Here is a 144,179-nt window from a genome sequence, read left to right on the forward strand (position 1 = left end):
AGAAATTTGTTTCTCTCCACAAGGAGTATTATATTTTTAGAGGTTTATTGAAAATTAAAATATAAAGAAAACACAAGTAAGAAAAGCACATGTCTAGGCCCAGAGAGCCTATTCATGAGCACTCACATCTTGCCTGCTAGGTGGAGAGCCGCATGTGCTCCAAAGCTGAAATAGAAAGAGTCAGAGCCTATTCACAACCAGGTTAAATACCCCATCTTTCTCTCGGCCCAGGTGAGATTTCAGTGAAATTAGAGGGCATTCTGGGGAAGTGGAGCAAGGACTTCTGGGGATTGAAGTCCTGGATTCAAGTCTATTTTTACAACCAAAGGGGGTATTGGCCACATGGGCGGATCAGGCTCCACGTGGGTGGATGGAAGCATTGGAGGGGAAGAGACTAGAGGGAAAGAAGAAAGACTTTTTTTAAGCAGGAACTTAAAAACATGGCTATTTTATAAGGATATCTTTTAATTGCCCTACTACTGGGAGACTTCAAAGCCGGCATTGGCCAGGACCATGAAAGATGGAAAGGAGTGCTCGGCAAACACAGTGTGGGCAAAATGAACAACAACGGCCTACTACTACTCAGCAAATGCTCAGAGTTCGAACTCACCATCACAAACACTGTGTTCAGAATGGTGAACAAATGTAAAACAACATGGATGCACCCACAATCAAAACAGTGGCATCTCATTGACTACATCATTGAACGCCGGCAAGACATCCAGGATGTACAGAGCACCAGAGACATGAGAGGAGCTGAATGCTGGATAGACCACCAATTGGTTAGAGTGACTCTTCAAATGCACATTGTGCCTCGCCATCCAAAACGCACCCAGACAGTTCACTCATTTTATAACGTGAGTCGTCTTAGAGATCCATCTTATTTGCAAACATTCCAGTCCTGCCTGGATGACAAGCTGTCTGCCAAGAGACCACTCACTGGAAGCTCAACTGAGAAATGGAACCAGTTCAGAGACCCAGTGAAGGAAACATCAAAGGCAGTCCTTAGGCCCCAAACAATGCAACCACCAGGACTGGTTCGATGAGAACAACACTGCTATTGAAGATCTATTGAGCAAAAAATACAAAGCCTTTATGGAGTGGCAAAATAACCCAAAGTCTGATCCTAAAAAGGACAGATTCAACTCTCTAAAAGCCACGGCTCAGTGTGAGATCAGGAAGATGCAAGACCAATGGTGGGAAAAAAAGACAGAAGAAATCCAGCACTTTGCTGATACAAAAAACTACAAACAATTTTTCAGTGCCCTCAAGACTGTCTAAGAGCCATTAAAACCCACCACCACTCCCTTGCTACCCTCTGACGGTGACACTCTCATAAAAGATAAACAAGACATCAGCAACAGGTGGAAAGAACACTTCAGTCAGCTTCTCAACCGACCCTCTTCAGTCGACCAAAGAGCCCTTGACCAGATCCCCCAAAACCACACCATTGAACAACTTGACATCCCTCCTTCAACAGAGGAAGTCCAAAAAGCCATTAAACAGATGAGTGCAGGCAAGGCACCTGGCAAAGACAGGATCCCAACCGAGTTGTACAAGGCCTTAAATGGAAAGGCTCTCCAGGCATTCCACATAGTGCTGCCCAGCATATGGGAAGAGGAAGACATGCTCCCAGAACTCAGAGATGCCTCCATTGTAGCCCTATACAAGAACAAAGGTTCACGAGCAGCCTGTGACAATTACAGAGGCATCTCACTTTTCTCCACTGCTGGAAAGATCCTTGCCCATGTTATACTCAACATACTCCTGTCAATCTGTTTCAGAGCAGAACCTGCCTTAATCACAATGTGGCTTCTGACCAGATCGTAGCATCATCGGCATGGTCTTCACAGTGAGGCAACTGCAGGAAAAATGCCTTGAGCAGAACCTGAGTCTCTACATTGTCTTCATAGACCTGACAAAGGCATTCAACACAGCAAACAGGGATGCATTGTGGGTGATCCTCAGCAAGCTCGGTTGCCCAGCAAAATTCATCAAACGGATCCAGCTCTTTCATGTCGACATGACAGGAGAAGTCCTATCTGGTGTAGAGACTTCTGATCACTTCAAGATCTCCAATGATGTGAAACAAGGCTGTGTCCTCGCTCTGGTACTATTCAACCTATACTTTACTCAAGTATTACGACATGCTGTGATGGATCTAGACCTGGGTGTCTACATCAAATACCGACTAGATGGCTCACTATTCGAACTTCGCTGCCTGATTACAAAAACAAAGAGAACAGAGAGACTCATTCTGGAAGCTCTCTTTGCAGATGACTGTGCTCTCATGGCCCATCAAGAAAATCATCTCCAAACCATTCTCTACAGCAACAAAATTGTTTGGCCTGACTATCAGCCTCAGCAAAACAGAGGTGCTGTTTCAACCTGCACCAGGGAGGCCAACTAACCAGCCATGAATTACAATCAATGACTCGAAGCTTTCTAATGTCAACACTTTCAAGTACCTGGGCAGCACCATTGCCAACGATGGGTCCCTAGACCACAAGATTAATGCCAGGATCCAAAAGGCCAGCTAGGCACTCGGGTGGCTGCGCTCCAAAGTCCTCCAACACAGCGGTGTAAGCACTGTGACGAAGCTCAAAGTGTACAACGCAGTGGTCCTCAGCTCACTCCTGTACGGTTGTGAGACATGGACACTGTACCCGAAGCACATAAAACAGCTGGAGCAATTCCACCAATGCTCTCTCCAGTCAATCATGAGGATCCGATGGCAGGACCGAATCACCAACCAGGAAGTCCTCGACAGAGCCAACTCCACCAGCATCGAAGTGATGGTCCTCAAAACCCAGCTACGATGGTCTGGACACGTCATCCGCATGGACCCACAGCGAATACCAAGACAGGTATTCTATGGTGAACTGTCAGCTGGACTCAGTAAACAAGATTGACAAAAGAAAAGATTCAAGGATCAGCTAAAGTCAAACTTGAAGTAGGCTGGCATTACACCAAAGCAACTAGAACTTCCTGCCTCTGTCAGAAGCAGCTGGCGAACCCACATTAACCATGCCGCCACCACCTTTGATGCTGAACGACATCAATGTCTTGCCACTGTGCTTGAATGTCGATACCATGCCACAACCGCACCTCCCATAACAACTGGCGTCCCATGCCCCATTTGCCACAAACTCTGTGCCTCAGTCTTGGGACTTCAAAGCCACATGAGGGTACATCAATAGATTATAATGCACAAAAACAATTATCATTCTCGGTCACCAAGAGACTACTACTACTTTTAATTGCATTGATCCTTTTATTGACTTCACCTGTGTGTCAGGGAAAATATTCAGCTCTGTACAACCTTTTAGCTAACTTTGGGGAGGCAGCTGGGTGTCTCAGTGGACTGAGAGCCAGGCCCAGAGACAGGAGGTCTCTGGTTGAAATCTGGCCTGAGACACTTCATGGCCGTGTGGCCCTGAGCAGATTGCTTGGACCTCATTGCTTACCCCTTATCAATTTGCCTTTGGACAATAGACATTTAAATGGATAATAACCTAAGGAACTTTAAAGACTGGAGGTTATATAATTTTAAGGCATTTCAGACTCAAATGGTTTATACACATGTCTGTATTCTATTGCATTTTACTGTTTGTTTTGTTTAAGGTTTAACTTTGTGATTTTAAATGCATATATTATTGCATTCAATATTATTCTGTTACACTGAATCATTTTAATATATTGGGTTAACTACTGTTAAATTCTTTTGCTTTTTCCCTATAACCATATTGAGATCATTGTAATTAATCCCATATATGAAAAAACAGCCTTTCTATTTTGACTTTGTAAATTGTCACATAGAGGATAGATGGACTTCAGCAGAACTGGTTACAATTGTATAACAACCTTTGGAAAATTTAATGTGCTAAATATCTCAAATTGATTTTAAGGGTTTTTAAAACATGATTCTTGGAATTTTTCTTAACAATCTCTGGTTATTTTGCCTGCCCCTACCATGCGGTGTAAGGTCCATTCTAGTAGCTGAAGTGAAATACAGTTATAACCCCCAACCTTCCCACATTTCTAAATATGTGAATGGAAGTTGGGGCAGTTAGTATCAGGGCATTTGTACCCCTAAAAAGCCTCCAAAAAAGGAGCACCTCTCATTTATACTCTTCAGTTCACTACTTAACTTCCACCAGAATGATATTTCTTGATTATGTTCTTAACCCAAGATGAGTTTTACTTTGTTTAAAAATATGTTTATTACCAAGGTTGAAAGATTTGCTATGATTGTAAATTTTGTGACAAATATCCATCAATTCATAGGCTCTATAATGCCATACAGCAACTTATGTGAAATATGATAGTGTATTTGTTTGCTATTGTAATTAATTGGGCTATTGAGAATTTGGGGGATATTGATACCACATATTTGTACTACTGTTCTTTAAAAATGAAAAATGTTACCTTGTTTAATTCATTTGCTCATACTTACAGTGGATCATGGCCAGATATAAAGAGGAAATGGATCTCATTTTTGGTGAGAAAGCCTTATATTCTATATTTTCTTAGCTGACACAGTTTGTCAATGATTTTAAGCTATATTTTTGAATTTTTAAAGACTTTTATTATATTTTCTTGCATATGCAATATACTATTTCAGTATTTTGTATTTTTTCTCTCCTTTTTTATATTTGAAGCACATATCACCAGCATTAAGATTTTCTTTAACTTTTTGACTTTTCAGTACTATAAGTTTAAAATACATTTGCCAATGCATGCCCAAAAAAGCTAGAGACTATAAAAATGATGCCACTAATTATGGGACTTTGCTTAAAGATTCTGTCTGATTCTAGGACAAGATAAACATAAAAGAGCCATTGCACAGTGCCAAAGAAGCACAAAGCTAACTGCATAGTGCCAATCGAGCACAAGGTCAAAGAGACCAACCAATCCTGGTGGGATTGATGTAACTTTGAACCTAGACAAAGAGGACTTGAACATGTTTGGGGTTCGAGGTTGCAGCTGTTTAACATGTGTTAAAGGCAGGTATTCCTTGTTCCACATTCTACCAAGTATCTCAAACTTGTCTCCTACTTGGCTCCTATAATCTGGTCCCTTTTCTGTCTTTCATAGTGTGGTACCTTTCTGTAGTCCTGGCTACTGACTGGGTAAATGCATCATTACTTAGATCATTTTAATTGGGCCCTGATTCAAGGAACTGTCATAGATTTATTTTTCCTTTACTTAGAATTTTTACACATAAGACTTTGATATTCTATATTTTCATCCAGAAAATTTTCTTTTCTTTTGGATTTTTCTGATATCTATTTTTTTAATTTCTCTTATCAATTGATTCATATACTTCATACCTCAGCCATGCATCCCTAAGTGATCCTGTGTTTTGTTTTTTTTTTTCTTTTTCAATCACCCTCTTAACAGGGGAATGTAGAAAATATCATTATTTAAATTGCAAAGTTTAAATTCCTTTTGAGAAGAATTTTAGGTAAAGAAAGATGCCACTTCCCTGAATCCAGAAACTGAACTGTTGGAGAAGATACCATGAAGAAGCCTCCAGACCACAAGCTGCACAAAAATGAACTTTGGGTGTAGTTGATTGAACATTTATTTGTATGTATACTTTCATGCCAAAGGGGACTGCCCCCTAATTGGCTTTCTGTCAATGCATCCAGCAATTATTGTTTTTCTTTTGTTTTTTTCTCTTATCCTCAAATTATTGTAATCTTTAAATTGATTATGTTTTTTTGATCCTTTGTGGAAGTCCTTCTTCCCAGAGGATCAAAGGGGTGGATGTAAAAATGGAGACTTGAATCCAGGACTTCAGTCCCCAGAAGTCCTTGTTCCACTTCCCCAGAATGCTTAGTAATCTCACTCAATTCTCACCTGGGATGAGAGAAAATTATGATTTAAAGGGTCTTCGCCATAGCTCTCTTTTTCTTTCCTGTTTCTGCTTGCATGCAGATGCAGCTCTTTTCATAATGTAGGTAAGGTTGTCTAGGCCAGAGGCCTAGACACATGTTTTCTTATTCTGTATTTTCTTTAATCCTTATCCTTTAATAAACCACTAAAAATATAATACTCCTTGCAGAGAGAAATAAATTTCTACCACTATCAGCTTCCCCTAAATTTTAACTCTTACAGGGACATAGGGCCTCCCTTATTACATTTTAATGTATGAATCCACAATTTATTTGCCTTGAATTGTTCTTTACAGTCAGGGTCTATGCCACCTAGTTCCCAAAAGTTAAAGAGTTAGTTTTGACATCACATATGAAAAGGCCCTTATTACAAATTGCTTTGGGAGGCAGAGCCAAGATGGCAGGGGAGGGGCAGGAAAAGTCTGAAACTACTCTAAATAGCCTTCCAGACAGATATTTTAAAAGTGCCTCAAAAGGACAGGAGTCAAAACAAGATAAGTGAGGAAGCTATCCCATTGAATACAATGTGAAAGGTAGGCAGGGAGAGTGGATTTCCACAATGAAAGGGAGATCTGGAAGAGAAATTGCACATGGAAAAAATCAGACCAATCAATCCCCTATCTACTGCACCAGATTTAGAACCAGGGCATAGGCAATGTCAGGGCCCTAGATTGGGGCTGCACCAACAAAACAGCACCTCAGACTCACTCCTTAAAAAATCACACCCTGAGAGTAAGGTCCTGAGGTCCATAGCATTCTGGGCTCTTTCAAGCCTCTATAACAGCAGTGATGGTACCCCCCCCCAGGGCAAACTCAGAGAATCAGAGCTTAGGCAATGCCTGGATCCTAGGTTGAGGGGGGTACACCAACCAAAAAAACACTTCAGAGGAGAGGAACTTTCAAAGACTTACACCAGAACAGAATAAGGCAACCTGCCTAATTCAGTATACTAGCAGAGAAAAGAGACTTGACAAGTTTATAGTTCATAGGCAAAACAACAACAATAAAAAGGAAACTAAAGGCTTATAATATGGGAACAGAGAAAGGCAGTAACTATCAAAAGCTTATATGCAGATAAAGAACAAACAACAGAGCTGGCAGAAAATGATAGGATCCAAGGAAATCCAAACAAAACATTTAAAAAAACCCTATAAATTGGGCTTACACTCTGGAAGAACTCAAAAAGGAATTAAAAACCCAAATAAGAGAGGTTGAAGAAAAATGGGGAAAAGAAAACAACAACTTTAAAAGCAAAATTGAGAAAGTAGAAGAAGAGACACAAGAAGGTAACAAAGAAAAAATGTGTCTTAATAACCAGAATTGACATACTGGAAAAAAAATCAAATGAAGAAAAGAGTAACTTGAAAAGAAGAATGAACCAAATGGAGAAGGAGGATCAAAAGGTCAGGAAATAAATCAGACTTTAAAAATTGGATTTGGGCAATTTGAAGCTAATGATTTCATGATACCTCAAGAAACAATAAAAACAAAATTGAAAGAATGGAAAAAATAGTAGAAATATGAAATATCTCATTAAACAAAACAACTGACCTGGAAAATAGATTGAGGAGAGAGAATTTAAGAATTGTGGACTACTTGAAAGTCATGACCAAAAAAAAAAGGCTATAAAACATATTACACAAGAAATTATCAAAGAAAACTACCAGGAGATTCTTGAAAATGAGGGTAAAATAGAGATTGAAAGAATCTACAGATCACCTTCTGCAATAAATCCTCAAATGACAACTCCCAGGAATGTTATAGCCAAGTTCAAGATCTACTGGGACAAAGAGAAAATACTTCAAGGAGCCACAAAGAAATAATTCACATATCAGGGAATCCCAGTCGGATTTACACAGGATGTGACAGCTATCACATTGAAGGATCAAAAGACTTGGAATATGATATTTTGGAAGGTAAGAGAACTGAGGTTACAACTGAGAATCATTTACCCATCAAAACTGACTGTTTTCTTTCAAATCATAGTTATTTAATAAAGTTGAAGATTTCCAAGCATTTCGGAAGAAAAAAAAAACAGAAAATTTGATGTCCATATACAAAATTCAAGGTAACTCTAAAAAAGTAAATGAGAAAAAGAGAAAAAAATTAAGCATTTCAGCAAGGTCAAATTATTTATATTCCTATGTAAAAAGATGATATCTATAATTATTAAAAATTATTTATATAATCATACTAGTTAGAAGAAGTATATTAAAATAGGTTGTGGAACTAGGCTATTTAGGATCATATGTTAAAAATGCTAGGGGGAAAAAGAGGATTGTAGTAAGACAAATGGGAAGGAAAAAGGAAAATGGGATAAACTATATCACTTAAAGAAGTGTGAGAGGTGGGAAAGAATACTATTACAAGGAGGAGAGGATGAGGGTGGTTGTGGTGGATAATACTTAAGCATTACAGTCATTGGAATTTGTTCAGAGAGGGAAGAACAGTCAGATTAATTGGGGTATAGAATCTTATCCTATCCTATAGAGAAGTATAAGGGGCATAAAGAAGGACTTGTAAGGAGGGAAGTAACATAAGGGAGGGAAAATTGGGGGGAGAAATCATTAAATGAACCTATAGAAAAGTAGTAGAGGAATAAAAAGGGAGGTGGTGGGAAGGGGAGTAAAATAAGGAATGGGAGTAGTGAGGAGTGACTATAAGGAAAACACTGGTATTGAGAGAAAGAGTAAAAAAAAGGGCAGGTTTAAAAGAAGTAATCAGGATGGAGGGAAATATACAGATGGTAATCATAATCATGAATGTGAAGGGGATGAACTCAACCATAAAATATAAGCAGATAGCAGAGTTGATTAAAAACCAGAATCCTACCACATGTTGTTTACAAGAAACACCTCTGAGGCAGGTAGACACATAGAGAGTAAAGGTAAGAGGAAGGAGCAGAATTTACTGGGCTTCAACTGAAAAAAAAAAGGCAGGAGTTGCAATCATGATCTCAGACAAAGCGAAAGCAAAAATAGATTTTATTAAAAGAGATAAAGGTAATTATATATTTTTGTTTCTTTTTATTTTTATTTTAAAAATATTTTCCATGTTTACATATATCATTTTCTTTCCTTCCCCTCTTCCCTCTGCCCTTCCAGATCCAATAAGCACTTCTACTGGGTTATACAGATATTATTATCACTTATACATATTTCGATATTATTCATTTTTTGAATAGAGCAATCTTTTAAAACCAAAACCCCCAATCATATAACCATATAAACAAATGATTAATCCTATGTTTTCTTCTGTGTTTCTACTCCCACAGGTTTTTTCTGTTGATGCAGATTTCATTCTTTCTCATAAGTCCCTCGGGATTGTCTTGTATTAGCAAAGTTTATGACATTGGATTGTTCCACAATATTTAACTTTCAATGCATAATGTTCCCTTGGTTCTACTCATTTCACTCTGCATAAGTACCTAGAGGTCATTCTAGTTCATATAGAAATCCTCCAGTTCATCATTCCTTACAGCACAGTAGTATTCCATCACCATTATATACCACAAATATTTCAGTCATTCCCAAATTAATAGACACCACCACATTTTCCAATTATTTTGCCAACACAAAGAGCTTGGCTATGAATATTTTTGTACAAACATTTTTTCCTTATTATCTCTTTAGGGTACAAACCTAGTAGTGGTATTGCTGGATCAAAGAGCGCACATTATTCTAAAGCCCTTTGGACATAGTTCCAAATTGCCTTGCAGAATAGTCAGATCAATTCAGAATTTCACCAGCAATGAATTAGTGTTCCAATTTTGCCACAAACCCTCCAACATTCATTATTTTCCTTTACTGTCATATTGGCCAAACTGCTAGTTGTGAGGTGGTACCTCAGAGTTGTTTTGATTTGGATTTCTCTAATTATGAGAGATTTAGATCACTTTTTCACCTTCTTGTTGATAGTTTTGTTTTCTTTATCTGAAAATTGCCTAATCATGTTTCTTGACCATTTGTCAATTAGGGAATGACTTGAATTTTGATAAAATTGACTTAGCTCCTTATTAATCTGAAAAGTTAGACGTTTGTGAGAGGCTTTTGTTATGTTTTTTTTTTCTCAATTTGTTGCTTCCCTTCTAATTTTGGTTGCATTTATTTTGTTTGTACAAAACCATTTTAATTTAATGTAATCAAAATTATTTACCTTATATTTTTTTTAGTATTGTCTGTCTCTTGCTTGGTCTTAAATTCTTTCGTTTCCCATAGATCTGACAGGTTTACTGTTCTGTGTTCACCTAATTAACTTATAATTTCTTTCTTTATATTTAAGTCAATTACCCATTCTGAATTTATCTTGTTATTGAGTATGAGATGTTAATCTAACCCTAATCTCTCTCATACTCTTTTCTAATTTTCCCAGCAGGTTTTGTCAAATAGTGAGTTCTTGTCCCAAAAGCTGGGATCTTTTGGTTTATGAAACACTAATTTGCTGAAGTCATTAGGTGATTATATCTTGATAAAAGGCGGTATAGACAATGAAAAAGTATCAGTACCAACATATGTGCACCAAGTGATATTGCATCCAGATTTCTAAAGGAGAAACTAGGGAATCTCAAGGATGAAATAGTTAGTAAAACAGTACTAGTGGGGGACTTCAACCTTCCCCTATCATAATTAGATAAATTGAATAAAAAAATAAACCATAAAAAAGTAAGGGAAGTAATGAAATTTTTGAAAAGTAGAAAAAATTTATTAATAGATATTTGGAGATAATTTAATAGACATAAAAAGATTATGCCTTCTTTTCAGCATCAAATGGTACATATACAAAGATTGACCATGTACTAGAGTAAATAAAATTACAAACAATACAGGACTTTTTCAAATCATATTGTGATAAAAATTATAAAAAATAAGTGTATATTGAGAAACAAATTTAAAAATAATTGTGAAATAAATAATCTAATTCTTCAAAAATTCTTTCAAAAAAGAGAAACAGCAGTGATTTCACTGAAGAAAATGATAATGAGGAGACAGCATATCAAAATTTATGTGATACAGCCAAAGCAGTAATCAGGGAAACATTTATATCCCTGAGTGCTTAAACCAATAACATAGAGAAAAAGATTAATGATTTGAGCTTGCAACTAAATAAACCTAAAACAAAGTACAAATTAAAAATCCCCACATAAAGACTAAATTGGAAATATTCAAAATCAAAGGAGAAATTAATTAAATTTAAAGTAAAAGAACCATTGAACTAAAAAAATAAGAATAGGAGCTGATTCTTTGGTTGGTGTAGGGGAATACAATAAATTATTTGTTAATTTGATTTAAAAAAAAGAAAGAAGAGAATCAAATTACCAGTATCAAAACTGAAAAGGGTGAATTCACCTATAATTAAGAGGAAATTAAAGAAATTATTAGAAGCTATTTTTATCAATTATATTATAATAAATATGATAACCTAGGTGAAATGGGTGAATATTTAAAAAATATAAATTGCTAATATTAACAATAGAGGAAATAGAATACTTATATAATCCTGGAAAAATTGAAGCACATACATTTAATTTTTTCTCTTTTTTTGTTGTTTTTGGCAACATGGCTATTATGGAATTATATTTTATATGACTTCATATATGTAATCAACAGATATTTTCTTGATTTCTCAATTAGTAGAGAGAGATAGTTGGGAGTGAGAGATTTTGGAACTTAATTTCTTTTAAGAATGTTATTTATCTTTATATATTGCACCTATTGCCCAGGGACACAGAAACATGAACCTGAAATTTGACCTGGAGATTCAACTTTATATGTAAAAATTTTAAAATCTTGGATTCTTAATTGGATTTAAAAATCTAGGATGTTAATCCTAACAAATACATTCCACCAGCTTTAAACAATATAAAACTTCATTTTCCATATAGATTTTCTTGTTAATTATGTTAAATGTATATAGCACCCACAGATTTGGTTAATTCCTTACTTATACAAAAAGAGAACCTTATTGAGAACTACAGATAACTGATAGGGCACTAAGAGCCTATTAACTTCCCTGTAGGTTCCTCAAATCAAACGTTGAAAGCATTGCATCCATTCTACTTTATATGTGACCTGGCACCAGACTCCTTATATGATCATTAACCTAGGCTCTAGCATTAACAGCAACCTAACCTTTGAGATTACCCCTGGAAGCAATCTCTGTATAAACTTCAGGATGAACTTGACTCTGTTGCTTATATGGTTATGGAAAAGAGACACATGTTAGATCTCTTTACAGCTGTCCGAGGCAGAGCCTATGTTATAATTATTCAATCATGTTGTTTATATGTAAGTCATTCAGGAGATATCATCAATGAAATTGGGGAACTACAAAAATTATTAAATACTATTTTGTAGATAGCAGAACACACTCATGTAGATAAGGATAGTAATTCTTGGTGGGACCCATCCTCATGGTTTTCGTGGATAGCCTCTTGGTTCAATAGTTGTGGCTTTTTACAATTCATTCTTCAATGCGTCTTGAAATTCTTATCCTTATTAAGATAATTATAAACTGTTGTACTACTCAGTTTCTAAATGCTAAACCTGCTTCTAAGTATATGATATAGATGTTTTAGATCTATCTTTTAGGCACGAAAGCTTCCAAGATACTATCCATATTTTGGATCCTGTTCAACTTCCTCTTGCATTTTTCTTTTCTGCAAGTATATAGCTATAACCTGTTCCCTTTGACATTTGTGAGGACTGCTTACTGTATTATCTAGATCCTAATTTAGTCTTGGTGTATTTCTTTTCACCTACTCTGTATGAACTTTATCCTTTTTTTCATAGAGACAATGCTGGATGAGTAAACACCCCAACCACGGATGACTCTCCCAACATTACACCTGCTCCAACATCTGGCACCAGTATGAATGTTTCTACTGAACTGAAAGCCCCACAACTTTCTACTAATACTGCTGACAGGGCTATCATCAATTCAATATTGCTCTGTGTCATCTGTACTCCACAAAAATGTTTACCCTGTAAGGGCTATTATAATTTCTATCAGTGATTCATACTAACAGTTTAGTCAGGATGTTTACTTCACAAGATCTGCAGAGATATTAGTGATCACACTATGGTTACAGATTTCAAAAATGTATTGAAGTGGAATTGCTATTAAGGTAATGTATGTTAGCCCAACAAGATACCCTCTGTGGGCCCTCATGTATACAATGTTCTTATCCTTCATTTTTTGGCACATTTTAACAGCCCTGTTACAAGCAGCCAAGAGGCCATGAACTTTCATTTTATCCCAGAATCCTCCCAGGTTTACAGGTCTCCTTTCAAAAATAAAGTGTTTGAATATAGCCAGGAGCAAATGTGTGGCATTTATTCAGGGACAGCTTTTCAGTAGAGTACATGTTAACTTTAATATGGCATTAATTAAACTTTATTTCCCTACAGTGAGTCTAGTTGGCTTCATTTCCCTGACATTATCAATTGAATTTGATTTCTCAGTGATTTAGAGATTATCAAGGCAAATGTACACTCATACTCATGACTGTTTGGCTATTCCTTGGATCTGAGACAATTAACTCTGCCTTATTTACTCAAATATGTCCTTTCTTCTGCATATGGTACCTTTCTACTAATCCTTCCAGAAGAAAATCAGGAAAAAAATTTTCTACACATAAATCCTTCTCTCCATCATGCATATTTTTTTCTTATTAAGACAGAGACTCTCATGATGGAAAATTCCTTAAAGAAAATGTTTAACCAAAATAGTCTGACTTAAAGATACAAACAACTATTTGCCTGTGGCAGAGCGGAATGATTTATCAAAAATCCCTACTCCTCCATTTCCAAAGTTTCCTCTCTGTTTCTCCCTCTCTGTCTCTTTTGAGATGCCCATAGGTCTATCAACAAGAATTTACTAACTACCAATGCCAGGAAGTGTGCTACTTGCAAGGGATACAAAGAAAGAATAACAATAGCCCTTGCGCTCAATGAACTTAAATCTTAATAGAAGAGTCAACATGTTTATAATTACATTTGGTACATACAAGATAGGGGAACCTAGATGGCAAAGTGGATAGAGAACCAGGCCTGAAGTAAGGAAGACTCAACTTTCTGAGTTCATATCTGGCTTCAGATACTTACTAATTGGGTGACCCTGGATGAATCACTTGACCCTGTTTACCTCATTTTCCCCACCTATAAAATGTACTATAGCAGGAAATGGCAAAACATTAAAATATCTCTGCCAAGAAAACCCTAAATGGTGTGAGAAAGATTGAGACAGGACTGAAAAACTGCCAAACAATGTACAAGATATAGAGATACAAGAAAATCTGAGAAGGGAAGATCTATCAGTAGTGAAGGCTTGGTGGGTCAGTGAAAGAAAGGATTCCTGAAGAAAATGGCATTTAGCTGAGACTTGAAAGAGACCAGAGAAACTAAAAAAGAGATGAGGGGGCAGAGCATTATAGGAATGAGGGACAGTATGAAGCTGAGTGAGATAGCTAGTAACAGTAATCAATATTTAAGATTTTCTCAATGAAATAAGTGAATAAAATAACTTTAATTTATCAAATAAAAAATATGCAATTTTCCAGTTGGAAAAAGAATTAGACAAGTTCAGGGGGCATTCAATTTTATGCAGGACAGGTCATAAAAACCTGGCAGTTTGAAACCACAATAAGTTTTCTTTGCACCACAGACAGCAAGGTGGCCCTATGGATGCAGTGACTGGCCTAGGTCAGGAAGATTCATTTTCTGGAATTCAAATCTGGCCACTTACACACTTACTAGTGGTGTGATCCTGAGCAAATCATTTCACCTTGTTTATATCTGTTTCCTCATCTGTAAAATGAGGTAGAGAAGGAAATGGAAAACACCAAATGGGATAATGAAGAAAAAAATATAATTGAAAATGACTGGACAACTGAAAATGTCCTTGCACAAGCATTGTAGTACAACTGCTAAAATAAATGATGTGATATTGTGACTGAGAAAAATATGGGCTTCAAGACTGAATTGCCAAAACTGTAAAGATAATTTTCAGTGTCTTGATTTTATATTAAACATAAGTGGTCACCATGGGAAAAATTCCCAAATATGAAAATACCCAAGTCAGCTGGGTTTTATGGAGATTTTAATTAATACACATGAAGGAATTAAGGAAAGGGAGAGAGAGAGTAGGGAGTAAATAGTATGAATGGCCTAGGCCAAATGGCCTAGGCCTGAGCCTTAAGAGAGACTAGAAAGTCTTTAATCACTCACCACAAGATTTGTCCCAAGCAAAACTCCAGTCCTTCACTGAAATCCTCAACTCTTGAACTGAGTTCAGAGACCCAGCTCCTCCAACTAACTCTAAACTCCAACTAAGTTCAGAGAGCCAGCTCCTCCAAATTAACTCCAAACTCCCAGTAAGTTCAGAGAGCCAGCTCCTCCAAACTAACTCCAAAACTCCCCTAAACTTTCACATCTACCAATCACAGTAGACGTTTTCCCCAGGACTGACAATTCTTAGTTCATATCTTCTTTTGTTATCAGCTTCTCTGAGTAGACTAAAACTTCACACCTCTTGCCTTTTGTAAGTTGCTTGACCTTTTTAGTGATTAATTTAACCTTTATAGGTACTTAGCACCATTTTGTATTAGATCGAAAAATAGACCTAGATTAGGGTTTTTGCTTCACTATGAGTTGGGGACTTTTCATTGTTCAGTAAGGAGTTTACAACTTTATCTTCCCCTAAAGTATGCCTAAGTATGGGTGGAGTAATGTTAAAATTCCCAATACATTCCTGATCAAGTACCTTCATTTGTTACAATAAGGAAATAGCCTTAAACAAATGTTCTAAGGTAGAGTCTGAGCAGTTTTAAGATTCACAATCCCTCGTGATGATCATTGGGAGACTAGTCTCCCCACTGATCATTTAACATAATCATCTTGTAGTCCTAAACACACTTCTAACTACAGATTTATACAATATTCAATTTTCTAAGAAGAAATGACAGTAGTTAGGGAGGAACAGAAAAAAAAAAAGAAAGCAAAACCAATGTTTTGCTAGGTGCATTGACAGAAAGCCAAATTAGGGGCAGTCCCTTTGGCATAAAAATGTACATTTACAATAAATGTTTAATCAAACTTGAGTTCAATCAACCACACCCAAAGTTCATTCTTGATCTTCTTGATGTAGTATATGTTTTCTGGCATCTTTCTGCAACAGTTCATTCTCTGGATTTAGGCATTAGCAAGCTTCTTCCTTGAAGATCTTTTCTCAAACAAAATCAAAATCTTGGATTTATATAAAAATACAATCTCAAACAAAAAATAAAAAATCTTGGATTTTAAATTAAAATACAATATAAGGCTTCATGAATAAACATATGCTGAGAATGAGAAGAAAGAATAGTTTCATATTCTCCACTAATCAAACAATAGTTGTTCAGGTCATCAGTTTGAAATCTATAGATTCATTAGACAAATTTTATGAGCTATGGTCATTTGGAGGAAAAGTACACTGGGATACTTCTTAGCTTTTCTGACCCAGTCTTTCAATCTTGTAAGGGGAAATTTTAGGGTTGTGACTTAATCTAAATTTAATTGGTTGCCAGGGAAGAAATCCCAAATAAAATACCCAAGTCAGTCTGGAAATTTTATGGTGATTTAATTAATATAGAGGGAAGAAATTAAGGAGAAGAGAGAGAGAAAGGGTATAGGATTTTCCCCACCTGTTCTGTACCAAGGAGAGTTCAAAGACATCCACCACAAGGTCTTTTCAGAAGATTAGAGGCTTTCCTAAGAGGATAGTGTTTTGGAAGGTAAAGGAGAAAAGAATCAGCCTAAACTCTGAGAGAGCTCAGTTAAGATGCCTCACCTGAACTAGGTTACTAAGTTTCCCCAGTAGTGTATCAAGGACACTCACTGAGAAACCTGGACAATAGTGGCCACCAGAGCCACCTCTCCATGAAAAGAGTCCTGAGAGAAGAAGTGACGCCAAATATATAGACCATTTTTACATCACTTTCCTGCATCTTACATGTACCAATGGTAGCTTAAGCTTGACTTAGGACAGCCCAAGTATCTGTCAGTTGTTTCTGATTTGTCATTTGCTAGCACATGTCTGTCATAGGCCTTCCTTCTCAATACTTAATCCTTAAGTAGGGGTGTAGACATTCCTGTTTTGTTAGACTAAGCAGGGTGGAGTAAATCTAAAAATCTCAAATCTTGCTTCTTCCATGAAACTGACCATAATCACATCAGTCAACACTGATAGCTTCTTTTCTACTCCATCTATAGTTCTTACTGACTACATATTAACACTTCATAACATGCTACTGTGGAGGCATGCATAAATGACATCTGACAAAAAAAAAGTCCTAGTCATGAGCAGCAACATGAATAGCCCTAGAAGAAATCAATAACAGTCCCTATGAATGAAACTCTATCTAAGGAAAACAAAGAAAAGCACATAAGACTACAGTGTCAACAAAAAATGCAGACAAGAGAGCATTATACATGTTAAAATGATGAAAGGAAAGCACTGCAAAAGCCAGTAAAACAAAAAGAAATATGCATTTAAAGGATTAGCAGCCAAAGAGAAAATCTTTACATATTCTATACAAACTCTCTGCCAACCATAGTAACAGAAAAGAAAGAAACAATGTTATCTCAAATGAAAACATAACTCCATGACCAAACGAAATACATTATATCCAAATTCTATCTCCAAGAAATAAAGACAACATAAAATAAATCTCCTTCTGAAAAATTTAAACAGCAAGAGATAAGAAAAATTTCAAATTCATATTCTTAACAAAATTCTAAGACCTTATGCACAATGCTATATTATACAATTATGCTTACATATACCCATGAATATGAACATAAGCAAAGATTACTTCCATTCATGAAGATAAACACATGTAATGCTTACTTCCACTCATGAAGATAAACACATATACTGTTTACTTCCACACATGAAGAATAACTGATGAATTCTGACAATCATTCATGGGAAATTCCATGCACAATGAAAATTTCAATCTTATATACATGCACATGTAAAAACCTTACATGCATGCATGTTCCTGATTGTTCCCATTTGTTCCTGAATTGAAGAACACAGGACTACAATCAAAAGTGACAACAGACAAGAGTGGCATGCTGACCAGATGACAAGAGACGAAGGACACACAGAGTTTATATAGTCAACATCAAAGGACATGGAAGGACTTTGAAAATTTTGGACCTGTGATCATGAGGTTATGTAAGAATGTGTCATACATGTTAACATCATAGATATGCATACACATGCTACATAGAAATACAATGTAGGAAAATATCTCATGGAATGGGTAAGTATACAACATAGTGGCAAAACACAAAAGTCACTGATATAAATTTCTGTGGAAAATTCAAAGACAAAGATATTTCTTATCTGCATGAGTTTGCACAGAAATCTAGAACAATGTATATGGATGTACATATGCAAATCTGTACAGGTACAACTTATGTATACATATAGATACTAATGTACTAACAAACTAACTATATTAGAATAATGTATTAATGTTCTAATGACTAACTATAAGGACAACTTAGAGAATTTCTTCAAAGTCTTAGGGAAGTAGAGACAGACATAGAACTATTTACATATAGAAGTTAGAATACTTTATAATTGTAGGTTAGCAATTGTTAGTAATAGAAAATTTTGCTTAGTTGAATTATAGACATTAGGAGATCAGACAGTTGCATATTCAAAATGCTATTGAAATTGTTACATGAGTTATTATGTCAAAACTATGTTCATGCAAATCCCTATTACCTAAACTATTTTCCTATACCCAAACTTAGCATAGAATTAGATAGACAGAATAGCTAAGATAAGTTTAAGATTTGTTATTTTGGGGGGGTAAAGGAATATTTAAGATAGTACAAGGTTAAGAATTAGATAGGAATATCTAAAAGTTAAGTATCATTAAAAATTGCTGGGTGCAATTTTTTGAAAAGACAAAAAAGGGAGGTATATTGTGGAGAAGGCAGGCATGCAAGACAGAGACTGGGGATGGATCATCTGTCAGTAAAATGAAGATTCTATTTGGAATGTAACTGGGAAAAGCAGTTGGAGCCAAGCCAACTGTTGGACTGGGCTGAGAGGCTTTTGGGCTTCTGACTGAGAGGAAAGAAGAAGCTAGTTGTGTCTCTGGGACTTGAGTTAATCAAGTTGGAGGTGACCTGGATGATTAGAAGGCAGAAGAAAGAAGGGCAGTGTTCCTTATATATCTCTCTGACTGACTCTATGTCATGCTTGTGACAGAATTGACATTTCCCTCAATATCCTCCAAACCAACACTCATTGTAGATAATAGGGAAATCCTACTCCACTTACTTTATCCTCCATCCTTGTCCTGTCTTCCCCAAATAAACCCCTTGTTTGTCAAAGAAGATTAAGAACTATTTCATTGAAATCTCATAGCTCACACTGAGTGATTTGAGGGAAACTGAAGAAAGGGGGGAGGGGAAGCTGAAAGGCTTCTGAAGAGGGAGGAAAATGGCAGGAGGGTAGGCAAAACTTGATCCATTAGTTATTGAGTATCCATCAAATATACACCCTCAAATTATCATCTACTATACTACTTAGTTCTTTCTTGTACCTTCTTGTACATTTATTTCTGTAAAAGGATGCCCATCAATTGAGGGGAAGCTGAACAAATTGTGGAATGTTTAATGGATGTAGTGGGATATTATTGTGAGGTAAGAAATGAATGAAATGACTACAGACATTCGTGGTTAGTATAAAATGATAGAGTGAAGTGAACCAAAGAGAACAATTTATACATTACTTCATGAATAAAGACAAATATTTATTTATGAAGCCTAAGAGGCATCATCTTTTTAAGCAGTTGTTAAACTTCTGTTCCAAGAGGACTCTGTTAGTAATTCAATTCTTAAGGTATGGTAACATATCCTACAGCCAATGCAAATGTACCCCCATTTGGAACATTATCAAAACAGAATAAAACAAAACAATGTCTCCAAAGGAAGCATAATGAATAATGTTACCTACCTTCTGACAGAGAGGTGATTATCTCAAAGTACAGAAGCATTTTTAAGCTTGGCCAATATGTGATTATGCTTATTTGTTAAATAGGGATTTTTTCTTTTTTTAATTTGAGAGGTATGGGATGCAGAAAGAAAAGGTAAGAGTTAGTAATATTAATTCAAAAAGTCATTAAAATATTATTTTGAAAACAAAGAAGGGAATAGTAGTTCAAAAAGAAACACAAATAAGCAACATAGTTTTGAAAATATCATTGGAATTATTATACATTGGGAAAAACTCAAATAGTACAAAAATGAAGATTTCTAGTTTTATAAATAATTCTCTTTTTGTGTTTTGCCATGTATATAGGAATACTCTTCTGGGAGTGTTTGGAGCTTTTAAAAATGAAAATAAAGTTATAAGACTTCTCATTTCTACTTTCCTAGACTATTAGAGTAGTTTCCTAATTGGACTTACAGCTTCTACTCTCTCTTCCCTCCAACCAATTCTTTGCAAAACTGCCAAAACAACCTAACTAAATCACTCCTGAACTCCAGAGTTTTCAGTGGCAGTTGGGATAACATACATACTCATGATTTTGGCACTTAAAGTCCTTCACAAAATGGCTCAATTTTTTTGCACATTAACTTCCATTTATACCCCCTATAGTCTAGCCCAATTTATCTACTTGTTTCCCAGACTCAGAAACTTCTTCTGCCTCTGGGACTTCACACAGTGTATTCCCATCCTCTGGTATACATGTTCTCCTTATCATGGCTATTAGAATATTTAATTTCCTATTAAAGTTATTTCATGTGTCATTTCCTAATGGGAACCCTTCCCTGTCACCTTTAGTTGTTAGTTCTCTTTGTAGCCTCAAATTATCATATGCATATTTATTTGTTTACATTTTAATCCCCTCAATGGAATATAACTTTCTTGAGATCAAAGATTATGTTACATTTCTTTAACTTTTGTCACTTTTTTGTTGCTCTCCCCTCTTTTTTCCTCTTCTTCCCTCCCTCCCCACTCTTTTTCTTTACTTTCTCCATTAATAAGAAAATTTGCTTGGTTTAGGATAATTCTCTCTATAGCTAGTATTTTTGTAGCATTCCTAACAAGTTAACCACCATCACCACCCTTTGCTTTCCTGTTGCTACTGATACATTTTTATATAACTTTTTGTGTGCATTTCTGTGTGTACATGCTTGTATGTTTGCCTGAGTTCAAACTTTGTATGCTAATTTCAGCATAGTGGGTTTTTATTCCTATTCCTCTTACTCTTTTCTCCAAGTTGCACACTCTTCTTATACTCTGCAATTATGAAAAATAGCAAGTCCCATCTTCCTTCTTCCTTTTTTCCTTTAGTATATTCACTTTTCTTTCTTCTCTCTCCCCTTTAAAGACCTCAGAAGAGAATCAATCTATTCCCAGGGATTCTGTTTTTCTTATTTAATTACCAAATATCATTTGAAGATAGTAAGTGTCTAACGGGATATATTTGTTTTTCTTTCTATGTTTACCTCTTTCCATGTTAACACTACATCATCATAGCTCCCTCCTAATTACTCAAGTAGATTTACTTGCTTAATTTCTCTGGACTATTGTATTTGTATTTTAAAGTTCCCACTCTGTTCTGATTTTTTTTTATCAGAAAAGCATGAAAGTCCTCTATTCCATTAAAAAAAACATTTTTATCTTGTAGCATTATACTCAGTTTTACATAATATGTCATTCTTGGTGGTAAGCCTACACCTTTTTCTTTAATTTAGAATATTTTTTCTAATACCTCCCCTAATTTTTTTAGAAACTGTCAGCTCCTTTGTCATTCCAATTAGTGTGTGTGTGTGTGTGTGTGTGTGTGTGTGTGTGTGTGTGTGTGAGAGAGAGAGAGAGAGAGAGAGAGAGAGAGAGAGAGAGAGAGAGAGAGAGAGAGAGAGAGAGAGAGAGAGAGAGAGAGAGAGAGAGATTTGGGAGCATTCTGAGACTTTTCCTTTTAAAATTCTTTTTAGAGGCTTTGCCTTCTGATTCCAATAAATCTAGACAGTTTTTCATTGAAGATTTCTTGAAATATAATGCCAAGAATTTTTAAAAATCATGGTTTTCTTGAGCCATTTTGTTTCCCAGCTCATTTGTTTTAGACATGTGTTTTGATAATTTCTTCCATTTTTTCAATATTTTGATTTTTGGTACTATTTCTTATTCTGTTATGATGTTTTTGCTTAGTCTATTCTATTTCTCAAGGAGGGGCACCTAAGTGACACAGTGAATTGAGTATCAGACCTAGAAAGGGAGGCAAATTTAAAAAATGTATAGTAGAAAAAATAAGAGGGTAAGGTGGAACTTGTTATTTCTTACAACTACAATGTGTAAGTAGAAGGTGATACAAGAAGGAAAGGGTAGGGAGAGTAGGTGTTATTTGAATCTTACTTTCTTATAAATTGGTCAAAAAAGGGTAATATATATATCTATATATGTATATATACATATACATATATATGTAGTTCAGTGGAAAAGTACAATAATCTCAATAGGAAAAGAGGACTAATGGAAATGAGAGAAGAGAATAAGAGGGACAATAGAGTCAACAAAGAATTATCATAAGCAAAACAAACTCTATCCTCCTCAGATGGAGGAGCTAGAAGAAGGATTTTTAAAAAGAAGAAAAAGTTGAAACTTGTGTTTGGTTTATGGGTGAGGTGAAGAGAGCTAGGAGAACAGACCATATGAATCATGCAGCACTAGTGCTACACATTGTTTTCTATATTTTTTTCTTTGTAAAATGTTATTGTAGAACAAAGAGGGGGAAAGTGTATAAGAATTGGATGGAGGGAAATACACAATTAATTATCAGAGTTATGAACATGAATGAAATGAACTCACCCATAAAATGGAAGAGGGTAAAAGAATGGATTTGAAGGCAGATTTCAGCAACATGCTATTTATAATCAAAATATCTGAAGTATAAAGTCTCACAAAGTTGAAATAATAGAATAAAGTAAAATCTATTATTCTTGAGTAGAATACAAAAATGAAAAGTAGCAATCATGAGTTTAGATAAGACAACTGGAAAAATAGACAATTAAAATAGATTAAATGAATGCTATATTATGCACAAGTATCCTTCATAGCCAATTTCTCTAAGTATTTTAAACATATGCACTAAGAGCAGAGCAAATAATCAAAGGAATAGATAAATGATTTGCCATGAGAAATATATAGTAAAAGTATAATAATTATGTACCTTCATGTACCCTTTTTAGACATGGAAAAATGAATTAAATTACTGAATATAATTTTTGAAAAGCTAGATATGGAACTTGCTATTTCTTATAACTACAATGTGTAAGTAGAAGGTGATACAAGAAGCAAAGGGTAGGGAGAGTAGGTGAATTAAATTAAATGAATTAAATTACTGAATATAATTTTTGAAAAGCTAGATATGAATTTTTAATGATTACTAAATGAGAATAGCAATTAATATACATATTTTTCATCATGTTATGTCACTTTGCAATAAAAAGACCATTTATAAAGAAATGCAGAAAAGCCAAAATACTAAGCCAATTCTTTTTGACAAAAATAAAATTAAAGATAGCTGTAGAAAAGATTAGAAAAAGTGACTTTATTTTATCCTACAGAATCAATGAGTCAAAGAATGACTTATAGAAAACATGAGTGAAGTTTTCAAAGACATTCATAACAGTTAGACACTGTACCAAAATTTGTAAAATACAGTCAAAACAATCCTAAGGAAAATTAATATGTGTAACCTCTCTCCTTAACAAAAGAGAGAAAGTATACATTAACAAATTGGACTTTTGATAAAAAAAAAACCTAATAGAGCAATATTCATAATGCATATCAGTGAAAAAATGTTAAATAAAATATGAACAAAGAAGATATAGCTACACATGACAAATTTTATTTTGTTGTTGCTGTTTAGTAATTTTTCAGTCATAGCTAACTGTCACGACCCTGTTTGGGGTTTTCTTGGCAAAGATACCAGCGTGGTTTGTCATTTCCTTCTCTAGTTCATTTTACAGATGAGGAAGCTGAGACAAACAGAGTTGAATGATTTGCCCAGGGTCCCACAGCCTGTTGTCATATTGTCTGAGGTCATATTTGAACTCAGTAAGATCAATCTTCCTGACTCCAGATCTGGTATATTCCTCCATTTGCTTCTTTTGTATTGGTTTTCTCTCCCTTCTTCCTTGTTCAAGTCAGCATTTTGTCCTTGCAATTATTTTTACTCACATGAACTTGATTCCAGTATATCTATGTCAATAGGTACTTTACCAAGGTTCTTAAATTTATTTAAATTCTCAGTTTCTTATTTACTTATTTAATTATATGTTTATACCCTCCATCTTCCTTTCCTTTCCCTCTTTTTCAAAATTTTTACTCTAACAACTTTTTTTAATGGCCAAGAAGTGTTTATTTTCTTTTACTCTTTATTTAAAACTCTCTCTAGACTATTTTATATTCCATTCTGAAATGAGAAATGTTTTCTTTTTATTCCGGTTTTGTTTTTGCTACTGTTACTATTACTTTTGGAAATGCCTTCTTCTATCTATGCCCTAGAAATACTATTTTGGAAAACAATTTGGAATAATTCCCAAAAGGTATAAAACTATACATGCCTTTTGATCCAATAACACCACTATTGGGCTTATTTGCTAAAGTTTTTAAAAGAAAAGAGAAAGAATCTATATATTCTAAAATATTTATAACAGCTCTCTTTGTGGTAGAAAGAACTAGAAATTGAAGGAATGCCCACCAATTGGATAGTGGATAAATGAGTTGTGTCATATGATTATGACAGAATACTACTGGGTGACAAGAAATGACAAGCAGGTTAATTTAAAAAAAACATGTAAAGACGTAAGTGAAATTATGAAGAGTGAAACAAGCAAAAACAAGAAAACATTATATATAGCAACATAAATATTGTTTGAAAAATGACTTCTGTATGTCCACCTCCAGGGAAAGAATTGATAAATAGAAGCAAGTAAGAAATAGCTTTATATATACATCTATCTTTTTGTCAAATGATGCTTTCTCTACTGCAGGGAGGGGAAGGAGAAAGGGGGATACCTGGGAATTTTACTATAATAAATATATTTTTAAAATAGAAATATCAGTTTATGAAAGAACAGCATGGTTTAGTGGAAATCACATTCTGATGAATTCAGAAGACCAACTTGTGTCTATCATTAACATGATCAAATATGAAAAATAGTTTAAAACTATAATCTAACCTCTACTTTCCTTGTGTTTTCCTCTATTGGCAATCTATGGATTAATTAAGAAAGTTGGTAAATTATAATATGTCATTAAAACTACTGGAGATTTGAGGTAAGAGTATTTTTCCTAACATATGATATTCAGGTCTTTTAATTATTCATATTTGTTTGCTCCTAGAGACCTTGATCTATAAGTTTGTCTAGAAATACATTCTTAAAGGGCCAATCACCCCTTTGACTGACAGAAAATTGCTTTATTTTTTCAAAGCTATTGCATTTTTCTTCTCTTCCATCAAATATCCAGTTGTTTCTTTGTTATTTTCACCTACTTTAATACTAATATCATGTGTTCTAAAGTCTTTTTGTTTATCTTATTTAAATCTGCTTAAGAACTCTGATTTCCATACTAATTCTCTATATAATTTCATCTTTTAAAAGTTTCATATGGTGTCATTGCCATGAAAAGATTAAATAGAGCTCACCACCACCAGAGTTTGAAGCATCAGATAATCAGGAATTTCTCACTAGGTCCACACCCCAGAAGGGAGAGGTTGGGACATATGAAGATGAGTGAGAGCTTTAGGTAGTCTGATTTCTCATTATTATTCCATATTTCCCCTACATTGATGGCATGGAGGAGTTGGAAAGCAATTCCTATGCCTTTTGTTAATTATTATGGCACAGTTGAAAAATTCTTGACTTTGTTTTGAGGTAATTCATTTTTTCAAAAATGGAGCAAGAAGGGAGGAGAACTGTTATTCTGTTTCTAGTTATGTTCAGAAGAGGAGAAAAGGTTGCCAAAGAAGGAATTATCAGAAATTTGAGAGAAGCACAGCAACTCTAATCTGCGTGTTCCATCTTAGAATCTATAATAGATAAAACAGGGGAGTATTAAACCCAGTTATCAAGCCTTATTTATACAATTTCTGCATTCTGTCTTTCCAAATATAATATGCATTATAGGCTTCATATATGCTATGGGGCAGCTATATTGGCTTACTTGGTATTTCTCACATACTATATTCCATCTCTCATCTTCATGCATTTTTATAGGAGACCTTACTTGCTAAGAATGGCCTTCCTCCTCAAAACTACCTCTTAGGATCCCTATCTTTATTTGAAGCACAACATTGGTGCCACCATCTTCAAGAGATCTTTTCTTATTCCCTGATATGTTCGTATCAAACATTTACTCCTTTTCCTGTGAATTGCCTTGGGTTTATTTTGAATATATTTTGTACATTCTTCTATATGTTCATGTTTTTCCTGATAGAGTGTAAGAAAGTAAACTTGTTGAGGTAAAGGTCTTGTCACTTTTTCCAAATTAAAGCTACCAGAACTCTATCTCTTAATATTCCACAGTTCTAACACCATTCAAAGTGGCTTTGCCTTAGTTAGTCTACATTAGTGAAACTTTTAATAGGTTTCTATTTACTTCCATCATTCCCGTTAGACTGTTAGTTCCCAAAAGAGAAAGAGTATTTTCTGTATGTTGTGCAACACCGGGAGGCAAATCTAGTCTTGATGTGCAGGGGGAAAAAAAAAAACTGTTAGAGCTATTCAAAAGTGAAATAGTTTTCTCAGGCCAAGTAGATTGCCCAGTAATTGTAAGTCTTCAAATGGGCTGCTATTAGATATGTTGTAGAGAGGATCTTTTTTTTAGGTATTGGAAAAGAGAGATGCTCAGGCTCTCTCAAATTCTCAAATTCCATGATTCTTTAGTTTGAAATTTCCTTTTAAAAATCACAAAGTATTCAAATACACCATCATCATTGAAAGAGTTGGATTGGTTCAAACAGAAAGAATATCTCTTCACTAGTGCATACTCCACACAGCTAACAAATTTAAATGAGTAAAACTCAAATCTTCCCATGTCATTTCATTGCTCAATAAGCTTCTGGGGCTCCCTATTGCCTCTGGGGCATAATAAAAACTCCTCTATTTGACTGTATTGGCTTCAATTTGTCTTTTCAAGTTGTCTATATGTTATTACTTCTTACCGAGTCTTCCTTATATACTCCATGTTTTAGGAAATGGGACTATTTGCTGCTCCTATATTATGCTCATTTTTTATAAGATGTCAATATAATCTTAATTATTTTTGTCATGTTGCTATCCAGTTTCCAATTCTTTGCCACCACAAAAAGAGCTGCAATAAATATATTTGTACAAATTAGCTCTTTTCCCCTATCGTCAATCTCTTTGGGATATAGACCTAGTAGTAGTATTACTGGATCAAAGTATATGTACAGTTTTACCACCCTTTGGGCATGGTTCCAAATTGTTCTCCAGAATGTTGCTTCAACCAGCATTGTATTCCATATTCAATACCTAAGCATTTGCACAGACTGTTGTTCCCCCTACATCTGGAATCTAATCTTTTCATCTTCACCTTTGTCTTTTGGAACCCCAGTTCAGTTCAAGTACCACCACCTTCCAGAGGCCTTTTTTGATTCACCCATTTTGCTATTTTCTCCCCTTCTTATCTCTAAATCATTTTGTATTTATCTTTTATATCCTAAAATTATTTACCTGTGGACATGAAATATCCCATCACTTCAGTCACATGTGCATCCAGTATAATGTAAGCTCTTTGAAGGTAGAAACTATCTCAATTTTAGCTTTTTATTCTCAGAATATTTACATAACATTGGGCAATAATAGGTGTTTAATAAATGGTTAATTAATTGTACTGAATCTTCACTATTGTCCTAGAGGTACATAATAAATAGGGATGATTTAATCAGCTATTCAATTTGTTAATATCAATTTTTTGTTGTTGCTTTTCAGTTGCTTCAGTTAGGTCAGACTCTTCATGACACCATTTGGGGTTTTCTTAACAAAGCTATGGGAGTGGCTTACCATTTCATTCTCTTGCTCATTTTACACATGAGGAAATTGATGTAAAATGGTCATGTGGTTTGTCCAAGGTCATGCAAATTAATAAGTGCCTAAATCTTGATTTGAACTCAGCTTTTCCTGATTGTAGGCCCAAGGACTAGCTTTCTATCCATTGCCCTGCCTATCTGCCCTCAATATAGTTAAGGGATGAATTAAATCTAAATGTGATAACAAATCATTGCTTAAGTTTCAACTGCAAAAAATTTAACTTTCTACTACAATCTGAATGATTTTAAAAAGGAAGAAACAAAGAAAGATGTATGTGCCTGAATTTCCAGCATATGAAATCAAAACTTTGTCTAAAAATTTTCCCACTTCTTATTTTGATATACTTAATGCAAAATTTAGGCAAAACCTTTAAAAAATAGAATTAAAGTGCTAAAATCACAAAAGTAGCAACTGTGCCTCAAAACAAAGGAAAACTTCTTCACCATTAGAGGTATCCAAAGGTGGAATGAGGAAAATGTTTATTTTCCTTCTGATGCATCCAGCTACTATGGCTAAAGTCTCTCTTCATATCTGAAAATTGGCTTCAGCTTGTAAATAGCCAGCTGGGTTCTGATTTGTTGTTATATCCCATGAAGAGCTTTAGTTCATTATCAATCCAGGAAAGCTTAAGTTTCTGTGTTACACAATTAGATTGAATTGGAGCTAATTGGTCAATAGTCCTTGACAATAATGAGTTTAAGCCAGCATCTATTTCCTAAGGAATTACACAGATGCACTATCATTGACTCAAATCCCATTAGAGAAAATCAGATTTTAGTGGTGTTCATTGATGATACCTTGGTGGCACTTTATTGAGGGATAGAGCTGAAAAGCTATAGATTGTGAATCAAAACTTATGATTCTAGCCTGATGCCAGTACACCATTAATATTAATACATGTTAAAAAAAAATAAGTCTAATGCTAAATCTCTGCCGGACCCATCATGAGTCCTACTTTTATCTGAAAAGTTCTTGAGGTAAAAAATGATATTGAGTGACAACCCAGACACTCTAAAGTCTTTCCATTTTATATTAAACTTCTCTTTTTAAAAAATCTCTTTTTCACACAACCTGACCCTGAAAAATTGGGTGTTTACCTCTAGGTTTACTCATTGATCCTTCAAAAACTCAATCAAGGTATCTGTAGCAATGGGCAGAATTAGTAGAACTTTCTTTTTGTTTTTAGAAACAACTTTTTTCTCTACAACTATATATATGTAAATGATATTTTGGGTGTTAGTTAAATTCAAAATAAAAAATTCAAAAAAGTTAATGCATTTTCATTTTTACGAAACAAATAGAGTAGATTTGCAATAAGTGTCTGTTGAACTAAATTTTTTATAATTATTTTCTGGTTATTCAGGTACTAGTCATCCAATTTATGGATTTCCCATATCCTTTCTTTTTCTTTTATTGTTCAAGAATTGACCAGGAATAGAGTTCTCTACTAAGGATTGATATAGTACCTGTTGCAGGTCTTTTTCCCATTACTGGTTCCCAGGTAAGGGTTTAACTGGAAAGGAAGGTAAAGTTAGTATAAGAATAATATTCTTAGATAATATTTATTTAATACTTCACAATTCAAAGGTTGGAGATGGGGTATACCTTCCTTGTCTTCACCACTGCCACTATCAACTGCCACTAATGGATTGATAGACCCAAAATCTTAGAGTGGCAATGTTACCCCCATACCTCCATTCTTCTGCATAGAACCTAAACTTTACAACCATCATCCCTGTAAGAAAACTGTCATAGAGATTCAATCTGTTAAATGATTCTTTAGGTGCTACAACCACAGTAACTGAAGGTCTAGAACATATGGATTATTACTTAAATATTTTAATTATTTAATTATTATTGCTAATAATTACCAAATTATTATATTATGCTACATATTATATTAATTATTAAATTGTTGTTAATACTTATTAAAATTATTTAAAAATTTATATTTTTATAAATATATTTTTGGGTTGTTATTTAAATATTTCATCACAAAGTGATATTATTTTAATAGTGGAATTAATTATGATATTATAATATGAAATGACATTAGAAGTAAGATATTATTATGCTTTTTCATTGACGGTCAAACCTTTCCATTTGACTTGCAGCTGATACTTTCTATATGTGTTGTTACCTCATTAAAATATAAGCTCCTTGGGAATAGGAATAATCTCATTTCTCTATTCTATTTCAGGTTTATTTTTAATTTATTATTAAAATTCCTATATATTTTTCAATACTAGGAGTATTTATTTATTGCTCCTACAGCTATCACATGGAATTGGGATTCTGTCTATTCTGCTTGCTCACATCCAACCACTTCTCCAGTAATAAACTAGTGGCAATAAGTGGTGGAAGGAAATTTTCAACTATACATTAAGAAAAATTTCCTAGTAAATAAAGTTGTCCCAATGTGTAATGGATCTCCTTAGTAGGTAGTTGATCTCCCTGTTATTAAATTTATCTATACAGAAGTGGTATGGTTGCTATGAAAAATTTAGTGTAGATTCCTGAGCAAGGTCCTTGTTAAGATAAAGGTTGACCTATAAGTGCTGAGATTCTTTGATTCCCATGCCAAGTGGCCATTAGTAGATAAGATCAAGATTACCTTCAAGACAAATAAATGGCCATCTACAGGCCTCTCTGCCTAAAAATGCCCTTTACTATAGCATTCCTAGATCAGTCATTCTATTGAATTCCTTTTCAGAAACCTTTGCTCATTCCAAAAACTTCTTCTATAATATATATTACCTTAATCTGATGCCTATGTTGGTACCACTTCTTTATTTTCAATTGAACATAGCTACTTCATGCCCTGGGAGGATTTTATTCTAAATCCATACCACTAGAGGTGATGATAATGTACCTAAACTCATTCTTCACTGGTTAAAATACTTCCAGCCATTTTACTTTCCTCAACTTCACTGTCTTTATTAAAACCTTATTCTCAGAGGGCAACTGGGTGGCTCAGTGTATTAAGAGCCAGGCCTAAAGATGGGAGGTCCTAGATTCAAATCTGACATCAGACACTTCCTATCTGTGTGACCCTGGGCAAGTCACTTAACCCCCATTGCCTAGCCCTTACCACTCTTCTGCCTTGGAGCCACTACACAGGTTTAGAAAAAAAAAAACCTTTTCTCTGTGCCCTACTACTGACTCCCCTATCCCTCTAAAATCTGATTCCCCAATATCCTAATCTTAAATAACTCATACCTTCACTGCTTTCATATTTAACTTTTTCTTCAGTCATTTCTTTTATATTCTTATGTTCACTGAGAAATGAACCTTTCCACAAAACTTCCCTAGCAATTATAATAATAGTTAAATAATAATTATTATTAGTTAAATTTTAACTCACTTCCTCCAACTTTTAGTTGATGTTGAGGAAGTAATATTTGACATGAATCATCAATAAATTACAGAGACTTCGCAAGGTAGCCTCAAGAAATCTTATCTTCTTATTAAATAGTTAAAGCCTTGTTGCTCATGCTTCATCAGTACCCTTTGCCCCTTTGAAAGGAGGTTAAGAGGGAAGAGTCTCTTCCCAAAGTCAACACTTAAGGAAAACTGCCTAGGTGATCCATCTTCTCATTCCTCCAAAAGGCTTCACTCCTTTAGACTTATTTGTGAATCTGGTATCCATGCCTTTTTGTGTGTTGTTCTCCTTATTAAATTGTTAGCTCATAAAGGGCATGATTTTTTTAGAAAATGTTTAACCCCAGGACTTGGTAAATTACTTGGTTTATTATTTATTATAATATATATTACATTATTATGGTAAGAGCTTACTCAATATTTATTGACTGACTGACTCTAGTTAAAGATCAATTGGTATCATGGAACAGATTCATAGTGGACACAAGCAATGTGGTTTTGTAATTTTCTCCAGAGTAAATCAGAAGAATGTGTGGAAGTGCTCATAATATTCCCTTATCAATTGCTTGCTAATGACTTGAAAAGTTTGCCAAATAGTACATAATTAGAGAAAGGGGACCAATATATTAAACTTTATCCATCATTTAATCTTTACTCTGAATGAATTGCTTTTCCAAAGAGGAAGAAAGGTATAGAGAGAAGGCTAGGCCCTCCAGATAGCAATATGTAGAGAAAACCTTAGTTTGCATTGTGCTTAATATGCAGTAACTCAGTTGATTAAAAGGTTAATCTTTATTTTCAATCTTTGCCTAAAATGAACACAGCCTCTTTCCTCTAGCCTACGGTCTACCTTGCTATTCTCAGTATTATCCTCTATCCCCATACACTATCTCTTGTAGGAAAAAATGCTTTGTTTTTTTTTTCTTTTTAAAATACTGAAAATATCACTGAGACAACTGACATGGGGGGCTAAGGCTTGAGACATTGATGTAGCTTTCTGGTAGCTTAAATGCAAAAATTCCAGCACAGAAAACCAGAAACTGTTCCCAAAGCCTTCTGACTAACAGACCTGCATAAGCAACACTAAGGTGAAAAAATTTGCTCAATCATTCAATGTTACATGTTTATAACATATCCTTTATCTACTCTGAATATCTTTTCCTACTAAGACTAAGTTTGTTTTTGTCAACTATTGGGTCTAATAGGGTCTCATTTATTTCCAATTTCTAACCCAAACTACCAGATCAACTTGAAACTTGGCCTATTACATCTTCCTAGAACCTCCTAACTTGTACTCAGCAGTATTCCAGTAAATATTTAACAATCATCTCTCACGGAAAAAAATGTATGTAGAACACACTTGTAAGTTTATTATTTTTTTCCATCATTTTCGTAAGTTTAGGCAATCTACAAAAGAATAAATCAATAATATACCTATTTCTCAGAGACCCAAAGTACTCTCACAAAAACTGATCACATTTTAGGACATAAAAGCCTCAGAATCAAATGCAGCACAGCAGAAATGTTAAATGTATTCTTTTCAGACTATAATGCTATCACAATTACATTGAACAAAGGTATACAGAAAAAAGACTAAAAATCCATTGGAAACTAAATAACCTTATATTAAAGAATGAGAGGGTCAAAGAAGAAATCATAAAAACAAACAACATTCTCACTAAAGAGACTGATAACAATAAGACAACATACAAAAATTTGGGGGATGCAGTCAAAATAGAATTAGTGGGCATTTTATTTCTCCCCATGTTATATCATTAAAGCATAGAAAGAACAGATCAATGCACTGGGTATGGAGTTAAAAAACTACAAAAAGAATACATTGGAATCTCCAAATTAAATACCAAATTAGCAATCCTAAAAATAAAATAAGAGATTAATAAAAATAGAAAGAAAACCATTGAAAGAGTAAATTAGACAATGGTTTGCTTTTATAAAAAAATCAGTAACCAATTATAACCAATGAAGAAGAAATAAAAGCAATTATTAGGATTTATTTTACCTAATTATATTTCATTAAATCTGATAATCAAAACTAAAGAGACAAATATTCAAAGAATTATAAATTGCCCAGATTAACAGAAGATGAAATCAAATGCGTAAGCATCCTATTGCAGAAAAAGAAATTGAATAAGCCATCAATGAACTCTAAGAAAAAAGCCCCAGGGCCAGATGGATTCACAAGTGGATTCAACCAAATATATAAAGAAAAATAAATTCCCAAATCATATAAACCCTTCATAAAAATAGCTGAAAGGAAATTCTACCAAATTCTTTTTATGACAAAAAATGTTCCCGCTCTCAAAACCAGTAAGAGCAAAAACAGAGAAAGAGAACTATAGACCAATCACCCTAATGAATACTGAAGCAAAAATCTTAAACAAAACACTATCAAAGAGATTACAATAATGTATCACAAGGATCATACACTATGACCAGGAAAGTTTTATAACAGGAAATCAGGGATGTTTCTATATGAGGAAAACTATTGACATAATTCACCATATCAATAACAAATCCAATAGAAACTATATAATTATTTCAATAGATGCAGACAATATTTTTGACAAAATGCAACACCAATTCCTACTAAACACACTAAAGAGCATAGTAATAAATGGAGCTTACCTTAAAATGACAAGTACTATCTACCTAAAACCTTCAGCAACCATTATCTTTAATGAGGACAACAAGAGGTACAAAGATATATCCCATTTAAAATAACTGTAAACAATATGAACTACCTGAGAGTCTACCTGTCAAGACAAACCAAGGAACTATATGATCACAACTATGAAATACATCACACACAAATAAAGACAGATCTATACAATTGGAAAAACATTAATTGCTCATGGGAAAGCCATGCCAATATAATAAAAATGAAAATTCTTTCTAAGTTAATTTGCTTATTTAGTGCCATACCAATCAAATTATCCAAAATTTATCTCATAAAGCTAGAAAAATAACAAAATTAATTTGGAAGAACAAAAGTCTTGGAATATGAAAGAAATTAATGAAAAAATATGAAGGAAGGTGACTTAGATGTACTAAATTTCCAACTCTATTCTAAAGTGGCAATCATCAAAATGACCTGGTTCAGGCTCAGAAAAAGGGTGAAGGACCAGTGGAATATATTTAGACATTCAACACAGTAGTAAATGACCATAGTAGCCTAGTTTTGAAGAGCTCACTGACAAAAACTGCTAGGAAAAATGGAAAACAGTATGTCAAAAATAGATCACAGAATTTATGCCATATACCATAGTAAAGTCAAAATAGGTACAAGATTTAGAAATTAAGGGTGACATTATAAACAAATTAGTGGAGCATAAAATATTTTATTCATTAGATTTATGGATAAGGGAAAAACTTAGGCCAAACAATACATATACATATATAATATTATGAGATATAAAAAAGATGGCTGGCTACATTAAATTTAAAAAGTTTCTGTACAAACCAAAGCAATGCAACCAAGAGTAAAAGGCAAAGAACAATCTGGGGAAAAAATTTATAGCAAGTCTTTCTAATAAATGCTTCATTTCTCAGATATCTAGAGAACTGAGCCAAATCTTTAAAATTGTGAAGCATTTCCCAATTGACAATTGGTCAAAGGATATGAACAGGCAATTCTCAGATGAAGAAATTTAAAATATACTTAGTCATATGAAAAAATGCTACAAATCACTTTGATTAGAGAAATACATATTAAAACAACTGTGATGAACCATCTCACAATCATCAGATAGGCTAACATGGCAAAAATTTAAATTGATAAATACTACAGGAGATGTGGAAAAATCAATATACTGCTAGTGTAATTGTGAACTGATACAACTATTCTGGAGAATAATCTGGAACTATGCTCAAAAGGCCATAAAACTATGCATAATCTTTGACTCAGCAATACCACTGGTAGGTCTATATCCCCAAAAGGTTCATGATAGGGGAAAAGAGCCTACCTGTATGAGCATATTTTAGCTCATCTTTTTGTGGTGACAAAGAACAGGAAGCTGAAGGGATGCAGATCAATTGAGGAATGGCTGAACAAGTTATGTGATATGCTTATAATGGAATACTATTATGCCACAAGTGATGAAAAAAAAGATGATCACAATAAAACCTGAAAGTAATGCAAAATGAAGTGAGCAGAACAAGGAATATGCTATACACAGTAACAACAATAATGCATGATCATCTACTGTAACTGACTTAACTGTTATCAACAAGGCAAGGATTCAGGACAGCTCTAAGAAACTGACTCAAAAAAAGATTTCCACTGCCATAGAAGGAATAAGACTCTGAATGCAAATTGAAACATGCCATTCTTTATTTCCTCAATGATTTTTTCTCTAGTGTGTATGTGTCTTCTTTCCCAACATGATGAACATGGAAATATGTATTATATGATAATATATGTACAATCTATATCCTATTTTCTGCCTTCTTAAGGAGGGAAAAGGGAGGAAGAGAATAGACTGCAAAATATCAGAAAATGAATATTAATAAATTGTATTGGCATATAATCTGAAAAAAAGCTAAAAGTATTTTAAAAGAAAAAATCTAGTCCTGATATAGAACATTTTCTTCTTTGTGAGTTACAAATACTCACATTGAAAATTTAGCAATTGACTTCTGAATTGCTTGAAGTTGGCTCCAACACACCCTTGATTGTGTTTCTTTCCTACTTACATCTGATTTAAAAGAGATGAACCTTTCATAGAATGTTAAGCCTGAAGAGAACTTAAGCTGTATTTTACTCCACCTCCTTTGTTAAACAGAGGGAAAAAATTAGGGCCCAAAGAGATGAAGGATTTGATCAATGTATTATGTGACTAGGGAAATAAATAGGCCAAGAAAAGTCCTAGAATATTAGTTTTATGACTCCCAGTCCTGTGCTCTTTTTACCTTGCTACATTGGAATACACTAAATTAGTGAGTGAAGGAAAAAGACCAAGAAATGGCAAGCTTCATTAAAAAATTAATGATAATGATTTATCTTGGAATGACTTGATAAAAGAGAATAGCAACTGGATATACAGAAATAAATTGCATGCCCAATATAACATTTCCTATCATAAGGATTTCATGTTCCTAAGTATGGCTCTAAGAAAAATTCTAGCATATATTACTGAGTTAAAGAATCTAACAACCCAGATATAAGAAACTTCAGCATTCAGCCTTGAATTTAGTCTTTATTGTCATAGCACAGAAGCCAACAAGTATTTATTGGGTGTCTGGATTTGCCAAAGTAATGGAACTGGAGGGGAAAAGTCAAAACTTTAGCAGAATTTTCCCCCTCAGGTCTTTCTGATGTGTCAGCAAAGCTAAATTGATATGTTGGAAGAGGGAGCTTCCTGGAGATGATAAATGGAATGATCCATCTTATTCGACAGGTTAAACTTCACAGGCTATGTCTTTGAGACTGTGAATCATGAGGAGAGAAAGGGAAGATATGTTCCCGCTACTGCTTGAGTACACAGAAAGGAGACCACCACCCCATTTTGTGGAACTTCCTTTCACCCTTAGTACTCCTCTGTTGTCTCCTGTTGCCTCTATTTCTTCTATTTTCTCACAGCATTAGACTTAATGTTTTGCATTTGTTGACTGCTTAATGTTTTGCTAAGCTTTAAAACTTTGATTCATGAGATATTTAAAATTAAGTTTATAATTTTATAAATGTTTATTTGTTAATTTTGACCCAAATAAGATTAATAAGCATTGAATGATTGATTCTCTGATTTCCTGCTGTTATGCTAGATTTTTTTTTAGAAAAAAAATAAAAGGCATGGTCTTCACCTTCAAGGAATGTTTAACCTAGTTGGGGAAATGAAACACAGATTTGAAGCAATTGGGAGAAATTAAAGCACTGTATGAAGATATTTATAATGACAGTCTAATTTCCCACATGTAATATATACAAATTAATTTTGCTTATAAAATATTATCAAGTGCTCTTGAATACTTGAAATAAAGATGAAATAATGACTCCTATTTCTGAACATTCTTTTCGAGGGCTGAGGATTAGATATGTGATTCTTAGACTGAATATGCATAACAAATAATCACTAATCAGATCACCTCCTACATGTACTTTATGCTTTGGATCCAAAGTAGCACAAGGTCTGACTGTGGTCTCAGAAATGCCATAAAAGCTCCTGATTGCCTTCCCAGTAGCAGAGCCATCAAAGTCATACAAACACACTGGCAGAGGAAAGGATAAAATTTAGACCACCAACGTTTACTGCTAAAAATTATTCAGTTTTACCTGCCATCTACTTATCTACTCTTTCAAATAGTCTGATTCTTTCATAAAGATAGTGTAAGAAATTAAATTTAAGGGTTTTGAATAAATATGAAAATTCTAAAGTAATATTGTGGTCACCAATTTAAAATGACTTTTAGTAGCTTTTATTACAGAGTTAGAGTGAAAGTAGAGAAATGTAAGCGGGTAGAGAAAATTATCTATCCTCTCACACTAAATGTTGCTCTGGTGTCCAGCTAAGCCCCAACAGGACTCGATAACCTTCAGTCAGAGGACCTGATGGTATCTTATGCAAAGATTCCACCAACACAGCCTCCTCCAGGAAAGGAAGACCTCTGTGAACTAATCTCTCCAGAAGCCAGGAAAGGAATGCTAGCTACTCACTCACTCAAGACAAAGTCCAAAGGAGAAGATTTAGTAGCAATCCTCCAAGAAACAGTCCATGAGCCAAAGTCAAGGTCCAAGCCAAAGGTCAAGTTCAAAGCCACCTCCAAAAGCCAAGTCACCAGCCAGAAGATCCCCTTAGACAGGAAGTTCAGGACTTTTATAGTCCTTTTTTCTACATCACTTCCTGTCCCTTCCTCCACTTTATGGGAACCAATTGCAGTCTTTCACTTTGCCTAGCACTGCCCTTGGCCTCTGGAATTGTCACCCACTTTAGCAAGTGACTTGCAAACACTCTTACTTTGTGTTAAGTAGGCGTGCTTAAATTTTTGATTGATTAATTTAAAAATAGCTGATTGATAGACAAAAAAGTTTGATTCACTTTTCACAATAGACAAGATTGACCTAGATACATGCTCGATTAGAAAAATGTAAGACTGACTTGAATACCTATAACTTCCTAAACTCTAGAGGATGGAATCAATTGGTCATTTTTTCTCTTGTACCCTTTGCAAAAACTATTCCCCCTTGAAGGTCTCTCCTTAACTATCATCTACAGAAGATGGACTTTTAGCATGTTATTGGAGAATATACCTCAGCAATTTCAGGACATGCAACTTGAAATTGAGATTAACCCAGTAAACAGCAGTGGTCAATATTATTAATATTGAATTGCTATAGAAAAATTCAGCCAAGGGAAAACTATTCTTCCCCCACAATATTCACTTGACTAATTGGTTAAACTATATATGTATGTATGTGTCTATACATATACACATATACCTGTATATATATATATATATATATATATATATATATATACACAATGGCAACGGCTTCTACAGGCCAGCTAAACCTTGTGAGGGTAGTGTAAAAATAGACTCGAACTCTGGACTTCAATCCCCAGAAGCCCTTGCTCCACTTCCCCAAAATGCTTTGTATTCTCACGTGGGCCAAGATCGAGAAGGGATTTAAGCTGATTGCAAAGGCTTTTGTGTCTCTTTTGGGACTTCCATTTTGGAGCAGATGTGGCTCTTCCATGGTGTGAGATTATCTTGTCTAGGCCTCTCTGGCCTAGGCATGTGTTTCTTATCCTGTATTTTCTTTAATCCTTAACCTTTAATAAACCTCATAAAAATATAATACTCCTTGCAGAGAGAAACTAATTTCTACCTGCCTCAGTCTCCCCTAATTTTTCATCTTTACAGTAGCCATTGGGTTGTAGACCCCTGGTGAACCAGAGCCTTGCTCACCCAGCATTTGAAGACTGCTTCGGCGGAATAGGCAGAAGAAACCAACAAGAAGGTTCAACGGCTGAGATGGCAACGCAGCAAAGAACTGTGGAGTGCTTAGGATGTGTTAGAGCACAAAAGACAACAAGGCCATCCAATGCAGCTGAGTAAGTCTCCAGGAGTAATGATTTTTTGTGCCAATGGACCCACGCTTCCAATGCCAAGAGAGTGGGTCTGTCTCTGTGCATCGACTTTTCCACTTAAATCTCCTTCATGCACAAGTGTCTTTGTGCACATTCATCTACATCACAGATGAAAGCACACAAAGACAATCGTCATCCTCGGTTACCAAGAGACTACTACTATATATATATATATATATATATATATGTTTTCCTAAAGAATTAAATAATCTAATCTCTTCTAGCATAACCTCCAACATTTGGTTGTAAAATGTGGCTTCTTGACCTCATATAGAGCAGACATTCATGTCAAGTTACTATTTGAGATAGATATAAGGTCCTTGGAGAATCACAAGGGGTTGTCTTCAAGTTATGTTGCAATATATCTATGACTACTATAATAGAGAGAGTTAGTCTTGTGGTAAAAAGTAAAAAGAGAGAGAAAGAATGGAGACATGCCCTCTCTAGGCAGGGTCCAGGAGAGACAGCTGCTGTTTAACTTGACCAGGGAAGACAAGAGGGAGAGTGAGTCTATAGTTCTCCCCTTCAACCTCCATTCAGCACTGGCTACTCACCGTACTACCTCTTAACTCCCTCTAATACTATAATATATAGAGCTTCCCACCAGGGGGAGGGAAGGAGAGAGAGAGAGAGAGAGAGAGAGAGAGAGAGAGAGAGAGAGAGAGAGAGAGAGAGAGAGAGAGAGAGAGAGAGAGAGAGAGAAGAGAGACAGACAGACAGACAGACAGACAGAAAGAGAGAGACAGAGACAGAGAGAGAAAAGTTACTCTTCCCCTCAAGTTGGAACTGTTTCCCCACTCACACAAGAATCAATTGCGGAAGACAACTTTATTCTAATTGATCAATTGGGGATAACACAGGGAAATGACATGCAGGAGGCATTTGTGAGGAAAGAAGGAGGGAAAATGTCCCTAATCTAACTATCTCTTCCTCCCTCCTCAAGTTGGGGAACCTAGGCCTTGGCAGCCTTGGGCCCCTGAGAGATTCAGCCTTGGATGGCCCTGGTCTGGGCCCCACTGAGCACAGTTCAGACCATGGGCACCAGGAACTATGAGGTAATCTTGTCAGCTGCTTTGTGTCTTCTCTAGCTGGCCACTTCAGTTGGGAATTGGGTGGGGGGGAAGGGTGTCCAGTCACCAGGAGAAAGATGTAAGTTTTTTCTCAGGAGCAAGTCTTGACCAGACCTTTTCCTCAGGCTGTCTCAGGATTGAGAGAGCTAACTGCCTCTCCCATAGCATCTCCTGCTCCTCTTAAGATTCCAGAATCTCTCCTGGAGCCCCTCCCCCATTGTGGATGAGGCTCCAACAATTTCCCAGACTGTAATTCCAATTCCTGGGTTTGAAACCTCTATCACACTACCTTTACTGGCAATAATTTCCAAGTAATAAATATCTTTTTTTTCACAGAAATTAACTTGGTATAAAGAATAGATAATGAACAGGCAAATAATTTTCCTCTCTTAATCTTTGGTCTATAACAAGTGGATATGTCTTTACTATTGTTCTAATCCACAGTAGGAAGTAGAACCCCCTACATGAAAGTTAAACAGGAGCTCTGCCTATTAATTTTTATTTCCCTGCAATAAGCTAGTAATAACAATGACTTTAAGACACTCTTTTTCTATCCAGGAAATTCCATTCCATTTCTTAAACTCTCTAGTTCCTGGATCCATCTGAAACTAAAATGAATCACCAAAAATCCTGGGACTGTCAGAAAGAGTGCTGTTTCTCTATCATTGGTAAAAATCATGGTGCTGCAACCAGGTTAACATTTCCCTGAAATAGGAGATTTGATCCTGCTTATAGTGTGAAAATATCAAAATGTCATCAAGGCACACAATAACAAATTGATCCAGAAGGTCAGTGGGAACATCATTAATGAAATGCTGAAAGGTTGCCAAGGTACTGGGCAATTCAAAGACATAGTGTACAAGTCTCTTTCTTTCATTATTAGTCAACATTCTCACAATAGGGTGAGTCTTTTGTCAATTCATTTTGCTAGAAATGTGGGCTCCTTATAACCTTTCCAAGAGTTGAAAAATAAGTGATAGTGGGTAGTAGCTCAGGACAATATTTGATTCATCCCCATCATCAATTCAGGGACATAGTTTCTTTACTGGAGACCAAGGGGCAGTCTTGCTAGGAATTGGTAAGAAATTAAAGATAAAAAGACAGGAAACAATTGTTTGACCTTTTCAGCATGATCAATTTATTAAGCAATGCATGCCAATTGTCTAACAAATTAAGACCAGCCTCCTTCTTCAGATTAGTACTGAACCTCAGATACAAGGAGTATAGACTTTTATACCTTAAAAGTCATTAATTGAATAGGGTCAGTTAATTTAAAAAAACTAGTCAGCAATATATGCTCTGATTTGTAATTGTAAGAAAGATTGGGGATTTACTAGTTGGGAAGAGAAGAGTGAATAGGTACAATTCCTTAAATTCAGAAAAAGAGGTATCCTACACCACTGAGTGACTGTTAAACAAAGAAACATCAACATATTTACTGATTAATCAATTTGACAACAAATTTCAGATAAGACATAACTTTTTGAGATGTACAATTAAAAAAAAAACTTGCATCACTCAACATTTAACTGCATTTCTAGTTGATTTAAGCTAGGTCCTTGGTTAAGAGTCCCCAAATACTGCCTCAGAATGAATACTGGAGCAGCAGAACCAATAAAAGAAGGGGCAAAGCAATGCTCTGTCAGAACAATATCAGGAGGACTTATTTCAATGAAGTACAAGGAAGGAGTGCTGAACAAGCCTCAATAGGACTCAGACCCAATAGAGTATAAGCAGCAGGACAAAGAAAACAACCAGTTTAGTCCAGCCTTAGCTGGGTAAGAGAAGAAATCAGTTCATATAGAACAAATAGTAGTGGGAGGAAAGTCCCTCTGCATAATCCAGCAGGAACACAGACCAGAAGCAAATCAGCACTGGCAGTAGGGGGAGAAACTCAGCCCCAAAAGGTCCACCTTCAGTGGGACTGAACAGAATGCAAATCCAAACAGTTGAACTAATCAGCTGAAAACATCCACATAGCAAGCAAAGCAGGCTAACTCTGCAGAGTGCTCAACCTGAGACTGAGACAGTTGAGATAATTCCAGGGACAGTATAAATCCAGAACAATACTCCTTCCACCACAAGAATAGAGATAAGCTTCAGCATATAGGCAAAATCAAAGAAAAATAACATCTAAATGATCAAAAGGCAGGGAAAAAAAGCTTATGCCTGAAACTAGGGAAAAAAAATTTTCAAGAAGAGACATGACCAAAATACAAGTTCAGAAAACGATCAAAAATGAAAAAATGAAAACATGTGAAGACTCAAAGGAATATGTGAAAGTCTGGCAAACTCAAAATGAACCCAGTGAAGAGCTCCAGAAATAAAGTTAGAAAAATAAATAATAAGAAAGTTAGAAGAAAATTAGAAAAGAAAAATGGTTTAAAATCTGTTTATATCAAAAACTTGCTGAAGAAGAGTTCCCTATAAAAAGAAAATACAGTGCCTCCATCAGAAAAGAAGTACAAAGAAGAAAATGGTTCCCTAAAAATTAGAATTAGACAAATGGAAACTAATAACTTCATGAGACAGCAGGAAACAATAAAACAAATTCTAAAACTTGAAAAATTAGAAGAAATTTTGAAATTTGTCACTGGAAAAACAACTCATGTAGAAAGAAAGATCCAGGAAAGATATTCTAAGAATCATTGGATTGCCTAAAAACCATGATAAAAAAAAAAAGAACTTGGATCCCTCATTGAAAGATATTATCAAGGAATACTGCCTTGATACTTTTGAACAAGAAAATAGAAATTGAAAGGATCCACTGATCACTTATTAAAAGAAATCCCAAATTTAAAAATCCTAGGACTATTATAGACATTTTAGCATCCCAAGTTGAGAAGAAAATCTACAAGCCACCAGAAAAATACAATTCAAATATCCATAACCATAATCAGTATTACTCAAGCACTTTCAGCTTCAACATTAAAGGATCAAAAGACATGGAATACGGTATTCTGTAAGACAAAGAATCTACACCTACTATCAAAAATCACTTTACCCAGCAAAAATGAACATAATATTTCAGAGGAAGAAATGGATATTTAATGAAATAGAAGAATTCTTGATGAAACAGCTATAACTAAAAAGAAAATTCAATGATCAAATTTGATACTCAAAAAAAAAAAGCACAGAAAGGTAAACAGAAAAAAAACCCTCAAGGGAATCAGCAAGGCTAAACTAATCACATATCTCCATGGGAAAATGTTAACTAGGATACTTAATATTTCTATAGTATAAGAAATATCTAAAATAATATATATACTTAAAGCAATCAGGGGAAGAAATGAGGTTAAATTGATCATATTCCTTAAAAGGGAAAGGGATTACTAAAAAATATGTGATACTGATGGCATGAGAGATTTTTAAAATACTTTAAAATAATCCAGGGAAACAAAGGGATTAAACAGATTGCATTACAGGTTAAGACAATAATAACTAAAATACATAAGATATCTAAAATACTTGAAGTACTTAAGAGACCTAAAATATTTAGGATGCTTATAGTACTGAACATACTTAAGAACTTTATCAGTATTAGAGCAATGAGTGAGAGCATATATAGATAGAAAGCAGGGAATACATTGAATGTAATGTGATACTTTTTTTTTTTTTAAATCAAGGGATAAATAATTCACTGTGAAAAGAGAAAAATAAAGTTGGAAGGGAAGATGATGGCAGTGTAGCAAGCAATGTTTGAACCTTACTCACCTCAGGATTGATTCAACATGGGAATAACATCCACATTTAGTTAGGTATAGAAATCTATCTTACTAAATATGGAAATAAGAAGGAAGAGGGAACAAATAAACAGGAGAGTCAAAAAAAGAAGGATAAGGGAAAAAAGCTAAAAAGAAAACTCCTAACTCACTGGAATCTTTCTAAAACTTTATTTAAACAAAAGCAACCTGAATTTCCCCCAGCTGAAATTCATTAACCACTTTAACTTCTTCTCTTAACCCCATTCACCACCCTCATTCATAAAAAGAGTGAGAGGATCCTCCTAGGCCTCTGATTGGTCCTTATACAGACCAATCCTGTACCTGGAAGTAGGGGTGTGTGGTTTCTCCCTAGCATGGGATTGTTCCATTCAAATCCAATCCCACACGAGGAAGTAGGAAGGAGGAATCTCTGGGGCACCTGGGAGATGCAGTTTCTCTGGCCACAACATTTTGAAACTCAAAAGGAGGAACTTGGGGAGGTGAGTAAATGGAAGCAAAAATAGTTGTGAACAGAACAGAAAAAAGCTGAAAGGAAATAAAGAGAAGGATAAATGGGAAAAAATAAAATGGAGGGAAACACACAGTTATTAATCACAATTCTTAATGTGAATGAGTTGAACTCAATCAAAAAATGTAAGAGTATTTCTAAGTGGAATAAAAACCATAATCCCACAATATACCAACTATAAGAAACTCATTTAAAGCAGGAAGACAAAGAATATAAGTAAATGACTGAAGCAAAATCTACTATGCTTCAGCTAAAGTTAAAAAATAAGAATTGAGTCATAAGAAATGACAAAGAGAAAAAAATAAAAGAAAAAAATGACCAGCAGAATGGTGTCAGAATTAGCTCATGCAAAGTGAAGTGAGAAGAACCAGGAGAAAACTTTAAACAAGTACATCAATATTTTAAGGATGGTCATCTGTAAAAGACTTAGCTACTCTAATCAAGACAATCATTCAAGAAAATTCCAAAGGACTCAGGATGAAAAAAACTATTCATCTCCAGAGAGGAAAATGATTAACTGAATACATAAAGAAGCATACATTTTTAACTTTCTTTTTCTATATTGTGTGTGTTTCCTATTGTTAACTGGCTAATACTGGAAGGCGGGAAGGAAGTGCATTTTTTCAAAAGGAATTAATACTAAACAGATCTTCTCTATACTGTGTGGATATCTACACATTACAAGACAATCATTCATCTTCAGATAAATGAAATTTTGTTTCTCTGAGAGATTTTAAGAATGGTACATATAAATGATTGCAATCATGACTAGGATGAATGCATATATGGTATATTTATAAATTTGTAAATGGCATAATATTGGCAGAGATAGCACATTGGATTAGTCAAGATTCAAAAAGACCTGAACATGTCTGATTACAATAAACTACTTAATAGAAAAATATAAAACAAAAAAAAAAAGTCTGGAGAGTGCTTATAGATGGTCTAGTTTCCCAACCTCACAAGGCTAGGTTTGAACAATATAATATGGTTTTTCTCCCAATTCCCACCATTGAATAAACTTTTCTCATAGGACAGAAGTTAGACTAGACCCAATTAGAAAGAGAACCAAAAGAGCCCAACTGTCACAAAATAGAGGCAATGTGGTTCACTCGTAGTCATTTTCTCACAAATTGAGATTGCCACACTAACCTTTTCTTTACATTTTACTGAATGTTTGTCCAGTGTTTTAATTTTTTTTTGTTTTATATCAACTATATTTTCCATTATTCCCCTTCTTCTACCATCTCCAAGTGACCTCTGTTCCCTCATAAGAGTAAAAAAAGAAAGGTGGGCATAGTTCAGCAAAACTCACTTTTTAAAAAAGTCTGGGGGGCAGCTGGGTAGCTCCGTGGATTGAGAGCTAGGCCTAGAGACGGGAGGTCCTAGGTTCAAATCTGACCTCAGACACTTCCCAGTTGTGTGACCCTGGGAAAGTCACTTGACCCCTATTGCCTAGCCCTTACCACTCTTCTGCCTTGGAGCCAATACACAGTATTGACTCCAAGACTGAAGGTAAGGGTTTAAAAAAAAAAAAGTCTGATCTCATAGTAGTATTCCACACAAAGCCCACATCTCTCCTCTGGGAAGTGGAAGAGGTACCTTCTCATATGTCTTCTCTATTGCTAGATTGGTCATTTGTAATTTGGTGACATCTATTTTTAATTAGCTTCTTGTTATTCTTTCCACTTGCATCATTGTAGTCATGGGAATTACTTTTTCCTGGTTTTATTCATCCACACTCATCATTTCATTATATGTCATCCCCTATTTCTCTATATTAATCATATTTATTGTTCATTCAAAATATTTTAATTCATTTATTCTATTATAGTTTTATGCTTACATTTACATTATTATATTTATCCAGTATACAGTATACAGTCTTTCTATATACTGGATAAATTAAACAATAAAAAAAATGACAGAATTTTAGAATTAAAATGGACTTCATAGGCCATCTAGTCTAATTCCTATTTGATAAAGGTACGTAGTAGGCTCTAAAATGTAATAATGAAAATAAATGTAAAACATAATCATTAAAGTGCTACATGTGATATTTGGAAATTGATTTTGTTAAATAATATTAATAAAAAAATTGTTGTGGCCACGGTTTATAAAATTAACTCTTAAATCACAAGGATGATAGTAGCTCTTAACAATTTCATTTAGTATAAATATAATGTAGGAAAGAAATAAAGAAGGTAGTAGAAAATTATCTCCTAGCTCACCACTCTAAAGTCTGATGCATAGAATTTCAGCTTGCTCCTGGACAAGGTTACGTTCTCCATGTGGAAGTCCAGTAGTCTCTTTGGAGCAAGAATCTTGCCAGCCCATAAGGGTGTCTCCTGCCCAAGCAACCAATGCCCAATGGAGTAGAAGAATCAATTCCAGAAAACTCAGGCCAAGCACCCAATCTCCTCTATGGTCTCATCTTTTATAGCCCTTTACTCCATGTCACTTCCTGTTTCTCTAAGCTAGTCTATCACATTTCAGGAACCAATCAAAGTCTCTCTGACCTGGACTCATAATCCTGTGCCCTCTGTTTGGAGTATTCCAGCCATGTTAATGGCATGGGTCGGATGAGAAGAAAATTCATTACCCTGGGAGGAAAGGGTTCCCTTTATATAATATAAATGTTAGATAGTTTTTATTGTTGTTATTCATGAGCCACAGCTAGTCCACAATGTTAACTTGTTTGCTTGCTTGTTTAGAGAATAAACTGGCACATAGTGTAGTGAAGTTCCAGGAGGTTTTATTCTGTCCCTATTCATGGACTGAAAGCATTTTTTTTTTCTGAGAGGGTCAGTACAGTAGTGCAATTTCTCTATCTCCTTAAAGCTATTTTGATTCCTAATGACCTCTTCCTTCCTAGATGGATATTTCTTCTTTATTCCTCACTGGGGTAACCTATCTGCCTTTTAAAGGTTCTTTGCTTCTATGTAGATTTATGCTGTTCTGCTGATGCAAATGATTCTCCCACACTTAAAATCAAGTCTATAATATTCTCAACACTCTTACACTAAGATAAGTTGTACCTTGTTAATCTTTTGCAATCCAACTTTTGATCTCCTTTCTTAAATGAAACTATACTCTCCAATGTCACTAGTGATTTTTCTGTTACCAGATCTAATGGCCTTTCCTCAATCTTCATCCTTTATATCTTTACTATCTTTACAAGATATTATACTTTAAAGTACTAGTATTAAAGTACTTCAAGATGTTTATATTTGAGAAGAGGTGATCAAGGGGAAACATAACTGTCTTCAAATGTTCAATGGTTTTGAAGAATTAAATTTGCTGTGTTTGGATCCAAAAGATGGAACCTGTGGCAACGGGTAGCAGTTTTAATAAGGCAAATTTTAATTTGCTTTCAGAAAACATAAACCTACCTAAATTAGAGCTATCCATAAATGGAATGGGTTGTCTTAGAGGTAATCATCAAATGAGTTCATTAAATACTCTTCTCTACCTGAGATCTTCAAAGAGGTTGGATAACTTCTCCTAAATTACGCTATAGTGTAGATTCTTTATCAAATAGGAATTAGACTAGATGGCCTATGAAGTCCATTTTAATTCTAAAATTCTGTGATTTTTTTTTATTCTGTAATTTATCCAGTATACAGAAAGACTGAAAGAATTGAAATGCTGGCTCTTTCCTTCCAAGACGTGGTATAGATAGAGTTTGTAAAGGGGTGACTCCAGTCTACAGCCTCCTGGGCTCTTGCTAACAATTACATGGGCTATCAATATAACACTTAAGTACAGGCTCTTCTCAGCAGTCATGTTTCACAATCAATATTATTAACTGAAGATTACTTCTCTACATGTTTTCCCATTTGTTCTTATGGGAGATACATCGAGTATAGATGAAGGGCAAGAGTTAATAAGGAATTCTTGTAAAGAACTAGTGTTATAATAAGAGTTCAAGGACAGTAAGCAGGGAATGCAAGAAGGAATCCAAAATATAAAAATCCAACTACAAAATATAAAATCCATGGGTATCTGCATAAGTAAAAACTAAGCATGAGTTAATGTGACTAGAAAGAATTCAGTGTGGAGATCAAGAATGAAAATATGGGAAAAGTGAAAGACTTGAACAAAATGAGGTCCCAGAGAACTTACATGATTTGTTCAAGATCACCTAAAAGGTAAGCTCCCAGTTGAACCTCTGACTCTAGAACCACACTATTCGCTGTACTACAGTGCCCCACAGCCTCCTGTTAATGGACTTTTTGTAAATAGAATTATTATAAGGAACAGATTCAATGTGTGTGAAGATTAAGGAAACCCTTAAGTCAGTAAAGACATGTTTAATTTTTAAAAATTGAACTTGTACCTTCAATCTTAGAATCAGTACTGTGTATTGGTTACAAAACAGAAGAACTTAGGGCTAGGCAATAAGACTTAAATGACTTGCCCAAGATCTCACAGCTAGGAAGTGTTAAGCCCAAATTTGAATGTAGGACCTCCTGTCTCTGGCCACCTAGTTGCCTCCAATGTTCAATATTATTAACAGTATCATAAATGCAAGTCAGGTGAGTTTAAAGAAGCTTGGAATTTGAGGGGTCTTATATTTTGTGAGGGATATTGAGGAGAAATGTGATTGTGAATCATGGGGTTGAAATGGTGATTTAAATGTATTAGAGCACAAGAGTCCCTGCCATTCATTTAAAGTTCAGCATTGACATGGAGTTTCAGAATGAATATGTGAAATAGGTAGTTTGACTATAATCTGAGTCCTAACTGATGTGACAGAGATATGAGAGAGAGAAGTTTTTGCAGGACTGGAGTTCTAGCTATAAAATGCAAAACCCAGGTTTCCAGCGGAATGTCCCCAGGTTGTTGACAGTTGGAGCTGGGGAAAGGGGCTTTTATGTCTCTGTGTGAGGGACTGAAGTCTCTTTTCCCTGCAGGCTTTGGCTGGCCACTCTGAGAAGAGAAACTGAGGCTTTTTGGTGTCTCTGTGTCTGGGACTAGAAGTGATATTTTTCCTTGGAGGCTTTTGGCTGGCCATACTAAGAGGAGAAATTTGGCTTTTGAACTTAGTCTCTGGCTTTTCTGGCTCTGAACAGTTGGAGTTGACCTCCAACTTCTGGCTTTTTGGTCTCTGGGTCTCTGACTGGGGGACACACATTTGCTCTCTGGAGTTTGAATTTGGCTGAGAGACTTTTGTGAAGCTGACTTGGCTTTTGGACTATGGTGGGGCTGAATTGGTTACTTGAAGTTCTCTGACTTTGGACAGTTGAAATTGAAAAGAAGGAGAATCCTAGCTGAAGAAGAAGAAAGAAGATCTTGAAAAGCCATTGTCCTCCGTCTCTCTGTCTCATAGTCACAGTTTGTGACTGGAATATTCCCTCAAACCTTTCTAAATTATCTCATTTAGATTAGGGACTTCCTCATCCCCCTTAACTCAGTTTCCCATCCTGTTATCCCAATAAACCCCTTATCTGAGAAACAAACTTAGAGTATTTTATAATTCACGCAGGGGGGAGGGAAAATTGGGAGGAGAAGGGTGGCAGTTGGAGGAGGGAGTGAGGGAGGAAGGAGATTAGAAAATAGATCAGCCATCATTAGGGATCAATAGGCAGATCCTCCAGAGCAGTCCCTTGTGTACCAGTATCCCTGTGTGTGTGGTAACATCCCCCAGCATTTCTCTGTCTTCCATTACCAATTAAACAGTTTTAGGTTCCTATAGCAGCCTCTCTAGTAAAAGCCTCTCTAGACACAGCCAGATAGAGACCAGCAGCCATTGGTGAAGAAACTGGTTCCCCTCAGTTCATCCTTTCCATTTCAAGAAGTATAAGTTCCCTCTCAGTTTACAACTTTATTACACTTACCAAACAGGATGGGTAACATGCAGAGAGAAAAGTTAGATTCTGTAACTAAATGGAAAGCTTCTGAGCTCCCTTTGTAAGGGAAACATGTCCAGAATGCCGAGTGATATTCAGAACCCTGGGTTTAAGATCAGCATCATAAGAAGAAGTAGGAAAACGGCATGAAATTAAGGATACTATTCATAGACTTTCATGTTACTTCATCTTTTTTTGTCCACCTCATCTTTATTATTTCTATGGGAAGAATCCAGGAAAATAAAAACTCCTGGTAGCTTTTATGGAAACATTCTCTAAGTATTCTGCCGATGAGCTAGCTTGAATCCTGGAGGTTCAATGCAAGTCATTTGAGAATTTGGAGTCAATAGGGAAATAAAACAGGTGAGTTTGAAAGAACATTCTAATCAGCATCTCTGTAGCAAATAAGCTGATAATGGAAAAGTTTAAGGATTAGTGATTTCTTAAACTCATTTGTCTTGTTTTTAAATCTCACCACACTGGTTATCTTCTTAGGAATGTGCTCTAGTTTGTCAATGTCTTTTTTAAAAATGTTATGCCTTAGGAATGCCTGATACATTTTATAGATAGCTTTTCCCTGTGGTAACTCTACAGGCAGGATCAAGGGGTTGTCCAGTACATTTGAAGAAAGCCTAAGGGTGATACTGACCTTTCCCAACTAAAGTATAAACATATACAGAGACTACAAGTGCTGTCAATTTTTTTAAAACTCTTTGGGAAATTCATACTCTATACTTTCTGTAATACCTGACTCCTAAACCATATTACTTCATCTTTTCCCTTGGCTTTATATACCCTTCTGATCTAGGTTTCACAATTTTCCTCTCATTCACCAACCAAAGATTAATAAGCAGTTGGTGCTTCAAGACCAAAGAGGGACTCTAGTCCAGTGATGGCAAACCTTTTAGAGACTGTGTGCGGTGTCTTGCTCCACCAGAAACTGAGTGCCTCCCATGTGCCACCCCTCCCTACCCTAGATAGGGGAGGGAGGAAGTACTCCAATTGGGCTGCTGGGAAGAGGGTTGGGTTAAGTGAAAAAAATGTCTTCAGATGAGGTGGAGAGGGAGAAGGGAGAAACTCAGTCTGAGTGCCTCTGCCTTCTAGTGATGAACTCTGATAGGCAATGGTGTGCATGCCCATAGAGAGAGCTTTATGTGCCTTCTTTGGCATGCATGCCATAGGTTCTGTGGAAAAGAGAAAAATTATAAGGCATGCAAAAGGACAGAAGTAGTGGATGAGTGGTAATCTGTCATTCAAATGAAGATTCTGATTTGGAATGTTACTGAGAAAGACAGTTTGGAACCAAACCAACTGGTGACTGAATTCTGGACTTGGCTGATGGTGGTTGCCTTTGAATAAGGGTCCTGACTGATTTCCTGGTTGCCTTTGAATCAGGGAAGGAAGAGGCTGGGTTTATCTCTGGGACATGGGATAATCAAGCTGGAGGTAGCCTGGTGACTTTGAAATCAGAAGAAGGACAATAGTCCATATATCTCTCTGACTTGCTTTGTTGGTGATAGTGACTGAAATACTAGACCTATCAACCATTTCTCTCAATATCCTCCAACCTAAGGTTAATTATAGAATTAGGGAAACCCCAACCCACTTACCCCCATCCTCCATCTTTCCTGTCTTCCCCAAATAAACCCTTACTTAAGATAAAAGAAGATAGAGAGTATTTTCATTTGAAACATCATTAACTCACCCTGACTGATTTAGAAACCAGAAGAACAGGGGAAGGGAAGCAGAAGGGAAGAAGAGGGGATGAAGGGAGGCTGGAAGAGGGAGGAAGGGAGGTATAGAGGGAGGAGGATAGGCAAAAGAAGATAATTACCTGATTTATTAGTTATCACTTACCCATCAAATATACCCCCCCAATATTATCTTTTATAGTTCCCCAATCATAGCTCTAGTCCCTCACTGATTGAGGCCTGATGGACCACCTTCCATAGCACTCATCACTGTCCATTTATCACTAACATGCTTACATTCAGAATCTAAATCCTTTGGCTTTTCCCCAAACATTCTCTTTTTTTTGCAGGAAGAGGCCAGAGAGACCACAAAATTATGCCAATAAAATATCATATATCTTCCAAAACTTGGTCATCACAGTTCCCAAAATATTGGAATCACGTGGAATGATCTCCAGAGTAACTTAAACTCATTAAATCATAAATCTATAGAAGTTCATCGGTTTATGTGGGGAAAAGAAGGAGGTGACTGTTTCCATCACTATCCCCTACTTATATTCATTGACTCGCTCCCTCAGTTTCATGATCATAATAAATGCTCTTTCTAACAAATCACAACATAAATCTCTTTAAGCCTGATTCTAATATTCCATCCTTCATGTATATTTTGTCTGTTTGCTTTCCCACTGCCATGTAGGGACTCCCAAATAAGCCTATTTCACCAGTTACCAGTCTTGGCACAATATTGGAGAGAATTCAGCAGCAGTGTGTAGACAGCTGGACCCAAAGTCACGAATACCTGAGTTCAAACATAGCCTCAGATATTTGCCTATCAAATGGATTCCTGTGATGAGAAAATAAGATAATGTTGAATAAGTGCTTTGAAAATCATAAAGTACGTTAGAAATGCTACTTATTTATTTTTTTAATAATCTTAGATGGTAGTTCTTCAGAACCATCAAGGTCTCTAAAAACTCCTCACCTCAAAGCACAGCCTTTTCAAATGTTATCTGGGCTCAGATTAAAAATTAAATATTAAGATCATGCATGATATATAATATATGATAGCACAGTGAAAATGAAGTAGTACATTCATGAGTAGTAACCTGGAAATTTTGTGGAACATGACCATATATTAGAATAATAATAATAATATAATAACAAAAATAATAAATTATCATTTGCACCACATGGGATATGGGAAAAATCAATGCTCAAAATGTTAAACAAATGTATCACATAATTTGTAGGTGTCAGAGCTGTAACTCAAACCCAAATTTGGTATGTTCTAAGATGTATTCTCTTATAAAGGTCTAGTATTCTTTAGTAGTCAAGAATTATCAAAAACAACAATCAACACGAATTAAAATTCAACAAACATTTTTATTTGAAGAATTTAATTTAATGCATTAATTTAGAATATTTTCCATAGTTACATGATTTATGTTCTTTCCCTCCTCTCTTCCTAACCCACTCCCATCGCCAACAAGCAATTTCACTGGGTTGTACATCTGTCGTTGATCAAGACTATTTCCATATTATTAATATTTGCATTAGGGTGATTGCTTAGAGTCTACATCCCCAATCATATCCCCATTGACCCATATTTCAACAAACATTTGATAATATGTGAGGAACAATTGATTCACTCCCCCCACACCCCACAACATTCACAATGGTTTCCCCTGAAGATGACATCCCCTGGTGTCAACATACCATTCTGCAAAGGAGGGAGGAGTTAAAGAGGTATAGAAGTCCTGAGCCAGGAAGCACCCTAGGTCTCTACTTCTGTGCTTGGTGAAAATGACTACCTAGGCTGCTTCAGAATAGCCTGCTAAATGGAGGCTATATATTATCTTCTTTTAGGAATTATCTGTTTCCTCTCTCTTCTCTCACCTTCTCCTTTTTATTAATTAAATAATTAAAAATCTACAGCCAGACTCACAAATTTTATATCAACAATAAGAATCTCCTATGTGCATGAAATACTGCTCGACCTTAGGATATAAAGAACAATTATATAGTCCCTCCTCTAAATAAATTTAAAATCTCATAAAGGATTTAGCTTAGGACAGATCATATGTGATTTTAAAAGCCATTTTCAATGGAATTGTAAGACAGAAATCAGAATGATAGGGGTTAAAGAAATAAACATGAATGTGAATATATAGTAAGGATATGGAATGAGCAAGTATAAACTTATTATTCAAGTAAACAATTAACTGAAACTTTTTGACATGCATTCTACATATTTTTAAAATACTATAATTAAACTGAATCTAAACCACAATGAAACTGTAAGCCAATTTATATCATGCCATGCTAATTTTTCAGGAAACTGAGTCTCCTAGGATAACTCTGCTTTTGTCATTCTGCTGCTTATTGTCACTAGTCTCATTATCCTTTCCCTATATTTCTATTAATAAATATACCATTAATAATTTTGTATTTTGATTTCAAATTATTCTCAGTGATATGATTCTTCTCAGTTTTCTTCCTAAATAAGATGAGGTAAAGATTACCCAAGTATACCTCTAGATCCAAAAATGTAAGAAATTGAATGAAACAAAGCTCTCTTAACCTGAAAACAAACAATGTTAAATGCCGAGGGTCACATAGCTCATAAATGTCTGAGGTCATATTTGAATTCAGAAAGATGAGATTTGAGATTCATGATGGAAAAGACTTTCCACCACTATTGGAGGAACTGACCAAGTCCGAATTCAGAATGAAGCTAACCATTCTTCACTTATTTCTTCCATCAATTTCCCACTAATGTTAGCAATATGTGTCTCTTTTGACAACATGATGATCCTGAAAATATTTATTGTATAATAATACATGTATGACCTATATCATACTACCTGCTGTCTTGGGTAGGGACTAGAGAGGGAGGAAGGAAACACAGAGGAAAAAATGTTAGAAAAAAGTTATAAAATATTGTATCAGCATATAACAAAAATTTTTAATTAAAAAATTAATTTTCCTGACTTCACTTCCAACACTCTATTCACTGTAGGTTATATCAAACTATGAGATTATATTGATACCACATAATGTACTCTATACTCTGTTTAGACCATGTCGAGAGTGTTATATTCACCTCTGAGTATCACTTTTTAGAAGAGACATAAATAAACCATCCCTCCAAAGACAAGGGAAAAGGAATGTGGATTGAGGTTAAAATCATATAATATGAAGGTCAGTGGAAGAAAGGAGAGGTGTGTATGTAATGGAGAGCCTTCATTCAATAGGATATGATCACCATCTTCAAATATTTATATGATTGTAATATAAATGTAGGAATTTATGTAAAAAATTTATGTTAAGTAACAACTATCTTTTGCTTAGCCCCAGACCAATGAATGGCAAATATATTTACCTAAACCAGCTTAACTTAGGAAAATTAATTTGGTACCAGTTTAGAGGACTGATTAGAGTAGGAAGATATGTGATTCAAGGAGATCATTAAGAAGCTATCACAATAGACCAGGTAATAACTGATGAAGACCTAGAGGTAGGGGGGTGGCTATGTGAGTGAAGAGAAAGGGATTGATTTCAAGAAACATGATGGGGTAAGAAAAAACAAGGTTGACAAACTAAATGAATATATGTAGTGATTAAGAATGGAGAGTGAAAGGTGGTACCAAGGTTAACAATATGAGTGACGGCACGAATCCCTGGGAAATGGAAAAATTCAAAAAATCCTGATTTTTTTAGTTGTTGTTGTTTGTACGGAGACTATGATGAATTATAGTTTAGACATGCCGAATTTCAAATGCCTATGGAATATCAAATTCAAAATGTCTAATAGCCAGTTGCTGATGTTTTACTCAAGATCATATGAAATAATGAAGCTAGATATATTGTCATATTTGTTATTGAAATCCATTGAATTGAAATGACTTAAGAAAGAACAAACTTATAGGTCTATATGAAATCAAAAGGTTCTTGAAAAGTTATATGCAAATCAAATTTCTGTGAATCAAATTATATTTTAGAGACTTGCTATTAGGAAACTATAGTTAATCATTTTGAAATCATTTAGAGCAACTTTTGAGGGTATCCCATCACTAGTTTATCATTTTGTAAGTTTGGTAAATACAGGTAGATGAAGCAATGGATAAAATACCAGGTCTGAGATCAGAAAGACTACATCTTTTTAAGTTCACATCTGGCCTTAAATACTTACTAGCTGTGTGATCCTGGGAAAACCATTTAATCCCATTAGCCTTAGTTCCTCTTCTGTAAAATAAACAAGAGGAGGAAATAGCAAACCACTGCAATGTCTTTGTCAAGAAAATCCTAAATTGGATCATGAAGAGTTGGACACAACTGAAATTATGGAACAAGAAGTTTGGATTCATTTGTATTAGGTTCTTATAAAACTAAGGCACAACCAAAATTCTGCAACAAAAAAAAATTGCTTTCTATAATTTATGACTATAAAGTGAATAACTTCATTTGGAGGGGTTATTCTAACTACCAATATTTTGGCTATGTTTAGTTTGCATCAATAATAACAAAAATAGTATTTCTGTAGTACTTTAAGGTTAGTAAAGTACTTTTCATGTTATCATTTGATTATCAAAACAACCCTGTGAATTGAGTGCCATTATAATCTTCCTCTTACAACTGAAAAAAAAAGGAAACTAAGAGAAGTCAAGTGATTTACATAGTTTTTAAGGGTATATTTACTTTGAGAGTCAGTTGTTAATTTTTTCTTCTGGGCATTAATAACTCGGAAATAAATATTCATCACAAATCACAACTTGTTTTATTGATTTATTGATTGTCTAGACTTAAACTGTTAACAATTCAGATTAAAATAAAAAATATTATTTCCCAGTCATTTGGTAGTTAACAATTTTCCCCAGTTTTTTTTCAGAGAACCAGTTGTTAAACATTTACTTTCACACTTCTATATTCCTTTTTTTAAAAGCCTTCCCTACCTTCTTAGAATCCATACTGTGTTTTGGCTCCAAGGCAAAAGAGTGGGAAGGGTTAGGCAATGGGGGTTAAGTGACTTGCCAAGGGTCACAACAGGTAGGAAGTGCCTGGAGTCAGATTTGAACCTAGGACCTCCTATCTCTAGCCCTGGCTCTCAATCCACTGATCCACCCAGCTGTTCCCTCTATATTCCTTTTTAAACTTTACTTCAACCCATCAGGAGTATAATAGAAATCTCAGGGAATAAAATTATCACCTCACTTGAGGTATGGTGACTATAGACTTAAAATAATTACAAACCATTATTATAATAAATATTTAATATTATTATTAGCATTTACACAGCACTTTTCTCATCTGAGCTTCACAACATTCCTATTAGTCAGGTAATATGTTACACTGTAGGTAGGTATCTAGAGCAGGGTTTGAATTAGAATCTTCCACTCTCTAAGCCCAATATACCATTTAGATGTTAAGAGTTAATTCCTATCACTGCACAACAGTGATGAGGATGAGAATAAGGATGACATTGCTGGTTGTGGTGGCAGTAATAAGACTCATATACATAGTATTTTAAGGAACATCAAGCACTTTCCTCATAACTACCTCTAAGAGAGGTAATACAAATAATAGTAGCCTGCATGGACAAATAAGAAAACTGAGATTCATAGAGATTAAGGGACCTGTCCATTTAATTGCATACTGAGCAAATGTTAGAGCTAAAATTTGAACCTAGGTCTCCTGACTCCAGATCTAGCACTCTCCCAACACAAATTTTCTTCCAAGAGGTTCTGCTTGAACAAAGGCACAAAATGTGGGCTTACTGAAATGACTCTAAGTGGATACTTGAAAAATAGGTATAGCTCAGTCATACTCATCATCTAAGAATTGGCTCATGACCATGGAGACTGTTGTTCATATCCTTGACTACTATTAACATCCTTATGGCTCAAGAACTTCCAGAAACCTGACTTCTTCCTCTTCAGAGGGCACAGGATCACTGTCTCTATTCAAACTTACTAACAACTACAGCTGAACATAAGTAAAAAAATTAATGACCTAGCAATCTGACTTTTTTAAACCTAGACAATTCTGAAAAAAAAACACCATTGAAAAAGTACCATGACCCCATGAGCTGATGTTAAGTCCTCCTTTGTTAGAGAGATTAAGTGTGGTTTAACAAATGGAAATATCTAAGAGTTGATTTATGACGGGGATAAAGTTTTAGGCCCATGATAAAATGGCAATAACTTTTGGCAAAATAAATTGAAGCATCCACAAGTCAAGGCCAAGATACAGAGAAGGATATAGACATGAAAAACAGCAGGGCCAATATATGTTTTTAAAAACTTAAGATATCCAAGTCATCTATGAATTAAGTTCTCATAGATCAATTCCTTTAATATTAGGATCTATAAATTGTCAGTACACATAAATATTTTTAAAGATCATATTAATAAAGATGCATCCAGTATATTGGTACCTGGGAGGTTTCCATGATGTGCCCCCTAATAACCTCCCCTCCTTTCCTATCTTTGCCCTTTTAACTCTTGCTCATTCTTCAAGGTCTAGTTTCATGACAACTCCCTTTTCTCCAAAAAGAGAAATAAACTATCTCTCTCTCTCTCAACTGCAAGTATACTTTGGAGCTCTCTACTACACATTTTCTATTATGCACTATAGTATGGGTTGTATAAAATCAACATAAAAATTTAACTCATAGTTGGCACATGCACATTAAGGTAGAACACAGAGTGATGATGCAGTTTCAAACTTCCAGAAAGGGCAGCTCAACATGATTTTTGTGTAGGGGGGAAAAGGAGTTAATTTTAAAAGGGTTAGACTGAATTATTTAAGACTGTGATCATCAGGAATTTAATTTATTCCAAAGAGATTTATTTACAATTCATTTACAAAATGTAGAAAAAGTGAAATAAAATCAGAGAGAGAATAAAGTAAGTCTCTCCTGAGGTTAGTTTTTTTCAGAAAATCCAGCAGTTAAGAGTCAGTTTTTTACTCACCACGTGTCAGTTCAAAGGAAGAGATTTTAGAACAGCATCACCAGGAACAGGGTCTTGGGTCCAACCTCCACTCCAAAGAATGAAAAATTTTCTCAAGTCTCCACTTCCAAAGAATAAAGAACTATTCCCTCACAGGAAGTGACAGCTCCTTTTAGAGACACTTCTTCTGCACCACTTCCTGTGTCTTCCCCTAATTTTATGTCTACCAATCACAGTTGAAGCTTTGCTTTAAGACTGCCCAAGGGCAGTTAGTTTAATTCTGATATGTCACCCACTATTACACATGTGGGTCACAGACCTCCCACTTAATGATTAAGTGGGATGTTTACACTTTTAGTAATTAGATCTAAAAATGGGGAGATGATCATACTCAACTTTTAAGTAGGGTATTTATACTTTTGGTGATTAAATCTAAAAATAGGCAGGGGTTACAATTTTAATCTTCACTATCAGGTGACAGTTAATTTTAATCTTCACATGTGCCTGTACATGAGAACACATGACCCAGACTATCAATCAAATAAATAGGCATAATATCATGAAAAAGATGTAAGAGCCTGGACAAGCCAGAACTAACTCTTTTTGGTTCCACTCCTCCCTGAATTCAAAGCCCACTCCTTGGCTGGCCTTAATTTGTCTGGCCTAACCATTTGCTTCCCTGGGCCGCCTTGCTGCTGCTTATGAAATTGACCAGGGCCAGTTGGGAATCTAGGCCTCAATGAAGTAGGAGCAACTTAGCTGGAGACTTTGGGTAGCTTGAAGATTGAATTTGGCTCTCCCCTGATTGTAACAATGAAGGTACTTAGCTCTTCCTTGATTGTAAAGATTAAATTTTAACCCCTTGTCTATTTGTTGATTTAATCCCCAAAATATAAGGACAGTACTTAAAGTTGAGTGGGAAGATCTGCCCATGTTAAATCTGATCACCAAGGGTACAAATCTCCCACTTAATCATGAGGTCAGAGGTCTGTGACCCACATATGCGATAGTGGGTGACAAATTAGAATCAACTAACTGCCTTCTGGGCAGTCCTAAAGCAGAGCGTCAACTGTGTTTGGTAGACATGGAATTAGGGTAAATGACACAAGAAAAAATGGTCTTTAAAGGAAAGAGACAAAGGCCTGAAGGAGGTTGATTGTTGAGGGTTCGTCTTCTGGGAGTTATTGGTGGTTGCTCTTCTGGGAGTTATTGGTGGTTGCTCTTCTGGGAGTTTGAAAGAGACTCACTTGGAGTGGAGCCTGCTGGAGTTGAGGCTGATAAAAGAATATGCTGATTGAACTGACAACATAGTGAGTGTAAAGGCTAACTTCCTTCCTTGCCCTTTCTGCAGGCATGAGCCTCTGGGAAAGGGCCATTGTCTTGAGACTCCTTTCCCCTGACTGGGGCTTAAAATTGTTACCTGGCTCAGAGGAAGCTCTCTCTCTCTCTCTCTCTCTCTCTCTCTCTCTCTCTCTCTCTCTCTCTCTCTCTCTCTCTCTCTCTCTCTCTCCTTTTCTCTCTTCCTTAATATCTTCCCTCTATTGTAAAATAAACTACCATGAATTCCATTTTACTTTAGTAATTCATTTTGGGTATTCAGAAATTAAATCCCTGGTGACCAATTAAATATTCAGTCTCAACCCTATAAATTACTCATAACAATTGTTGGACTGTTAATCACTTTTTTCTTTTTTTTTCTCTTTACTAATAAATACTTTTAATTAGCATAAAGTCTCCAAGATTAATTTTTATTATAACAATATTTAATATCATACATTTGTGCATGTTTTATAGGATAATAAACTTTAAAGTTTTAAGGGATCTTAGAAATCATCTAGAGACATCTACTTGACTCAGTACATAGAACACTGGTCCTAAAGTCAGGAAAACCTGAATTCAAAGCCAGCCTCTAACGTACTACCTATATGACCCTAGCCAGTCACTTAACCTCTGTCTCATTTAATCCACTGGAGAAGGAAATGACAAGCCACTCCAACCAAGAAAACTTATGGACAGCATGGTCCAGGGGGTCATGAAGAGGCAGAGGTGATTGAACAACCGAAGAAAAATAAAGAGAACATCTAGTAGAGTCCCGTCTGAAGAAAACAGGCTGAGAGGGTCAAAATTTGTTGTCCAAAGTCACATAAATAATTGTTTACTCCAAACTATACTATAATATAAATTTTAGTGGTTTTTCTTAGATTGGTTTGGGGAGTGACAACCATTTTGACCTCTCGAAAAAGTGATGAGTTACTTAACTTCTTTACACTAGTCTTCTAAAACCAAGTATCTTTAAAACCTCTAATTTTCATTAGAATTTTATAAATAATTCAAGCATGAATAAGTGGAAAGCCATGGAAAGCCTGAAGTTTGATAGCATAAATGAACTAGATCAGTCCTTGATCAAACTAATGAATTCCCCCAAAAGCTGACCAAAAAGCATGAAGAACCTCTTCAATCAACCTACTGTAATTATAGGATATTGGCAATTAGATAAGGATAGCTGGCAAACACCAGAAACTTCCAAAGATTGGCTGAGATCAGCCATACACTCATTGCCTAGAAAACAAGCAAGCTGACCTCAGACAACAATTTTTTTCACACACACACACAAAAAAGAGTTTCTACATCTTTTTGTTTGCAGCAAGGTAAAGCATAGTGGGTAGAATATTTCTTTTCATATTATCTATTACCAATGGCATTTTGCATCAGAAATTCATAGGAGCACCTGAGACATCAAATCAAGGGGGCAAAAGTAGTTGAGTATATTGCTTTTGGAGCTGAGACCATTCTCTGTGCATGACAGGTCCCAAAGTGGAGATATATGTGGATTCCTTTTTTTTTTCTGAAAGAGCATAGCAATAACTTATCTGAGGCAGCCTGAAACTAGAAATTATGGAAACAATAGACAACCATGAGAATTGTATGCTTAAGTCACAATAAAGAATATGGCCCAGTACAGCAAGTCACCTACCAGAGCAAGTCATGTAATAGAGATATCTTACCCCAGAAAGAAAGAATGAGGACATGAGAAACCCTGCAACATTGAATGGGTAATTGATCCCATTAGCCTGTTGGCCATGGCCATACATTCTCCCTACATATGAGCCTTCCTACTTTTGAGTTCTCTGTGAATCCACTTTCCTTATTGATACTGAGGCTTTGTGAGCAATGTTTTGTTGGATGGAATTGTAAGGGAACTTGGTCTGGATCTGGGGGAGGAATAAATATTTTCAGAGTTGAATCAAACCTTGGGTTTTCCATATATCCAATAACCAAAGAAGAAGGAGCTAATCTAGTTCACAAAGCCAATAGACATTTTTTTTTAGGAAAAAAGACCCCAATTTTATGGGGGGAACTATTTTGGTTATTACTATGTCATTTCTTTTTTAAATTTTAATTAATTAATTAATTAAAAATATTTTTCCATGGTTATAAAATTCTTGTTCTTTCCCTCCCCTACCACCACCTTCCTCCCATAGCCGACACACAGTTCCACTGGGTTTCACATGTTTCATTCAACAAGAACTATTTCCATATTGTTTTTTAATTTAAATTAATTTATTTCGTCAATTTAGAACATTATTCCTTGGTTACGAGAATCATATTATTTCCCTTTCTACCCTCCCCCCAAACTTCCCATAGCTGACATGCAATTTTCCTGGATATAACATGTGTCCTTGATCAAAACCTATTTCCATGTTGTTGGTGTTTGCATTAGGATGTTCACTTAGAGTCTACATGCCCAACCATAACCCTTCAACCCATGTAATCAAGCAGTTTTTTTTTTCCTTCTGTGTTTCTACTCCCACAGTTTTTCCACTGAATGTGGATGGTATTTTTTTTCTCACACATCCCTCCAAGTTGTTCAGGATCACTGCATTGCCACTAATGGAGAAGTCCATTACATTCTATTGTACCACAGTGTATTGGTCTCTGTGTTTAATGTTCTCCTGGTTCTGCTTCTTTAGCTCTGCATCAGTTCCTGGAGGTCATTGCAGTTCCCATGAAATTCCTCTAGTTTATTATTCCTTTGAGCACAATAGTATTCCATCACCAATATATACCACATTTTTTTAAGCCATTCCCCAGTTGAAGGGCATCCCCTCATTTTCCAAATTTTTGCCACCACAAAGAGCTCAGCTATGAATATTCTTGTACAAGTCTTTTTACTTATTATCTTTTTGGGGTATAAACCCAGAAGTACTATGGCTGGATCGAAGGGCAGACAGTCTTTTAGCCCCCTTTGGGCATAGTTCCAAATTAATCTCCAGAATGGTTGGATCAATTCACAACTCCACCAGCAATGCATTAATATCCTGACTTTGCCACATCACTTTCCAGCATTCATTCCTTTCCATTGCTGTCATGTTAGCTAATCTGCTAGGTGTGAGGTGATACCTCAGAGTTGTTTTGATTTGCATCTCTCTGATTATAAGAGATTTAGAACACTTTTTCATGTGCTTATTAATAGTTTTGATTTCTTTAACTGAAAATTGCCTATTCATGTCCCTTGCCCGTTTATCAATTGGAGAATGGCTTGATGTTTTTGTACAATTGGTTTAGCTTTCTATAAATTTGAGTATTTAGACTTTTGTCAGAGGTTTTTGTTATGAAGATTGTTTCCCAATTCTATTTCCATATAACTGATATTTGCATTAGTGTGATCATTTAGATTCTATATCCCCAATCATATTACCATCAACCCATGTGATCAAGGATTTGCTTTTCCTCTGTGTTTCTATTCCCACAATACTCCCTCTGAATATGTATGGTGTTCTTTTTCATAGGTCTCTCAGAATTGTCCTGGATGATTGCATTGCTGCTAGTAGAGAAGTCCATTATGTTCGATTGTACCACAGGGTATTAGTCTCCATATTTTAAAGGGTGACTATTATAGTTGAGACTGAAAAATATCTAAATTTAAATGGTCACCAAGGGAAATCCCAAATAATAAAATACCCAAGTCAGCTGCCAAATTTTTATGGTGTTTTAATTACAGCAGGAGGAAGAAAATATTAAAGGGAGAGAGAGAGAGAGAGAGAGAGAGAGAGAGAGAGAGAGAGAGAGAGAGAGAGAGAGAGAGAGAGAGAGAGAGAAGAGAAGAGAAGAGGAAGAGAAGGAAAGAAGTTTAACTCAGAACCACTCTGGCTCAGGCTGAGCCAAAGCAGGCCTTAAGGCCTTGGAAAACAAAGGCAGAGAAAGGAGTCAGTCCTTGTCACTCACATGACCAGTCTAAAGGAAAGCTGTCTGCGGGGCTCCTCCACACTCAAACTCCAAGATCAAACTGCCCTCTAGCTCTCCTCACAGGAAGTCCCGAGAACTCCAGAGGCTGTTCTCTACCTCACTTCCTGCATCTCACATATGCCAATGGTGTCTCAAGCTTGACTTAAGACTGCCAAGAGGTCTGTTCTTTTTTTTTTGCACATGTCTGTTGAAGACCATTTTTTCAAATTATTAAATCTTGAGTTTGATGCAGCCCTTCCTAATCTTGTTACACTGAGTAGGGTGGAGAATGTGAGTTTCTAAGACCTGATTCTGTTATTCCAAGTATCTCTATTGTTATTTATCAGGAAATAGCTAAATCAGATCTTCTAAAGAATGGTCTGATTAGGGTGGAATAGTTTTGAAATTCACAGTATATAATGTTCTTCTGGTTTTGCTCCTTTCACTCTGCATCAGTTCCTGGAGGTCATTCCAGTTTACATGGAATTTCTCCTGTTCGTTATTGCTTTGAGCACAATAGTATTCCATGGACAACAGATACCACGATTTTTCAGCCATTCCTCAAATTGAGGGCATCCCATCCTTTTCCAATTTTTTGCAACCACAAAGAGCGCAGCTATGAATATTTTTGTACAAGTCTTTTTCCCTATTATCTTTTGGGGTATTAACCCAGCAAGGGTATGGTGGGATCAAAGGGCAGGCAGTTTTTTAAAGCCCTTTGGGCAATTCCAAATTGCCATCCAGAATGATTGGATCAATTCATAACTCCACAAGCAATGCATTAATTTACCAATTTTGCCACATACCCTCCAATATTTATTACTTTTCTTTGCTGTCCTGTTAGCCAATCTGCTAGGTATGAAGTGATACCTCAGAGTTTTTTTGATTTGCATTTCTCTTATTACAAGTGATTAAAACACTTTTCATGTGCTTATTAATAGTTTTGATTTCTTTATCTGAAAATTGCCTATTGATTTCCCTTGATTATTTATCATTTGGAGAATGGCTTGATATTTTATACGATTGATTTAGCTCCTTATAAATTGGAGAGATTGGACTTTTGTCAGAGTTTTTTTTTTTTTTGTTATGGAGATTGTTTCCCAAAATGTTGCTTCCTTTCTAATTAAATTGCATTGGTTTTATTTGTACAAAAACTTTTTAATTTAATGTAATCAAAATTATTTAACATTTTGTAATTTTTTTCTAACTTGCTTGGTCTTAAAATCTTTCCTTTTCCAGAGATCTGACAAGTATACTATTCTGTATTCATCTAATTTATTTATAATTTCCTTCTTTATATTCGTCATTCACCCATTCTAAGTTTATCTTGGTGTAGGGTATGATATGTTGATCTAAACCTAATCTCTCCCATATTGTTTTCCAATTTTCCTAGCAGTTTTTGTCATATAGTGGATTTTTGCCCCCACCCCCAAAAAGCAAGGATCATTGGGTTTATCTTAGACTGTCTTGCTGAGGTCACTTATCCCAAGACTATTACACTGATCCTGACTTCTGTCTCTTAGCCAATACCATATAGTTATCATGAACCCTATAGTACAGTTTATGATCTGGTATTTCTAGGCTGCCATCCTTCATTTTTTTTTCAATATTTACCTTAAAATTCCTGATTTTTTTGTTCTTCCAAATGAACTTTGTTATAGTTTTTTTTCTAATTCAGTAAAAAAGTTTTTTGGTAGTTCAATGGATATGGCACTGAATAAGTAAATTAGTTTGGGTAGGATTGTCATTTTATTATGTTTGCTCATCCTATATTATACTTCCTTTTATCTGGATGTAATTGTCTTCCTTATGTCTTTTAACTAAACCTCTTTTTCTAATTTGGCTTTGTCAGATATCATGATTGTGAATCCTGCCTTCTTTTTCTCATTTGATGCCTAATAGTTTTTGCTCCAGCCTTTAACTTTTACTCTGTGTGTGTCTACCTGCCTCATGTTGTGTAGACAACATAGGGTAGGATTTTGGGTTCTAATCCACTCTGCTATTTTCTTCCTTTTTCTGGGTGAGTTCATCCCATTCACGTTCAGAGTTATAATTACCACCTGTGGATTCCCCAGCATTTTGATTTCCTATCCTAGTCCTGTCCTTTCTTCTTTCCCAATTTCCTTCTACACCACTGTTATTGTTTTTAATCAGTCCCCCTCCTTCTCACCCTTATTTTACTTCCCTTTCTCCCACTCCTCCCTTCTTATTATCCTCTTATTTTCTTTATGGACTTTAAAAACTATTCCCCCACCTTCTTTCTCCCTTGTTTTGCTTCCCTCTCCATCAGTACATTTTTTTACCCTTCTACTTCTCTATAGGGCACAAATCAATTCTCTGCCATAATGGATCTGATTGTTCTTGCCTCTTAGAGTCAACTTCAATGCATGTAAGAATTAAGTATTTCCTAACTCTAAGTTCTTTACCCTTCCTGTGTGTTGGTGTTTTCCCCTGCTCCTGCCATGATCTTCTTTATGAAATATAAATTTACCCCATTTTGTGTCTTTTCCCATTTATCTTAGCATCAACATTTTTTACCTCTATTAAAGATATATCTATATCTATATCTATCTATCTATCTATCTATCTATCTATCTATCTATCTATCTATCTATCTATCTATATACATTTAGTCCTATATAGTGTAAGAATTGGGATAATATTTCTACCCAGATATATATTTTATAAAGTTTTTTGGAAAGGGTAGACAATCATTCCTATAAGTAACCTGACCACATGGTTCTTAGCCTGCAAGTCCCTTCATCCTTCCCTTTCACCTGTCTGCCCTGTTCTCGTCTTCCTCCTTCCTTCTCTTCTCAGTTCTCCCCCTCACAAGCCCAAAGCTTTTACTTTTATTGACATACCACACATAGAGGGACACAAACCTGGCACAACTGCGTTATGTCTGGAATGTTCGATGGGCAGGTCAAGTTACTCAGGAGAAGGAGGGAATGAAATTCCTTGATACAATCCCCTCTGTTATCCTTTGGGAGATCCATCTCCCCAATGGATCATTTAAATATAACTATCTTATCATTTTTCTAAGAGAGTGTTACAATACTTAGAGATGAGAGTAAAATACAAAAACTGATTGATAGACAATTGATAAAATGCCAATAAGGGGGAAGTCCCCTTTGGCATAAGTGTTTACATTCAGAATAAGTGTGTTCAACCCCCTTCAATTCAGTTTTTTATATCCCAAAGTTCATTCTGGATCTTTTGATGTAGTGTGTGGCTTCTTTAGGCCTCTATAAAGTACCTTATCCAAGAAGATCCGCTTTCTTGATTTGAGATGTTGGCAAGTTTCTTTTCCTTAAATTTCTCCAAAAAATTTTAAATCTTGGATTTTAGGATAATTACACAATCACAAGCCAGATCAGAACATGAAGCTAAATCATAGCTGTTGCTTTGGCTAGATTCCCCTTTGCCCCTTAGAATGTAGGCACCAACTGAATCCTTGGTTGTTACTAAGTCTGCCATTCCATCCCCATATTCAAATTTAACTGTCATGTCACCTCCACTAATTTGAATAGGACTAGTGTTTTCAAAAGTAGTGTTAGCTCAATTTTCAGTTAATTTTTCCTCATCTATATCACTCATTGCTAGATGGAAGGTATCAGCTTCTGGATTCAATTAGATGGATTTTGTAAGGATACCTTTGCTATGTAGCTATTTACAGAATTAACTGAGTTTAGTGGGATGTCATCTGTGAATGGTTTTAATGCCTTTATATTTTCTCCTTTAGCAACAGTAACCTCTAGGGAATTGAAATTAGGTGTCTGTATCTGTCACGAAATTTTGCTTGAGTTCTTGTGACTTATTTTTTTCTTTTTCTTTTGCATAATTCAATCCCATTATCCACTCTACACTGGAAAAAGTTCTCTAAGAAAGATTTGATTTCATTCAAACTCTTTTCCTTTGTAAGTACTGTGCATCCCTATCAAAGTCTCTTATCTCATTTGTAATTTCTGAAATAATTCATTTTATTTATAATTCTGTCTCTTTAATCTGTCTCTGTCTTTCTCTTATTTTATTTAACATACTATCATTCACAGATTCACTTTCTTGCACTGAGTGTTCACCATTTCCCAACTTTTTTCTAGTATTTTTAACTGCAGCCTCATTCTCACTATTTCTTCTATCTCTAAGTGTCACACTATATATCTTATGGATTTGGCTTCATAACTCTTTCCTAATCATATCTGATTACTTAGGCTTAGCTCCAGAGTTAATTGCATTTTGCATCTCTTGCAAATCATTAGCTTTCTTTGAAGACTTTAATTTGCAATGTGAACAAGTGGACTTCTTGTACCTAGTATCTGCATTTTGTGTGTTCTTATTATTAATCTCATGTTTCTTCTTTAAAAAACAATTTCTAATCAAGTAGCCTTTTTGTGGCAAAATAAACACTCCCTATTCTCTCTGCCCTGGTTTTTCCTTGTAACTAGATGTTATATTAGTCCTAACTGTGTTCAGATTCTTGATTTCTTCAGTCTTCTCTTGTTTAACAGTATTCTCTGTCATTTCTAACTTTTCTTTTAGGTCCTGGACTTGATTACTTTGTTCTGAATTATTCTCATGCAAGTAACTTGCTGTCTCATGCAGTTCAATCAGAGTGACTGAATCATACTTGGGGAAATAGTGTTTGAAAAAAAATTTTTTTAATTAAGAGTGCAACCCCTCAACAATTGCCTAAGCACATGACTAGCAGACTTTTCACTATCAACTTCCAGACCTAAGATTAAATCTGCCATCTCTGACAGACAGCCTATGTATATGTCAGGATGTTCCCCTTTACTCTGTAAGATCTTATCAAACATAGCCCATGCATTTGGTTTTGAACAGCATTGTTTTATGGCCTGTAGCAAGTCCTTCCTGCATTTTCTTAGGTAGAACATTGTAAAAATTAAATTTAGTTTCTAGTAATAAAAGTATTATATTTTATGAGTATATAATTATATATAATTATATATAAAAAGTATAACATTTTATTAAAGAATATTAGAAATCAAGGAAACAAAATAATAAACCACGTGCCTAGGGCTGATTAGCCCATTCACAGCCTACTTACTACATGTTGCAATGTCTGAGTAGAGGAAGGGGTGCTCTTGGGAGGTAGAAAGCCCATTAAATACTAAATTGTGATCTTTCCCAGGTGGAGACTCAGGTAAGATTATAAAGAACTCTGGGAAATACCAAGGACTTCTAGAGATTGAAGTCTGGGGTTAAAATCTCCATTTTTACATACCACCCTGTGATCGTATTGGGAAACCAGTTTCCCCAAAAGGATCGTGGAAACAATCAACTTAAAGATTACAATAATTCGTGTGTAAAAGGAAAAGAGAACAAAGCCAATGATTGCTAGGCTCATTGAAAAAAAGCCAGTTGGAGGGAAGTCCCTTTTGTCATAAGAGTATACATACAAGTAAATGTTCAATCAACCACACCCAAAGTTCATTCTTGATCTTCTCATGCACAGTTTGTGGTCTATGGAGTCATCTTCATGATGTCTTCTCCAAACAGTTCAGTTTCTGGATTCTTATCATGTTTCTCAACCTAAAATTTCTGTCTATGAATTAAAAATAATAATACATTTTACATTTTTACATACCTCCCCTCCCCAAAGACGGTGATTGAAAACCACAGGGATCACTTAGGGATGCATGGCTGAGTTATGAGGTATATGAATCAATTGGTAAGAGAAATCAAAAACATAAAAAAAATAATTTCTGGATGAAATATAGACTATCAAAGTCATATGTTTAAAAATTCCAAGTATTGGAAAAATAAATCAATAACAGGTCCTTGAATCAGGGACCAATTTAAATGACATAAGCAATTAATAATTTACCCAGTCAGTAGCCAGGACTACAGAAAATTGCCACGCTACAGAAAAGGGACTAGATTATAGGAGCCAGGTTGGAGCCAAATTTGAGATAGTCATCTGTAAGTATTTTCACGAAGAGTGTTGATACAAGGAAGGCCTACATCTTAACTTATGTTAAGCTTCACAACCTCGAGTCTTCACACTGGGTTCAAGTCCTTTGTACTGGCTTAGAAGTGCATCAATCCTTCCTGGATTGGTTTCTTTTCCTTTTTTTTTACCTGTGTGTTCTTTTGATACAATTCAGGTTTAGCTTTGTGCTTCTTTGGCCCTGTGCAATGGCTTTTTTGTATAACTGTTGTCATGGAATCAGACAGAATCATTAATCAAAGTTCCATAAATTTTAAAAAATGATTAGTGGCATCATTTTTACAGTCTCAAGCTTTTGGGGAATGCATTGACATTATAGCAAATGTATTTTAAACGTATATTACTGATAAATCAAAAAAGTTAACGAAAATCTTAATACTGGTGACCTGTGCTTCAAATATAAAGAGGAGAGAAAAAATAAAAGATTGAAATAGTATTTTGCACATGCAAGAAAAATATAATAATAAAATAGTTTTTATAATTAAAAAATATAGCTTATAATCATTAACACACTGTGTCAGTTAAGGAAATGTAGAATACAAGTTTTCTCACCAAAAATGAGATCCATTTCCTCTTCATACCTGGCCATGATCCACTGTGAGTACGAGCAAATGAATTTCACAAGGTAAAAGGTTTTTTTGTTGTTTTTTTTATAAAGAACAGTAGTACAAATATGTAGATATCAATATCTCCAAAATTCTCAATAGCCCAAATAATAACAAAAGCAAACAAACCACTATCATATTTTACATGAGTGTATGACATTTAAAGAAAATAAATACTTTTCACAAGTTTTACAGACATAGCAAATCTTTCAACCTTGGCAAATATATTTTTAAACAAAGTAAAACTTATTTGGGTCTAGAACTTCATCAAGAAATCAAGAGATCATTCGGGTGGAAGTAAAGTGAGCTGAAGAGTTATATATGAGAGATGCTTCTCTTTTGGGAGTCATCCAGGTTTAGGGTTACCATGCCTTGGGCTTAACTTCCCAGCTCCTTTGGTATGAGACTGTGATATCCCATCCATTCACATTTTTATAAATGTGGGAGGTGGAGATTATAATTGCATTTCACTTCAACTACTAAAATGGACCTTACCTCCTGTTAGGGGCAGGCAAAATGATCGGAGTTTGGGGGAGAAAATCTAAAAATTATGTCTAAAAGACCCCTTAAAATCAATTTTTGATATTCAGCTAAAACTTATTAAATTTTCCAAAGGTTGATATACAATTGTATCCAATTTTTTATGAAGTCCTTTAGGTGACAATTCACAAATTCAAAACAGAAAAGGGCTATTTTTATATAGGCTTATTCAATAATATTTGTTCAATATAGTTATAGAGGAAAAGCAACAAAATATAACAGTAGTTAAAACCCAGTACATTAAAATGATTCAGAGTAACAGAATAATATTGAATACATTGATATATGAACTTAAAACCAACAAAATTAAATCTTAAACAAAACAATCAGCAAAATGAAATAGAATACAGATTTTTATAAAACATTGGCGTATGAAAAGCATTAACATACATAACCTCCAGTTTCTTTAAAGTTCCTTGGTTTTTATATATTTAGATGCCTATTGTCAGAAGACAGAAGATTGGTAAGGGGTAGCCAATGGGATTCAAGTGACTTTCCCAGGGTCACACAGCCAGGAAGTGTCCGAGGCCAGATTAGAACCAAGGACCTTCCATCTCTAGGCCTGGCTCTCAATCCACTGAGTTGTCCCCCCCCCCCCATAGTTAGGGTGGTTTTTAGTGCACTCGAAAGATACCCTTTGAAATAAGCCATGCTTGTAACTTCCTGTTTGGAAAAATCTCTTACTTCCCCTCATTGTCCCCCCACCCCCGTGGTCCCTGTAGCCTAAGGAAGAAAACCCCTGTTTTTACCAGCTGCTTTGTGATTCCTGAGGAAATAGCAGTTAACAGCAGCCTGGGTCATGGGGCTGGGCCTAGGGGGATGAGCAATCTAGGTCAGAGACCACAGTTGTTGGGGCTGGGACTGGGGCTGGGCCAGTGGCTGGAGCAGGAGCAGGAACAGGAGTTGGAGCAAGAGCCAGGTGGGCAGGGCTGGGACTAGGTGAGTGATCCAGATCAAGAAGGTCTGGAGTGGATAAATGCAGGTAGGAATGGATAGCAGGCAAACAGGCAAGCAGGCAACAGGAATGAACTGAGTCAAGAGGCTTTGCTAAATAACCTTGGTGAAATGTGGCTGAGAAAACATTATCTAGGCTATCTTTAAAAAAAAAAGAGAGAGAAGTTCTCATCCCTTTGTGGTCGCCAAAACTGTAAAATTAAATTTAGTTTCTAGTAATAAAAGCATTATATTTTATGAGGTTTATTAAATATTATTAGAAATCAAGGATACAAAATAATAAACCACATTCCTAGGCCTGATTATCTCATTTACAGCCTATTTACTACATGTTGCAATGTCAGAGTAGAGGAAGAGGCACTCTTGGGAGGCAGAGAGCCTGTTAAATATTAAATTGTGACCTCACCCAGGTGGAGACTCAGGTGAGATTATAGGGAATTCTGGGAAATACCAAGGATTTCTGGGGATTTAAGTTTGGTGTTCAAATTTCCATTTTTACAACCTGCAAGTAGGGTTAGTAAAGTCCATATATACCTTTTGTTCCACAGTTCGACAGCTAGTTAAATTGCTATCAGGTCTAGTATTCTCCAGAAATTGTCTCTGTTCATGTGGGATGAACAGTTCTGATAGTAGGAACTAGGCATCTTCAAAATCAGGATCAAAGATCCTGAAAGCTCAATTCAACTCCTTTTGAGATTTGAAAGGATTTTCTACAAATTTGGGGAACGGCTTTTTATAGATTCAAGTTCCTGTGTTGAGAATTGTCTATGAGCTTTGGAGTGTAATACACCAGCATTATTGGACAATTTGGTGACCTCTTTTAGTGGACAGATTTTTTCAGGTTCACAGTCAGGTTTGTTCTCATTGTCACCTTGTACATTCTCTGTTTGTCCATTGTCCTTGCCCATAACCTGATCTAGCCTTTTTCCCTTAATCAATTGCTTAAACACAGCCTAAATCATGTTTTCTAGGTTGTTTTCAATAGCCAATATCTTTTCTTCCTTAAAGGGAATCACAAATCTAAAGAACCTCTTCACTTGGGTTAAAGTTTGAAGGACAGCCATTAAAAAGCACATACACTTGAACCAGGAACTTCCAGAGTGTAGGTTCTGTTTGGAATGGCAACTGCAAAATAGACATGGTTATATTGCCTCTATAATTAATAGTTTCCATTATCATAATGGTCATCCTTGTGTATAATATGTGGTAGACCCCAAAACAAGCAATGTCTACAAGGACCACAAATCCACAAATAACTTGCTTAAACATTGTTTCTTTCTTTACTACTCTGCCTACATAAGGATTGTGGGGTTCAGTCAAACTTTGAGGTGCCAATTGTATTAGAAATAGGAATCTGTGGAACTATTGCAATAAAGGGATATACTCTGGCTCTGATTAGAGAGCTACGAGGGGACACCTGAGGGTGCCTAATTGTTATGGAGATAGAAATATGTCTTCAGAGATAGAGAGATGATATTAGTGAGAGATATTCTAGATTTGCCTATTGATCACTATTGATGGTTAATAGATCAAGATATTTCTTACCCTTCTTCCACCATTCACCTCCCAGTTTCTACCCACACCCTTCTGCCGCTCTTTCCCCTCCCCCGGTCTTAGTCAGCCACCTTCTAAGCAACTCAGGGGAACTATGAGATTTCAGATAAATATTCTTTACTCTTCTTTTCTCAACATGGGGGTTTATTGGGAACAACTGGATGGAGAACTGAGGCAAGATGAGGTGAGAGGGATGAGGGTTTCCCTAATTTATAATGGATAGGAGGATTTTAGGAAATGTAAGTCCTGTCACAAAAATGACTCAGGGACAATCAAAGAGTGTGGAGGACAAGACTTTTTTCTTCTTTTCTTCTTTAAACCAGCCAGATAATCTTTGCTTGAGTAATTCAAGTCCAGACTCTGTCAGAAGCCACAAAGTTCTCTCTATGCCTAGGTCAGAAAAAAGCCAGTCTCTCCCTGGGTCACACACCCCAGAGAAGAAGTCTCTCAGTTCATCTCCTCTGACCAGGCTCCAACTGATTTCCTGGGAACATTCTGTTTGGAATCTTCACCATGATTGGCAGATCAGGTCCCCAGATTTCTATCTTGCATGCATGAAAATTCTCTCTTCCTTCATGCTTCTTCCACACCTACCTGAGGAGGGGGTTGACCAACACCAAAATCACACTGGGATACATGACTGAGTTATGAGGTATATGAAACAATTGTCAAAAGAAAAACAAAACAAAAACAAACTGCCCAAAAATTCCCAAATAAAAATAGCAAAAATTAAGTTCTGTATAAAAATAATAAGAAATGTAGAAATGATAAAAAAAATTTAAAATTACATGCATAAAATTCTGAGTAAAAAAAATAAAAAAAAACCTTTAACAGGTTCTTGAATCACAGCAAGTTATGTCCAACAAGCCTGTAGGACAACAAAAGCAATATAGCACTTTACCCATTTGCAACCAGGAGTACAGAACATTTTCAAACTATAGGAGAGAAAGGACTAAGTTTCAACAGCAAATGGGAAAAATCTTTCCCTGTTCTGATTTTACCATCACTGTCAGAGATAGGGGAAGCCAGGAAGATAGCCAACCTGAGGTACTTAACTTAAGTATTGCAGATGGAGTGTGGTTCAAGGGAGTCCTGCATCTTAACATATGTCAAGCGCCACAACCTCAATTTGTGCACTAGGTTCAAGTCCTTAAGTGCTCCTACCACTTAAAAGCAATTGAGGACAATTCTTGGAGCAATAGGATTTTGTAGATAGTGGATCCCTTGTTATAGGGAAATCACTAAGTCCCTTGTATCACTTACAAAAAACTCAGTCCCTGAACCACTTAAATTAGAAATGAAACACCTAATAATAGCTTTTTCAAATTTAAAAAACTATCCTGTATACCCCTGCTCTAGGCATCCCAAATCATAATAAACCATTTGCCCTATATATACATGAACAGAAAGGGGTAGCTTCAGGTGTTCTAACTCAACTTTTAGGATCTCCTCAATGCTCAGTAGCCTATTATTCAGCCAAGCTAGATCCAATAGCTGCCAGAGTACCAAGATGCCTTAGAGGAGTAGCTTCTGTGGCTTTAATAGTAACTAAATCAGCCAATCTGGTATTAGGATGCTCTCTGACCATAATGTGCCCACATGAGGTTGAGGGATTGTTATTAAGTCATGAGACACAGGTATTTACTAACCAAAGGATTACTGAGTATGAAATAACACTATTAAACATTGAACGCATCAAACTAAAATGCTGTGGAACACTTAATCCTGCAACATTGCTTCCTGATTTGCCAACTGCTGGAGAACCTTTACACAATTGTACATCTTTTGTGTCCAGTGTTGATAAGCTTCATAATGATTTACTGGACGCACCATTAGATAATACGGATCTAATATTATTTACAGATGGTTGTTCGTTTATGAGAAATGGTGTGCTCTATACAATAACTGTGGTAGTTATTGAATGTGATAGATACTCTGTGTGATAAGCTGTGTACAGCTTCCTTACCCTCAAATGTAAGCTCACAAGGTACAGAAATCACAGCATTGGAACACGCCTGTATCATTGCAAAAGATAAAAGTGCCACAATTTACACAGACTCCCACTACACCTTTGACATATGTAACGTCCTTGGCATTCTGTGGCTTCAGAGGGTTTTCTTAACATCAGCTGGAAAATCTATTGCTAATGCAGAAATTATTAATGAAGTTATTTTTGCTCTCCAGCAGCCTGAAGCCATAGCTGTAGTTCATTGTTCTGCACATACAGGTGGCATTGACCCTGTCTCCAGGGGAAATAACCAAGAAGATATCACAGCCAAACTAGCAGCCTTAGAAAAACTGGAATTCATTTAGCCACTAACAACTACTAATGATTTGGATCTATTCCTTTCCTATAATGATTAGGAAGTGGGGAAATGGAAGCAAAATTTTAAAGCAAAACAGATTAATGGAGTATGAGTGTGATCTGAAAGAAAACCCTTGCTTCCAAGAAGTTTTTATGAAGAAATTTGCCAATCTATTCATAAAAATGGTCATTTTGGTACCCAGGGAATTGTGGACTCTGTTGAAAGAGTATGGATAGCCCCTGATATAACTACTATAGCCTCTAAACTATGTACAGCCTGCCAAGCCTTTAATCAACACACCTTTCATGGAAAAGCCTTTGGTGGACATCCTTTTGCTTACACACCATTTGAGCATCTACAAATTGACTTTGTCTCTATTCCAAAAGCTGAACAGTATAAATTTTTTCTGGTCATAGTTGATCAGCTGACCAGATGAACTGAAGCATTCCCTACTGCTCAGGATACATCTGTTTTTGTTGCCAACTTCCTTTTAAAAGAAATTATTCCTCACCTTGGTCTACCAGCATGTAATGACTTAGATAGAGGAAATCATTTTACAGATTCAGTATTATCACAAATTTATTTATTTATTCCTAAATTTTATACACCATATCATCCCCAGAGATCTGGCCAAGTTGAACGATTGAATAAGGAACTTAAAACTATGATTGGAAAATTGTGCATGGAGACTCATTTGAAATGGCCAGAAATTCTACCTCTGGCCCTATTTTATCTCAGAAGCAGACCCAGAGGTGATTTACGCATCTCATCATTTGAGATGCTATTTGGACATCCACCTATTCAGGCACAACCATTTAGCCCTACCTATATCTCATTGTTAGGAGAGGATATAGCTATTGCTACATATATCAGACAAGTACAAACAAAATTGTGAGAACTCCATGACTCTGGAGCTCTCTTCAAGCAGGCCCCATAGACTTCTCACTTCATGATTTAAACCCAGGTGGTAGTGTGTATATAAAGAATTTCAAATGTACTAGGTCAACTGTATCTGCTTACGATGGACTATTCCAAGTCATATTAACCTCATTGACAGCTATTAAAATAGGGGAAAGAGACTCATGGATTCATTGTAATCATGTAAAATGAGTACCCACTGTTGATAATGAATAATTGACTATATTGATAGTATTTAATTATTGATTATAATAAGACTTCCCTATTGATGGATCTATACTATTTTATTGCACTTTATTTGTGCCATACATTATTTTATTTTTGTTTTATCTCATTTTTTTGCATTTGAAACACATGCAATTGTATTGAAAAGATTTTTCTTTAACTATTTTTGATCTTTGCGATAAGCTAAGATATACATTTGCTTAGCATAGAAATGAATACCCACAAAGCTTTAGACTGTGGAAAGCTACCATTTATTGATAAATGTTATAGGACTGTGATTTATTATTGTGTCTGATTCCAGGAAATGGGATAAAAAAATGAGCACAGATTTTATCTACATAGTGCCATAGAAGCACAGATTTAACCCAAAAAGTGTCAAAAGAGCACAAAGGTCAAAATGAAACCAATCCATGTGAGATTGATGAACTTCTACACCAATATGAAAGGACTTGAACCTAGTGTGAGACTCAAGGTTTCAGCATGTAACATATGTTAAGATGTAGGACTCCTTGAACCATAGCCTCTATAAAATACTTTCTATGAAAATACCAAAAATTGATTATTCTGGCTCCCCTATCCCTGATAAATGATGAAATATCAGACCAGGAAATGATACTTCCCTTTTACATAGAAATCTAGTCCTTTTTTCTCTCTTAAGATATGGCAACTTCGAACTTCCGGTTAAGATGGCGGCTTAGAGAAAGCTAAAGTTCAGATCTCCGGAAAACCCTTCCTGACCGATCTCAAACTATAAGCTCCTAAGGATCCGAAATTCAAAACGATCAACAGCATAGACCCTGGGAACCCTCCTCCTGGACCTGGACCCAGATCAAAAGGTACAGCTCCCCTCAGAAGCCAGAACCCGAGATCACTCGGACCTAAGGGGTAGGAGCGCAGAGTCCAAGGCTCCGGGAAGCCACAGCCCGGCCCAGCTCAGAGAGCAGGGTCCTCGAACAACAACCCTCAGGGCCTTCTATCCGAGTCCCAGTGAAAGTCACTGCCTGGAGCAAGACAGCCTCAGGGGCTGGATCCTGCTATCCAAGTCTCAGTGAAAGTCCCTGCCCTTAGAGCTTGGGGAAGCTGCAGCCCATCCCCCCGCAGGCCGACGAAACAGCCTCACGGCCAGCGATTCTGAAGGCAACTTCCGGAAAGCAATGTGGTCCGACCCTTCCATTCCAGTTCTAGTGAGGCATATTCAGTTTAACCCAGGGAAAGTTCATAGAACCATCTGCCCAGGACTAAAGCCTCCTAACACCAGACAGAGATAAGAAAAGCTAATCCTCCACATTCAGAGATGGCAAACTCCACAGAAGCACAGAAGCCCCAAAATACCAAGAAAAATAAGAAGAAAGGGGCGACTTTGGACACATTCTATGGAGCCAAAATACAAAATACAGAGCAGATAGAAGATAATATACAAGAAAATGCTCCAAAACCTTCCAAAGGAAATGGAAACTCTCCACAAACCTATGAAGAATTTGAATCAGAAATGACCAAAAAGATGGAAGCCTTTTGGGAGGAAAAGTTGGAAATAATGCAAAAGAAATTCACGCATCTACAAAACCGGTATGATGAAACTGAAAAGGAAAACCAGGCTTTAAAGGCCAGAATCAGGCAGCTGGAAGACAACAACCGTGTAAAAGAGCAAGAATTAATAAAGCAAAGCCAAAATACCAAGAAATTAGAAGAGAACATAAAATATCTCACCGACAAGGTGATAGATCTGGAAAATAGAGGGAGAGAGGATAATTTAAGAATAATTGGACTCCCAGAAAAGCCAGAAATAAACACCAAACTGGACATGGTGATACAAGATATAATCAAAGAAAATTGCCCAGAGATTCTAGAACAAGGGGGCAATACAGCCACTGACAGAGCTCACAGAACACCTTCTACACTAAACCCCCAAAAGACAACTCCCAGGAATGTAATTGCCAAATTCCAAAGCTATCAAACAAAAGAAAAAATCCTACAGGAAGCCAGAAAAAGACAATTTAGATATAAAGGAATGCCAATCAGGGTCACACAAGACCTTGCAAGTTCTACTCTGAATGATCGTAAGGCATGGAACATGATCTTCAGAAAGGCAAGAGAGCTGGGACTCCAACCAAGAATCAGCTACCCAGCAAAACTGACTATATACTTCCAAGGGAAAGTATGGGCATTCAACAAAATAGAAGACTTCCAACTTTTTGCAAAGAAAAGACCAGAGCTCTGTGGAAAGTTTGATACCGAAAATCAAAGAGCAAGGAATACCTGAAAAGGTAAATATTAAGGAAAGGGGAAAAATGTTATCTTCTTCTTTTACTCAAACTCTCTTCTATAAGGACTACATTTATATCAATCTATGTATACTAATATGTGGGGAAAATGTAATGTATAAATAGGGGGTAAAGAAAGACCAAATACAATAATCATTCTCACACAAAGATTCACATGGGAAGGGGAGGGGAAGAAAACTCCTATAAGAAGGAGAGGAAGAGAGGGGGGGTGGGGTTTACTTAAACCTCAATCTCAGGGAAATCAACTCTGAGAGGGAAAAACATCCAGATCCATTGGGATCTTGAATTCTATCTTACCCAACAAGGGTAAGGAGAAGGGAAAACCAAGGGGGGGAGGGGGAGAGGGAGAACAAAAAGGGAGGGAAAGAGAGGGGGGAGGGGGAGGGAAGAAAAAGGGAGGGACTAAAAAGGGAAACATCAAGGGAGGGGGCAAGGGGGACTGATTCAAAGTAAATCACTGGACTAAAAGGTAGAGCCGAAGAAGAAAAAGTTAGAATTAGGGAAGGCAATCAAAATGCCAGGGAGTCCACAAATGACAATCATAACTTTGAACGTGAATGGGATGAACTCACCCATAAAACGTAGACGAATAGCAGAATGGATTAGAATCCAAAACCCTACCATATGTTGTCTTCAAGAAACACACATGAGGCGGGTTGACACCCACAAGGTCAGAATTAAAGGATGGAGTAAGACCTTCTGGGCCTCAACTGATAGAAAGAAGGCAGGAGTGGTAATCATGATATCTGATAAAGCCAATGCAAAAATAGACCTGATCAAAAGGGATAGGGAAGGTAATTATATTTTGTTAAAAGGGACTCTAGACAATGAGGAAATATCATTAATCAACATGTATGCACCAAATAATATAGCACCCAAATTTCTAATGGAGAAACTAGGAGAATTGAAGGAAGAAATAGACAATAAAACCATACTAGTGGGAGACTTAAACCAACCATTATCAAATTTAGATAAATCAAATCAAAAAATAAATAAGAAAGAGGTAAAAGAAGTGAATGAAATCTTAGAAAAATTAGAATTAATAGACATATGGAGAAAAATAAATAGGGATAAAAAGGAATACACCTTCTTCTCAGCACCACATGGCACATTCACAAAAATTGACCATACATTAGGTCACAGAAACATAGCACACAAATGCAAAAAAGCAGAAATAATGAATGCAGCCTTCTCAGATCACAAGGCAATAAAAATAATGATTAGTAATGGTACATGGAAAACCAAATCTAAAACCAATTGGAAATTAAACAATATGATACTCCAAAACCGTTTAGTTAAAGAAGAAATCATAGAAACAATTAATAATTTCATCGAGGAAAATGACAATGGCGGAACATCCTTTCAAACCTTTTGGGATGCAGCCAAAGCGGTAATCAGAGGTAAATTCATATCCCTGAATGCTTATATTAACAAACAAGGGAGAGGAGAGATCAATCAATTGGAAATGCAAATGAAAAAACTCGAAAGCGATCAAATTAAAAACCCCCAGCAGAAAACCAAATTAGAAATCCTAAAAATTAAGGGAGAAATTAATAAAATAGAAAGTGATAGAACTATTGATTTAATAAATAAGACAAGAAGCTGGTACTTTGAAAAAACAAACAAAATAGACAAAGTACTGGTCAATCTAATTAAAAAAAGGAAGGAAGAAAAGCAAATTCACAGCATTAAAGATGAAAAGGGGGACAGCACCTCCGATGAAGAGGAAATTAAGGCAATCATTAAAAATTACTTTGCCCAATTATATGGCAATAAATACACCAATTTAGGAGAAATGGATGAATATATACAAAAATACAAACTGCCTAGACTAACAGAAGAGGAAATAGAATTCCTAAATAATCCCATATCAGAAATTGAAATCCAACAAGCCATCAAAGAACTTCCTAAGAAAAAATCCCCAGGGCCTGATGGATTCACCTGTGAATTCTATCAAACATTCAGAGAACAGTTAATCCCAATACTATACAAACTATTTGACATAATAAGCAAAGAGGGAGTTCTACCAAACTCCTTTTACGACACAAACATGGTACTGATTCCAAAACCAGGCAGGTCAAAAACAGAGAAAGAAAACTATAGGCCAATCTCCCTAATGAATATAGATGCAAAAATCTTAAATAGGATACTAGCAAAAAGACTCCAGCAAGTGATCAGAAGGATCATTCACCATGATCAAGTAGGATTCATACCAGGGATGCAGGGCTGGTTCAACATTAGGAAAACCATCCACATAATTGACCACATCAACAAGCAAACTAGCAAGAACCACATGATTATCTCAATAGATGCAGAAAAAGCCTTTGATAAAATACAACACCCATTCCTATTAAAAACACTAGAAAGCATAGGAATAGAAGGGTCATTCCTAAAAATAATAAACAGTATATATCTAAAACCAACAGCGAATATCATCTGCAATGGGGATAAACTAGATGCATTCCCAATAAGATCAGGAGTGAAACAAGGATGCCCATTATCACCTCTACTATTTGACATTGTACTAGAAACACTAGCAGTAGCAATTAGAGAAGATAAAGGAATTGAAGGCATCAAAATAGGCAAGGAGGAGACCAAGTTATCACTTTGCGGATGGCATGATGGTCTACTTAAAGAATCCTAGAGATTCAACCAAAAAGCTAATTGAAATAATCAACAACTTTAGCAAAGTTGCAGGATACAAAATAAACCCACATAAATCATCAGCTTTTCTATATATCTCCAACACAGCCCAGCAGCAAGAACTAGAAAGAGAAATCCCATTCAAAATCACCTTAGACAAAATAAAATACCTAGGAATCTACCTCCCAAGACAAACACAGGAACTATATGAACACATCTACAAAACACTCGCCACACAACTAAAACTAGACCTGAACAAATGGAAAAACATTAACTGCTCATGGATAGGATGAGCCAATATAATAAAAATGACCATCCTACCCAAACTTATTTATCTATTTAGTGCCATACCCATTGAACTACCAGAACACTTCTTCACTGATTTAGAAAAAACCATAACAAAGTTCATTTGGAAGAACAAAAGATCAAGGATATCCAGGGAAATAATGAAAAAAAAAAACACATATGATGGGGGCCTTGCAGTCCCTGACCTAAAACTATATTACAAAGCAGCAGTCATCAAAACAATTTGGTACTGGCTAAGAAACAGAAAGGAAGATCAGTGGAATAGACTGGGGGAAAGCGACCTCAGCAAGACAGTATACGATAAACCCAAAGATCCCAGCTTTTGGGACAAAAATCCACTATTTGACAAAAACTGCTGGGAAAATTGGAAGACAGTGTGGGAGAGACTAGGAATAGATCAACACCTCACACCCTACACCAAGATAAATTCAAAATGGGTGAGTGACTTAAACATAAAGAAGGAAACCATAAGTAAATTGGGTAAACACAGAATAGTATACATGTCAGACCTTTGGGAGGGGAAAGGCTTTAAAACCAAGCAAGATATAGAAAAAATCACAAAATGTAAAATAAATAATTTTGACTACATCAAACTAAAAAGCTTTTGTACAAACAAAACCAATGTAACTAAAATCAGAAGGGAAACAACAAATTGGGAAAAAATCTTCATAGAAACCTCTGACAAAGGTTTAATTACTCATATTTATAATGAGCTAAATCAATTGTACAAAAAATCAAGCCATTCTCCAATTGATAAATGGGCAAGGGAAATGGATAGGCAGTTTTCAGATAAAGAAATCAAAACTATTAAGAAGCACATGAAGAAGTGTTCTAAATCTCTTATAATCAGAGAGATGCAAATCAAAACAACTCTGAGGTATCACCTCACACCTAGCAGATTGGCTAACATAACAGCAAAGGAAAGTAATGAATGCTGGAGGGGATGTGGCAAAGTAGGGACATTAATTCATTGCTGGTGGAGCTGTGAACTGACCCAACCATTCTGGAGGGCAATTTGGAACTATGCCCAAAGGGCAACAAAAGAATATCTACCCTTTGACCCAGCCATAGCACTGCTGGGTCTGTACTCCAAAGAGATAATGGACACAAAGACTTGTACAAAAATATTCATAGCTGCGCTCTTTGTGGTGGCCCAAAACTGGAAAACGAGGGGATGCCCATCAATTGGGGAATGGCAGAACAAACTGTGGTATATGTTGGTGATGGAATACTATTGTGCTAAAAGGAATAATAAAGTGGAGGAGTTCCATGGAGACTGGAACAACCTCCAGGAAGTGATGCAGAGCGAGAGGAGCAGAACCAGGAGAACATTGTACACAGAGACTAATACACTGTGGTATAATCGAACGTAATGGACTTCTCCATTAGTGGTGGTGTAATGTCCCTGAACAACTTGCAGTGATCCAGGAGGAAATAAACACCATTCATAAGCAAAGGATAAACTATGTGAGTGGAAACACCGAGGAAAAGCAACTGCCTGAATACAGAGGTTGAGGGGACATGACAGAGGATAGACTCTAAATGAACACTCTAATGCAAATACTATCAACAAAGCAATGGGTTCAAATCAAGAAAACATCTAATGCCCAGTGGACTTACGCGTCAGCTATGGGGGGGGGGGGGGAGGAAAAGAAAATGATCTATGTCTTTAACGAATAATGCTTGGAAATGATCAAATAAAATATATTTTAAAAAAAAAGATATGGCAACTTCTTGTAGCCCTAGATTATTGTGGGTAAATAAAATATTACTGCATATTTTCCCCTATGGATTTGTAGTACAGAAATTTACTTTAATTGGACCCTAATAACAAGGGCCTGTTAGTTATTTATTCTTTTTTTATTCTGAAATTTTATATACATAGATTTTTTTTAATTTTTTGATTCTGATTTTGACTTTTTTATTTCTCTGAAAAGTATAATTGTTTTCCTCTAGTTATTTTTCTTTCATGTTCTTGATTTTTTCTTTTGATGATTGACTCATACACCCATAACTAAACCAATCTGTGTTCATCTGGGTATTGGTAAACACCCTCTTCTGGGGGGATTGGATTGAATTTTTATTTAAAAAATTCAGGATTTAAAATTTTGTTTTAGAAGAATTTCAGGAAAAGAAATTTACGAACTCCTTGAATCCAGAAAATGAACTCTTTGAGGAAAGATGCTTGCAGAAACCTACACTGCAGCAAGAGGATTGAGAATGAACTTTTGGGTGCAATCTATTTAACAAAAGGGGATTGAACAGTTATTGCAAATGTACATTTTTATGCCTAATGGAACTTCCCCTTAATTTGGATTTTTGCCAATGCACCTAGCAAAACATTGGTTTTGCTTTCTCTCTTTTCTATTTCACTCTAACTATTGTAATTTCCTCTTAGAAAATGAAATATTGTCCCTGAACATTCTGCAGGGATCTAGGGAAAAAAACACTATCCACAAGCAAAAGGCAAATTGTGGGAGTAAAAACACCGAAGAAAAGCAACTGTTTGACTACAGGTGTTGAGGGGACATGAATGAGGAGAGACTAAATGAACACCCTAATACAAATGCCAACAACACGGAAATGGGTTTGAATCAAGGACACATGTGATACCCTGTGGAATCGTGTGTCAGCTAGGGGAGGGGAGGTGGGAAAGGGGGGAGGAAAAGAAAATGATCTTTGTTTCTAAGGAACAATGTTTGAAAATAACAAAATAAAATAATGTTTAAATTCGGGGGGAAAAGAAAATGAAATATTGTATACATCTGTAATTACATGATTTTTAGATGTAAAAGATTATTCTGTTAAATGATCAATGGGGAGACTAGTCTCCCAATTATCATCAGGGGGATGGTGAAGATTGGATTTGGCTCTCCCCTGATTGTAACAATGAAGGTACTTAGCTCCTCCTTTATTGTTACAATTTAATTATAACCCTCTTTCTATTTTTATATTTTAATCCCCAAAGTGTAAATCCAGTTTTTAATGTAGATCTACCCATTTAATGACAAAAAGGTATGAACACCTATTTCATACATTGAATGGAAGGTCTGTGACTTAGGTGTGAAAGATTGGACAATCCTTGAGAGGAGCTTTGGCTGTGATTGGTAGATGTAAAATTTAGGGAAGGTGACACAAGAGGAAAAGGTCTTTAAATAGTGGAAACAGAGACACACAGATTTCAGCAGTCACTTGGAGTGGACTGGAGGACAGTCACTCAGAGTTGGAGTGAAGACACTTGGCTGTGGAACTGGACCCCTGGAGGAGCTCATGCAGGAGACCTCAGATGGCTAGTGAATGTAAAGGCTGACTTCCTTCCTTGCCCTTTCCAGAGGTGTGAACCTCCGAGAAAGGCCCACTGTCTTGAAACTCCTTTCCACTGAGTGGCACCTTAGAATTAGTAACTTGTTCAGAGGAAATCAGAGTTCTCTCTCTCTCTCTCTCTCTCTCTCTCTCTCTCTCTCTCTCTCTCTTTCTCTCTCTCTCTCTCTCTCTCTCTCTTAATTAAATCTTACTTCTATTGTAAAATAAACTACCATAATTTCCAATTTTTCTTTAGTAATTCATTTTGGGATTTAGAAATTAAATCCCTGGTGATCACCAATTAATAATTCAGATCCAACCAATAAAATTTAACAGTTATTATCTCTCCTTACTTTCCCTTTACAACTGTTTCAGTTAAATCTTTTATTTCCTTCCTCAATGTCTCTACTAATGTAGTGTTCTCTTTATCCTTCTCACCCTGTTTAGAAGTCAATTCCTTTATTTGCTTCCTTAATGCGTCCACTAAATCAGTGTTCTCCTTCTCCTAATGCCCCTCAAAAACATAACTACAACTCTTTTCAATTTTTCAAGGTCCATAGTAGGTCAATTTAACAACTACTCATAAAATAATTCCTAACTGCCTTACAACTGTTTTTCACAAATTGTATTCTGATTTGTCTAAGATCCCTTTCTCTATCCAGATCAAGATCGATATATCGGCTGCCCAGCTCAATAAGTCTATCCATAAACTAGGATGGGCCTTCACTGTCTTCTATCTTAAGATTTTCAAATTTAGTCCATGTATCAGGCCTATCAGAACAGGCTCTCATTGCTTTTAGCAATGGATTTGTAGGCTGGCATAGTTGTAAGTAACCTTGCTCTGAATTTGGGTCTTATTTAGGGTATTCAGTCAGCCAATAATCTCTTCCCTCTCTTTGGGCCTGATTAACAAGAGAAAGAATCTTATTCCCTTCCCTTTATTTTAGCAAATCCTGGAGCAAATCTTCTACATCAAGCCATGTAGGATTATATGTGTGAAAAATGCTTTCAAACTTATTCATCACCACCCCAGGATCAGTTTCATAGGGAGGTGTTTTTTCTTTGAATCTCTTAATGTCCCATGGTGAAAAAGGTGTGTGATGTATAATGTTTTCCAAATTTCCATGTCTGTTATATGTAGGGACAACTCTTAGAGGGAAAAGAACTTTATTTGAATCATCTGTGCCAACTGCTGCTTGGCCTATGTTCTGGAGTTCAATGGAGTGCGTTGTAGTGAGGCTAGTAGGGGAAGGATGTGGGGTGGTTGAATGGAGCTGGTCAGCAGGTGGGGAGGCAGAGAAAAAGGATCAGGGATGGGGCTAGGGGTGTGGTGGAAAGGAAAGGTGATAGGAGGTATATGGGATGAGTGAGGTCTGATAGGGAGAGGAGCTGAGAGGTTCAAATCCTGTTTTGGGTCAGTATGAGGAGAAACCTCACAGGCCAGGTGGGATGATAGAGTGTGTTTCTTGCTAGATTTCACAGAAAGAATTAAGTTAGAATGGTTCTGTTCCAAAGAAAGAAAGGTTTCCTCACTGGAGGGAATGGTCGATTTATCAACATGACATGCCCACAAGTACCAGTATTTATAATCTTTGGAATCTTTGTTTTTAAATGGCTAACTTCAAATCTTTTAAAATATTGAAGTCAAAAGAGCCATATACTGGCCAGGTAAAAGATATGTCCATCCATGCCTTACACAGTTTCTAGCTTCTTTCTTTATCATCCAATTCTCCTTAGGTAGATTGAGATCACTCCAGGAATTTAAAAAGATATTCAGGGGTGAATCAGAAGGAATATTTCCTGATTTTCCTTGATTTGTTGCAGTATTTCCCATATTGTCTGATCTTTATGTCTTATTTAAGCTAATTTGAGTATTGCTAAATGGTCAGCTTAAACAATGAAAAGTTCCTAAAACATAAAAAAAAAATGGAGACACAAAGTCTTCAGTCTTATTGTAGAAGGCAATAAGAGAAGGTTTAAAACAAAAAGGTTAATGTAAGGAAACAGTAAATGTATCAATAATGAATGTGTGATTAGTGCAATAATTGTTATTAATAATTAATAACATGTAATTATTATAATCATTGACAGTGTTATTAATAATTTATAATATGCATTTTGTTATAATTATTGGTAACATTATCAATAATTAATAATTCACATTTATTATAATAGTTATTAATAATTAGAAACCATGAACCATAAAAAATAAGTATCAAACATCAATAATAATCATAAGTAATTAATAATAATGACAAATACTAATTATTGAAAATTAACAATTTTTGTTATTGATAGTATTATTAATGTTACTGTATTCTAAAATTATTCCTTAATATTGCATCTAATTAATTTGATTTAATGTTGACTTTGCTCAATTTTAGTAAGTGACTTGCCCAGCATCACACAGCTAGGAAGTGAATGAGACTAGATTTGAACCCAGGACCTTCTGTCTCCAGGCCTGGCTCTCAATCCACTGAACCAGCCAGCTACCCCAAATAATACATTTCTAATTCAATAGATTTGATATAGCAAGTTTGAATCAATCAGTAAACATATATTATAGACCAAGTACTATCCTAGGTGGCATAGTTACAATGACCAAAAAAAAGTGGGAATTGCTATACTCAGTAACCCACTCTTATATTGGAGGAAGCAATATTTACACATATACATAAACACATAACAAATACAAAATAAATACAAAGTTGTTAAATACATGGTAGTTAATAATGGGGGATATTAACACATGTATGTGAGTCAGAATAACATAATTTAAAAGTAATAAATGAATACAGTAGCTAACCTCTACAGAAAAGGAATCCTAATTTAAAATACCCCCAAAATGACCATGGAATCTTAACTTGAAAATCTCCAAGGAAGGGGATTAAAGATATCCAATAAACACTGGGACAGTTCTAGTTTTTAGGAAGTATTTTCCTAATATTAATCTTAAATTTTCTTTGAAAATTATACTAGATGATTATGTTTCAACCTCTGAGGGCCAAATAGAACAAATCTAATCTTTCTCCCACATAACAGATCTTCAAATACTTGGGGACAATAAGGCCCTTTCTGAGTCATCCCTTCTTCAGGCCAAATTTCTTGAGTTTCTTGTTCAATATGCTTTGTAAGAATACACCTGATTCTCAAGAAGAAAGTGGTCAAGAATAGGAAAGGAGCATTTAAACTTTAATAAAACTTGAACTTTTGGGACACCTTGTATATAAAAAAAATTATACAAACATGAAGAAGCAACAGAGGATGGATACACAGTAGAGAGATTTTATGTGGAAAACAAACATGTTGATGACAATGCGTCGATAGAGGCACCAAGAGAAGTGATATTGTTGTTGAAGTATATTATAAGCTAACTGAGTAGAAAGAAGAAACAAATAGTAAGTGTAAAAACAGCTTGCATGCCTTGTATTAGGGCGTGATCTCATAGGTTAGTACATAAATTTATGGCATTTACTGTGCCTGTAACTTTTTTTTTTTTTTTACCAACTGCATGTTGGTTTTCAGCTAGCTTTTCCCTTTATGTGACACTCTATTTCCCACCTCTGTTTCTTTTAAGAGCCTATCTTCTTCAATATATCACATTCCTGGAATGACCTTCCTCTTCAACTCAGCTTTTTGAAATCACTATTTCCCTTTAAGTCTCAATTCATAGACTGGACCAGGAATGTGTGTGTGTGTGTGTGTGTGTGTGTGTGTGTGTGTGTGTGTGTGTGTGTGTGTGTGTGTGTGTGTAGAGGGGCATGGGGACAATACCTGGTCTAACACAGAACCTTATGTATTTAAGTACTTTTTGATTCATTAAAATTCTGATTCCTCAAGTGGTTAGAGCTCTGGACCCACCATTCAAAAAATGTTTTGCATATATTTTGTGTTCACTCATCTAAAGAGATTTCTATCCTCCCCCACTTAGTCAAATGTAAGCTTATTAAACAAAAGTGCTATTTTTTCTTGTCTCCCCATACCCTATGCCTATCCCAGTCCCTTTTATATAATACAGGCTTAAAAATATTTACCAAGATATTTACTTGGTGTTCATGTTCAGAGTATATAGGTCTACATCAGAGGAAAGGAAGGTAAGGAAGCAAAAGAAACAAAATGGAATGGAATGGAGTAGAACAGAATGGAAGGAATTGAAGGGGAATGAATGTGTCTAAGCTTTATACTATTCCATTATTTTTCATAAAGTCCCATAATCCTCTGCTTATTTAAAGATAACACAGTACAACAATCAGTTTGTGAAAAATTATTTATAATTATTGAATAGTATTTTTGTTCAAATTTCTTTGGACAAACATAAAATTCGTGGCATAATATGACTTTAGGACTTCAACCACAAATGAAAATAATGGGAGAAAAAAGATATTCCAGGCATAGGAGTATTTTTTTTAACAAAGACATAAGTGAAAAGGAAGAGAGGACTTTAAGAAACATTTGGACATTTTTACAGGATGGTAGAATAGATAAATGGCAATGATATGAAAAAAATAATGGTGAAAGTTTGGTTACTGCTATAGTCATGGTTCCAGCATCCTCTTAGTTCAGAATTTGCCACAAGAATATAGTAGCATTTTTATTATCTGGACAAGACCATTTAAGTAAACATTCTAACTAAGGCATCAGGACATGATGATTTAGCATTTATGTAGAATGCCCACATTGTCAGAGAAGTGTTGACTACGTAAAACAAGTATTTTTTTAATGCCACAAGACCAGGAAGCATCACCAGAGAAGCTGAGTTAGTCTGGCAAGATAGGGAAGTCAGGGAAGCTATGTCAGGCTAATATGGTCCTATCACATTGGTGACAGATCATGAAAGGCTTTGAATGCCAAACTAAAAAATGTGTATTATGTTGTTTAGGCACTAGATAACAACCTAACCTTTTTGAGAAAATGGATATAGTACATGGATAGGCAGAAGCTAAAAAGATAGTGATAATTCATTAAAATATTAATTCAATGAAATGGTGGGAATCTTTCCAAAATGCAGAGGATGAATTAAAAAATGATTAGGAAGACAGACTTGACTGAACTTGATGACAAATGGATTGAAGGATTGAAGGGAAAATGACTTCAAGATTTGTCTGAGTTCCTGGTAAAATGGTAATGGCATTAACACAAATGGAGATGCAAAGACAAAGGACATGTTTTGGGGGAACTTACTGTTTAGTTTTATATATTTGGACTCATTTATAAGTAATAAGAAAGTTGTGCAATTCTGCAGGATTGTTTTGAGACCATGGTGATATGATTGTAAGAGCATTGCTATGTGTAAATATTAAAATCAATATTACATTAATTTTGAAACCATTTTACAAAATTTAGTTAATCCATACCCATTTCCTATGAGACTAGTAATAATAACACAGATCCAAGGTTTAAAAGCCTACTTTTGCAATAAACTTCTGAAGACATTTCCATCTAGACCTTTGAAGCATGGCAGCAGCAGGAGAACTTATAAAACACGTAATTTAATATGGAGGAAGCAGCATATTTACAATAATAATGAAAACCAGTAATTATGTGGTTATATTTCTACAGCCACCCTGGAGACAACAAAAAAGAAAATGTACTAGTTAATTTTAATGAGGAAAGTAGTGAGTGCCATATTTTAAGTTATCCCTTGCAGCATGTTCTTTGGCTTCTGAAGAGAGAACTTGAGTTGAGAAGCAACAGTTCAATTATTATTAGCAGAAAGAGAATATGAAAATAGAAAACTCACTTGGAAGTTTTAAAAAAGGCTGGGAAAGGCAAATGAATGAATATGCACAAATAGTTTTAAACAAAGTGATCTCACCCAGAGGGGAGGGAGGGGAGGACCTGGGCCACTTAGGCTATGACTTTCTTAACTAGATAAGCAATAATTTTATTTGTTCCCTTCACTATTTATGACTAATGCAACATTTTTTTTAGAAATATGATTACAAAATGAGTATATGCATCATTTTTTATTTCTTTTTCCCATCCTACTGTAGTATTTCAGAGAAACTGGATTTTTCATTGTTTCTCCCAGGTTTAAGTTAATTTAATGTGCTTTAAGAGCATTTGACAATATTATTTTCTGGAAGCATTAGAGCAACCCAAATTTCAAACACAAGGGTAACAATGAGATTAGCCATCTTCAGATCAAAATGAAGGACAATTTTTCATATGTGTGTAATGATTCTGAATCAGCCTAAACCTGGACATATTTTTAATATAGAAAAAATATATATCTTTTGTTCAGATGTTTCTTTGATCATATGACAACATAACAAGAACCTTCAATATGGGCAGTTTCAATCTATCTATGGTTTTGTAGATAAATCCTAATGAGTTGTCTGAGACATATCAGATGTCAAATGATTTTCTCAAGGTCACAATTAGTAAGTGTCCAAGGCAGGATTCCAACCTAACATGTCCTGATTCCAAATTCAACACTATGCACTATGCCACACTGTTTCATATGATTATTTATATAGAAAATATAATATTTATTATTACATTTCAATTCATCCCATTTATTCTCATGTAGTTCTTTAATCAACAATTCTCACAGTCATTTCATTGAATAATACTATCCTACATTTAGTTTAGCACACTTAATTATTCATATATATTATTTCATTTTAGATTCATAATACCTCTCCAAAGCAGAAAAGGTTCATATTGTTGTTCCCTTTAAAATGATGAGAAAACTGAGCTATAGAAATGTTAAATGGATGCTGGCCCCAGATCTACTGGTAACACTTTGTAGGTTAAATCTTCATCCTTTCTTTAATTTTTTTCAGTTAACTGAAACTTTGTCTATGTTATATCAGAACAATTTGTCAGTTCATTCAAGATTTTTTTGCCATTCTTTGAAATGAAACTCAGTGACAAAGAATCAGTTAAACCTGCTGCTTTACAAGTATGAAAAATGAAGCTATTTTCATTTTTCATCCTACTGTTTTGACATTACATGGAAACTACCTCAGCCTTTTCAGCAGAATATCTCACTCTAAAGTTTTTATCCAAGAAATATCTCCCTTTTAAAAAATCAAATAGAAATTGGAAAGTCCTCATATGTTATTGAAAGTTTAGTCTGACAAATACTAAGTTTCTGCAGCTATTCCTAAGAGACAGCCATTTCCTTGCATCACCCAAATACCCCAATCCCCCCCAAAAATATTGGCCTCCCTTTGACTTCTCAGTCTAGGTACCTTATTTTTTAAAGTTTTCACAGTGCTGGGAGCTTTTATCTATTTCTTTTGCTACTGTATAAAAACCAGCGGGGAATGTGAGCTGTCCATCTGTTATTCCTCTCCCAGCCTCCAGGGGAAGTTTCTAGTCTGACCAAGCATATCACCTATTATTTCCTGTCAAGAACCAATCCATTTCATTTTTTTTTAAAGTGATGCTAGACCATGCTTAGCACTAGTGGACTCTCTTCTTGACAAAACAAACAAAACAAAAACCCAACACCATTCATTATATATGAATATATATGAAACATATATGAGTCTGAAACTAGGAGATCTGTGAAGGATCTACCATTTTGCAGATGTTTTTATTTTCTTGGAAAACATCTCAAATATAACTAATGAGTCAATAGAACATCATTTGAGAGGGAAGACAGACCTAACCACTATGCATAATAATAATAATAATAATAATAATAAAAAAGATTTCATATAGCAAAGGTTCTGTCAATTGAGCCTTAAAGGAAACTAAGGATTCTAGCAGGCTGATTTGAAGGAGGAGGAATTACTGGTATCATGGATTCCTTGTAATAATAGCATGGAGACAAAAGACAAAATGCTGTTTTGGGCACACATCAACTAGAACAATTTGGCTGAAACAAAGAATGGGAATGATGTGAAATAATCCTGGAAACATGAACTATTGCTGAATTGTGAAAGGCTTTAAATGGCTTGTTGTAGAGCTTATGTTTTTGTCATAGAGTAAACTGAGAGGTACTAAAATTCTTAGGTAGAGGATTAACATCATCAGTTGCATGTTCTAGCAAATCTGAAGGAGATGGATTGGGGGAGTCAAAAGAAAGATAGAGCCAGGAGGCAGAGAGATCAGTTTGAAAATTGATGCTATGATCCAGATGAGAAGTGAATAGAACTTGAGCTAGAGCAGTGGTGGAGAGGTGACAAGAAAAATAAATACAATGAGTGTAGACACAGATTTGTCAACTGACTGGATGTACTGGATGAGGGAAAGAAAAGGGTTTATTATTACTCCAGTGTGATGAAACCAGGCAACTAGAAGGATGATGGTATTCATAACCAAAACAGCAGTGCTTAATGGGAATATCAGAGTTAGGGAAGACGATTATTAATTCCATTCATGACAAGTTGAGTTGGTATTTTTGAAGTAATCCAAATGGAGATATGATACACAACACAACAAGTTTAGAAAAAAGAATAGCTAAATATATGGATTTAGAGGTATTCTCCTTTCTCATTATAAATAGGGGCACGGGAACAGTTGAAGGATATGGTGAAAACACATGGCAAGATCTTTTAAGAATAGATAGATTATAGGCCTTAAAGAGAGATATTTTGGAATATTAGTACAAGGAATTTGGCAGTCAATCAAGGAGGAATAAAATTATTTCCACATATCAATATAAACCCATCTGAGATCAAAGTACTGAAAATTATAAATGACCCTAAGAGCACTGTTCAATAAATCAACCCACATTTACTAAGCACTAACAAAGTGACATACTCCCTCCTAAATTCTGGGAATAAAAAAGGCAAAATAGTTCCTGCTTTCAACAAGCTCACATTTTAATGAGATCTTAAGGGTGGGGAGGGAATAGAGGTTCATGTGTTCATAAAACACATCAACTGCTAAGAAAATTATATATGTGTGTTATACACACACACACATACACACACACACACACACATATATATATATATATATATATATATACATATTTTTTTAAGGTTATTTAGGGAAGTACTAACAAATGGAAGCATCAGAAAAAAATTCTTGAAGAGGTAGTAATTGAGCTAAACCTTAAAGGGAGCAAGGGGTCCTAATGGATGGGGGTAAGGAGGGAGAATATCTCAGCATTGGACTGCATGCCTTTTGAAAGGCATGAAGCCATTCTTTGGCCAAGATAAATGACTGAATTTCAATTATAATCTCCAACAAAAACCTCGGAAAAAAATTCACACCAGACCAAGTAATGATCAAGAAATCAAACAAGAAACTAATCTCTTCCCCATACCTCAAATTGAGCAATAAGAAAATGGATCCCAGTAAAAGAATCAGTAGGTGGCCTAGAAATCCTGTAGCCTACAAGGTTCTATGTCCTGAAGTAACAACAGATCACTCCCAGAAAACTCTAGAGTTGTCAGAAAACATCATGTTTATTAGAAACTATAGAGAGAGAAGTTACAAAGTACACAGAAGCCACAAAGTATTTATTAACAGCCCTCAAGCCTCAGAATTCTACAAGAGCTGGCTGGGTAAAAGTTCTAAGCTATTAAAGGGACAGGTTTCCAACTGTGTGTCTGGTGCTGGATTTCAAGCCTGGAGGTGTGGATCTGAGACTCTCCCTGGACAAATCCATCTATCAAACTGTCTGTCTTATAATACCATTAAGCGGAAGTTGAGAGGAAGTTCCCCCTACACTTTTGTGGACAGAATGATTTTGGAAGAGTTTTTCTCTCTTTCCTGGAGCATCTAAGAATCTAACAACTGGATTCCTGTTACCTGACCCACCAAGGACTCTGTGTGGAGATTCTGGGTTCCCTGTTGGCCTTATCCTTAGAAAATCTTTAGTTGAGTTAGTTAGACAGGTTAAGCATAGGAAATTAACTCTTGTGGGTTAAATATCTTGGGGCAAATGGTCAGATGCAAATCTTTCCCTTTTTTCTTCTCCATCATCCCTATCTTTGTTAATAAACTCATTCATTTAAATGTGTTTTTCCCCTTTGTATAAACCTTTCCTCTTCCTAAATTCCCCATAACAAAACCAATAGTTAATCATAGGGAAATCACCAGACAGAAAATCAACAAGTGCATTGTGAGGGGCCTCAAACTAGGACAGTCAAGACATACAGGAGCTCCACGTTTTGAAGAACTCTGTTCTGAGACATCATATAGAACCCTTGATTTGAGAGCCATCTGCCCAAAGATGACTATAAAATCCATAAGACCTGATATCACTGAGAGAGACTATAGAAAGAAAAGATAAGAGGATATGGCCCAGGACAAAGTCCTGGAGTACACTCATGTACTCCAGCAGTGGTGTGCTAGAGATGGATTGTACTAGTACTTTATAGTTAACTATTAAATTTTCAGTGTGAGAATTTATAACTTGGAAATAAGCAAACATGACAAACAAGAGTTTGATTTAATATATTGTTTCTTGTTAATACTTAATAAAGAATTGATGAAAATATTAGTAATACAGATCATACTTAAAATATGTCCTATATATATATTTTTTTCAGAAAGCTGGGTGTTTAATGTTTATCAACACACTCTTAAATAGAGAGTAGCTAGAACATGAATGATGATACTTCTGAAAATCTGAGAAGTGTAAAAGTTAAATTTAAATCTCAATAATAAAAACATTATATTTTAAGTGATTTATTAATGATTATTAGAAATCAAGGAATAAAGAAGATACAAAAGAAAGGCCACATGCCCATGGCTGATCAGAAAATTCAAACACCTGCCTTATCACCACCAAGCTCAGGACAGGAAGTAAAGAGGTGGTACCTTACACATCCCTGCCTAATATCCCCTATCTACAGGAAATATAATGATAGGAAGTCAGTGGGCTCCTGAGAAATGTAGTTCTTTTTTAGGGTAACAGATTTTCAATTATACAGAAGGTCAGACAAATAGGAAGAGAGACAGATAAGAGCAGTTTCAGCAAAATCTAGGGAAGACAGCTAGGAGGAGCAGACACTTTATAGTGTGAAATGTTACAGAGATATCAAGATATATGAGCTCAGAGAAAAGATTATTGAATTTAGCAATGAAGAGATCTCTAGCAATGTCCCCATCAATGACTAAATTCAAAGGACTTCCTTACTATCACATTATAATCAGTTTTAATAAAATCTAATGCTCATTTGCTATTATAAAATAATTTCCAAATATGATTTTCTTTTGGACCTAGATATAGGCCTGTGATTTCACCATAGTAAAGAAGTGAAAAATTCCATCCATTTGCTATGAGAGCAAAAGACATATTACTGTACACCCTCTGAATTGAGATAATATCTTTTCCCTAAATCTAACTTGTATAAAACCTAAATGAAACCTATAATTATACTCCAATTGGTCAAGGCAAATAAAGTAGAAAAGAACATTTAAGTACCTACTATGTATCAGAAACTGACAAACTCAAGGAATACAAAGAAAACCAAAAACATCCCCTTCTTTGAAGGAACTAGAAGTATGACAGGAGAGACAACACACCAATAATTAAGTACAATCAAAATAAGTGCATGATAAAGTGAAGATAATATCAGAGGAAAGGCACTAGCTAGCCTCATTTATTTTTTATCATCACCACCTCTTCCTATTATTAATGATAGAGAGTCAATGAAGAATAAATCTTTAATTTTTATTGGCCTTTTTTAGCCTCTTCATAAATATCTGGCTCTGTCAATTTGTCAGTGGTTCCTCCTTATACCCACACCATATCAAGTCCCATATACTTTTCCTTTAATCCTGCCTAAGGCAATTTAAGACAAGCCATATAACTTCCCCACTTTTCTCCTTGAAAAAATCCAATCATCTTACTATTATAGTAGCTAAGGGCTGGGAAACAGTAGAAACCAAAGTAGAGGGCAGGTTAGGTAGTGACTGCTTAATCCCTTCAAAATAAAACAACCTTGCTATCATTCTTTTTTATCTTTGGTCATGCTTGCCCTCATTATTTTTCAACAAGCATCTTATCTCAAGGGAAAACAAAGATACAGGAGTGCCAATGGATTAAAGATGAGACAGATGGAAGCACTGTATATTTAGGAAGCAGCATAGCAGGATTCAAAAGATATCAACAGGAGACCTGGCCACCAGAATGAGCACAGGAATACCAAACCAGCAGAGACCAGAGTAAGCTAGCCAGAAGTTGAGAAGAATTGCTAATATGAGCAAGCCATTTGATTATTACCAAGATGATGGAGGACAGCAATCCCTCACTCTCTGCCTCCAGAGTTTAGGTTGGTCATGGTGCATGACTATATATGGAGTATAATTCTATAATGAAGATGAACAACAAAGGCAGGAAATTTGGAACTGAGCAACATGTAGAGATGGATAAAGGAATAATGATATGTAAGCAAGATATGGATGAGAGGATGTGTCTTACTGAATATGAAGCATGCTATTAGGGAAAATAGGACTCTTTCTGACCATAACTACCTAGAATCAATAATGTATTCAGAAGATTGCTATTGTTCCTTATCTCAGAAGGTGATCACAGGGGAAAATTCACAGACGAGAATCATCTTCATTATAAATATATATTTTTGTTTAATTTCATAAAATTATTTCTAAGAGTGATTTTTTTTGGACCTTGATTTAAGATTATGAGTTCCTCATTGTAAGGACAATGGAAGACCCCATCCATTGATGTTGATCTATACCTTTATCCAGAACTTCTCTTTTAGGTGGTTTCCCCATGTCATTAAGAGGTTAAGTAATTTATCCAAGGTCACATAATTGGTATGTTTCAGTCAAGAGATGAATTCAATTTTTCCTACTTCCAAGCCAGTTCTCTCTATATTATGTTATATCATATATGTATATTTGTATATATATATATATATATGCATATAGTTGTGTGAATGTGTGTTTGTGGTGAAATTTTCAAAAGGCAGTATTTCTTAGTTTTAAGTTGGTTCATTAATTGGCCACTGAAGATAAGCTAAACTGGCCAATAGACTCTCTCCATAATCCAAACATATCAAAAAGCATGTCTGGGGCAAAAGAGCATGGCCTAAGAGCAAGTAGGTAAGACGCTTGGGCAAAAGAGCAGCAAGGTCAGAGAGAGCTGGGCCAAAAGAGCACCTTCCTTGTCAGAGAGAACAACTTCCTCTAGGACAGACCAATATAAAGCCTTCATGACTTCATCTCTCAGAACCTCCCTTGGACAGTCCTGATTGGTAAATTGGCTCTGAGGAAGTGGACCTAGAGACCCTAACCTCTCCCTCACTTAGTCACAGGAAGGGGCAAATATTGAAGATGCAAAGAAACCCTTTCCTCTCCTCTTCATAATATTTTTCTAAAAGCTAATGGAATTCTAGAATTAATAATATGGACTAGTAGACCTTATGAGAGCTGGTAAAAAAAAATACTGGGAAATCCCAATCCTTCAGGGTTATCCATTTAACCCTAAAGGGAGTAATAGTCCTCATTGTTCCATTCAAAAGCAGTTAGGTGACTCAAGGGAGAAATTCTTGGTCTGTGGTCAAAATAACTCAAGTTTAAATTCTACCTCAGATACTTATAAACTGCATGACAATAGGTTCTGTCATTTAATCTCTCAAAGCTCCAGTTTTCTCATCTCTCAAATGAGGGTGTTGAATTGGCCTATATAAGGCACCAGAAGATACAAAAAATCTATAATCCCTTTAAAGACAAACCTATGAGTAGCACTCAACTCATTTTAGAGATTGACAACAAATATAGGTTAAATTCATGACATAATTTCAATTCAGCAAACATTTAAACACTTCATATGTATAAGAGAGGCATCTATGGCTAATAGATAATAGATAATAGATAAAGAACCAGGCTCCAGTTCAAGAATACCTAGGTTCAAGTATTCTTCCATTCAGAACCTGGGTAAATCACGTAAGATTTCAATGGCCCCTGGAAGCCACTAGAAGTGGAGAAGGTGCTAATATGCACTGATAGAGGAAATGTCCCATACTTCAACCATAGCAGCTCATGATTACAATCAAATAATTCAACTCATGCTATAAAAGAATATAGAATATATTTGATGAGATCTGAAATGCACACATAAATTTAATATAAAATAGAATATTATAATCACATTAGAGAGTTGTAAGAATGGAAGAATCATTTTCTCTGGGTAGAATTAGAGAGACTATCACCTGACTCATCTGTTCTATAATGTTTGATTTCTATGTAGAGGTGTGGATGATTTTGATGAATTAAAGTTACATGATAATATGACACCAGATTGGTAAAAGACTCATCATTTCAGAAAAGCCTTTTTAAAAGAAGGGAGAGAGATGGTAAGGAGTTTGAATGTTACTCTTACTGTTTGTTCTTATTGTTAATGTTGCTGTTATTTTAAATGCACATGATTCCCTTATTGTTTTCCCCATTAGGTTCTTCTTGAATTTACTCAATTAGGTAATTTCTCTAAAATGCAATGCAAGCAAACCTCTAATGAAGATGAGAGGACTTTCCCTTTTGCATCTTAGGCTCATTATCAAGGTTACAAAGAATCATTGCCTCTTGGTAAATGTGTTGTTTCTGCTAAACCTTTTTGAATGGGTGAATCTTGTATATAGCAATAATGTTGTATTCAGAGCTCTTTGGTGATGAAATTAAATGATATCTCATTCATTTGGACTATTAGAGATGAAACTGAGTCAGGAGTTGGGAAAATTCTACATCATAAAATCTTTTTATTTTTAATGCAGATTCCTTAGTTTTAATTCTATTGGTACTAGCAGTATATATTTTTCCATTTTAATTTCCTTAGGTCAATTTCAAGAACTATTTTTGTCCAGTCATCTAGTCACATCCATTTCTATGTGACCCCATTCAGGGTTTTCTTAGCAAAGACACTGGAGTGGTTTGCCATTTCCTTCTCTTGATCATTTTACAGATGAAGAAACTACTGTTTAACTTAGCTGTCCTAACTCTAGGGAAAATGTAATAATAAAGAATTTTTTAAAAGATGTAAATCCTTCAATAAGGTCCTAGTCCTTTGCCTCAATAGGATATGAAGGTAGCCTTTCAGGCCACTAGAGCACATACAGAAATGACTTCTCATCTAGGCCTACAACAAGACTATCTGTTGTCTGAAAATCAGCTTACTTAAGTTTAAAGAAGCTATTCACCACATTGCCTTAAAAGAGAGAATTGATTTTTAACCACAACAACTTTTGTAGATCACAATACAGTGAGAAAATCATTGACCTTAGTTAGAGTCAAAAGGCCTGAGTATAAAAGCTGCATCTCAAACTCATAATCTATATCACTTTGGGAAAGTAATTTAGCCTACCTGAGACTATTTCCCCACCCATCTCTGAGGTCTTAGCACCAAGGAAATTACAAATCCTTGAATGTTAAATAAAAAAAAAAACTTAACATCTATTATTTAGGTTGGTACCCCTTCTTTGTGCCTGGTGTGTGGCAGGGGAAAAGGTTTTTATTAGTTACCAGAAACGTCAGTCATACCTATTGATTTTGGAACTTAGGATAAGCAGCACAGAACCCATATTCCAATCAACTCTGTAATTCATGATTTGAAAACAATGAACAGAATAATTTTGTGAAATTCAGTTGAATGGGAGGTAGGACCACAGTTCATTATCTGAGGGAGACCAAAAGCTACCAGGCACAAGAGGGAAGAAACTTCAAGTTACCCTGAGATTATTGCTGTGGTGGCCACTACCTGAGAGAGAACAGGACAGGGCCAGGATGGAGAAGAGTTCGTCTAATGTTTTTCCTAGGAGAAGGAACAGTTCAATATGGTCAGTTTCTAATTTAATGACTTATTCTTGATAAGTAAGTGCCAAACTAAGTTGTTCCTATGATAGTGAAGGGGAAAGGGTACAGGGTAAATAAATTTAAATTCCATCTTTTAATATCAGTATTTTAAATTTCCTAATACCTCCTCTCTCTAAATTTTTTCACTTCTAGTCAAAGCCCTGGTGGTCCACTGAGTCATAACTGGTCACAGGAGGAAGACAAATACATATCAAGTACAATAACCATAGTAGATATTTAAACCTCTTTACACATATTGTTTAATTTGATTCTAAGAACAACTTTTTTATGGTATTATTATAGATCCTTAATCCCTGTTTAATGGATGATGAAACTGAAATAGACCTTAGTAATTTTTTTTTCTCTTTGAGTCCATGTGTTATTAAGAAATAGATCTAAATCATTGATCTTTGTGTTGGTTCCCTTCAATTCCAGGCAAAGAGATTGGAATCTCTACATTGGAAGTTTTGAAAGATCAAAGGAGTCATTCAGCTCTTTTAGAGGTATCAGTGCAATGCTATTGCAACCCCAAATGTAGACTCTAATTCTGGAATGACAGGACAAGAGGGTTCTTTAACAGCCTTTTGAACTCACAGGGTCATGAAGCTCCATTCCCTTTACCTGAGACTGAAATACATGAAAAGCCCAAGGATCATAATCTATTGCCAGAGGTCCTACAAATGGAAGGCCCTAAAGCCTTTCCCCGTACTACATGATTGCTCATCAGATGCCATTGAGCTAAGGGGTCACCAAATGAAGACAAAAGTAAATGAGACAAATAGGTTAGAGTTGAAACTGGCAGGCAGCCTTTTTGAATGTCTTCCAAGTCATTTAAAGAGCCTTCTCTCTACCTTGTAGACACCCAGTCAGAACCAGTTAGAGAATGCCTCCCCTTGCTTCATTATCTCTCTAAAATCTTCCTTTAACAACCTCATGATTGTCTTGGAAGCAAACTCTATATCCACTTGGAAAGACAGCGGCCCATAAGCACATGCATACTGCCTGGCACATCAAATTCTATCCTTGTTTGTACATGTATATTCAACTTAACCCAGTGGTTATTTAACTCATTGATAAAAAATAATAATAATAGTTAATCTTTATGTAGAACTTTTAAGATTCACCAAGTAATTTACATATATCATCTCATTTGATGTCCACAATAGCCTTGAGAGGTAGATGCTTTTATATCTGTATAGTGCTAGGCACAAAGGATATAAATATAGATCTATCCCTGTATATTTGTGCATATTTATGTGTGTGTATGTATATATGTATATATAAATATATATACATACATGCATGTGTATATGTATCTACAGATAGATAGAGAGATAGGTAGATAAGAAAAATAGATAGATGATAGAGATAGATAGATAGATAGATAGATGATAGATAGATAAGTGATACACAAAGCGTGCCTAGATGAGTAAATGCAAAGTAATATGAGGATGAAGACAGTTATAAAGCAGAGAGCAGGGGGATGGAGGAGAGATCATGGATCAAGGAAGGCTTCAAATCTGTGCTTCATGAACTGAACATAAGTGAAGGACGCTAAAAGTGGAGGCAAGGAGAATGGGCAGAATGGGCCTTTCAGAATAGCTTGTCTAAATGATTTAGAATGCTAAATTTCTGTGGGGGAGAAGGGATCACTGGTCAGGATCATATTTGTTTTGTTTGTACATGGACAGAGGGTACAAGGGAGAGTGTGATTTGATCCACCTTAGGTCACTCTATGAGTCAACTGATGAGATCTGTCTGATTCTGAGAATTACTAGCATAAGATTTTTCCTCTCTTAACTACAAAGGTCAATACCAAACAGGATAGAGAATGTTGGGAGGAGTGGGGTAGTGTGAAAATGATAGATCTTCCAAGGTACATCAAAGAATTTTAGTTATAACAGGAATCTTAGAGAGAGTCTAGTTGAATGCCCTCATTTATTAAATGAAAAAACTTCAGCCCAGTTATGTGTGAATTTAGTATAAATTGTACCCCTCTTTCCTTTTTGAAAAGCAAATTTTGAAAATCCATTTTGGTCCTAAGTCTCAGCCCCGCTCTTTGGTTGGGCTCACATGGGTGTTAAGAGAGGGTGATAGAGGCCGCTTGGCTCCCTGGCATTCCACAAGACACTTACCCATTGTCTCGTGTGACTTTTGAAATCTGAAAGACTAGCCTCTGACCTGGACAGAGGTTAAGACTGTCAAACCCGGGAGACCCAGAAGGAGTGATGTCAGTGGGGCTATAAGTTAGGCATGGAGGAAAAGGCAAGTTTCTTGATCTGGGAACTTATCTGGTGGGTCAGTTCATGTGTGGCCTTTGGACTAGGAAGCAGCAAACTGACCTCTTGCCTTTTCCTGTCTGAGTCTCTCTTCAATAGTGAATGGAGACAGGAGGTGAGCAGCAAACTCAGATTAGCTAGGCATGACTATGTGATGACATACTTTTCTTTCTCCCCAACTCCTACTTTCGTATCTAATAAATAATTATGAATTGATATACAGACTCCAGAGAATTCTAATCCTAACAGTCATTGTAATTGAATTACTCAAGTTCTAATAGCTAGTTAGTGACATAGGACAAAAACTAAGACATTTAATAGAGGAGATCTCTCCTTAGACTAGGAGATACCCCAACTACTACCAATATGAGTTATAACATGAGATGCCCAGTCTGACTTGATCTTTCCTATTGTCACGAATACAAATTAATCTGGAGGCTTATTACTAGGCTTGGAGGCCAACTGCATGGAGGATTGGACCTTTACCTAAAGTTAGAAGAGCTATAAATCCCCCTTTTTTTTCTATCTCCTCTCTCTTTACTAATAAATGCTTATAAATCTCGTAATAAGCCTATAGATTAATTTTTATTTGTAGTGCTACCATTTAATTGGGATAGTCCAGTTTGAAGTTTGGGGAAGCTATTATTGATAATAAAGGAAGCTAAATGGCTCAACAGAGTTTTGGACTTGGAGTAAGGAAGACCTGAGTTGAAATCTGGCCTCAAACATCCATTAGCTGTGTGACCCTAGGAATGTCATTTAAACTCTGCTTAATCCACTGCAGAAGGAAATGACAAACTAGTCCAGTATCTTTGCCATGAAAACTCCAAACAGGGTTGTGAAGAGCTGGATATGACTGAACAATACACACACTGATAAGGGTCTAATTTTAGTGTATCTGAAGTTTTAAATGCTCATTCTAAAGAGGATATTACAAATTTGGGGTCAATATACAGATAGACAGAGCAGCAATTAAACCAAAATATTTGTCATTGCTCAGAGACCCCATTTGAGCTTGCAATCTCTTTGTTTAACTTAATTTTTAAATTAAGTTTCTTTATTTAAATAATTAATTTAGAATATTTCCATGGTTACATGATTCAGGTTTTTCCCCTCCCCTCCTACAGCTCCCCTACCAAAGCCAATGAGAAATTCCACTGGGTTTTACATGTATTATTGATCCAGACCTATTTCCATATTAATATTTGCATGAGAGTGATTGTTTAGGGTCTCCATCCCCTATTATATCACCACTGACCTTCGTGATCAAACAGTTGTTTTTCTCCTGTCTTTCTATTCCTACAGTTCTTTCTCTGGATGTGGATAGTGTTCTTTCTCATAAGTCCCTCAGAATTTTCCTGGATCATTGCATTGCTGCTAGTAGAGAAGCCCATTATATTCAATTGTGCCACATTGTATCAGTCTCTGTGTATAATGTTCTCCTGGTTGTGCTCCTTTAACTCTGCATCACTTACTAGAGATCATTCAAGTTCACATGGAATTCCTCCAGTTCATTATTCCATTGAACACAATAGTATTTCATCACCAACAGATGCCACAATTTGTTTATCCATTCCCCAATCAAAGGGCATCCCTTGATTTTCCATTTTTTTTTTTGCCACCGCTAAGAGAGAGGCTATAAATATTTTTCTACAAGTCTTTTTCCTTATTATCTCTTTGGGTATAAAACCATCAGTGGTATTGATGAATCAAAAGGCAGGCAGTCTTTTAAAACCCTTTGGGCATAATTCCAAATTGCATTCCAGAATGGTTGGATCAATTCACAACTCCACCAGCAATACATTACTGTCCCAATTTTGCCACATCCCCTCCAATATTTATTACTTTCCTTTGCTATCCTATTAGCCAATCTGCTAGGTGTGAGGTAGTCTCTCAGAGTTGTTTTGATTTGCATTTCTCTGATTATTAGAGATTTAGAACACTTTTTCATGTGCTTATTAATAGTTTTTATTTCAGAAAAATGTATATTCATGTCCCTTGCCCATTTATCAATTGGGAAATGACTTGATTTTTTTTTACAATTGCTTTAGCTCCTTATAAATGTGAGTAATTAGACCTTTGTCAGGGTTTTTTGTTATAAAAAATTTTCCCAGTTTGTTGCTTCCCTTCTAATTTTGGTTGCATTGGTTTTGTTTGTATAAAACCTTTTTAATTTAATATAATCAAAATTATTCGTTTTACATTTTGTAATATTCCCTGTCTCTTGCTTGGTTTTAAATTCTTTCCTTCCCTATTGATCTGACAGGTAAACTATTCTATGTTCACCTAATTTACTTATAGTTTCTTTCTTTACATTTAAGTCATTCACCCATACTGAATTTATTTTGGTGTAGGATGTGAGATGTTGATCTAAACCTAATTTATCCCAAACTGTATTCTAATTTTCCCAGCAATTTTTGTCAACTAGTGACTTTTTATCCCCAAACTGGGATCCTTGGGTTTATCATGCACTATTTTACTGAGATCATTTACCCCAAGTCTATTCCATTGATCTTCCCTTCTGTCTATTAGCCAGTACTATATGGTTTTGATCACCACTGCTTTATAGTACAGTTTGTAAAGATTAAAATTTAGGGGAGAGGGGGAGACTGAGGCAGGTAGAAATTAGTTTCTCTCTGCAAGGAGTATTATATTTTTTAGAGGTTTATTAAAGGTTAAAGATTAAGAATATACAAGTAAGAAACATGTGCCTAGGCCAGAGGCCTAGACAAAATAACCTCACATCATGGAAGAGACCTCTCTGCTCCAAAAACGGAAGTCCAAAAAAGGCCCGAGCCCTTCAAAAGCCTTTGCTTAAATATCTTCTCGATCTCGGCCCAGGTGAGATTACAAGGCATTCTGGGGAAGTGGAGCAAAGGCTCATGGGGATTGTAGTCCTGTATTCGAGTCTATTTTTTACATCCCCCCGTGTGATCATTTGTGGAAAAATTAATTTTTCCCCAAAAGGATCATAAAAACATAATAAACTTAAAAGATTACAATAGTGTGAGGATAAGAGAAAAAAGAATAAAACCAATAATTTCTGAACACATTGACAAAAAGCCGTTAGGGGGCAGTCCCCTTTGGCATAAAAGTATACATACAAATAAATGTTCAATCAACCACACCCAAAGTTCAATTTTGTGCAACTTGTGGTCTGGAGGCTTCTTCATGGTGGCTTCTCCATCAGTTCAGTTCTGGATTCAGAGAGGTAGCATCTTCTTTACCTAAAATTCTTCTCAAAAGGAATTTAAACTTTGCAATTTAAATAATGATATTTTTTACATTCCCCCGTGTTGTGGGTGATTGATCAAAATCCCCAAAATTCTCAATAGCCCAATTAATTACAATAGCAAACACACTTTCATATTTCGCCTAAGTTGCTGTGTGACATTTTTAAAACCTATGAATTGATGGACATTTGTCACAATTTTTACAAACATAGCAATCTTTCAACCTTGGTATTTAAACATATTTTTTAAACAAAGTAAAACTCATCTTGGGTTTAGAACATAATCAAGAAATCTATATATAATCCTGGTAGAAGTAAAATAGTGAGCTGAAGAGCATAAATAAAGGGGTGCTCCTTGTTCTTGGAGGCTTTTCCCAAGGGTACAAATGCCCTGAAATTAACTGCCCAACTTCCATTCACATGTGGGAAGGTTGGGGGTTATAAAATACATTTCACTTCAGCTACTAGAATGGGCCTTACCTCATGGTAGGGGCAGGCAAAAATAACCAGACTGTTAAAAAAAAATTCCAAAATCATATTTAAAAAACCCTTAAAATCAAATCATTTGAGGTATTTAGCACATTAAATTTTCCAAAGGTTGTTAATACAATTATAACCAGTTCTGAAGTCCATCTATTCTCAGCAAAATAGAGAAAAGCTGTTTTTTCATATATGGGCTTATTCACAACAATATTTGTTCAACAGTTATAGGGGAAAAACAACAGAATTTCAAAACTCAGTACATTCAAAATACATTCAATCAACCTTCAGTTCAAGCAGAATAATATTGAATCCAGTAATATATGAACTTAAAATCACAAAGTTAAACCTTAAACAAAACAATGCAATAGAATACAGATAATTTTATAAACCATTAGAGTCTGAAATGCCTTAGAATATAGCCTTTAGCCTCTTCAAAGTTCCTTGGGGTTTTTTTTTGTTTGTTTGTTTTTATTTATCCATTTAAATGTCTATTGTCCGAAGGTAGAGTAGTAAAGGCTAGGCTATGGGGTTCAAGGGCTCCGTCCAGGGCCCCATGACTGGGAAGCATCGGAGGCCAGATTTTAACTAGAGACCTCCCGTCTCTGGGCCTGGCTTCCAGTTCGCTGGGCCACCCATTTTCCTCCCCAAAGTTAAAGTTGAATCTTTGGGCTGAGTCTGCTCCCAGACGGGCAGGTAAAATCAATGAAACTGTCAGAAGAGTCAAAAATCCTTTTAAACAGCCCATTGCTATTAAGTTTCTGTTTGAAAAGATCTGTTTCTTCTCTTTAGTCTTTTCTGTCTTTCCCCTCTCTGATACCCCAGTGGCCAATACCCCCAGCCACGTGGAGGCTTAGCCTAAGGGAAAATTTCCTGGTCTCCTTTCCCTCTGGTCTCTCCCCTCCGCCCACGTGGCCAATACTGTTACCAGCTGGTCGCAATGAGTCCTCAGCGATCTGCTCCAAGGATCTGGGTGATGAGCCGGCTGGGGTCACGCTCTTGGGTCTGGGGCGCAGAAATAGGCAGGCAGTGGGCCAGTGAGAGGCCAGGAGCTGGAGCGGCTGAGGGGGTGGGCAAGGCCGGGACCAGGTACCAGGTGAGGACAATCAGGGCTGCAGGCTGCAGGCAGGAAGCGGCGGGGCAGGTCCGGAGCCTGTAGCAGCTTTGCGAGGGTAGAAAACCTTAGCCACAGAGATATGGCTCAAAAAAAAAATTTTTTTTTTCTTGGTACTAGATATTAAAACTGAATTTAAGATCAGAAAAGAAATCAGAAGATTGAAAGTTCTTTTTCCCGTAGTGGTTAGCCAAACTGTAAAGATTAAAATTTAGGGGAGAGGGGGAGACTGAGGCAGGTAGAAATTAGTTTCTCTCTGCAAGGAGTATTATATTTTTTAGAGGTTTATTAAAGGTTAAAGATTAAGAATATACAAGTAAGAAACATGTGCCTAGGCCAGAGGCCTAGACAAAATAACCTCACATCATGGAAGAGACCTCTCTGCTCCAAAAACGGAAGTCCAAAAAAGGCCCGAGCCCTTCAAAAGCCTTTGCTTAAATATCTTCTCGATCTCGGCCCAGGTGAGATTACAAGGCATTCTGGGGAAGTGGAGCAAAGGCTCATGGGGATTGTAGTCCTGTATTCGAGTCTATTTTTTACAAGTTTAAGATCTGGTACTGCTAGGCCCCCATGCTTGACATTTTTTTTTCATTATTTCCCTTGATATTGTTGATCTTTTGTTCTTTCAAATGGACTTTGTTATAGTTTTTTTTTTGTATAATTCAGTAAAAACAGTTTCTTGGTAGTTTGATAGCTATGGCACTGAATAAGTAAATTAATTTTGGTAGGATTGTCATTTTTATTAGGTTAGTTCATCCTACTCATAAGCAATTAATGTTTTTCCAATTGTTTAGATCTAGTTTTAATTGTGTGAAAATGTTTTATAATTGTGTCTATATAATTCTCATGTTTGTCTTGGTAAATAGATTGCTAAATATTTTATATTATCTAGGGTGATTTTAAATGGAATTTCTCTTTCTAACTCTTGCTGCTGAGATGTGTTGAAAATATATAGAAATACTGATGATTTCTGTGGGCTTATTTTGTACCCTGCAACTTTGCTAAAGTTGTTGATTATTTCCACTTGCCTTTTGGTTGATTCTCTAGGATTCTTTAAGTAAACCATCATATCATCCGCAAAGAGTGATAGCTTAGTCTCCTGGTTGCCTGTTTTAATAACTTTAATTTCTATTTCTTCTCTGATTGCTACTGCTAGTGTTTGTAGTACAAAGTTAAATAATAAAGGTGATAATAGGCATTCTTCTTTCACTTCTGATCTTTCTAGGAAGGCTTCTAATTCATCTCCATTCCAGATGATGCTTGCTGATAGTTTTAGATATATACTGTTTATTATTTTTAGAAAAGACCCTTCTATTTCTATACTTTCTAGTGTTTTAATGAAATGAGTGTTGTATTTTGTCAAAGGCTTTTTCTGCATCTATTGAGATAATCATGTGATTTTTGTTGGTTTGCTTGTTGATATGGTCAATTATGTGAATGGTTTTCCTAATATTGAACCATCCTTATATTCCTGGTATAAATCCTGTAGCAGTCCACAGCTGTGTTTACTCAAGAGAGATAATTAAGCTATAAAGATGGTCTTAGGAGTGTGCACTCTCTATCCTGCGCATGGTCAGTAAGGCACTGACCCTTGATCCCCACAGGTTTAGGTGCAAAATCAGGTTTCTTTGTTCTCACGGCTGTGAAAAGTCTATGCCCTTATCTTGTGACAATTTACTTTTATACCAATGATAAACCACTCTGTCTTTAATTACTATGCATTATGTATCTTTGCATGTGAAAATCAATAAAAGATGATCTCACAGGCCCAGCCCAGCTTTTACCACTTATCTCTCTTCCTTACTAGTATCTCTCTTTCTCTCTCTCTTGGAGCTGGCCTCTGGCCGTGCTCAGCACCTTTGTTTCTCTAACCCCTATCATTAAGCCATAACAGTCCAGATTCAAAGCTCGGCTTTGAGAACTGGGCTTCCACTCTCCTGATCTCTAAGCTTATTTCTGATGCCCATGATGTTGTGTTATGGTCTTCTCACTGTCTCATGTATCTATGAAGTAGAAGGCCGGAGCTAAAGTCTGTGAGCTTGAATTTCATATATTCGGTGTCTGGTTCTCTCTCTTGCCATCCCTCCAGCTTCATATCCTGTTCCACCAAAGAGATAAACTTCTATCTTTCTTCTTGTGTGAGGGCTGCTGGCCAGTCCCTCCCACAAATCCCAACTGATCATAATGAATAATCCACATGATCACTTCCTGGATTCTTTTTGCTAGTATTCAATTTCAAATTTTTGCATCTATGTTCATTAATGAGAATAGTCTGTAGTTTTCTTTCTCTGTTTTTGATCCCCCTGGCTTGGAATCAGTACCATATTTGTGTCATTAAAGGAATTGATAGAACTCCTTCTTTGCTTATTTCATCAAATAGTTTGTTGTTCTGTAAATGTTTGATAGTATTAACTTGTGAATCCATCTGGCCCTAGGGATTTTTTCTTAGGAAGTTCTTTGATGGCTTGTTCAATTTCTTTTTCTGATATGGGGTTATTTAAGTAATCTATTTCTTCTGTTAATCTAGGCATTTTATGTTTGTGTAAATATCCACCCATATCACCTAGCTTGCCATATTTATTACCATATAATCGGGCAAAATGGTTCTTAATAATTACCTTAATTTCCTCTTCATTAGAGGTGAGGCCTCCCTTTCCATCTTTGACACTTTTAATTTGGTTTTCTTCTTTCTTTTTTGTTTATTAGATTAATCAGTATTTTATTTTTTTAAAGTACCTTCTTCTAGTCTTATTTATTAATTCAATAGTTCTTTTATTTTTCAATTTTATTAATTTCTCCTTTAATTTTTAGGATTTCTAATGTAATTTTTATCTGGGAAGTTTTTATTTTTTCTCTTTCAAATTTTTAAATTTGTACAACAAATTCATTGATCTCTGCCATCCCTAATTTGTTGGTGTATGCATTTAAGTATAGGAATTTTCCCCTGGTACTGCTTTGACTGCATCCCATAGATTTTGATATGATGTCTCCTCATTGTCATTCTCTTCAATGAAATTATTAATTATTTCTTTGATTTGTTCCTTAACCAACAAATTTTAGAGAATCACATTATTCAATATCCAATTATTTTTTTTTTATTTGTCTCTTCATGTACCCTTACTTATTATTATTTTTATTGGATTGTGGTCTGAAAATGTTGCATTCATTGTTTCTGCTTTTTTGCATTTGTTTGCCATGTTTTTATGCCTTAGTACATGGTCAGTCTTTGTGAATATACACCATGTGTTGCTGAAAAGAAGGTGTATTCCTTTTTGTACCTATTTATTTTTCTCCACCTATCTACTAACTCTATTTTTTCTAAGATTTCATTCACATCTCTTACCTCTTTCTTATTTGTTTTTGTTTTATTTAATTATATCTAATAGAGGAAGGTTCTGGCCTCCCACTATTATAGTTTTGCTATCTCTTTCCTCTTTAACCTCCACTTATTTCTCCTTTATAAATTTGGATGCGGTACCATTTGGTTTATACAAGTTGAGTACTGATATTTCCTCATTGTCTATACTGCCTTTTAACAGAATGTAATTACTTTTGCTAACTCTTTTAATCAAATCAATTTTCATTTTGACATTATCAGATATCACAATTGCAGTTCCTGCCTTCTTTTCCTCAGTTGATGCCCAATAGATTTTGTTCCAGTCTCTTACCATTACCCAGTGTGTGTCTACCTACCTCATGTGTGTTTCTTGTAGAGAACATATGATAGGATTTTGGTTTCTCATCCACTCTGCTATTTGCTTCCATTTTATAGGTGAATTCATGCCATTCACATTCAGAGTTATGATTGTCACCTGTGTATTCCCTTTCTTCTTTCACTATTTCCTTCTATACCAGTGTTCTGCTTTTAATCAGTCCCCCTTAGCCCCACTCTTAAATTATTTCCCTTCCCACCCCCTCTTTTCTTATTATTCTTTAGGGTCTATTAATTTCCCTCTCCTCCTCTCTTTCCCTCCCTTTTGGTACTCCCTGCCCCACTCCAACCCCTTTGTTTTTCCCTCTCAACTTCCCTGTAGGGTAAGACAGAATTTGATACCCCAATGGATCTAGATGCTCACCCCTTCCAGAGTTGATTCCACTGAGAATAAGGTTTGTGTATTACCTATTAACACTATCTTCTTCTCCTTCTTATAATAGTATTCTTTCCCTTCCCCACCCACATGCTTCTTCATGTGGTATAATTTATACTATTTTTCCTATTTCTTCAAATTTCTCTTGGTGGCATCTTCTATTCCCCCCTTTCTTTTTTACATATTGTCTTAAACCACTTAGTCCCCCAAGCTCTACCTATGGATAATTCTTCTAACTACTATGTATTACTTAAAATATTTTATTTGGGGCATTTTTATAATGTATGTATTAATCCTATAGCAATGTTTCAGCTGGCTACCTGCAAGGGGTCCTAAATTTAGTCCCTGGGAGATAAATTTCCCCCCAGCTTGGGAAGGGAAAGAGACTAACTTGAGATCAAGATTGGAGGACAAATTTTCCCTTTATCATGGGAATTCTTGAAAATCTTTTGAGAGGGAGAGAATGTGTAGATGGCAGGAATTCTTCCCCTAAAACACACAGAGAACAACAGGAACTCAAGATTATTGGCATCAAAATCAGCAGTTCCCTTTCTCAAACCAAATCTTCACAATGAGGTCATGAGAGCTGAAAAATAAAAAGACAAGTGAGAAGTAATAAATAGAATTTTTATTTTAATTTTTAATCTTAGAAACTCAATCAGGTGTCTGGGATACTGATAGAAAAACAGAAATGAAGAACTTATAGTCCTCACTCCTCTTCTTTCTCTACATCTACTTTCAGATAAGTATGAATGGCATTTCTAATTGTCCTTTTATTCTGTTAATGATTGCTTCTGACTGATATAATCTTATTTCTCATAACCACCTGTGGTTGATTTTGTCCCTGCATTTCCTGATGAACCTCTGTTCATGAAATGAGGGAGCTGGACTAATCTGGTTGCTACACAGTGGAGCATGATCTCTCCTCAAAGCCCCAGTCGATTTTAGTTCTGTGACCCTAGGCAAGACCATATTTGCCTGTTTCCTCATCTACAAAATGAGATGGATAAGGAAATGACAAGCCATTCCAGGGTCTTTGCCAAACAAGAAAAACCGTAAATGAGGTCACAAAGAGTTGGAGATGATTGGAAAAATAACATTGCGTGATAGTTGTACAAAAAATAAATGAGACTGCCATAGATTTATTTTGGGGCTCATCTCAACATTTAAAAACTGAAATAATAAATAAATAAATAAATAAATAAATAAATAAATAAATAAATAAATAAATGAATAATAAATGTCACTAGCAGTTTGTATGTGTTTGAGGAAAACATCCCCAAAGATCTGCCAGTGTGTCTTCAGGACTCTGTCCGTTAAAAAATAGTTATTGCAAAAATGGTATAAATCACTTTTACAGAATTATTTTCTTCTATGAAGGCTACCCTGTTCTACAAAACAAACAAATAAAAATAATGAATTCATAAGTCCAGGAAAAGAGGTTGGAGTAGGGAGGTAATACTATTGTTTACATATAAATTGTATAATTCTATTAAAAAGTTCTTGCATTTTCTTCTTTTATACTTGTTCTTTTTCTTAATTGCCAGAACCATGAAGGCCCCCTTCTTTCGCTTTCTGCAAGGGAGATATGAATGAGCACAGTACTCATACTGGAGGAAGGGAGGAGCTTGACCTGAGCAAGGATTTAAGATCAGTCCAAATAAAAGTGCAAACAGCAAGAAAAAATGATTATTGAAATAGTCAATGTGTGGAGGCAATGAAGGTCTGGGATGTTGGCAGTTAGGGATGAATATTGATGTGAAATATAGAATGGAGAATTATAGAATATAATTCACAACCCATGAAAATTGATAGCATGTGGGAAGTGAAGGAGTAGGCAGAGTCAAAAACTGATTCTAGGAAAACAATGTAAAGATTAGGCTAACTAGTATAAAAACCATTTCATCTCCAAGATTCAGTTTTGTAGAATGGAATTGAGTATCGGGTAGTGGAAAGAATATTACATTTGGAATCAAAAGAGCAGGATTGAAATCCTAGGGTTGCCTTTACTATTTTGATAAATTTGAGCAAATACTTTATCCTCTCGAGGACTCAACTTCTCCATCTGTAAAATAGAAGGGTGGGGGAGGGTGTGGATTAAAAGACACAGAATCCAGCCCTAAATCATATCTGATGTAGTAGAAAGGATCCAGGACCTGGAGTCAGGAGACCTGAGTATAATTCCTAGCTAGGATAAGAACACTTAATATCTCTATTTTCTAGGATAAGACATTTTCTCTCCATGCTTCACTTTTCCCCATATATAAAATGAAGAATCTGGACTAGATTGCCTCTAAGTCTTGCTCTATCTCTAATGTACCACAATATTTTCACAGTACAAAGATCCACTTAGTAGGTACTGTTGTCTCCAAAATACTTAAAACTCCACTTAATAGGGCATGGTTTCTGTCTTCTAATACAGGGTGACCCAAAAATCTCATTTCATTTGTCAGCTTTATGAAAAAACTTACAAATACAGGGTGTCCCCAAAGATTTAGGGTACAAGTACACTAATACTTTGGGAAGATCCATTCATTTGAAGGGTTATAAGATGAACATTTCTATTGCTTGACCCCAGAGAGCAGAATTAGGATCAATGATTAGAAATAGCAGAGGCATAACTTTAAGCTTGATTTAAAGAAAAAAAATCCTGACAATTACAATTACACTTAAAGTAAAATGTGGAAACCTCCAGATTTCTCACTTATTGTAGGTCTTCAAGCAAAGGCTGGGTGACAACTGGTCCAGTATGTTAGTGAAGAAAAAAAAAATTGATATGGGTTGATCTTTGAAGACATTATTTTTATATTTTGTGATACCATGATTCAGTATTTTTTGTCCAATAAATACCCCTATTTCATTACACAGGACAACTTATACAGCTGCATACTCTGCCCTCACTTTTGGGAGGAGGGAAAAAAAAAGAAAATGAAGGCAGCTAATAAATTGGCTTTACTCAAGAAAGTAAATATGGAGCATTCTTTTGAATCAGTACAGTCTTATCCTGGTATCTCACATTGTCTGCCACAAAATGAAAGAAATTATCAAAATGGTGGCCCTGAGTCAGCAAGCAAAGGTTTAAATTATGTCAAATATTTCATATTACTAAGCATGCAGTATTTAAAATATTTCAGGAAGATTTCCATTAGAAAGGGCAAAAACACCCCCAAAAATATTGGTGCCTTTAGAGTTAATATCCAATTGGATCTGATTTCAATAGATCACATTGATTTAGGACTTTGCAGTTTTCTAAGTAAGTTCTTCACATTAACCTTGAGCTGTCCAGACTATCTTAGTGCCTGACCATATTTGATAATTGAAATATTGCTATATACACATATATGCAATCTCATATGTCAAATGCTTATGGTTCCAAGTGTGTAGGACTTTGTAGTCAATAATCTAAAAAAGAAAAAACTTGATATTACTGACTATGCACAGAAAGATAAATGTGACTTTATCTTCTGTCTCACTAAACCTTTTGGCTAAGGAATGAATGACTATATAAAAGTCCCAAGCAACAGATTTCATGTTCTAAGAAGCTTAGGGAATTACTGTCTCTTCTTCCTATGGAGTAATATGTTTTGCAACTTCTGAACCTTTCCATTCCAAAAAAAAAGTAGTAAATAATTCAATTTGTCCTGCAACTTTTGAATTTTTTTTTGGGGGGGGGATGCTACCAATAATGGAAATCCTGGATTTCTTCCAAAACCTACTCTTACTTTTAACTAAATATTGTATCTTTCCAAAATGATTATTCCTACCCCCATGCTTATACTGAAACTAATTATATCCATGCTGATCATATTAATTCTTCCACTTACTCCACTAGTAAAATATATCCATTTCAATGGCTATGGATTTATTTTAAATCTCCTAAAACTAAATACAGAGCATGGAGACATCTATATTCCCCAAAGACATCTCCTGACTTTGCTACTGAAATCCCCCCCTCTCTCTCATATTAAGTATTTGATTTGTCCAAGTTGATTGATAGGCTTCTCAGAGATGGTAGAATTATTTCAGTGTCCCCATTAGGAGCTGATGACATTAGGATATGGCCAATCATCATTAAATTTCCATTATCCTAGTAGCTGCAATAAGTCTGAAGAAAATCAGTGTGCCGGCAAAATTATCTATTTGTTAGATATTCCATTGCTAGCAACATTCTGGATTTATTTTTTCCACACTATATAAGCCTAGATATAAAGTGACTGATGACAGAGTGCTCTTCCTTTAACACTTCTTTGGATGAATTTTTCTTTAAGCCCAGATGATTCTTGTAGAAAACTGATAATTCCAAGTGAATAAATGTAGCTACTTGTCATGGGTTAGTCTAAGAATGGCTCAGAGATTATTTATCACATTGAAGTAAAATAACTATTTTGTATAGAGCAGTGATCTGCATCTGCTCATATCTTTGAAGTATTCTCTCAAGGTTTGTTTCTAGGTTTAACACTTTTTTTCTTTCTTAATATAGTAATGATGTTACTGACTTAAGGTTTTATTAACTTTTTTTTTCCTTCAAGTTATAGCTTAGTTGCTAAATTTCATTTCCAAGCAGGATATTGATATTACTTGGATAAGGAAATACCTACTGATATGAAATCATCTTGTTTCTAGTGAATTTCCACCACAAAATTATATGATTCATTTAACGAGAGCTATTGATTTATTTCTTTTAAATAGACAAATGAATCAACTTTGAATCTAAAACTATTTTTCCTTAGAGTATATGATTTACCTAATGGATCCCATCTTAGAGCTGTTTTAATTCCATTTAACTGGAATTATAGTAAGACTACTCTGAAAGTAGTAATTGATGTGAGTAAAAGATGCCATCAAAGAATTTTACAATAGGAAAAGGAAATTGCATAGTTACATATCATGGATAAGAAAGCGAAATCAATGACCCATTGGTAGTCTTGTTATGTCAGAAGAAAATTACAAAGTTTGAGTTCATTGGGTTATCTTCCCTTTAGAAAATGTATAAGATGATGCACAGGAGAATTGAGGCTCAGGAAACTTAGGACAAGAAGAGAGGTGGGGGGGGGAGTGTTAGGTAAAAACAAGTAGTGAGAACTAGCAAATAGTTTATTTTTCAATAACAGAAGGAAAGTAGAAATCAGAGTTCAAAATAAAATAGGGATACATACAGAGGGAGGAGCATTAACTAAAGTGCAGAAGGACTTGAAATAGAGAGACCAACCAGCAGTCTATTATAATAATCCAGGCATGAGGTGAGAAGGGCCTATACTGTAGTAGTCACTGTGTCAGTGAAAAAAGGGGATATGTAAAAGAGACATTGTGAAGGGAAAATGACAAGATTTGGCAACATATTGGATATGTGGAATTGTGAGAAAAGATGAGTATGATACTAATATTGGAAACCTATATGATGGATAATGATGATTTCGTCAATAGTAATAGAAAGATTTGGAAGAGTGGAGGGTTTGAGGGGAAATGGTAATTAGTTCTTTTTTGACATGTTGAATTTGAGATAAGTACAGATTATCTAGTTTTCAATGTTCAGAAGATAGTTGGCAATTAAAAAGGTTAAAATTAATGGTTGGATGATGATTATATGGGATTATGTGGTGACCAGTATTTATTATATCTTGAGATATAATAAATTTTATTTGCAAATATTTACAAATAGAAAGGAAACAGTAAAGAAGAGAAATGTGAGGGGGATATAGAAGTTATCTAACCTATCAACTAAATGTTTTGCTTCGAGTCTGATTAATCCAGGCAGAGATTAATTAGTTCTCAACCAGGAAGGCTGGTAGTGACTAACCATGTGAACTCCTCCAAGATGGAAGCTAGTCTCTCCAGAAGCTAGGAAAGGAGTCAGCTTTTTATTCACCAGTGAAGTAATCTAAGAGTCAGAGTCCAAGTAGAAGCTGAGCTTAGAGCCCATGATCCAAGCTCTAGTCTCCAGGGAAGCTCCCTCAAAGACTATTTAAGACTATCTCCAGTGGACAATCTCTTCAGACTATCTTCTCAAAGACTACCTGCTCTGAAGAAGTTTGGGGCTTGCTTTTTGTGGTGACTTCTTGTCCCTTCCCCTCTTCCCAGGGACCAATCACAGTTTCCAAATTGTCTAGCACTGCCCAAGGGGCAGTGTCTGTAGGATCAACTTCTCACCTTCTGAAAATTAATTTCTCATCAAAAAGATTCACAGGTTCTCAGCTGATTGAAACAAAAAGGTTTAAGATTTCCTGATTTGATTGAATTTCTAAGGGTCTAATTTATCTAAGTATCTTGCTAGCTTCTTACCTAGTACTAAGTAAGGTGTTTAATTCAATTTAATTCAATTCAAAAGTAGACAAGGGGGAGTTAATCCTGTCTTCAGTCTAGTGAAATACTAAGTAGGTGTACTTAAGTTAGTGTTAACTCAGGATAGACAATAGAGTAAAGAATTCTATTTTACATAAAATAAGCATGGAGCTCTGGAGAAGGCTTATGGCTGGATACATAGATCTGGGGATGATTTGCATCAAAATGATAGTTGGACTCATGAAAGTTGATGAGAGGTGGCAAAGACAGAAAAGATGAGTCTTGTATACAGCCTTGATGAATACCTGCAATTACTAGACAGAACCTCGTAAAAGAAGATTTAGTAAAAGAAACTGAAAAGAAGTGGTCAGAGATGTCAGAAAAGGATTGGGAGAGAGTAGTGTCACTGAGGACCTAGACAGGAGGAATATCCATGGGAAGAGGGTGATTAGCATTGATGAAGAAAGGAGAATGGATAATATGACTGAAGTCTGAGAAGAGGACAATGCATTTGTCAATTAAGAGATCATTGGTGACTTTGGAGAGAGCAGTTTCGGTTAAATCATAAAATTGGAGACCAGAAAACAAGGATTAGAAGTAAGAAAAAAAGTATGGAAATAGAGGGCCTGATTATAGATAGCTTTCTTAAGGAATCTAGGTGAGGAGATGAGACATATAGGAATGATAGCCAGCAGGGATATTAGGAATGAGAGCAAGGATTTTGCTTGTTTTTTGTTGTTGTTTTTTTTTTTTTTTTGCATTTGGATTTGTTGAGAGTGATGATGGTGTTTTCCTCAAGAATAGAGTAGATATAAGTATGTTTGTACGCAGGAAAAGAATCAGTAGAAAAAATGACATTGGGTATTAGATTAGGAAATAACAGAAAGGATAATATACTGGAGTAAACAGGAAGGTATGTTATCAAGTATGCATTTAGATGTATTTGCCTTAGAAGAAGGATCACCCTTTCATGACAGACATGACTGAAGAGGTACTGAGAGAAGACATCTAAATGACACAAGATATGGAGGATGGAAAAAGAAAGATCTCTCCTCAAATGACCTAATTTTTTTTCAGGGATGTGTGAGGCAAGCAGAGAGAGGAAAGAGAAAAGGTGTTATGGGAGAGGCGTGAGGAGAGAAGAAAAGATCTGGAATGGCCATTGCCATAAGTTGGAGCATGCATCTATTAAGGAGGTATATAGGATTGCCTTGCTGCAGTGAGAGTCCCATTAAAATTATGTAACAGATTTATAAAGTATAAAAGATAGTGTGCAGTTGAACTAATTCACTAGTAAGTGAAGATAGGGAAAGGAGAAAAATGGTGGTGGTTCAGAGGTACTAAAGTAATGGAAAGTACTAAAGAGTCAAAAGATTAATGGAAACAAAGAACAACATTGGGGCCATAAAATATGGAGCAAGATGAAATAAGAAAATAGTCTAACCAGATAAAGGAATTTCAGTTTTTGTGAACATGTGCAAAAATATTTTTATAATGGAGAGCTCCACGCTCATCTCTATGTGTAGTCCAAATGTAGAATTGTAGAATATAAAATGCAGGCTCTAGAAAATGAAAAGACTGAAGAACTGGGAAATATATTTGAAATTCTAAATATCTGAAATAAATATATAGAGTTAGGAGATTAGCGGAGAAAAGGATAGAGCAATATGATGATATTTTCATTGGGCATGAGCAACTCTGCAGCATTGGAGGCATGCGTTGATCTGGCTATGTGTATTTCCTCTATATGTGCTCACCACAGATATCCTCTGCCACACAGGTTTTCTTTCTGTATATTCCCTCATGTTAAGATAGGATTTTGGATAAGGGAAACACAAGAGGAAAAATCTACTTTATTGTTTTGGAAGGGAAAGGAATAAGGGCTTAGTGATATATTTATGTTTATTCTTATTTTAAAAACTAACTAACTATGCTAACTAGGTTACTAAACTAAAATTTAACCAAGTTCCCAAATCTTACTCAGCAGGGGTCCAAAAACAGTTAGAGACAGGATCTGTTGTTAAATGTCCAAGCAAGTTCTGATGTCCAAGTGAGACTGAATGCTGCCAGCAGCTAGATACAGGAACCCTTCCTCAGTTCAACACAGGGAAAATCCTCTTCAGATCGCTCTTCAGACCTTTCTCTTGTCTTCCCCAGGAGACCAGAAGAAAAGTCCGTTGGGGCAAGATGGAGTCTTCCCAGATCCCACAGCTCAGGCTCCCATATGACCCTTGGTCACATGCCACTGTCAATCATACATAGGTTTGCACTTTTCAGTTCTTGCACAGTTTTGCAAATTGCAAACCTTTCCATACTTTATAACACTCAGCACAGGTCCCCTGGAGGTGTGATTTCACGTGTTGTTCATGGTCACATGTTTTCCGCACGCATAAATACTCACCACTAGAGGGATAATAACCAATTGCAAAGTGTACAACATGTATGCAAGGGATAATTTGATCTAGTTATTTACTTGGTATTCTGTTTGATTAAATATCTTAGTTTAAATTAATGTTTCCTCTATAGCTTACCGGTAAATGCTAATTATCTGTTGGGGCTCATGGGCTATAGTTTTATGCATATTCTGATATGCAGAGTGCTTTGAACCTGGGATCATTTTCTAGGAGATTTCATGTGAGAAGAGAAGAGAAGAAACAAAGGTTGTAGTTGTCTTCAAAGCTAATCTTGATTTTCTGTGGTTCTTTCTTAGTTCCCATCTACAGTTACTAACATACTTCTTGGGGAATGTGTATTTTAGGGACAGTGGATAGTGTTAGGTCTGGAGTCAGGAAGATTCAATTTCCTGAGTTCAAATCTGGCTTCAGAAATTTAAAAGTTGTGTGATCCTGGACAGGTCACTTCAACCTCATATGAAAATGAGCTAGAAGAGGAAATGGCAACAACTCCAGTATCTTTGCCAAGAATATTCCAAAGAGAGTCATGAAGAGTTGGCATGACTTAAAAACAACCAAACAACAGCAATAGCAATATAGTTCTTCTAATTATTAACCTCAAAATTATCAGACATCTTTTTTGAGTTGGATTCTAGAGTATTAAGCTTTCTAATAAAGGTTAATTAAGATTGCCAGTGCTGTCAGAATTTTGATCTTCTTTTGCATTTTTCTAGTTTCTCTCCAGATGCTGGGATCTCTAGTTTGTAGAATATGTTTTATTCTCTAAAGTCTTTCCTTTAGCTTCAGGTATCTGCACAGATATGAAAGCCATCTCCATCACTTTCGTACAGATTTGATCACCCTGACTCTTGGAAGTTCAAACAACTTTTTTGCTTATTCCTTTTGTCCTGGTTTCATAGAAATAAATTCACTGATTGATATGTCAGGTTCTTCCCTGTAACTGAAGCTACACTTCTTTACCTCTTGCTTTAATTTTCAGATGGGTAACCTGGTCCTCTCTAAAACAGTGTGGGTAATGGCCCCAGTGCTTAGATGACAATTATCAGAAGCCAAGACTCCATAACCTTAGGCTTTGGAAGGATCCACAACAAACTAAAACTCTTTTCTGTTCAAGGGCCATATTCCCTGTGGGACTTCCAATCAATTTCCTGTTTCTGGCCTCTGGCATTTTCAGCACTAGTGTAACAAATTCAGCCTGTGTCCAATGAATATTTCACAGGTTTCCTGACTCAGCTGCAAGTTCCTTCCATTTGCCTGCATTTTCATTCTCATGGGCCTTCATCACCACAGTTCAGTTTTCTAAAAAGCCCTCATTATAGATTTATAACTTGAAAAATTATTTTACATATGATGCAATTAATAAAAGGTAAATTTCTCCAGAAGAAAAAGCAGAGTCATGGTATAGTACCATGCTTTAGGTTTTGTCAAAAGCTATCAAACTGTCTAGTGTACATCAAGAATCATCACATTAATAGGTTTATCTAATCACTTAATAAATCATTGTGATGTTTAAAATTTACATTGTCAGATAAAAACCATAATGTCAGTGTGTTAACATTAGCCCCACAAAACACAGAAGACATTTAAATAACTGAGTATGTGGACAAAAGATTGACATAGGCATAAGCCATTAATCTATTAATATTTGTTTATGCTTGATAAATAATATACCAATTAGTTGTAAGGCATATAATGGAGGAGATAAGAGGAAGGAGGGAAAGAGGGGTGAGAGTGAAGAGAATGGTTCTCTCCTCCATTACTTATGGGGAGAGGTAAGCCAGCTACTGTCCCCTTGAAAGGATGTGACTTCAATGAGATGTTGTCTTGAGAAATGGAGGACAGGAGACTGGAGAGGGATTGATTTAATGAGGTGGCACTATGCCTCCCTCAGAGGAGCTTAGGACCCCTGAGGTCAAATCTGTCTCTGCAAGGCAAGATGACCCCTTGTAATTTCCATTCCCCAAGGGGACTTCAACTGTCAGCCCCCGGGGTTTTAGGTATGACCAACTGTCAAGGGAAGAATGGCCATTTCCTTGGTCAGAAATACTGAGTCACAGGGGTTTGGAATCAACTCTCTCCTTGTGAGAGGTATGACAAACCCAAATTTTTGGATTGCTACAGATAAGGACAGGATTTCACTGTTTAAACCTAATCTCCTTGTCAGATTATCAAACCCAAAGTCCAAGTATTTCTAAATGATTTATTTGGGGTTGTGAGGTAGGAAATAACAGAGGTATGAGGAAAAAGGGAAGTGGGAGAATGGAAGCCCCTCTTGCAGTTTGGCCTTCAGAGTCTGGAAAGAATAACTTGAAAACTAAGTAATTATTCTCTTGACAATCCATGAGTTTTATTTTGGTTTAGGAAATGCTTTTGCTTTGATAATAGACAATTAAGGATATGGAGAGGAACTGGAACTGTAATTTCACTGGTACAGGCAACTCTCCTAGATGAAGAAATTCCCTCACCAAAGCAGATAAGTACTTTTTCTCTAATTTTATAGTCCTAAAGAAATGCCTAGAGTTAGTTATGTGGGCAGGTAGGTGACACCATGGATAAAACACAAAACCTAGTAAGACCTGAATTCAAATCTAGTCCAAGACAGGTAGGAGCTGTGTGACCCCTAGGCAAGTCACTGAATCCTGTTTGTCTAGATTTCCTTATCTATAAAATAAGATGAAAAATGCCATGACAAATCACTCTAGTATGTTGGTCAAGAACACCCTCAAAATGGGTTAACAAAAAGTCAAACATGATTGAAACGACTTGAAAAACAACCTAGTTAGTTATATTCCACAAAGGTAGTATTTGTCAGAGAGCCAACTTGAACCCAGCTCCTTCTGGCTTTGAGGGTGACTATTTGCTTTGACATACTGCCTCTTAATAAAAATGTATTAGTTTTAAAGATTTTTATACTTCATGAATATGTTTGAATTTCTCAAGATTTTTGTTCCTTCCTAGGGAGCAAATCTTATCAATGTTTCATTTACTGAAACGAGCTACTGAATTATAAGGCTTCTTTTAAACAAGGTAATACCTTTGAGAAGAAAAGTATGAATTTAAGGATATTAATGCTCTAATTGTTCTCCTAAATTGTAGAGAATAGTGAAGATTTAGTTCTTAAGGATGACATATGATCTAATGCTCAGGGCAGAATCCTGTTGCTAACTAATCACAGTAGAAAAATAATGACTTCGTTTCACTCCAGGGAAATAAATTTTTTTTTAATCTTTTCTCCAAATAAATGCTTTAAAATATGTTCTAGTGATATTTAGGTATAACCTAATCCATTTTGTTATATAAATGTTGTCAATATAACAGAAACATATAAATTATAGGAAAATGGAATTAACCTTTCATTTTTTGGGGGGGATTTTTTAAAGATTATAAGTACTTTGTGAAGGTACCAAATAGCTCCTGGCATTTTCATGAAGCAAATAACTTATAGTATGTATATTCCTGTGTATAACCCCTCCCCAATCTATTTTGACAATTACCTAGGGAAAATAAATTGAATAGGAGAGAAGCAAAATACAGAAACATTAAAAGAACAAAAGAATTCTACATCAGCCAAAATGATACATGTTTATGATAGGATAAACAGAGATAAAGATCCTATTTAATAAAGAGAACAACATATTTTTTTAAACCTAAACATCATAATGAAGAAAAAGATAAATACATCTGCCAAGAATTTCTGCAAACAGACAGCAAAATCAATTTAGAGAGTCCACAGCTTACCCCTAGGACACACATTACACACACACATGCACACACACACATATGCACTTCAAATGCCAACATATAGAGGTTAAATTAAGCAATTCCGATGACAAAAAGATGTGTACAAGTATTCAGGAAAAAGACTTTCATTTAGAAAAGGGAAATAAATTTAATAACCATTTTTCCCTGCCATTATGAGAAATAACAGAGGGGAAGAGTACAGTATATTCTGAAAAGCAAGTGTGATCAAGCTGCAATCCAAATGGCATAGCCTGCAATCCTGAGCATAATTGTTAGCTTTAAAAGATAGATATTTGATAAGAAAAGACATGAAACATCAGATGAAAAAAATATTATCAGCACAATATTCAGTTTGAAAATGACCCCCAAACAACAGAAATAAAAGCAAGCAAGTAACTATAGAGGAAATAATGACTAATTAAATCAATTATCCCATGATTAGAAGCTACTTTTTTTAAGTTGGGGAGAAAGCATGACCCGTAAAATAAAACAAGAATAACACTACCACTACTAGCAACAATAGCAATACTCTTCCCTTGCCCAATACACATAAGGTGAGATTCATGAGCTAGCTCTCCTCTTTAACAAACCATATTTATGTTTGAATATTCATTATCTATGTACCATTTCAGCAACTCTAAGTATCTTCCTCCATTTCCCTTGTTTCCTCAGAGTGCATCCTTTTCTACATCCGGTCTCAGATGTTATATTTCTCCCTTTCCTCAATGACCTATAGAAAGGATCATATTCCTAAGAGATGTCTCCCTCTTTTATTATATTAGCAGTATATCATTCTTTGAATGTCTTCCAGTCTTATTTTCCAAAGCATTTTTTTAGTTTTTATGTTGCTGATTTCATATTCTTCAAATTGTATAATATTTTGACTTTGCTTTAATCTTACTGTAGCAGTGAATTATTGAGGTTAGCCTCTTCCATTTTTCAATGATTACTAATTATTCATTTTCAGTGATTACTAATTTGCTTAAATTTTTCTAGCTTATATTCTCTTCCACTTACTTTATATTCACATATGATATATGATTAAAAATCAGTTCCATAAAGAGTATTTCAATTGGTCCTCCAATAATCCTAAATGATTAAGTGGTAGTATAATGTAGTGTATAAAGTACCAGACTTTCATCACATGTAGAGCTACAGCTGTAAGTCTCTTACTATGGAAAAGAACCACATTCTTTATTCTTTATTATTTTATTAATTTATTTGAATATTGTTCTATGGTTACATGATTCATGATCCCCTAATTTGCCTCCTTGCTCCAAGAGATGACAAGCAATTACACTGTGTTATACATGTAACATTGTTCAAAACTTATTTCCATATTATTCTTATTTGCAATAGAATGGTCTTTTAAAGCCAAAACCCCAATCATATCACCATCAAACCAGGTGATCAGTCATACGTTTTTCTTCTGCATTTCTGTTTCCACAGATCTTTCTCTGGATGTGAATAGCATTCTTTCTTATAAGTTCCTCTGGATTGTCCTGGGTCATTGAATCACTGCTAGAAGAAAAGTCTATTGTATTCAATTGTGCCATAATGTATCACTCTCTGTGTACAATGTTCTCCTGCCTCTGCTCCTTTCACTCTGGATCACTTCCTGGAGGTCCTCCCATTTCACATGGAATTCCTCCAGTTCATCATTACATTCAGCATAATAGTATTCCATCACCAACATATACCATAATTTGTTCAGCCATTCCCCAATCGAAGGGCATCCCCTCATTTTCCAATTTTTTTCCTTCACAAAGAGCACAGCTATAAATATTTTTGTACAAGTCTTTTTCCTTATTCTCTCTTTGGGGTACAAACCCAGCAGTGGTATGACTGGATCAAAGGGCAAGCATTCTATTAAAGCCCTTTGCGCATAATTCTAAATTGCCCTCCAGAATGGTTGGATCAATTCACAACTCCACCAGCAATGTAGAGCCACAATCTTAAATGTCTAGAAGATAAATCAATCGTCTAAGGGTAGGTCATGATGAGCTGAATTCCTTAGTGTCCTTCTTAAGGACCCTCAAGGGCAAGGGGAAAAGAGATAAATTTCAGAGTTGATTTCCTCTAGCAGAAAGATGCATATCTGCAGATTATGAAATATAGGAGTCCAGCAGTTTGGGAAATTATGAAGTGAATTCCCTTGTTTCCTTCTTCAAAACAGAGGACCTAAGAGGAGCTCCTAGATGTCTACCTACATCCTCACCAATCAAAGATAAGGAGGGACCCTTAGAGGTAAGGCTCTCCTACTCAATAGATGCATGACAATTGGCAAATAATCTTGCTAGGATTCAGTTTCTTGTATGTAAAATTATATATTAATACTTGAACTGAACACCTCATAGTACTGTTGAGACCTGAAGGTCTATAATAAACAAACAAATACACACACATACACACATATATATTCAGAGAGATTCAAGGGTATCAGATTTTTTTTTTATTGGACTCTAAAATTAATCCTTTCCTGCAGCATCACAAGTGATGAGCTAGTCTTGATGAAAAGCAGAGATTTCCAGTAGTGATGGTACAAGAAACAAAAAACTACATCTCAATTGCTTCAGTTTTTCATTGAATTTTTATTCCTGACTCCAGAGTTTCTAAGCCTTTATCTAAGGTTTGGGTCCTATGGAAACATGATTCGAATATCAATTATAAAATGTGTTGTGTTTCCTAATTTCCTTTGACCACTTTCAGGAGTAGCCACAAGAGAAGAAACCTAGAAATCCTGGGCTCATAATATCCAATGGAGTATTGAAGAAGCTGAGAGTTTGCAACAATATGGCAGGTATTTTATTGTGAATTTACTATTTGCTTTAATTGTTTCCTTGCCAATAGCAAAACATTTCATATAGTTAAGCACATTCTGTTAATTCCTGTTGGAAACCATTTTAATGGTGTCAAGGTCACATAACTGGATTTCTCAGAAAGATAATAAGTTTAGAGAAGAGACAAGATTTTTTAGTATGATGGGCAGGATCAGATTTTATTCTGAGTAATTCAAAAAGATCTTTAGTCACCTGTCTTAGAGGGTCCTACATAAAAAGTTAGAGATGGGGAACAGAAAATTGTCTAATCTCAGAATCATGTCAAGTTTAGCCCTTCTCTGACACTTCTACTCAGCAAATTAAAGTAACCTGTCAAGGTAATCAAGGAATCTACACAGAATCAAATCATTCTTTTTCTATATAATCAACTTAGTGACTAGTAACATAACCTCATGGTTAAATTTGGAATAATGTGGTCCTGGGAATGATCAAGTGTAGCAGAGAATGTATCCTAGATTTTTCAGACATGTTGATATCAAGAAAGGCTATGCAAAAAATTATTATATCCAATCTTTTATCCCCTTTAGCTTAGAGAAAGTAGGATTACAGTCAAAGGTAAGTTACTACAAAAAATGAATTACCAACTCTGACCCAGATATCTTTGAGTGGAAGATTGCCCTGATATCCCAAAGCTGTTAAAATTCAGCCATAATGTATATCTTCTACTGACATGAGTCATTAAATTAGTCAGTGCCAAAATCAAACAAAGTCCTTTCAAAAATAATGTGAAAGATATACAGTTTCATACTTCACTGGTCTGGTCACCTCTGTTTTAGGAACAATGCCAACTTGTGTCTTAGCTCAACAATCTGGGTACACTTTTATTGTCTAATTAATTATTTTTTCAAACAAGTTCATTTAATTTCTTTTGTAACTTTCACAGCATGTCAAACTGATGAGTTGTCCAAACACTTGTTACTAATTCATTTTGTGGAAAGAAGGGCCACATTAAATAATTCTGCTTCAGATACCCAACTGGCAAGTTTGGTTTATGAGGTCTCAGGTGAAGCTGTTTTACTTCACCAATTTTTGGATGCACAGTGACAGTTTTTAGAAGTTTGCCTAACTCACAAATTGTAGGAATCCATGTGACCATTATTGGCAACAGTTTCTATTCTTATTTAGGATTGAATCAAATACTTTGTCAACAAGATAGACCCATGTCTCCACAAATACATGTGTTGAAAAGGAGAGAAAAACAGGGACTTACTCAAACCATTTTAAAAATTACCTGAATTCTTCTAGGTAATTGTTTTGGACTATCTAAATGATTACTCCGCACACCATGAATGTATAGGCATGATTATGAAATACTTTAAAATGATTACAATCATGAGATGATTTTTATAGGACAACTAAAAAATATCTGAACTAGGAATCAACCAGGGCATAGTTATCTTCTTACAAAGACAAACAAGTACTTTAAGAACAAAATAATGTCATCGTGCTCTTTACATCTTTAATCCTAAATCTCTAATTTTGCATAAATATCCAATGAAGGGTTTGACATCAAATAAATATACTGGGATTTGGAGAGGGGAAAGAATAAAGGGAAACAAATTATAAGCACATTTACTAAGTCAGCAAATATCGTAGTTGAAAGGGGCCTTATGTCAATTTGTCCAACCCATACCTGAGCAGGAATCTTTTGAATAACATATTGATGTGTCACCCATGCTTTTCTGAAAGAAATCAATTGAGGAGCCGTCTACTGTCCCCTAAAGTAGCCTTTTGAATAACTTTGATTATTAGAAAGTATTCTTTTCTAATACAAAATCTAAATTTTGCCTCTATAATTCTATCCATTATGCTTAATTATGTCCACTGAAGCCAAATAGGACAAATATAATCTTTCTTTCATATGGCAACCATATTTATATTTGCAACATCCATGCTGCCTTTGTTTTTTACAGACTAATTATCCCAAATTTTATCAATTCATTCTCATAAGCCATGAACACTGGGCCTTTCACCATTCTGTATAACATTATGAATGCTTTCCATCTTAACCAAAGTTTTCAGAGGCAACTTGATATAATGAGTGCAGCACTGAATTGAAAGCCAGGAGATACACAGTCCAAATCCTACTGCAGATGTTTGCTACGTGAGCCTAGGAAAATCCCTTAATATTTTTGTGCCTACATATCCGTAGCTATATAACTAGGGGCTGAAATCAACAATTGTTCATTCTCCTTTCAGCTTTAAAGCTATGATTTTTGTGTCATTCCTAAAATGAAGTATCCATAGGAGTTTGCTAATAAATGTTTAATTGGGCTCCTAAAAATGCATATTGTGACAAGGAAATCACTTTAAAAGACTGATATATATTAATTTAAGGTCGCCAAGGAATTCAGCTATGTAATTCCTAAATGAAAACTCAAGTCAGCAGTCAACCTTTTATGGAGTTTTTAATTACAAACAGGAGGAAGAAAGGTATTAGAGAGAGAAAGAGAGAGTGAGTGAGAGAGAGAGAGAGAGAGAGAGAGAAAGAGAGAGAGAGAGAGAGAGAGGGGGGGGGAGAGAAAGGGGAGAGAAGGGAATAGGGCTTAAATACCCCCTCTGTTTAGGCTGGGCCAAAAGGCCCAAGCCCTTAGATAGCTGAAGCAAAGAAAAGAGATCAGTCCCTATCACTCACGTGACCAAAATGGAGAAACAGTCTCAGGGGCCTCCACCTCCAGCCTCCTTCAGAGCAAGCTTCTCAGAGCACAACCTCTCAGAGCAAAAACTCTCCAACCACCTCTCAGTCCTCAGACCCCGCTATCTTTAAGGAAACCATCCAAGTTGCCTCCCCTCAGTTCTCACATCTACCAATCACTGTCCATGTCTTCCTTGTGCCAATGGTGGCTCTAGCTTAACCCAGGACCACCCAGAGGTCTGTGGCTTTGCACATGTCTGTTGAAGGTCATATTCTCAAATAATTAAATCTTGATCCATTGCTGCAGCCCTTCCTAAATCCTGTTACCCTGAGTAGGGTGGAGATTGGAAGTTCCAAGACCTGGTTCTGTCATTCCAAGTATCTCTATTGTATCAATTCTAAAATCAATCATGACTCAAAGAACTTCCTGTTCTATGCTTAAGCATAGGTCAAAGCCCTTTCCATTGTTCAGCAAAAGGTTTCTGTCCTAAAGTAATCTTAAGTAGGGAGGAGAATGACCCTCCCATGCCAATGGGGTTCACATTCCAATAGACTATCAGTAGGACATTTTTCAAGTATGAAATTTCCCATTGGTGAAATTTCCAACATTTATAAGTCTAAGAAATTTTAAGGTTTACAATATACAGCATACTTTTAAGTTCAATCTATATTATCAATATTTCCCTTCATCATTTTCATAGATCTGAATAATCTACAAATATATTAATCCCTAATTTATAGGATTTACTTATTTTTGAGATGTAAATACTTACACTAAAAATTCAGCAATTGGCTCTGCCAATTAAGAGGCTCTAGTATACCTTTTCATGCCAAAACCAATATTCAGGACGTGGTCAGGCCAGGGTCATGGAAAGTAGGATTATCAGCTCGCTGGTTATCATTTCTTATGTTTTTCCACCTGAATGCTTGTAAGCTTTCTTGACTTTAAGATTACATGATTGAGTCATTTTGAACTTTCAGTCCAATAAAGTCCAACCAGCTCCTTTTCAGATAAACAGATTTCCAGGTCAGTATCAACCATCTTGCATGTGTGAAGTTGATTTTTGAAATCAAGTGTAAATTTAACATTAATTTCTATTAAATTTTCCATTATTCAATTAGGCCCATAAGTCATACCTGCTAATAGATTTTTGAATACTGACTCTCTCATTCATTGTTTAGCTATATCTCTCACCTTTGCATCATCTGCTCATTTAAAAAGCATATACCAACCCAACTCCTTTTTTGAAGCAAATATGTTGCTGATACCTAAACTTGGAAGAACAAAAATGGAGAAAGAAAATTATAGGCCAATTTCATTAATGAACATAGATGCAAAAATCCTAAATAAAATATTATCCAATAGACTACAATAATATATCAAAAAGATTATGCTTAATGACCAAATAAAATTTATACTAATTATGTAGGAGTGGTTTACTATATAGAAAGCTATTAACACAATTGATTATAATAATAACAAAGGTAAAAAAAAATCCTATGATTATATCAATTGATAAAAAAAAAGATTTCCCCAAATAAAAACACACATTCTTATTAAAAACACTAAAAGCATAGGTATTAATGCATTTTTCCTTGGAATTATGAGAAGTATATACCTAAAATCATCAGTAACCATTATGTATAACAGAGTTGATTTAGAAGTCTTCATTATGAGTTTAGGAGTAAACAAAGAAATCCATTATCACCAGTATTAGTTAATATCATACTAAAATGCTAGCAATAATAATAAGAGAATAAAAATAAATTGTAGAAATAAGAATGGCAAAGAGGTAATAAAATTATCTCTTTTCATAGACAACATGATGGCATATGTGGAAAATTCTAGAAATTCAACTTAAAATTAGTTGTAATTATCTGGGGCAGCTGGGTGGCTCAGTGGATTGAGAGTTGGGCCCAGAGATGGGAGGTCCTGAGTTCAAAATCTAATCTCAGACACTTCCTAATTGTGTGACCCTGGACAAGTCACTTAACCCCCATTGCCTAGGACTTACCACTCTTCTGCCATGGAACCAATACAGAGTATTAATTCCAAGTTGGAAGTTAAAGTTTTAAAATAAATAGTTATAATTATCAGTAATTTCAGCAAAGTAAAAGGATATAAAATAAAAATCAGCATTTCTAAATATCAACAAAAAAACCCTACAAGAAGAAACATTAAGAGATAACTACTTAAAATAACCATAGATAGAATAAAATACCTAGAAGTATGACTGCCAAAACAAACTTTTGGATCATATGAACATGAATAAACCATTTTTTATATAAAGTCAAATTTAAATAATGAGAAATATTAATTATTCATAGGTGTGAAGAGAGAATATAATTAAAATTATGATCAAAACTAAGCAAATCTACTTATTCAATGCCATGCCAATTAAATTACCAAAAAATGATTTAATGAATTAGAAAAAAATATCAAAATTCATTTGGAGGAACAAAAGTCAAGAATATGAAATTAATTAATGACAAATTATATAAAGCAAGGAAGTCTAGCAGTGTCAGATTTTATTTTATTTTATTTTTAAATTTAATTTAATTTTTTGAATTAATTTATTTAGTAAATTTAGAACATTATTCCTTGGTTACAAGAATCACATTATTTCCTTCCCTCCTCTCCCCTCACCTGTCCCACAGCTGATGCTCAATTTCATTGGGTATTACATGTGTCCTTGATCAGAACCTATTTCCATGTTGTTGGTGTTTATATAAGAGTGTTCATTTAGAGTTGACATCCCCAACCATATCCACTTGACCCATGTATTCAAGCAGTTGTTTTTCTTCGGTATTTCTACTCCCACAGTTTTTCCTCTGAATGTGGATAATGTTTGTTTGTTTGTTTGTTTTCTCGTAGATTCCTCCAAGTTGTCCAGGATCACTACATTGCCACTAATGGAGAAGTCCATTATATTCAATTGTACCACAGTGTATTAGTCTCTGTGTACAATGTTCTGGTTATGCTCCTTTCATTCTGCATTAATTCCTGGAGGTCATTTCAGTTCTCATGGATTTCTCCCACTTTATTATTCCTTTGAGCATAATAGTATTCCATCACCAACATATACCACAATTTTTTCAACCATTTCCAATTGAAGGGCATCCCCTCATTTTCCATTTTGTTGCCACCACAAAGAACATAGCTAGGAATATTTTTGTCCATGTCTTTTTCCTTATTATCTGTTACGTGTGTAAACCTCAAAATTTCTCAGACTTATGAATGTTAGGGGTTTCCCCCATTGGGGAATCTTCTACTTAAAAAATTCCCTAGCAGATGGTGAGAACTCTACTTGAGTGTGGGGGCTCCTAGCTATGGGAGTGCCCCTGCTCCACCCTACTTAAGACTGCTTTAGGACAGAAAACTGCTTGCTAAACAATGAAAGTACTTTGATCCATGTTTATGGAAGGGACAGGAAGTTCTTTGAGTCATGACTGTTTTAGAATTGATACAATGGGATACTAAGTACCTATAAAGGTGGGGCAACTTATAAACTACTTAAACCTAAAAGGGTGATAACTTATTCAGAGGTTTTTTCTTAATGACATTTGTCGACACAGCAGCATTTTTTCCTGACTTACTAAAGAGATTAGAACTACTCAGCTGTGAATTCAAAATGGGTGGTCCTTTAGAAACATCTACAGTGATTGGTAGATGTAAGGACTTAGGGGAGGTGACAGAGGAGATTTTGCCCTTAAAAATAAGAGCTTGGATCTCATAGAGGGATCTCGATTTCTGACTCTCATTCTGAAGGAGAGTTCCTTGAGGAGCTCCTCTGAGAGACTCTGTCCCTCTGGGGTAGAAGCTCTGGAGGCTCTTGAGAGAGGCCCTTTGAAGCAATCTCTGGCTGGAAGACTCTTTGAGGAAGGATGCTGGCCTGGTGTCACTAGTATCCTTGTTTAGTCAGACCTTGTGGTGAGTGTTAAAAAACTGACTGATTTCTCTTTTAAGACTCAGGTCTAGGCCATATTGGCTTGAGGCCCTTCATACTTATTCCTTTCTTACCCTCTCTTTCTTTGATTACTCATTGTGTTGTTAATTAAAATCTCTATAAAACCCAATTGACTTGGGTATTTGAATAATTGGGAATATTTCCCTGGCGACCACCTTATATTTGATTTTAAAACCCAAGACACTGTAGTGAAACATATTTCTGCGGTCAAACTTACTCACACTCTCTTATATCTATCACAATTTATATCTTCCACTATTTTAATCACTATAGTTCAAGACCTCAACCATTTTAAATCTCACACGTGTGAGGTGATACCTCAGAGTTGTTTTGATTTGCATTTCTCTGATTATAAGAGATTTAGAACACTTTTTCATGTGCTTATTAATAGTTTTGATTTATTTAACTGAAAATTGCCTATTCATGTCCTTTGCCCATTTATCGATTGGAGAATGGCTTGAATTTTTGTAAAATTGGTTTAGTTCGTTATAAATTTGAGTAATTAGATCTTTGTCAGAGGTTTTTGTTATGAAGATTTGTCTCCCAATTTGTTGTTTCCCTTCTAATTTTGGTTGCATTACTTTTGTTTGTACACAATTTTTTTAATTTGATGTAATCAAAATTATTGATTTTATATTTTGTGATTTTTTTCTAGCACTTGCTTGGTTTTAAAGTATTTCCTTTCTCAAAGATATGACATGTACACTATTCTATGTTCACCTAATTTGCTTATACTTTCCTTCTTTATATTCATCATTCACACATTCTGAGTTTATCTTGGTGTAAGGTGTGATATGTTGATCCAAACCTAATCTCTCCCATACTGTCTTCCAATTTTTCCAGCAGTTTTTTTTCTTTTTTTTTTTAATCAAATAGTGGGTTTTGGACCCAAAAGGTGTGATCTTTGGGCTTGTCATAGACTGCCTTGCTGAGATCATTTATCCCAAGTCTAGTCCACTGATCCTCCTTTCTCTCTCTTAGCCAATACCAAATTGTTTTGATGACCACTGCTTTATGGTATAGTTTGAGATCTGGGAATCAACGCCTCCTTGCTTCTTTTTTTCCCAATGATTTCCCCAGATATCCTTGATCTTTTGTTCCTCCAAATGAACTTTGTTATGTTTTTTTTCTAATTCAGTAAAAAAAAAGTTTTTTGGCAGTTCAAGGTGTATGGCACTAAATAAGTAAATTAATTTGAGTAAGATGGTCACTTTTAGCTCATCCTACACATGAGCAGTCAATGTTTTTCCAATTGTTTAGATCCAGTTTTAATTGAGTGGAGAATGTTTTGTAGTTGTGTTATATCATATACATCATATATTTCCTGTGTTTGTCTTGACAGGTAGATTCCTAAATATTTTATATTGCCTAGGGGGATTTTAAATGGAATTTCTCTTTCTAATGCTTGCTGCTGAGATGTGTTGGATATATATAAAATGCTGATGACTTATGTGGGTTTATTTTGTATCCTGCAACTTTGCTAAAGTTGTTGATTATTTCCACTAGCTTTTTAGTTGATTCTCTTGGGTTCTTTACATAGACCATCATATCATCCAAAAAGAGTGAGAGGTTGGTCACCTCATTGCCTATTTTAATACATTCAATTTCTTTTTCTTCTCTAATTGCTACAGCTAGTGTTTCTAGTACAATGTTAAATAATAAAGGGGATAATGGGCATCCTTGTTTCACTCATGATCTTATTGGAAATGCTTCTAGTTTGTTCCCATTGCAGATGATGTTTGCTGATGGTTTTAGATATATACTGTTTATTAATTTGAGGAAAGGCCCTTCTATTTCTATACTTTCTAGTGTTTTCAATAGGAATGAGTGTTGTATTTCCTCAAAGGAATTTTCTACATCTATTGAGATAATCATGTGATTTTTGTCAGTTTTCTTGTTAATATGGCCATTTATGTGGATAGTTTTCCTAATATTGAACCATATTTGTATTACTGGTATGAATCCTACCTGGTCATAATGAATAACCCTCATGATCACTTGCTGGAGTCTTTGGCTAGCATCTTATTTAAGATTTTTGCATCTATATTCATTAGGGAGATTGGTCTGTAGTTTTCTTTCTATATTTTTGACCAGCCTGGTTTTGGAATCAGTACCATATTTGTGTTGTAAAAGGAATTTGGTAGAACTCCTTCTTTGCTTATTCTGTCAGTTTGCATAATATTGGGATTAGTTGCTCTTTGAATGTTTGATAGAATTCATTTGTGAATCCATCAGGACCTGGGGATTTTTTCTTAGGGAGTTCTTTGATGGCTTGTTCAATTTCTTTTTTCTGATATTGGGTTATTTAGGTAGTCTATTTCTTCCTCTGTTAGTATAAGCAATTTATATTTTTGTAAATATTCGTTCATATGAACTAGATTGCCATATTTATTGCCATATAATTGGGCATAATAATTTTCAATGATTGCCTTAATTTCCTCTTCATTAGAGGTGAGGTGTCCCTTTTCATATTGGTTACTATCAATTCGGTTTTCTTCTTTCCTTTTTTTAATTAGATTGACCAGTACTTTTTCTATTTTATTTGTTTTTTCAAAGTACCAGCTTCTAGTCTTATTTACTGATTCAATAGTTCTTTGACTTTTAATTTTATTAATTTCTCCTTTTTTTTAGAATCTCTAATTTAGTCTTCATCTGAGGATTTTTAATTTGTTCACTTTCTAGTTTTTTTTTAACTTGCATGCCCAATTCATTGACCTCTGCCCTCTCTAAATTTTTTTTTAATATAGGAACTCAAGGATATAAATTTCCCCCTGAGTACTGCTTTAGCTGCATCTCATAGGTTTTGAAGGGATATCTCATCATTGTCATTTTCTTCAATGAAATTATTAATTATTTCTATGATTTCTTCTTTAACTAATTGATTTTGGAGAATTGTATTGTTTAATTTCCAATTAATTTTTTATTTTCCTCTCCATGTACCCTTACTAATTATTATTTTCATTGCATTGTGATCTGAGAAGTTTGTACTTATTATTTCTGCTCTTTTGCACTTGTTTGCAATGTTTTTATGCCCTAATATATGGTCAATCTTTGTGAATATACCATGTGCTGCTGAAAAGAAGATGTATTCCTTTTTGTTCCTATTTATTTTTCTCCACATAGCTACTATTTTTTTCTAAGATTTCATTCACTTCTCTTACCTCTTTCTTATTAATTTTTTGGTTTGATTTATCTAGTGCTGATAGAGGAATGTACAGGTCTTCCACTAGTATAGTTTTTCTATCTATTTCATCCTTTAGCACCACTAGTTCCTCCTTTAGAAATGTGGATGCTATGCCATTTGGTGCATACATGTTGAGTACTGATATTTCTTCATTGTTTATACTGCCTTTTATCAGGATGTAATTACCTTCCCTATCTCTTTTAACTAGATCTAATTTTACTTTCTTTTTGTCAGATATTATGATTATGACTTCTGCCTTCTTTTTATCAGTTGATACCCAATAAATTTGGTTCTATCCTCTTACTTTTACCCTATATGTATCTACCTTCCTCATGTATGTCTCTTGTAGACAGCATATGCTAGCTTTTGGGATTCTAATCCACTCTGGTGTTCGTTTGCATTTTATGTGTGAGTAAATTCCATTTACATTCAGAGTTATGATTACCAGCTGTGTGTTTTACATTTTGAATTCTACTCCTATTCCTGCCTTTTCTTCTTTCACTATTTCCTTCTACACCAGTGTTTTGTTTTTAATCTGTCCCCCTAATACCCATCCTTATTTTTCTTCCCTTTCTATCCCCCTCTCTTCTTATTCTCCCCTTATTTTCTTTACAGTCTTTTTAAACTACCCTCTCACACTCTCCTTCCCTTGTACTGCTTCCTTCCCCACCAGTCCATTTATTACCCTTTTACTTCCCTATGGGGCACAAATCAGTTATCTGCCCCAATGAATTGGATTGTTGTTCCCCCTTTGAGTCAATTTCAATGCATGTAAGAGTTGAGTATTTCCTATCTCCAACCTCTTTAACCTTCTGGTGTATTGATGTTCTCCCCCTTCCCGCCATGAGCTTCTTTCTGACATATAAATTTACCCTCTTTTGTTTCTTTTTCAATTTCTTTTAGTATTAACCTCTTTTTTTAGCTCTAATTGTGTGTGTGTGTGTATACACATATATATATATTTCTGCATACATATATCTATATACATATTTATGTCTTGGCATTTCATCCTATACAGTTTGTCACTGTTCCATCTAAGTATAATTCTTCTAGCTACCTAAGTGATAATAACTATTTTTAAGAGTTACCAATGACCTCTTTTATTAAGGGATGCATATCATTTTAACTTTTTGGGTCTCTTAAAAAAAAGGTTTGGGGTTTTTTTTGTTTGTTTTGTTTTGTTTCTCTTTTTTCCCTCTTTTTAAATGACCTTTGATGATTCTCTTGAATTCTGTGCTTGGGCATAAAATTTTCTGTTCAGGTCTGGTCTTTTCTTTACTAATGCTTGGAATTCTTCTATTTTGTAAAATGACCATATTTTCCCCTGGAGGAATATAGTCAGTTTTGTTGAGTAGTTGGTTCTTGTTTGTAGACCTACTTCCCTTGCTTTCCAGAATATCATATTCAATGCCTTTTGGTCCTTCAGTGTAGATGCAACCAGATCCTGTGTTATCCTCACTGTGGTTCCATGGTATCTGAATGACTTCTTCTTGGCAGCTTGTAATATTTTTTCTTTGGTCTGATTGTTCTTAAATTTAGCTATAACATTCCTGCATGTTGTCAGTTGGGGATTAAGTACAGGAGGTGATCTGTAGATTCTTTCAATCTCCACTTATCCCTTTTGTTCTAGAATATCAGGGCAGTTTTCTTGGATAATTTCCTGTATTATGATGTCCAGACTTTTTATTTTGTCATGGTCTTCTGGTAGACCAATGATTCTTAAGTTGTCTCTACTGGAACGATTTTCTACATCTTCTGTTTTTGTGAATGAAATGCTTCATATTTTCCTCAATTTTTTCATTATTTTTATTTTTTTAATAGTATCCTGTGCCTTGTGAAGTCACTTACTTCTAATCATTGTATTCTGCTTCTTAAAGACTAGATTTCATCCCTGGCTTTTTGGTTATCCTTCTCCTTCTGCTTCTGGTCTGATTTTCTTTAGAGGTCATATTTCATCTCCTTTGCCTCATTTTCAAGCTGGTTAATTTTGGCTTTCAAGACACTGTTTTCTGTTTCCAGATGATTTATCTTGCATTTAAAGTTGTCTTCAGCCTCTCTTAATTGTGTTTTGAATTGCATTTTGAGTTCTTTCAGAGCCTATATCCAATTTGCTGGGTTTTCTTTTCTTTCTTTCTTTCTTTCTTTTTTGCTTGGAGTTTCCTCTTCCTTCTTTGTTCCATTTACTCTTTGTTCATTGCCTGCATAGAAGCTGTTGATTGTAATTTCTTTTTTCTTTTTATGTTGTTTGCTTATATTTACCCCTTCTTTACTCCCTGTTGTTGCCTGAGCTCTTGCTTCTCTCATTTTTTTTGGGGGGGTGGCTTTTCTTTCTGCCTTCACCCTTGGAGTTTTGTCAGTAAATCTCTCAGTGCATTCTGTGGGAGAGGGGTATTGGAGCTTGAGCTTCCCTGTCCTCTGGAAACTTTGATGGGGTTAAGTTTGGCTGAGTTGCTGGATGTGCCCTGGGGCCAAAACCTGGGGAAGGGGCGGGGGGGGGTAATATGGAGTATCTCAGCTGCTGCAACTATGCCTCCTGCTCTGTGCTCTGCATTTCTCCTCTATCTAGTTCCCCACTGCCTCTTTTGGATGCTATGAGCCTGGCACAGCTTTGCCCACAAGGTACTTCCTACAGACCAACTCCTTTGCCTGCCCAGAGTTTCCAGCTGCCACTGGAGGTTTAGTGTTCTAGGTGGGGGAGGGGTCCTGGGACCTTCCTTCTTCCTTCCCCTTAAACTGGAGTGTTCTCAAATTCTGGCTTTTGGGGGTGTACCTTTTAAGTTGAGTCCAGCAGGAGGGTTCCTTGGCTCTGTCTTGTTGCTAGGTTTGATTTTCAGTCATCTAGGAGCAGTTAGTTTGCAATTAGTAAGTAAGGGGTTTTCAGAAGTCTGAATGTTTGCTGCCTCTACGCTACCATCTTGACTCTGCCCAGTGCCAGATTTTAAACTGTATTATAATAAAGTAGTAATTATCAAAGTTGTCTGATACTGACTAAGATATAGAAAAGTAAATCAGTGGACTACAATAGATCTACCACAAATTGTAATCAGTGATTATACTAACAATCGGTTTGGCAAAAGATTTGAGGATAAGAATATACTCATAAAAATTTCAGGGGAAATAGCAGTCTAGCAGAAACTAGATACAGACAAATATCTCATAAGATTTATCAAGATAAGATCAAAATGGATGTATAAAGGGAGATATCAATAGATTCCAAATCATTATTGAGTAAAGAAAGCAAAGCAATATAACTCTGAGATATCTCACACCTACCAGATTGGCTAAAATGATAAAAGGGCATAATGACAAATGTTGGAGGAGATGTGGTAAAATGGAGACCCTAATACTCTGTTGATAGAACTGTGTAAGGATCCAATCATTTTTGATCAGGATCTGGAATTATGCCCAAAGAGTTATAAAAGTCTGTATACCTTTTGACCCAGCAATACTATTATTAGGATTATTTCCTTAAGTGACAAGGGAAAAAGGAAATGAACCTATATATTCAAAATATTTATATCAGCTCTCATTGTTCTTGCAAAGATTGGAATGATGCCCATCAATTGGAGAATGGCTACACAGGTTATGACATGGGATTGTGATGGAATGCTGTTGTTCTGTAAGAAATGATGAATAAGTTAATTTAAAAAAACATGGAAAGATCTATATGTGATTATGAAGAGTGAAATGAGCAGAACCAAAAGAACAGTATATACAGTAACAAAAATATTGTTTGAAAAATGACATGTCCATCTCCAAATAAAGAACTGATGAATAGAAGTAACTAAGAAATAGTTTTATATATACCTATATCTTTTTGCTAAATGAGATCTTCCCTTGCATAGAGCAGATAGGGAAGGAAAGAGATGCTTGGGAATTTTAATAAAACAAACAATTATTTTTTAAAAGAAAAACATATGCTCTACCCCATAGGCAATTAACTTGCAAAAATGTTTTAAGAATAGGGTCAAGCAGAATTCTGAGAAACTGCTAAAACAATTTTTCACAGTTTATTGAATTGTTAGATTTTTAGTTATTATTAACTTGACAGGCATCATCAAATACTCCTTTTTAATTATGCACTTAACAAACATTAAATAATGAGTATTTCCATATTAAAAAGTTTAGCCCCCCAAAATGAGAATTTCATATGAAACCTCAAGTCTCTTTTCCATGCAACCTGTTTTTTTAAAAACTATATAACCAATTTAACTTGTTACTTTAAAAATTATACTGCTTATCTTTGCTTTCTTCGATACTTCTTTGTGTATTTTAAAAAATATATTAATGGCTATCTTTATTTTCCTTTTTTTTTTTTGCTTTACCATCAATATTGCCTCCTAATTGTAAAATAGAAGAAAAAATGCAACACATCAGCATGACCAAACAAAATAATTCTATAACAGTGGCCATGTCCAAAAATATATATTTCCTTTCATACTTTGAATCCTTTACCTGTCAGGAAATAGGTGATATTCTTCATCAAAGGTCCTAAAGAAATATTGTTTTTCATGTTTTAATCAATTCCAAAGTTGTTTTCTATTAATATTATTTTCAACATTTTAAAAAAACACTGTTATAATGTCATTGAGATATTATTCTCAATATATACATTGTTTTCATGATTATGATTACTTTACTTTTTATCAGTATATGCTTCCCAGGTATCCTAGAAATCATCTCTTTTGCCACTCCATAACAGGAAATTTTTGCATTTGTAGATATATTTATGTGTTCATACATCCTTTTTAATTTCATATAAAAATGAATTTCATCTGATATATAACCTCTCCTTTCATGTTTGTGTACTTTTTTCTTCACATACCCCAATTAGAATAAATAATAAATTCTGCCTCTTTATTCCTCCTTTCTTCACTAATGTATTTTTTTTTTGCCACCCCGTTTCTTTCCTCTCTTAAAGGTCTCAGAATCTACATTCAAGTCTTCTGTTTTCTTTAACTCTCCCTCAATGCTCTTTGAAGACATTAAGGTGTTTCTTCTCTTTATTAGAACATTTGACCTTCTGAGAACATGGGCTGTCTTTTTCCTTTCTGTCTTTTTGCCCCAGAGTGTTGCTCAGTGCCTGTCACATAGTATGTGCTAAAGGAATGTTTGTTGACTGACTGACCTCATAGAGTTCATTTCAGTTGTTCAAACAACTTTATGTTTAAGGTTTTTCTTATCTTATATTTACTTTTTAAAGTTTCCATTCAGCTCTGGTCTTTTCATCAGGAATACTTCATCAGGAAAGTCCTCCATTTCATTAAAGATCCATTTCCCTCTCATTCTTCAAATTGTCCCCACAATGGAAACTTGATGGACTTGTTTAAACATATCCCTAACCAAACCATAGTCAAAAATGTTTTCAAAACAATGAATTTACTTATCATCAATTGTTATTTTCATCGGCATACCGTTTTTAAAAAAATAAAGCAATACATTCCGCACTATTTCTATGCCAATGGATCATTGAATACTAAAGTTTCATTTCATTATATTTACTTAAAAATTACTTTTCTGGGCTATAACTTTTCTAATTATCCTAATTATTCTATTTCCATATACTATTGTTAACTTGAAAACCTCTTTTTCTCTGTTTCCATCAAACAAGAACTATAATTTCACTGGCATTTTTGTAGGAAAGTAGCACAATTAGCATATTGTTTTCAACTTTATGATTCAGCTTAAAATTGTTCTTCAATTTTCCCCTTCTTTTAAATAAATATTTCTTTAGAGTTGATATTTACTGCACAAATTCAACAAGTTAACATTTCCAAATTATTTTGCCCTCTCTCCATTGCTCAAATCCTGCCTCCACTAATGTTTCATTATGGTGTAGAGGGGTAATTTTTAAAAATTCATTTAATTGATTAATTTAGAATATTTTTCCATGGTTACAAGATTCATGTTCATTCTCTCCCCTCTTCCCACCCCTCTCCTGTAGCCTGCATGCAACTCCATTGGGTTTTACCTGTGTCATTGATTAAGACATATTTCCATATTATTGATATTTGTACTAGGGTGATCATTGAGAGTCTACATGCCCAGTAATATCTT

This window comes from Monodelphis domestica, chromosome 4 (genome assembly GCF_027887165.1).
Source record: "Monodelphis domestica isolate mMonDom1 chromosome 4, mMonDom1.pri, whole genome shotgun sequence".
Lineage (NCBI taxonomy): Eukaryota > Metazoa > Chordata > Mammalia > Didelphimorphia > Didelphidae > Monodelphis > Monodelphis domestica.